This window comes from Euprymna scolopes, chromosome 32 (assembly GCF_053919585.1).
Source record: "Euprymna scolopes isolate OS-2025 chromosome 32, ASM5391958v1, whole genome shotgun sequence".
NCBI classification, from domain to species: domain Eukaryota; kingdom Metazoa; phylum Mollusca; class Cephalopoda; order Sepiida; family Sepiolidae; genus Euprymna; species Euprymna scolopes.
The window spans coordinates 5,516,673-5,660,851 of record NC_136513.1 but is presented as its reverse complement, the minus strand read 5'-3'; the positions used below and the strand labels follow the sequence as shown (position 1 = coordinate 5,660,851).

The following is a 144,179-nucleotide window of genomic DNA, read 5'->3' as shown; positions in this document are numbered from 1 at the left end:
TCGCGCAAAGGCAGCATGTGTACCGCAGATTTAACAGACATAAATCCATTTCAAACAGACAGAAGTATATAGAAGCCAGAACTGTAAGAAAGAAATAGCGACAGCTAAGAGAGAATTTACTGAAACCACCAAAAAAACGCATCGAAGCACAGAAATTAGGAACCAGTGACTTCTGGATAATCTACAACAGTGTAGTAAATAATGGGTAATCAAAAATACTCCCACTATCCAACAATCATGAGGTTCTTTGCTCAGCAACCAAGAAGGCTAACATGCTTGCCAGTTGGTTTGCCTCCAACTCCACACTGGACCCTGCTAACCACCCTTTCCCGGACTTTCCTTTGCAGACAGATGCAACACTAGGTGTTCTCAGGTGCATGCTATCATAAAAAATCTTGACACTTCAAAAGCATGTGGACCTGATCTCATCCCGGCTGTGCTATTAAAACAGTGCTCCGCCGAAGTAGCTCCAGTTCTCTCCAAACTTTACAACAAATGCCTTAATGAATCTTGTTTCCTGCCTACTGGAAAACTGCTTCTGTGGTACCCGTTTTCAAGAATTCTGACGAAAGAACTGACCCGGTAAATTACCGTCCCATTAGCCTCCTCCCATTTTTTACCAAAATATTTGAGTCCATAATTAACCAAACTCTAGTCCATCACCTTACAGATGCTAAACTTCTAACTGACCAACAATATGGATTTAGGCAAGCCCATTCCACAGCAGACATCCTAACTAATCTCCAAGCATATATACCATTCACTTGACAAAACAAGGGAGGGTAGAGCGGTAGCTCTAGATATATTTAAGGCTTTTGACAGGGTATGGCATGAAGGTCTTCTCAGGAAAATCAGATCATACGGTATCACTGAAAAAATACTTAACATAATTAAATCCTTCTTAGATAAGAAAAAAATCCAGGTTGTCATCGATGGTCGTACATCTAAACAATATGATATAAATGTAGGATTGCCTCAGGGGTCTATCCTTGGACTTCTATTATTCCTAATATTCATAAATGACCTCCCTGACAAAATTGTCTGTGAGATGGGTATATATGCTGATGACACCACGCTCTATAACAGACACGACAGGAAAACAAATGAACACATATCTAAAGAAATAGCAGAAACACTAGAGGATGACCTCCAATCTGTAGTGGAATAGAGACATAAATTGATGGTCAAATTCAATGCTGCCAAGACTAAACTCGTTTCCTTCAATAATTACAAGAAACCTTCTCTACCACCAATAGCAATGGCCAATGACTTATCTGAAAGCATATCTTGTAAACTCCTCGGCCTAATGTTCACAGGAAACATGAGAGCATTGCCAGGACCGCTGCGAAAAAGGTAGGTTCTCCCTACCGTGCTAGAAAACTACTAACGTCCGAAAGTATCCTGCACCTCTATAAGGCCACCATTCGCCCATGTATGGAGTATTGTCATATTTGGGCCGGTGCATCTGCTACTAGTCTCACTCTAGACAAGGTTCAAAAGAGAGTCGCTAGGTCCTGAACTGTCATCCAAGCTTCAGCCTCTATCCCATTGACGAAATGTAGCATCCCTCTGCCTGTTCTACAAGTACTTTAACAGTGAATGTTCCGACAAACTGCAAGCACTTGTACCCCTTCAATGTAAATATCCCCAACAAACCCGACAAGCAGCTAAATCCCACCCCTTCACAGTAGAGATCCCTAGATGTAAGAGAGCCTTCTACTCCAGTAGTTTCTTCCCCAGAACTGCTAGACTTTGGAATTCCCTTCCAGGTTCCTGCTTCCCCAACAGTACTGACATGCAGAAGTTCAAGTGTAACGTGAACCGACGTTTTGCTGCCCAACTCCCCACATAGTACCCCTTGTAACTTGTGTCCCTAATAGTAGCCCTCTACATCAAAGTGGCAATGTGCCTTGTTTGGGGTGAAAATGTAATTAAAAAAAATTTTTTAAAAGTAGTTTGGTGTAAGAATGATACTTTTCTTAAAAAAAAAAAAAAAAAAAAAAAAAAAAAATTTATTTACTTTTAAGAACGTTTCACATAAAGTTAACAGCTACAAGAAATAAATATTACACATTTTATAAATAAAAGTAAGAACTGTTCACATTATGTTAATAAATGATAAAAAATAATATATCACATATTATATAATACATAATATCTGTTGGAAGATGTTTCGCCGGGCATGCCGAATCGTCTATCACCGTCCAGAAAACAGGGAAGATAATCCAACAATGAAATGTCGGAGGAAATCTGTCGGAATGCCGAAATCTTCATGTATTTTGTCACTTGCTTACATCCAGTCATTTTATAGATAGAACATTTACACCTTAACAATTACTTAGTTTTATAACAATTTGGTTCAGTGTTTATGAATAAATGATGCCCTAATTAAATCATTTGAATCTCAAAATCCTATTGAATAAAAAATAGGACGACTTCTGGGCAACGCCGGGTATTAATTTCTTTTATACAATGTCTGAGGAAAGAAAAGAGAAAGTTTCATGTCGTTTTATTCTTTTGAAGAAAACAAATGAGAAATACTATTGTTTGTTATCAGGAAGAATGACGCATGGCATGATATTCTAAAGGCCTTTCATTTTTACCTTTGATTAAATAGAAATTGCAGGTAAGTTTTTTTATCTACTTTCTTTATCTTTTTTGTTCTATCTCACTCTTCTTTTATAAATTGTTCACAGAAATAAAAAACAGGGGGAGGAGCTCATGTCAAACAAAAAAAATGGTAATTTATCAGCAAGGTAAATTTCAAAAACTAAATTTACCACAAAATTAGAGATTTTTTTTTTACTTATGCGGAATACAGACTGCTATATTTTAGATAGGATTTTCAAGTTAAATCCAATTTTTACAGTATCTTATTTATAAATAAAAATGCTTCCCTCCCTATGTTAAGAATGTGTTTTTAAATAACATTGTAAATTTTTTACTTGGTTTCCACCTTAACATCTTCCTTTAAAATATGGTGACTTCCCAGTGATGTAGCTTGAAACAGGGAGGAAGTTGCAACAGGTTGCACTGTTGCAACCTCCAAGGTTTGGAAGCACTAATGTGTGTCCAACCATTTCAACTGCCTGAATGCCAATACCGAAAAATACGACCTCCATGGTGTATTCAGCCGCTTTAAATAGGAAGCGCAGGGGGGGGGGAGTCATAACGCAAAATCACGTTCACACGTGAATCACGCATGCCCAAGAATCAATAGATAGCATCTCAAAGAAGATCATCGTTTAAGATTATAACTCAGACACCAAGAGAGGCTGACGCACAAAATTATTTCTTACATATTCCCGTTTCAAGACGCAAAAAAGAAAAAGAAATCGTAGAATATATTTCCTTTTCCTTTGTTCGATTTCAGCACTGCAGAACATAAGCTCTCAGAAAAAAAATGCCTTCATGTACAGCAGGTACTTAACATAAATGGCCCCCAGGAAACTGGCAATTACAAGAGTTTGTGAAGTTCTTAATTGAAGGGAAATTCATTGATAAAGATTTTCACTGCAACCCTGGCAGGGGACAAACAGCTACTAGGCCTTTATCATGTCCCACCAGAAAGCAATAGTGGTTCGGGGTATCATTCTGTCCCCTAGATAAACTCCATTGTCAAATGTAGTTTGAGGTCTTACCCAGGACCCATAAATTTATGCGGGAAGTAAACTGGAAAGGTTAATGCAGTTTCAAAATGACCAAAAAATATGTTGAAGTTGCACTAAAGCAGATAATAGATATCTCATATTTTTTTCTGTAATTTCTGTCCTTTAGTTTAGTTGAAATGTGTACTTCAAATAGATATCTCATATTTTTTTCTGTGATTTCTGTCCTTTAGTTTAGTTGAAATGTGTAGTTCATTTGTAGAAATAAGAAAACAAAAACCAACAATTTAAATGAAGGTTTTATTTCGAGAGTAATAGAGTAAATAATGGAGCTGATAAATAGCTTTCCACCTAACAAATGTTTTATATGAAGAAAAAGTTTTAACAATTAACAAAGTGGGCAGTATAATATATGGGCAGTGATATATATATATATATATATATATATATATATATATATATATATATATATAGTGGTATCAAAGTTCAATGATCACTTCAAAGACGACACAAATACAATTTATGAACGGGCCAGATTCAATCAAAGATGTCAAGAACTAGGCGAGTCCATTGATTCTTTCATCACACTGGCTAAAAATTGCAGTTTTCAAGACCTGCATGAGGAATTAATTCGTGAAAGAATTTTAATTGGGTGCATGGATCCTAAGTTATCACTAAATCTGCAAATGATTCCAGACCTCACCTTCGACGTGCATGGCAGAGTGAGACTATAAAGTCACATCTCCTGCAATCTCCAGAACACATTGATGATGAAGAACCAGATGATGGTAATATTGCATTCCGTTAGTGACAACAGAATTCGCAGACAAGGTCAAGGTAAACACATGACAAGATCCTGACAAGAATTGCGCTATGAAAATCAACAAAAAAAACAAAAAAAAAAAAAACCCCGAACATACCCAGTAGCATAGACCGGAAGCCGAGTGCCACCATTGCAATAACAAATCCACTATCAGAGACGTGCGTGCCCTGCCATTTCAGTCACCTGCCACAATTGTGGTAGGATTGGCCACTATGCCTAGTGCTGTTACCCGAGAAGGCTGCATAAAATTAAACATTAACTGTGAAAGCGACCAGAGTGCGTACCTTGGTGTCTTAATGATATCAGAGATCAGCACGAGTAAACCTTAGCAAACAGATATCGCCATCAATGGAGTACCACTGAAATTCAATCTAGACTCTGGGGCAGATATGACGATTCCAGAGCACATCTGCAAATTAAGGAGGGACCTACCAGACTTCTTGAATACCCACAAAACCCTTCATGGTCCGAGATGTATTCCACTCAAACTGTCTTGCATAAAGAACTTACAACAGAACAGCAGATATTTATTATTCTCAATCTTGAGGAGCCGCTGTTAGGTAGGCCAGCCATTGAGGCACTTAAGCTTGTAACTGTCCATCCAAACTTACTATCAGGAGCCAAAAACAACTATTTCATAAAAAAAGGGAAATGCCAGACCTATTCACATTTGGGGAGGAATATAACATACTGTTACACCCAGATGCGAGTTCATTCTCAGTACCCACACCACGACACGTACCACTACCCTTGATGAAGAAAACACTGGCAAAACTCCAGAGAATGGAAAAGCTGAGGGTCATAAGCAACATTGACAAACCCATGAAATGGTGTTCTCCCATGGTGGTAGTACCAACAGCAAACAGGAAGATTAAGATATGTGTAGATCTCACAAAGCTCAATAAGTGCATAAAACGTGAACTCAACATGCTCCCCACGGTTGACCACCTTTTGGCCCAGTTAGAGGAAGTGAAAATCATGAGCAAATTGAACACCAACAGTGAATATTGGCAGATTCTACTCTCATCAGAATCCCGTGCGCTGACGACATAATCCCATTCAGATGGTACCAATTCAACCACTTCCCATTTGGTATTTCATCAGCCAGTTAGATCTACCAGAGGTACATGTTACAAGTACTAGAGAATGAAATCGGAACAATATGCATGCAAGATGACGTATTAGTATATGGCAAAAATCAACAAGAACATGATGACTGACTAAAAAAAATTCAGGCTGCTGGCATTACACTAAACTCAGAAAAATGCAAAATATCTAAATCAGTGAAATTTCTTGGATATATACTTAGTGCTGACGGTCTGCAACCAGATCCAGAAAGGCTCACTGGTGTTTTCAAATTCCTAATGGACATGAGAGAAACCCGCTGGTTCCTAGGGATGGTGAATCAATTGAGAAAATTCATCCTAAACCTGGCCAACATGACTAAACCATTAAGTAACTTAAGTCAGAAATACACGTTCGTTTGGGGCAATACACAACAGGATGCATTCATCTCCATCAAAAAAGTATTGTGTTCTGCACCTGTGCTATGCCTGTACAACCCATCAAATGAGACTGGTTTCCAGCGATGCTTCATCTAATGGGTTGGGAGCAGTATTATTACAATGACAGGATGACACAAAATTATATTGAAGAGGAGCCCCCCCCCTCCATGTAAACAGAAGTTTTGTGAAATGTTAAACAGTATCCTACTCGGTAAATGTCGGCGTGTTACTTAGGGAAAAACGGTTAATCAAACTGCAGAAGCACTTGTTAAACGACATAAGTTCTATAACTGAATATCATCCCCAAAAAAAGAACGAAAAACATCACCTGTTAAATTACACAAGTTCTATAAAAACGGAAAACATGTTTTTGTAAACTCGTGAAAACTTTTAGATCAATTAAAAAGCATTAAAAACTATGTAACACACAAAAAAAAATGAACCACATTTTTTTTTTTTTTTTTAAACTTATTTTTGATGTGCGCTTAAAGATTCCTCCGCAATGTTATAAGTCACATCACTACCCGCATGTGAACGCATCATGTAAGAAAACACTACTGAAGGTGGTGAAATGGCGTAATATAGTCCCAGGGTCCAGGGGTTTATACCATGCAAATGGTAAATTTACAACAGGCTTATCAAATTCATTGTCAGTGACCTCAAATACCCTTAAAAAACAAATTAGAGTGGTCAGTGTTCTGCTGTAGCATAAGGTAACACTTACCCAAAATTTATACGTTACACAATAAACGTAATATGGTTTTGTGCAGAAATTTATAAATAAAATTTATAATAAAAAAAAAAATGGATAAAAAAAATAGATTTTTTAAACGAACTACACAGATGAGAGTTAAAATAAAAGGTGCTAATGCAGAGAGTGATCCGCACTATTTTTAAATCGTATTTCCAAGTTTAATTAAAGTTTTTTTTTTTATTATTCAATTGTAAGGTTAAAGTACAGAATAGGTACAAAACACCCTCCCCATGTTAAGAATGGCTTTTTAAATAACATTATTTTCAGCACGAATCACTCTCTGCATGAGTACCAAATAAAATTAATTTCAACGTCTTCTGTTGAAACTTATGTATATAAAGATAATGTAACTGAGAGGCAAGGCATCCATACCTTTTCTTGAAAAGGCTAAAAAAATAAATTTGACACTATATTAATTCAAATGATCAAATCAAAACGAATATTTTTAGGTCGATGTTTAATTTCCGATTTTAATATTACCAAGAGTCATTTATTCTATTATATGAATATAATTTTTATAATATTCGAAACCTGTTAAAGAAAAAACAAAAAAAAAAAAAACGGGTTTGTATTACTGTACACATAGATTCGAAAAAGTTGTCAAGCCGTGAACACAACACTCTTAAAAATCTAGCAAAAATCAAATAGTCAGATTTTCCTGAAATTTTCGATATTCATTTATTTTTGCATAATTTAAGCCCATAAAAATGTCAACATTTTAAGCTGAAACAATCAAATAATTTAAAAAAATAGTTATATATAAACCCGTTATTTATTTCACTTACCTTAAAGTTGTAAATAAAATCAATATTATGTTAAAAATAAACGCCTTTTCTCGATAAATTTGTTTCTTCTCTAATTATTTGAATCACAATAAAACAATCTTTAAAATAATTATTTTTAACAAGCTTTAAATGATATTAAATTACAATATTTCGCAATATAAAGTTTAAACAAAGGTTGTTTTTTTGGGTTTGTATTACTGTACACAGATTCGAAAAAGTTGTCAAAAAACAAATATATAACAAATAAATGTTATCAAAGGCAAGATAAGTTACTTTTCTACCAAACTGGATATATTTTTCGTGTTTTTATTCAATGTAACATATTTATTCAGCTCGAAAAACATACAGTGTTCACCGATGTATTGGAACATTCAAGATGGCGTCTTATTCTCTCTTTAACACGGTAAGTGTGGGAAAAGATGTTATAAATAAAAAACTGGATAAAATACTGCTAAAAACTCGATCAATATATGTTACCGTGACATAGGTTGACATATATTCGGCGGGTTTTTAATAGTATTTTGTATAGTTTTTTATTTATAACACCTTTTTCCATACTTACGGTATTAAAGAGGGTGTGAGACGCCATCTTGAATTTTCGAATACATCGGTAAACACTGTATGTTTTTCGAGCTGAATAAATATGTTACATTGAATAAAAACACAAAAAATATATCCAGTTTGGCAGAAAAGTAACTTATCTTGCCTTTGATAACATTTATTTGTTATATATTTGTTTTTTGACAACTTTTTCGAATCTATGTGTACAGTAATACAAACCCAAAACGTCTATAATGTAAACATGATTTTAGTCTCGCGTTTTCATTATTTTTGTATGCTGAAAAATTAAAAAAAAAATTAGTTTATTTGAAGCTTCTTTTAAATGGTAAAACGTTAGGATGATAATATTAAATTACAGGTACATATGGGGGGGGGTAAATCTGTGGCGCGTGTTGGAGGTACCTACTGTATAAGCGCTGTTTTATTTTTTATTTTCATATATTCATCGCAATATAAAAACGTTTTGAAACATTAAAATTTACGTTAAACATACAATATTTGTAAAGAACGTACATCGAAGAATTCAACAAAGATCCCAGAGTTTTGACGATTTCTGGATTTGGCTGAGATGTAGAAATGATGAATTGGAACATCAACCAATTTCTATTTCAGCATCATCCCTTCCTTTGGCTTTTTAATATTTCGTAAATATGTCCGATTTACAATTTATCAGCTTCCCTACGCAATTTCTCGTTTTCATTCCTCGCAAACGCACACAAAAAAAATAATAATAAAAACAAAGCAAAGGAATTATAACTCTAAGTCCAAGTGACAACAGACCCCCCCAAAAAAAGGGAGTAAAAAAGTGGTGCTTATGCACTTATGTTACCGTGCTATTTTTTTTATATAATATTTTCAAGTTTAATTCAAGTTCTACGATATTTTTTTTATTAAATTGTTAGGTGAAAGTACAGAATAATTACAATGTTAAGAATGGCTTTCTAAATAATAATATTATTTCAGCCCGGTAACATAAGTGCATATGTACCAAAAAAAGTTTCTGTTCGCCGAGCGCTCAATTAAGGCTCGGGCAATCTCTGTAAGTAAATGACATTCTTTGGGTGTTTACTCTACATTCGCAATAAAAATAGCTCTGGTTGCCATCAATTTAAGAATAAATGGCTGAAATCAAGAATGATAGTAAACAACAATTTACGGGCACATTGTTTGGGTTTATTGGATTAAATATTGACGTTGATGACAATTTGAACCGATTCTGAGATTTTTATTTCACAGGTTATAAGATAAGTAATACAATGCCTAAATAAATGGCATTTAAAAAAATAAAATCATTTTAAAAAGAAATTTCCTAATCATTTTAAGAAATGTCAGAGATGCCCAAAAAAGACAATATAAAAAGATACATGAGAAGAAAAAAAAAACACTTATTTTTATGGTGGAATTAATTCGTAAATAAAATACATCAATTGTGTGACAATTTGTGTTTTTATCGCCTCTAAGTGCCTTACATATTTCAGTTATTTATTTAAACGAATATATACATTTATTTTTTTTAATGCAATTGTGTAAATTAAACAATGTTTTAACCCCATTTTTTTAAATTAGGAAATTAAATCAACCAGAATACATTTCGTTTTCTTCGTGTCTATATGTGCGTTTTCCGTCTCTACGTGAATTAGACATTATTGTATTTGTTTTCGTTTGAATAGTTTTGTTATTATCAATCAAAACATATCGAAAAGGGCAATATAAATACAAAAATAACCTCTTTTTTTTCTTCTTCTTAGACAGAAAAATAACTCTGGGGGTAGATTATTTCTCTATTTTTGTAAACATGGGCGGTCGAGAGAAGAATGCAGTGGAAAAAAAAAGGCTATTATATAGCAGCCTCTACTTACTCCATGGAAAGATGTCCGATCCCGTTTGGATGAGTCGTTTATCAAATGTGGGGTTATCTCAGTAATCCAACGAGGGTCACGATACGGGGGGCCACGAAGCCTTAAAAGAGGCCGTCATCATGGAATAGATATAAAATAAATCGCTTCGCCATTAGGGACGACCTTAAAAATACGCCGCCAGTGCTTGCAACACTGCGCATGCGTGGCTACTCATATTAAAATCTACTCTTCCTCCTCCTCTATCATTTCCACTTCCTCTTTCTTTTACCCCCGCCGTCTCCTGACGTCACTATCTAATGACGTCATCGCTCCTCGCTAAGAATCGGAATTTTTGGGATAAGTTTGGAGGAATGGAAAGTCGACGTTATTTTTTCTCATTTAACCGTCAAATGAGTTGAAACTCTGGTGAAATTCATAAAAGAATCTTAGGCGGATTTTGTGGATTTACTTTTTTGTTATTTTGTTGTTTTGAAGAATCTCTTATTTTAAGCGATAATTCATTTTAACATTTAAGTTTAAAAAAATGGATGCATATATATATATATATATATATATATATATATATATATATATATATATATATATATATATATATATACCAGACGTACCCGTGATCCGTTGGGTCACAATCACTACCACAATTTATTCTACATTGATTTCATTCGAAGTGTCATTAATTGTTATATCTTTTAAGACATCTTTCTTGCATAACTAAAATTACAAAGTGTCTTCTCCTTTATATTATTATTATCATTATTATTATTATTATTATTATTATTATTATTATTATTATTATTATTATTATTATTATTAAAATTTTCTGTTTCAGTTTTCTTACTCCCTTGTGGTTTTGTTCTTTTTGTTGTTTTTTGTTCTATTTCTATTGCAACTTTCATGTTAGTGTTTGCAGTGTATGTGGGTTGACTTATTATTATTATTATTATTATTATTATTATTATTATTATTATTATTATTATAATATAGCAGTAAAGAGATCTATTATTTTAATATCTAATTCATAGAAGTGTTTTTTTGTACTAACCAGTGACTATCATTTACCAAAGTTTAAAGTCATTCAAGGATAAGGATTAATGAAATTGTCAGTTAGATTGTGAACAATACCGTGGAACGATTGGAAATGATTAGTGAGATGAGCAGAGTTTTATTAGTTAAGAGAATGGTTTGGCAAGCAGTCTCATTGTAAGGTAATGTTATCCAAGGATGGAAAGTTCTTGGAAAAACTGTGTTCAAAGAAGTTCAGCCTAGTTTTAGGTATGCAAATGAAGGAAAGAAAAGTTCAGTTTGATTTTAAGTACACAAAAAAAGAAAGGAAACTTCAGTTTGGTTTTAAGTACACAGAAGAGGGAAGAAAAGTTTGGTTTAGTTTTAGGTATACATAAGAAGGAAAGTAAGTTTGGTTTGATTTGGTTTTAGGTACACAGAAGAAGGAAGGAAAGTTTGGTTTGGTTTGCAGTACGCAGAAGAAATAAGGAAAGTTCGGTTTGGTTTTGAGTATCCAGAAGAAGGAAGGAAAGTTTGATTTGGTCTTAAGTTTACAAAAAAAGAAGGAAAGTTTAGTTTGATTTTAGGTACACAGAAGAAGGAAAGATAGTTCATTTTGAGTTGCAGTACACAGAAGAAATTGCAGTTTGGTTTTAAGTATCCAAAAGAAGGAAAGAAAGCTTGGTTTGATTATAATCAAACCAGGCTTTCTTTCCTTGATGAAGTAAGGAAAGTTCGGTTTGGTTTTAGGTACACGAGAAAATTCTTTGCAATGGTACTAACAAGGGGAGTTTTGCCTGGGAATATTTACAGGGGGAAAAAGTAGCTGAGATTAGAGCTCTGTTGAGCAACTCTCATAAAGTAAAGTGTAAAGACAGACTAGCAAACTTTTCTGTAAGTGGCTGTGAGGAAGCAATGGGACCATGTCTCACTAGATTGCAAAGTCGATTTTGTATTCTGTTATGGCAAGACAGGGTGTTCTGGGTGGCACCTTCTCACATACAGTATCAATAATCTGTTTGATGATATATCTGATAGGCGATTGCATCAGAGATCAGGTACTTTTTGGAGCAGTAGAATGATCCAAACATTTTTACAGCAACTTTTTTATCAGCTTTATTTTTTCTTTCTTAATGGGAGTAATTAAAAAAAATATATAAAAACCATGCCATTATTTACTTCTGGAGTTTAGCTTGTTTCAGCAATTTACAAAAATGTACATAAGGATGAAATGAAATTTCCTGATGCATTCTGTAAAAGTGGTAAAAACTAAAGATAAACATATTGTTTAGATTATTCCGACTACTGTTCTCATCTTGACTGTTATTTTTATAACATTTCAGTTCATGTGATCCCTGAGCTTCTTCAGATGTATCCTATTAAACTCAAGAAACTTGGGAATCTACATGTATCTGTGGCATAACGGATGAAATACTTGGTTGTCAGTTGTAAGTGACTCTCTTGTGGTTGCTGAAGGGTTAATCCTCTGTGCGAGTGGTACTCAGAATTCAATTGCAAATTACTTAGAACTTCTACCTAGTCATGGATGATAGACCAAGAGCATGCTAACCTTTAAAAATAAATAAAGAATTCCATTTAAAGTTCCGTGCAGATGCCCAAGTTCAACAGAAAAATTCTATTAACAAGATTCACCGGAAGAAGGTCGAAAGTTGCATCGTCGAAACGTGAAAAGAACTCAAGATGTGAACGGTAGTCCAAATAATCCCAATAATACAAATTATAAATCTTTATCTAAAAAATTCAGAAACATAATCTCAAAAAAAGCATCTGGTCATTTCTATTTCATACATCCAAAAAGACAGAATCAATCTTGCTACTCTATGATGTACTTTCTCATCATATCATGCAACAAACTCATAACTCTAGCAAATTAACTTTTAATAGAACTTTAGTCCAATAACTAGCGGAATTTTTTCATTACTTTAACTTTATGCTTACTCTAGCCCTATGTGGAAAACTACCACTTTTAATATTATTCTTACACACACTATCTTATTGTGCTATAATACAACACCTCTTTGGACCTCAGAAGATTTACGTTCTTTGTAAGTTTTGTACACCTAATTATCTAAACTGCCTTTTTTGACATCTATCTCTTTTTGTATTCTTCTTTTTGGGGATCTAGTGGAACACTATGAGATCTTTTATATGTGCTACAAACTTATTCTCAGATTTAATGTTTAGTATCAAATTTTAACTAATTTAATTAAAACTAGCGGGACCTGTGGAAATTCCACAGCAAACTCATTCACTTGTAATATATTGATGTTGGCATTCTGTGGGTGTTTAGCATAAATGAAGACGCCCTGATATTATTGTAGCTCTTTTGTTAAAACTACAAAAGTATATATCTAAGCTAGCAGGGACGCCTGGTATAACCCTGTTGTAAAATATGCTTAAATATGATATTTTAATTTATGCAGATTTCGTATATATTATTATAAGAGTCAATTTTATCGATTCTTATAGTTGTGATTTCAAAAGTAAAAAATATATCAGTATGACTTGATGCATCAGCTTGAATTGAAACTGAAACCAAAACTTATGAAGAAAAAAAAAAAAAAAATATATATATATATATATATATATATATATATATATATATATATATATATATATATATATATAACTTGACTTCCTTCAGCTAAAATCGAAACTGAAACGAAAACGTATGAAGAATTTTTGGTAAAATTATTTATAAAAAAATGAATAACTTGAGTGCTATCAGCTATAATCAAAACTGAAACCAAAACTTATGAAGAATTCTTAGTAAAATTATTTATTACGAGAAATGGAAGGTCATAATAATTAAACAACAGTCACTCATAAGAAAAAAGATGTGAACATCACACAAAATAACACACATACTATCGTATTAATACATAGATTAGTTGTGATTTCAAAAGTAAAAAATATATCTGTATGACTTGATGCATCAGCTTGAATCAAAACTGAAACCAAAACTTATGAAGAAAAAAATATATGTACATATATATATATATATATATATATATATATATATATATATATATATATATATATATATATAACTTGACTTCCTTCAGCTAAAATCGAAACTGAAACAAAAACGTATGAAGAATTTTTGGTAAAATTATTTATAAAAAAATGAATGACTTGAAAGCTATCAGCTATAATCAAAACTGAAACCAAAACTTATGAAGAATTCTTAGTAAAATTATTTATTACGAGAAATGGAAGGCCATAATAATTAAACAACAGTCACTTATAAGAAAATATATTAACAGAAAGAGGTTTTGTAAAATGTGTGGATCAGTAGGATAACCAATTTATAATCAGGATCAATTTTTAGGACCGAGGTTGCGTGTGTCGCAGTTTTATTGGAGTTGAGAGTAGGAGTATATCTGCGGGACCATTAAAAGTAAATTTAGCAGGATCGCCGATTAATAGAAAGGTTTCACCAATCCACATCCTTACATAAAGAAATAAAAATGAAATCCGGAAAATAACGACACTCGATAAAAAACACGAAAACACGGTATTAACATGACATAAACAACATTTATTTACGTGTTAGGAATATTACTTTAAGTTGTTCCAATGTACGTATTTTTTTGTGTGGAATGTTCATAATGAAGGATTAATGAAGGGAGGATTTTGTGAGAATAGCACAAGGCTTGAAATTATTGAATTTTGTATGATGAGGGTGGCTATTTTTGAGAAGAACAGTCCATAGATCATATAAGTGATATAATGTGTGTGCGTGTGCGTTCATATCATAAGAACAGTAATTCAAAATAAAATTGTTTAAAAGAAAATTTAAGTCCTCCCTCAATGTAGTCAGTTTTCAGGAGGGTATTAAAATTCATGTTTGTCGTATGGAACATTATGACAGGGGTTTTAAGTTTCCTGCAGACAGAGCTTACTCGATACGTGTTGAACTGAAGTTGAAATTGAAGACAAAACTGATTTGTTTTTTGGCGAACAAATCTTTATATACAGGTCTTCTTGAACCTTTCAGCCTGTTTACTCGAGGGAGCATAACATAGTTCTTTTAGTTTTATGTATGCGGTGGTCGCATCATGACGTCATTCCTATGCATTCTTCATACGCGTAGGTGTATCAAAGGGGTGATCGCTGTGAAATGTTGCTACAGGGTCAACAATCTTTTAAGATAGGTGGCATGAAAATAGTATTAGTTTTATCATTTGAAACTGACGAATTTTTAGAAGAAAATTTTGTTAGAAAACTGTAAAAGGTCATATTTCAGCTACAGTTATAAAATTCTGGATAATTTATCAAAACAATAATTTTAGAAAAGTCATTTTCATTTATGATTTCAAAGGTTATAACAAATCGTGTGGCAAGATTATTTTCAAAACAATTAATTTGAATTGATGATTAAAAGCAGATTTATAAATGAAAAGATCACTTTTCATTTGAAATTATTAAAAAAAAAAAATGTCTTTTTAACTTTAATTTAACTTACGAATTTGCCAGATGGCTGATGAAACGTTTTGATTGAGTCATTAAGGGTACTGACCCAGTTTAGATAGTCAGGCCATCTGTCGAAATTAAAAATGTACTAGCATCTATATTGTTAATTGAAATAAATGCTCTCTCCACATGTGTGGAACAAAGGTTTTGATTGACTAACTGTTATATTCCTAAATACTTAGGAAATAAAGACAAACGTGAGTTACACCGAGTGGTATGTGTAATGGGGTTTATTTATAATACAGAAACGTAAGGCTGCTCGCCTAAGGTAAATAGAAGTACATAGTAACAAGTATGGGGAAGAAAGTCTGATAATCAACACGTAAGACTATCCGTCTTACTGCGACTGCTTGTCTGCCGCTGTCTGCCGCTGTCTGCCAAACAGTCCAATATATATATACAGTTTGTAACCGGTGTATAGCCAGTTATGTTCCTTCACAACACCTCCCCCTGAAGCTGAAATCTTCCTGATTTTAGCTTAAATACCTCTTCCTTTTAGGGTCAGGGCTTAATCTCCTGGTAACTTTTCTCTTTCTTGCGCTTTTCCTTCTGGTCAGCGTTACCCGGGGTAAAGGTTTCTGTCCAGCCCGTATGGTCGGTTCAGGCAAAATATTCATTGTTTGCGGTACATACGCTGGTTTTGGTATATCAAAAATATCGCACAATGTTTCCATTGGTGTCTCTTCCACATTTGGAGACAGTCTGGGACGTATTTGATTTCTGTGTCTTTTGCAGACAAAACTTAATCCTTGGATGGTATAGACCATGCTCCCAATCCTTTTTTTGATAATACCTTCAACCCACTGATTTCGTCCATTTTGAAAATTTTTGAAATATACATTTTCACCTGGGGAGAAGCACTTGGTATTAAGGTTTTCTTTTTTGAAAACTTTCTTTTTCTCTGGTAGCAGCCTATCGAAGACAGATCTTATCTTTCTTGCAAACATTAGCTCAGCCGGGGAAGAATTGACATTATTATTAGGATTTGGTGTCACCCTGTAAATTGCTAAAAATGTTTGAATACATTGTTCGTCTGTGTCCGTAGTAAGATTTTTCTTAAGTGCCCTTTTAAACGTATCTACAAATTTTTCGGCCAACCCATTCGATCGTGGATGGTACACAGGTGTTGTCATATGTAGAATATTTAGTGAGTCACAGAATTCTTTGAATTCATGAGCAGTAAATGCTGTTCCATTATCGCTCACTAAGGTTTTTGGCACTCCAAAACGGCTAAAAATTTCATTAAGCGCACTCACAGTGTTTTTTGCTGTTGGATGTCTAAACTTAAATATTTCTGGCCATTTTGAAAAAGAATCTACAATAATCAAGTAAAAATAACCATTTATAGGTCCCGCATAATCAATATGCAGACGTGACCAGGGTAGGTCCGTCTTTGGCCATGGCGTCGTTTTTACTGGAGGATCTCGAGCTGCTAATTGACATCCTCTGCATGTCTTGACACATTTTTCAACTTCCTTGTCCATACCAGGCCAGTACACATATCCTCTAATAAGGGATTTCATTCTCGAAATGCCCGGATGACCTGTATGAAATTCCTTCAGAATTTTCCTCTGTAACGTTAGTGGAATTACGATCCTCTCACCATACATGAGCACATCTTCACAGATGGAAAAAGGCGTTGTTTGATCTACCTTTTTATTTTTTTTTATCCATCCCAATTGATTTTTCATTTTCTTAATGAAAATGTCATTTACTGCCTCTTTTTTTATTTTTTCGAAAGTTACCGGAAGTTCACGTATCATATTACACATTGAACTTGTACATTCACTTTCGTCTTTAAGCGCAGCAATTACCGTTTCTTCGAAACTTTCGCTTCTTTTAGGGATCAACCGTGATAATGCATCTGCGTGTCCTAACTTTTTTGAGGATACATGTTCCATCTTAAACTGATAGTTTAAGAGGGTTACAGCCCATCGCTGTAATCGATTCGCAGTATGTGTGGGAATGCCTTTCTTTGATCCAAATATGGTAAGTAGGGGTTTATGGTCGGTTTGCAAAATAAAAGATCGTCCATGGAGAAATCGATTGTACTTTGTAATTCCAAATATTATCGACAGCGCCTCTTTTTCAATTTGGCTGTAATTTTTCTCCGCTGCAACCAACGTTCTTGAAGCATGGGCGATAGCTTTTGTCCTACCATCCTCATACTTGTGAAGTAATACAGCGCCAACACCGTAATCACTGGCGTCCGTTGCTAGTATTAGTTCCTTTTCTGGATTGAAATGTGCCAATGCTAAGTCTGACAGTAGACATCTTTTGATATTTTGGAAAGCAGATTCACATTCCTTATTCCAGTTCCATTTAACACCCTTTTTCAGTAACTCGTTAAGAGGAGCTCTTAAATTATGTATGTTAGGGATGTAAATTGCATAGTATTGAACTAATCCCAAAAACGATTTTAATTTTGTCACTGAATCTGGAGCAGGCATCTTTTCAATTGCTTCAGTCCTTTGTGGATCCGGTTTTCGACCCTCTTTGTCGATTATTTGACCTAGATATTTAATTTTTTTCATAAAAAAATCGCATTTTTCTGGGCTCAATTTAAAACCAAATTCCTGTATTCTTTTGAATACCTCTTTTACATGCTTCTTATGATCTTGCAAATTTTCACTTTTAATTAGGATATCGTCAAGGTAGGCCATTGAAAATTCCAACCCTGCCAGCATCGTGTCCATAATTTGCTGGAAAATAGCAGGAGCAACCTTTAATCCAAAAGGAAGCCTCTTTAGCTTAAAAATGCCCTTATGAGTATTTATGCCTAAGTATTTGGAGCATTCATCACTGATCTTAATTTGCAAGTAAGCATCTGAGAGGTCTATCTTAGAAAAAATTTTTCCTCCGTTAAGCTTAGAGAACAGATCTTCTGCGGACGGAAGGGGATAATTATGGTCCAATAGACAGTCATTTAAACCCGTTGAAAAATCTCCACAGACCCTTATTCTGTTATTTTTTTTCTTTACATACACGGTTGGACTTGCCCAATCTGTGTGGTTAACTTTTTCAATGACTTCCAGTTGTTGAAGTCTATCCAACTCTTTTTCGATTGCGTCCATCGCTGAAAAAGGCACATTCCTTTTAGGTTTGAATACTGGAGTGGCATTTTTCTTTAATTCAAATTTTGCCTCTGTCTTAATACAGAGTCCTAGTCCTTCGGCAAAAACATTGGGAAATTCAGTTTTCAAATCCTTCAGGAAGTCTTCCCTTTGGTTTGCTTTTTCTGCAGTTAAAACGTTACAAAACGAATTTATGGGTTTCTCCCATAAATTAAACAGGACAATCCAATCTACCCCAAACAGGCATGTATTCTTTCCTGGTACGACGTACACTTTGGATTTATGAGTCTGGTTAGCGAATGTCACTTTGCATTTTAATTCTCCCTTGAACTCTAATCTTTTGCCGCACACACTTCTCGCCGTCTTTCTGGTTTTCGTTAATTCAGGTCGACCTATCCTTTTCCATATATCTTCATTTATAATACTAATATCTGCACCGCTATCCAGAAGCAATGTAACCAGATGTCCATTTATCCGAACATCAACATATTTCCGTCTTTCGCAGCTTTTTTCTTTATTCATGCGAAGCGTATTTACATTATCGGTCCCTTGTCTTTTCTTCTGGGCACAGTATGTTCCCTTGTGACCTCTGAGACCACATTCATAACATATTTTGTTCCTAAACCAGCAGGTCTTATTGCTGTGTCTTAAACTACCACAACATTTACACTTTAGCTTTGGGTCTTTGTATCCTTTAAGGATCCTGTGTTCTTGGAACCTGGACTTTCTTGTGGTCCCTTGCCTTTTTACTTGCTGCACCTTAAAAATATTTTTCTCTTCAATGCGAGTGTTGTCTTTCTTTATGTTAATCAGACGTTGACACTCTTCAGTGACTTTTTGCAATGTTATGTTAGGATCCGCCTCCATAATTGTTAGGATCCGTGAACGTATATCTTTGTCCCTTGGTGCTGTGAGACCTTGTACAAAGATTAAACATTTAAATTGGTCTGCGGAAATTTCATTCAATTTAAATGATTCGCATAAACAGTTCACAGTGCAAGCATATTCTAGATAGTCTTCAGCTTCTGCCTTCTGAATGTTCAAACATTTGTATCTAGAGTGAAATAGGCTATCCCTTTTATCAAATATTTTCGACAAGGTACTAATTGTTTCCTCGAACGAAACCTCCTCCGGTTTTTTTGGTAGAATTAGATTTGCATACTTGGTGTTTTCATCAGTACCCAGTTTTTGTAGTAGCAGGGTAACTTTTTCCTCATCGGTCCAGTCTAAACATCTTTTCGTAAAAATTGTTTCGTATCTTCTGTAGTATGCAGGGAAAGTAACACCAGTATCCGGGGAGTAACGAAATTCCGTTAGTGAATTCGAAATACCCTCGGCAGAAAAATTAGTCTTCTTCCCGGTCGACGTTAGAATTAGCTTTTCTAAATTCTTTTGCTGTGTCGACATTTGTCGTTGTAGTATGTCTGTTTGTTCTTGTTGTGCCTCTAAAGTTTTTTGTGTTCTTTCTTGTTGTTGTTGCAGCTGTTGCTGTAGCTGTTGTTGTTGAATTTGTTGTTGTTGTTGTTGTTGCGCTAAAAATTGTTGAGTCATTTTTGTCTGTTCCTGGATGCTAAGGGCTAGAGCCTTAGTTAACTCTGCTAATTGTTCCATGTTAGCTTCTAGTACAAAAATGTCTTTTCGAATTCTACACAATAATTCCAAAGAAAAATCGTAAATTTACGTATATCGTAAATTAGTAGCAATATGCAGACACAACACGTTTCAACAAAGTTCATCCATAGTAATTCAACAGGCTTTGTAAAATAATTCTTTTTTTTTCAACAACGTAAGTTCATACACAAAATATTTCTTACTTCCCACGACAAATAGTTCCAATTATTTATATAAAGGCAATAACAAACAATTAATTTTCCAAAAAAAAAAAAAATATATGGCTGCCGTTCCCACGTGGCATAAAATGGTACAATAGTCGTTGTATTTATATTTTTTCTTTCGAAACTCGTAATCCTTTAGTGTAGTTTCGAATTCAACTTGCGACCATTTTTTTTTTTTTTTTTTTTACTTGTCAAAATAAATATAAATTCCACTTTACCTTGAACATGTTTCTATAATTTCTTGTGAGTTCTTTACGAAGAAAAATCCGTACTTTTCGCTACTTTAGGTAGGAAAAATTTTTAAATTCATTGACGCACGTGGTCAAAAATCCTTGTGTAGTTTGTTTTTTTCGTAAAACAAAAAATCCTTGCATTGTACACAGTCCTTGGTACGGTAATTTATCTCTGTTAAGAGAAAGAACATCCTTTCGTCGCCATTGTTATATTCCTAAATACTTAGGAAATAAAGACAAACGTGAGTTACACCGAGTGGTATGTGTAATGGGGTTTATTTATAATACAGAAACGTAAGGCTGCTCGCCTAAGGTAAATAGAAGTACATAGTAACAAGTATGGAGAAGAAAGTCTGATAATCAACACGTAAGACTATCCGTCTTACTGCGACTGCTTGTCTGCCGCTGTCTGCCGCTGTCTGCCAAACAGTCCAATATATATATACAGTTTGTAACCGGTGTATAGCCAGTTATGTTCCTTCACAACACTAACCGATTTGATTGGTTAACAAATCAGAAGTCATTACCTTCAGTGAAAATTCTCTATGAAATCTAACTTTTGAAAAATTCAAAACGAGAGAAATGTTTTTTATTAATGAGTCATCATTTATCATGTGTAATTATTGATAAAACTATTTCTTGTTGGCTTTGTATTTCGCTACTACTATTATATAGCTTGAGTCTTGCTCCAGTTACTAATAGAGTGTCATCTCTATATAAGCCTCCTTGTAAATCGCTGTTTTTTAATCTATATTTAAGTTCATTTAATAAGAATAGTCCAACCAAATCAGTTACCTAGGCAGAGTCTGATTACCCCTCACTATATCATAGTAATCCGGGGTGTCTTTTCTTGTCCAGAGTTTGTTATCGAATTGTATTAGGATTTTTCTGGCTAGTAATATTAGTCAAATTTCTAATTCGGAGAGGTCTGAACTGTTTTTTTGCGAGAATGAGTGCCTTGTTTAATAGGATGGGGGAGATAAATTAGTAATAGTTCGGGTAATAGTTTTTGTCTGTATAAAACTATTTTGCCATTTAGTTTTCGTTTTCAGCATCCTCGAAAACCTATAATAGTGGTAATTTTAAAATAATTTTTTGTGGGTGGAAAGATACTGCACCTTTACCAATATTTCAATCATAGTCATTTGTTTTCCTAGTTTTGCATATGAATTACAAAATATATGATATTTCCCCAAAACCTCTGGCCTTGATGGACGGGAGACTAAAACTTGCTTCTATGGTTTCAAATGATCTGAAATAAAAGCAAGGGAGACTTGATTTCAAATATTTCTCATATGTTATATCTCCCCTCTTTAGTTTTCATACATAAAGTAAATTTCACAGTGTATAAGAATTATTTGATGCTGGAGATATTCATAATCGTACCCTATCTCTAAAAGGGGGGAGATATAAGATATGAGAAATATTTGGAATCAAGTCTCCCCTTGCTGTTACTTCAGATCATTTGAAACCATAGCAGCAAGTTTTAGTCCTCCCTCCATCAAGGCCAGAGGTTTTAGAGAAATATCAGATATATATATACCACCTCTTTTAGCAATTTTATAAGTTCCAAATCTCAGCGACTATTGGTCAGAATTTAACAAATGAGGGCTTGTTGAAAAAGTAATAACCTAAATTGTGTAATGGGGTATGTGACATTTACCCTTAAGGTCGCACATTAAGGGAATCATCCATAATTCAAAGCCTATTTTTGGCACTTTTGTTAACCTTTTAGAAATAAGCAACCAATCATTAGATTTTTACAAACTAAGGTTTTTTTTGAACAGCCTTTAGCTTAATTTATCTAATAGTAAGTGTAAACGTTGCCCTCTATATCACATATTAAGGGGTACATTCATTTTTTTCCCCTAATTGTTTGTCAATTTTTGTAAAATTTATATACTCTATTTCACAGTCATAAAATGTTTCAATTATAGTCATTTGTTTTCCTAGTTTTGCATATGAATTACAAAAAATCTGATATTTTTCACTAAACTTCTGACCTTGAAGGGGGGGGGGAGAACTAAAATTTGCTAATATGATTTCAAATGATCTGAAATAACAGCAAAAGGAGACTTGATTTCAAACTTCCATTATATTATTTTTAATTTCTTTATATTATTCTTTTTTTTTTTTAATTTTTAATTTATATCAGATACATATCAATGATAAACATTTCTTATATGTTATAGCCGCTTTTGAAAATAGTGTACGATTATGAATATCTCAAGTATCAAATAATCCTTACACACTATGAAATTTACTTTATGTATGAATACCAAAGAGATCTCTTTGGAAATAGGGTACGATTATCCATATCTCCAGTAACACTGCCGGAAAAAGTTCAATCTATTGTTAATTATCTTACTCCAATTTCCCGTTTATAAACTATGGGAATTTATCAGTTTAATTAATTTTTATAGACGATTCTTACCTAGCTGCGCCAAATTAGCACTACCCTTAATTGATTTTCTTTGGAATAAAAAAAAAAAGAATGAAGTGATTACATTAAGCAAACATGAATTGCAGTCTTTCTCAGTTTTAAAAGACCTTAGTTAATGCGAAATTGTGGGTTTTTTCTCAAGACAGATGCACCACTTGCATTATTCGTAGATGCTTCCAATGCGGGCATCAGAGTAGTGTTACAAGAATCCACTGATGGTTTATGGCAACCATTATGGCAAAGAAGTTTTCTAGAGGACTTCAAAATGCTGAAAGAAAATACAGTACTTTCGGTAGGAAATCGCTCGCTGCTTATTCTGCGGTAAAGCATTTTCAATTTATGTTGGAAGGCTCAAATTTCACTATCTTTACCGATCATAAACAACTTTCACATGCCTTTTTCACTAAGTCCAGCAAACATTTGCCCAAGGAAGCTCGTCACTTGAATTACATTTCAAAATTTATTTTGGACATTAAATATATCAAAAGCACCAAAAAACATGGCCGCTGACACACTATCAAGCATGCACATCAGTGCCATATAATCTGTTCATGATATGGATCTTCATCAGATTGCTAGAGACCAGGAGAGCAATGAAGAACTTACAACAGTCTTCCAATTTAAAGTTCCAACAAGTTCCCTTACCTTTCTCGAACGATTTCATTTGGTGCGACACTTTGAATGTCTATACATACCTCTCCAATACAGACGAGCAATTTTTTCCAAATTACACAATTTATCACACCCAGGCGTCCGAGCAATACAGAAATTGGTAATGTTACATTTCATATGGCCCGCTATAAACAAGGATGTACGCGATTGGTCATGGAGTTGTATCCCTTGCCAGAAATTCAAAGTCACTCAATATATTAAGAGCTCCCTAGCAAAGTTCTCCATCCCTGAGGCTTAGTTTAAACATGTCCACATCGGCATAGTAGGTCTATTACCACCTTCGAAGAACTTTACATATCTGCTCACTTACGTTGACAGATTCTCTAGATGGCCTGGAACCTTACCCATCACTGACATCTCTGCCGAAACGCTCGTTTCACAGTGGATATCAAGATTTGGTGTGCTGGAAATTATTACCACTGAAAGAGGTAAACAGTTTGACTCCTATCTTTTCACTAAACTTTCATGTCTACTTGAATGCAAGCATATACGGACCACGTCTTATCATCCGTCCTCAAATGGCTTGATCGAGCGCTTCCATTGCCAACTGAAGGCTTCTTTAAAAGCACATTCAGATCCCAACAATTGGGTGGAATTCCTCCCTATGGTACTCCTCAATCCAAGATCGTGTACGAAACACCACTGATCTTACCAGGACAAATGATTGCACTGGCAGTCATTAGAAGCATACTAGATCTGACTTGCTATACGTCTCACTTGAAGAAGTACATGTCGAGACTCTTGTATGTCGAACCAAGTGCTTAAAAGACAACAATTCACCTTCCTCAGGGTATAAACACCTGGACACATGTTTTCGTAAGGAATGATGGAGTATCCAGGCGCCTGCAGTCACCCTCCTCTGGTCCTTACAAGGTGCTTAAAAGGTATTCTAAACATTTCATGATAGATAAGAATGGCAGACATGACTCAATCAGTCTTGATCGACTGAAGAAAGCATTTTTCGACAATAAAGTAGTACCACAATGATACAGACTCAAATTTTGGAAGATTCTTTAACTATTGCAATGCCTAACACATACTGTGCTACTTAATGCTACAACTTCCACCAAATTTGGCAAACATATAAGCGTCCACTCCAATTTGCTCCTTATACTCAGTGAGTTGTCATTTTTTTTTTCTTTCTCCTTGGATTGATTTCTTGTTTAGGAAAGAGTGTTGTAGCAACCTGCTACATCTGGCCGGAATAAATGATAGGCAGGAACATTTCCACAGTGATCACTGCTTTGAAACACCTACGCATTATTAATAACACGTAGGAACATGACATTGTGATGCGACTACCCGCATACATAAAAGTAAATGAACTATGTTTACGCTCCCTCACATTTGAATACAGTGATCAGTCCCGAAGCAGTGGGCAGGCACTATATATACCTGCCAAAAATCAAAGCAGTTTTCTCTCCAAATTCTCAAGTGCAGTACATGTTTGAGGAAGTCTTACGCGAGCTGCAGGTGACCTACAATACCCATTGTGGAAATTTACCACATTCAGCGAGAATTCAAACCTCCTTTTAAACATACGTATCCCAAACAATTGTCCTTACAATATGAACACACACACGCATTCACTTCTATGGATTACGGACTATTTCCAACAGGAAATAGCCATACTGACTCCAACTCCTCCTGCGACACACCTATCATAAAAATCAGTACTTTCAGGCCTTGTACCATACACACAAAATCCGCACACCAATAATCATTCATTTAAAACGTTCAAACACAAGAAAACAGGATGGAGTACTGTTGCCACATCTAGGCAGGAGCTGCTAGAAACTTGTCCTGCCTTGATAGAGTTCAAAATAGACTTCGTAGCCTCGTAGGAGATGTCCTTTTCTCTTCCCTGCAACCTCTATCTCACAGAAGAGTTGTTGCAAGTTTGTCTCTACTTTATCGTTATTTTCATAGCAAATGGTCTTCCCTCACCAAACTTTCACAAGAAACAGTCGTCTATCTGAAAACACTATCAATAATTCCCCCCCATTCTTTATCTGTGCCTAAACCTTCATGTAGATTCCATGAACAAAGCTTCTTTCTAAGAAGTGCACGCCTGTGGAACTGCCTTCTGTTTTCCTGCTTTCCAGCTGACTACAATCTGATTGTCTTCAAATCCATCATAAACAAGTTCTTGATTAGCCGTTCCAATTAAGTTAACAAATTTACCAATTTCCATTACTAACGATTACTATATTGTCCAATTGACTACTGCACACTCTTAACCCTTATCTGGGCCTTGATAAATGGGGATTCCTATTTAAAAAAAAAAAAAAAAAAAAACTATTATGCCATTATTGTGTAGAATACTTTCAGGCGTAAGTTGCTTTCTAACACAAGAGAGAGAGAGAGAGCCCACTTTCTTTGCAGCGGCCTTGGCAATGCTTTCAATGTATCTGTTCTAACTCATGTTTCCTGTTGTCATGTTAAACGTTAGGCTAAGGAATTAAAAAGAAGTACTTTCAGGTTATGTTTTTTAAATAATCCTTATTCACTTGATAATGTAATAAATGTATAATTTTACGCTTTATTTTCTTAACTTATTCTCTTTCTCTCTTTCTCTCTTTCTCTCTCTCTAATATATATATGTGGCGGACGAATGTTTGTTTAAAATAGACATTTGTTGAGGTTATTTGTGAGCAGTGCTCGCATGGGTCGATGGCTAGAACTGCCGACTGTCAACACAATGGTTCTAGGTTCAATCTTCAGCTTCGGAGAAGGGCTAGTCTAGCGGCACTGATGAGTTGTGATACAACAAAACAGTACTGTATGTGGATGACTACAAACATATTTTAAGCCCCCCCTCTTTGGGTAGAGCACTGTTGTAAATAATCTCACCCGCTACTTAATTGGCTGAAAAATGCGAGGCTCATTGTTTGTTTGTAAAGAAGCGGTTTGAGCAGTTTACAAGTGATGGACGAATATTTGTTTAAAATAGACATTTGTCGAGTTTATTTGCGAGCACTACTCCCGTGGGTCGATGGGTAGAACTGCCGACTGTCAACACATGGTTCTAGGTTCAATCCTAGGCTTAGGAGAAGTGCTAGTCTTGCGGCACTGATGAGTTGTAATACAACAAAACAGTACTGTATGTCGATGACTACATATATATATATATATATATATATATATATATATATATATATATATATATGCGTGTGTGTGTGTGTGTGTGTGTGTGTGTGCGTAAAAATGTCTGTCTGTGTGTGTACATTGCCCTATCAAATAACTCTGTCAATTTTCAGTCTACATACTCGAGATTTGACATAAGGGGCATTGAGATTGGTAAAATCTTTTTAATCGGTTTTCGGCCAAAAATTTGGCTGTCAAGGGGTTAAAGTTCAACGATTTGACCATTGAAAACTCTACCAAACCCCTCCGCCAAGTTTGGGTCTAAACACTTGAAATTTTAAATGTAGATTACTTGGACATAGATCAAACTTTTAAATTTGATTTAAGCCCAAAACAATAAATGTTAAGGGGTCAAAATTGGGGTCAAACTTTTTTAAAATTTGACCTTTGCGGTCTCTACCAAATTACTCAGCCAATTTCTGGTCTAAACATTTGAAATTTTACATAAAGGGTATTCATATATAGGGAAAGCTTTTTAATCGGTTTGGGTCGAAAATTTGAGCTGCCAACGGGTCAGAGTTCAAAAGATTTTACCTTTGCGGTGTTTAGCAAACTGCTCAGCCAATTTTGGATCTAAACATTGGAAATTTATACATAACGGGCATTCAAACATGCGGCGAGCATTTTAATCAGGTTTTGGGGAAAATTTGGCTGACAAAAGGTAAAAGTTGAAAGAATTGACCTTTGCAAATTCTACCAAATTTCTTCCCAAATTTTGGGTCTAAAGACTTGATATTTTAGATGTAGATAACTTGTACATGGGTAAAACTTTGTATTTTGATTTGAGACCAAAATAATAAATGTTAAGGGGTCAAAATTGGGATCAAATTTTAAAAAATTGACCGCTGCGGTCTCTACAAAATTACTCAGACAATTTTTGGTCTAAACATTTGAAATCTTACATAAAATGTATTCACCTATAGGGAAATTATGAACAGTACATAGAGCCCGAGCAAAGCCAAGCTGAACTGCTAGTATATATATATATATATATATATATATATATATATATATATATATATATATATATATTCTACATGATCGAAAATGGCACATACCTACACATGCATGTGTGTCAATAAGGAATCTATAAAGTTAAGCTTTTTTTTTCTCACCCTGACAATGATAGTCAAAGCCTATTTTTTTCTATTTAAAAATTATTAAAAAAAACTTCTTCAGTCATAGATATGCGAGCGATTCATGGAGATTAACTAATTTGCATATTCTTTTGAAAAGCAAGCATTCATTAATTATTCATTTTTTATAGTTTCTAATTAGATGATTGGGTTAATTCCACTATAATGCCATAATTACGTACAATTTAGGATTAATACATTCTAGCACAAGGACATGTTTATATATATATATATATATATATATATATATATATATATATATACACATACACACACACACACACACACACACACACATATATATATATATATATATATATATATATATATATATATATATATATATATAATCTTGTCTGTATGCTTGCAATACATCTCTACTAAACTGCTTTTTGAATATTTGGTCTACAGACTTGAAACGATATATAAGGTATTCAAGCCTTGCCAACACTTTCGATTTGGTAAAAGTTTTTAAGCTTTGTAAGCTTGTAAAAATAGCTGCTAAGGGTTCAAAATTTAAAAAAAAAACAGTTGACCTTGGCAAAAGTAAATCAACTAATTTCTGAGTATACATACATGGACATTTTTAGCTTTAAGTCACTCAATTTTTATCCTTGTTTATCCATCTAGCATTAACTCAGACAGTAACGTTAGTAACACTAAGTAACAACTAAAGTTGGAGCGCTGAATGTTTTGGTTTCGATTCCAGCTGATGACACTAAAGTTATTTATTTTTTAACTTTTGAAATCATCATTATATATATTGGATACAATATAATAATCAAAATAAAATTTGCTCTATAATAATCTACACAAACTCTGTATGAATTTAAATACCATATTATATCATATCAAACCTGATGGAATGGTTAATTGTTGGTATAGAGGGCTTTATACCCTCAAAAAAATTCCAGCAAAATCCTAACAGCTAGCCATGGTTCTCTCTAGAATATGCTGTTGCCATTGCACATAGAAATCACTTTTTCCATTGCTTTCAATGAAATAGATGTACTGAGACTAAAGCCGGCTTCAGGACTACCAGCAACCACTGTAAAAGAGTAATAAAAATGTGAGAGAGTTGTCAGTCAGTAAGTTCAAAGTAGCTGAACAGTGGCTTGGTTGCCACCAGTTTTGGCAAAAAATAAACAGGGTCCCGAACAGAAACGTGTGCTCTACCCCAACCATCATGAATGGACCTGAGGTAATCTCATCAGTATCAAAGTCAAACTCTACATTAATTAACTTTGCAGCTAATTCTACTCTATGCGATCAGGGCTGCTAACACCTTGTATTTTTTCCTGTGTTTAAAACACGCTATGCAAATATGCAAATATTTGTACGTGATGCAACATACAATTGCAAATCTGCAAATACTTGTGCATGATGTTGCCAAGCTAATCCAAAACCTTGATTCCAGTAAAGCAACTGGCCCTGACGTCATTCCAATTATAATGCTGAAAAAGCTTCAGCCAGAACTAGCTTCCATACTTACAAAGCTGTTTAAGCATTGTCCTAAGGAGAAATGCTTCCCAAAACCCTGGAAAACCTCATTAGTGTGCCCCATATTTAAAAATTCAAGTGATCGGTCATCTCCCTCTCGACTGATCAGTTTCCTGTGCATCATGAGTAACTTGTTGGAATCTGTGTTAAATAGAGAAGTAATCAACCACCTCAGCAAAAATTATCTTCTCAGTGACATGCAATATAGTTTCCATTCTGTTAGATCTATTGCAGATGTGCTAACAATATTTTTTAGGATTAGCGAATCTCTCAATGGAGGCTTCCTTTCTAGGGCAATTGCATAAAGGTCTACTCTACAACATCTCCATCTATGGTATAGCTGGAAATGCCTTTTCAATTATTAAATCATTTCTCTCTGATAGGTTCATAAGAGTAGTGGTTAATGGGCAGAAATCAGAAGCTCACAGAATTAATGTTGAAGTCCCTCAGGTGTCCATCCTGGGTCCAACTCTCTTCGGCCCTGTCGGTGGGGCATTAGAATATGCCGACTGCAGAGGGTAAAAGTTCCTCAATGGGGGTCCTGGATATGACCTTAAACTATATTTAGCGGTGAGGCCCCAGCTTGTGGGCTTTGAGGAGTGTGGAGCCACCCTTTAATTACCATTGCTCCCAGGTCCACTCTGACCCGGAGTGGTAGTACCTGTTAGGGTCCCAACTATGGGTTAAATAGAAACTGACGTGAAAACAATAAATATATTCTATTAAAAAAATTTTTTCTTCAAAATCTTTTGATTCGGCATTAAATAACCCGAAAAGGGTTGATATACCGTAAAACAAAAACAACCAACTCTCTTCCTGATCTACATCAATGATCTCTCAGATCACATTCTAAGATCATTCATAGTTATTTATGCTGACAACACAACCATCTATGGCAACACATCAAAGGCCATAAATGACCAAGTTCTCTCAGATTCTCTGATTTTGACCACATAGTACAATGGACAAAGAGGTACCTGGTCAATTTTAATGCATCTATAACCAAACTTCTATCATTCAATCATCAACGCTCTGATCTCCATCTGGTATCAATTGAAATGAATGGCTTTCGTCTTATGGAGGCGCTATGAATTGACAAACTTCTAGGTCTGATCTTTACTCTTGATCTAAAATAAAACATCATCAATATCAAATTCGTTGCCAAGGTCACTGGAAAAATGATGAGATCATTCTACAGCTTCAGTAGAAATCTCACTTCTGATGCAATTCTCAAACAATATAAAAGCCAAATACATCCTAAGATGGAGTACTGTTGCCACATCTGGGCAGGTACTGCTAGAAGCAACTTATCTTGCTTGAAAGAGTTCAAAATAGACTTTGTAGCCTAGTAACAGATACTTGTTCCTCTTCTCTGCAACCTCTTTCCACAGAAGAGACGTTGCGAGCTTGTCTCTGCTTTATTTTCATCACGTGCTTATCTGAGCTTCAATCTATGGTCCACTCCTTGCCAAACTTTCACGAAAAATACTCGTCCATCTGAAACCACCATCAATACTTTCCTCTATTCTTTATCTGTGCCTAAACCTAAATGTAGATTCCATGAACAAAGCTTCTTTCCTAAAACTGCACGCATGTGAAACTATATTCGGTTTGCCTACTTTCCAGCTGACCACAATATGGTCGTCTTCAAGTCCAACGTGGAGAAACAAATAAATGAAACAGCGGAAAGCTTGACTGGCTTGTTTAACAAGTTCGTGATGAGCCTTAGTAATCAAATTTACGATTGCTACACTGTTTTCCCATTGACTACCATACACTTATTAAGCTTTATCCTCGAGTGGCTTCCAGGCCTTAATAAGTGACGCCATCTTTGTAAAAAAAAAAAAAAAAAAAAAAAAAAGAAAATTTAAGTGTGTTTCACGACCGGGCAAACGCCGTGCAGTCTGCCAGTAAAAAAATATTTATAACATCAAACTGATTATTCATAACCTATTTTCCCCTAACAACTTAGTATGTGTACCCGTATACTTACATATGTGCATTGTATATGCCCGAGTGTATGTGTGTGCATCGTCGCTCACGTTTAGGAGGATGTGTCGACACCTGTCTGTGTGGGTGTGGGTTGGCGTTGACGAAGTGGATGCAGGCACGGAGGACTGATGATGACTCGATGCCGCTTGTCTCATTCAAAACAACATTTACACTCGGGGATGTTGACAACCTTCGCCTGGTCCCTCTTGATTATATACGGGTGGGGTGAGGTGGTGGGGTGTTGAAACAAATGCCAAGAAGAAAAATCGGTAAATCCCTAATACCGTTACGTGTTGATTCACATGGATTCCGTTGCGTGTAGGTGAGTGTATGGGGGTGAAGGCAATTAAATTTCTACGCACTTAAGTCTGCAACAATATAAATGCCGATGCATTTACATCCCCCTATCTCTTTCTCTCTCTTTCCCCTTCTCTCTCTCTTTCTCTCTCTCTCTCTCTCTCTCTCTCTCTCGATATATATATATATATTTATATATATATATATATATATTTATATATATATATATATATATATATATATATATATATATATATATATATATATATAATTATTGTTATTATTCCAAGTATTCACATAAAATTTTATAAGGAGATATATGCTATATATCGATTTTCAGTATTTACTTCAACAGTGCTTAATATGTGAGTAGAACTAGTTATGAAAATAATTATAAGCTTTTTTCACGTTTCAGCCTTGCAAAAGTCTGTGTAGCTTAATTGCCATCTATATTTTCATAACTTACTATATATATATATATATATATATATATATATATATATATATATATATGTATGAATAAAAATCAATACGAAAAATATGTAAATGTTTCTATCTTTTCTGTACTTATTTTTTATTTGTTGACGTGTAGGAATACAAATATATATATATATATATATATATATATATATATATATATATATATATATATATATATATATATATATGCGTTTTATTTTTTATTACCGTATCTTTCTGTTAAGTTACATTATTGTTTCGGCTACACGGCCGTTTTTTTTTTTGCCCGTCTGTAGCGTCCTCAGACTTTTACAGAAATGTTCGCTATTTTGGGATGAAAGAGTGGAAGAGTGAATGAGGTCAGGGAGAGTTTGCGAGGAGGGCGGAAGAGGAAGAGAGGAAGTGAACAAGGAGCGAAGGTGGGGGCGTTTGGTATGTCGATAATATTTTAGTTTTGGGGTTTAAGGAACTTGTGGGGGAGGGTCTGGGAAGTTCATTTCTGGTGTGGCTGAGGGCATAGGGATACATGACGGGAAGGGGAATATGTGGGGGTGAGAGGAGGGGGGAGTTACTTTAAAATTCGAGCCTTAGTGTTAAAGTTTTTAGCGTCTCGTTGGTGAGGTGATTTCTTGGTAAGTATGTCTTGAGCTGTTGGGTGTTCGCTTATGTTTGGAGGCGGGGGGGGCTATGATTTGGTTTATTTATTTTTAGTTTTTATTTTGTTGTTAATTGTTTGGAGAGGGTCAGCTAGCAGTCGCAGCCACGGGTACACACATGCGCACGTACACATATATATACTTAAAAGAAACGGTCACGGGTACACATACATGCCCGCCCTGGCGTGCAAATATATGTGCATATGTGCGCCTGCATGCATAGACACCTGCGTTGTTCTCGCTTGCGTCAAATTTTCTTTAAGGTGCTAAAATTGGGTGCGCGTGCGTAGGCATGGATGCGCGCATACACAGATACATACGTACATCGACGCCCCTTCCCCCAAGAGGGCGATTGTATGGGCTCATATGCGCATATTGATTCAGGCATATTAGCACCCCACGCATATGTTCAAACGCGTGCGCGGCCAAAAAAACGGCCATGTAGCTGAAACAATAATGTAACTTAACAGAAAGATACGGTAATAAAAAATAAAACGCATATTCTATTTTTTGTGCTAATGAGGAGATGAATATTCGAATACAATTATTCCCAATGATTATTGTCAATTGTAAAATAAAATGAATATCGTTTCCGAAAGAATCGTACACTCAAGTTGATTTTGCTTGTTTTTCCTGTTGAAACTGATTCATAATTTATAATTATTAATCTTTATAATCAATATATATATATATATATATATATATATATATATATATATATATATATATATATATATAAGCAGGGTGAACCGACGTTTCCCGGGGTTGAATGATGATCGGTTATTGCGTCACACTCCCATATTTTTATTGTCATCAAAATCGCTCTAATTGGGGACCCATCGCAATGCACTTGGAGGATGCTTCATACGCCTCTCGCAGTAACTAAGTTCACAATACATTGTAGTCTATATTGCACTGTAGAGAACGCATTGTTGATTTTATAAAATTATTTTTATATATAACTAGACTACCCGTGACCCGTTAGGTCAGTATGTTATATTAGCTATGGAATTCATGTATCAGCATGACACTTGTGACGTAAAGAAAATAGTTTTTTTTTTTACATAACAGAAACATTTCTATGAAAGTATATTAAAATGAAAAAAGAATATAGATAGATTTCTATGAATCGTTCTGTTTATTATAATTGATTATTTTTGAAAGAAAAAATTTACAGTTACTGAATTATAAGTGGTTGGCCATACTTATAGGTAAATGTGCACTGAACAGATACCATAATACTTATTATAGTTAAATTCAAATTTTGATATATCTGCTTTTTTTTTTACATCGTTCATTTCTGTAATACGTTTAAGTTATTTTAAACCCCACTATTCCCATCTTAAATAATAATTTCGAAATAATAACGTTAATATTTCAGCGTCCCAATTCTTCTTTTGTTTATTTTAAACCCCACTCTTCCTATATTAAATAATAATTTCGAAATAATAACGTTAATATTTCAGCGTCTCAATTGTTCTCTTGGTTTTTTTTTTGCGTTTAAATTATCCAAATAAACAATTGTTAATACTGTCTGCTATTTTTTTTTTACATCGTTCATTTCTGTATTACGTTTAAGTTATTTTAAACCCCACTGTTCCCATGTTAAATAATAATTTCAAAATAATAACGTTAATATTTCAGTGTGCGCGTCATGCGCGCATGCACAACCGGATGTCATAAACTGGAAAGTGGGTTACATACATCGTTACAAGATCATTTGAGTTTTATAATTATATAGATAGCTTGCATTAAAGTTAAAATGCAAAAGTCAAGTATCATGCTTCAATATTATGCTTTAAACAGAGATATTCATTTCAAACGTGCCCTTGTCATATCAAAGAACCTACTGTTGATCTTATATGCTTGGCCTTACTGGTTGTGCAGTGATAATGGTTTCAATTTAAGTTTAAAATAAAAAAAAATCAAGTATAATTATGTAATTGTGCTTTAAGCAGAAACATTCATTTTGAACGCGACTCTGTTATATCAAATAACCTACTGCTGATTTTATATATTGGGCCTTTTGGCTTGTATAGTAATAAAACTTTTTAAATATACTTGTGATGTTAGGCTGTGTAAGATGTTAACTTTAGTCAAAATCGTCTGTTTCTTCTTTCAGCGGATTATTTCGATTATCGATACTTATCAATGACATACCAACATAAAACCTATATAAGAACACTGCCAGGTACATAAAGTACTTTTGTGTGAAATTTCATAAGAATTGACCCAGCCATTTTCCAGTACACAGACACACAAATACACAGACAAAGTTCCTTTTATATATATATATATATATATATATATATATATATATATATATATATATATATATATATATATATACTAGCACGCTGCCAGGCGTTGCCCGGTCTTAAATATGCATAAATATTATATTTTAATTTTTGCAGATTTCTTATTATAGAGTCAATTCTTTATTGATCTAATATAGAGTAATGATTTCAAGTTATAAAAAATGTGACTTGGGTACCATCTAATAGAATCAAAACCAGAACGTTAGTGCTTCAACCTTAGTTATTATTTTATCTCTCCAGTGTTATTTCTGTCTGAGCTACAGACAGTTTGATACAAAATGTTAAAAATTAAGCAACTTTGAATGTTTAATTTTAAGCATTCGCAAAAGAAACAGCAGATATGATGTTTTATTTGATTAACCTGCCAATGTCAACCGATTTGTTTTTAATTTTGACCTCCTTTAGCAGCAATTTTTGGTGGCTAATAACCAAATTAAAAGTTGCTACAGGTTCAAATTCAAATTAGTAGACCAAATATTCAGAGAAAAGTGGTAGAGACTTTCTCACATTCACACACACACATACCGTCAAGGCTACTTTCTCCCCCTCTCTCTCTCTCTCTCTCTCTCTCTCTCTCTCTCTCTCTCTCTCTCTCTCTCTCTATACATATATATATATATATGTTGCGAGGCCAAATGTCGGTGGTGATCGACCCTACAACTAAAAAATGACACAGGCAAGAAAAAGACGAAAAAACAATGATAGCAAAGAAGAGATGACAAACACATTAGGTACCGTCGTAACGAATATAAATCCGTTCAGATTTATTTTCCAAAAAACTTCCAAGAAACTGAATGGTGGCAGGAGGTGTTAGACTGAGGGTTAAAGTCCAGCTAGTGTTTGAACTGGTACAGCTACAAGGTCGTCATCAATGGTTACAGGAAATATGTGCTGACTTGAGATGCTGGTTTATTGAGATTGTTGGACTGACTTCCTCATCTTGGTTGTTATAGTCACAACGTTTCGTTTCGGCCATTTTGCCTCCAGCCTTCATCAGGTGTTTTGTATCGAACTGGGGAACCGTTTGTTAGGAGTCTCGAACCCAACCCTTTATTATTATTATGGGGGTACCGTGTTCAGACTCCAGCTAGACTCTGGGACATAGTTGCTGATTCTCTGTTTTGAATGTTACTTTGAGTAACTTTAAACTTTGATACAACGTCTAGGACCACTCGGCCATACGTCACCAGGACAATTCTTAGTTGGTTTTTGTTAATGTTAAACCTATGTTGTTATTCAAGGTTTTCTCTCTCTATTAGAGGTGTCCACATTGCATTCAGCTCTATGCTTGGTTTGCTCAGTAGGTTGTTATGTCTGAGCATGTGAGCTGTTTCTTATACCCCCGTAATAATAATAAAGGGTTGGGCTCGAGACTCCTAACAAACGGTTCCCCAGTTTGATACAAAACACCTGCAAAAACGGCCGAAACGAAACGTTGTGACTATAACAACCAAGATGAGGAAGTCAGTCCGACAATCTCAATAAATGAAAACATCTCATCTCAAAAATACAGACAATTGAGATGCTGGGTTGCTGGAAATCGAGGGCGTCGACGGCGAATGGTTGCTGCTGTTGCTACTGGTTTTGGCTGCATTGGGGGAGGTAGTTTAACTCGTTCTGTGTGGGCATGACTGCTGCTGCTGTTGCTGCTGCATGAGTGGGCATGAATGCTGCTGCATTGGGTTAGGCTGCTGATGGGCCCAACCTCACCATTAGGCAATCTAGCTGCGATTGACTGCTTGTTGAAAAAAACATATTTTTACTTATCTGGTGGACGTAGTTGTAGACAAAGCGGCTATCAGTGCTGATCAGCATTTTCGTTTTTGATTTGTGTTTGTTTTTTGTGTTTTAATGTACTGTAGGGAGTCATCTGTTTGAGGGTTAGTTTCATGTGTCATATCAAATTGAAGCTGAGAAAGTTGTGAATACTATTCTAGTGAGAATTGTACAATTACAGTGCTCCACAGGATAATTATTCATGTCGATGTACTTGTCAAAGGGTCGTCAGCTGTGATGTTTATATTTTTGAATTCGATTCTTCTTTTGATGTGGGGTTTCTTTTGGTTGGAACCACAGCATATATATATTTCCGTGCGCTAGAACGGTTTTATCTTAAATTCTATGCAATTATGCAGAATGCAGAAAATATGCATAAATAGAATTCAGCCTAATGATTTAATTAAACCAATCATCTTATAAGAAACCATAAAAAATGAATAAGTAATTAGTTAAGGTTCGTTTTTCAAAGGAATTTGCAAATTAGTTAACCTTCATGTTGCTCGCATGAATTGTCACCCCATATACTGATAATTGCAGAAACATGAAACACTAGTGTCTATAGGTATAAAGAATAATTATTGTTTATATATATATATAGTTGTAGTCAGGTCATGTCATATGCTACTGGTACCATGTAAGCCAGTACTACCTGCCTCATGGTCGGGTCACCTGCGACTAAACTGGTTCCCCCACCAGACTTGTTTGGTGAGGAGAGTGGCTAGTCTCTCTGAAGGATTAAAAACAAGACCTTCCAAAGGGCGAATGAACCCTTTTTGGGGGTCAACGGCCAACTAGCACCATGTGTGTTTGTGTGCATGTGTGTGTGTGTGTTGGGGTGGAGAGGGCTCCCATAAGCCGTGGTGAAGGCAACCTTTCTAGGAGAAGCAAATCTCTGATTTAAAAAACCATAAAGCAGGAGACCAGTACTCACATTAAGCTGGTCTGCAGTTTAACTTGTTGCCGGCTATCTTGCTCTTGCTTGTTGCTGGATCTCAACATTTTGAAATGAGAAAGAGACTTAGCTGTCATACAAAGCTAAGACTCTGCAATATCATCTGTGTATAGATATTCCCTCAGGCATTTGTCTATAAAAATGGTCCTGTGGCGATGGAAGTCATTTTTGGGCTCATGGACTTGAAGTGTCTGAGGGAGTGGCACTCGTCTGACAAGACGTTGCAATCATCATATATATATATATATATATATATACGGGGTGATAATTCTTGCTGGTCATGAGATTCAAACCCAGCCATGAAACCACTTGTTGCTCTAATTACTAAGCCTTTACTTCAGGGCCACAAAACAATTGCTATGAAAATGAATGGAATTAAGAACTATTCAACGCCAAATTCGAGCAAATACATTAGACAATCTAGAGTGTTCAAACGAGCGGAAGTCGTGAACATTGCATAAATATTAATTGACTGTTTTTTAGTTATTATTCTGCAGACAGTTCCCATCCTTAAGTATTCTTAAAGTTGCTTGAGGAACATAATTAAATAATAATTATTCTTTAGACCTACAAACAGTAGCGTTTCATACTTACACAATCATTTATATATATATATATATATATATATATATATATATATATATATATATATATGGTCATCCACATACAGTACTCTTTTGCTGTATCACAGCTCATCAATGCGGATAGACTATAGACTAGCAACTACCTCAAGCCAAGTTTGAAACTTGACTGCCCAACTTACGCTATTTAGCTGCTGCTAAGATGAGTATGTGAATTAACAATGTTGAAACATTGTCCAAACGCCTAAGCTCTATTTGTTTACATAAAGAGCATCGTTTTATACCCTAGTGGCAGTTTGTTTATCACATCCCAATATGCTTAACCCACAACAGAGATCATTTATAGCCATCCACATATATCTATATATCTATAAAAGTAAACGTTTCTGTGTTCTGTCTGTCTGTGTGCCTGTCTGTGTACATTTTCCTATGCAATAAGTATTTTTAGTCTACAGACTTTGAAATTTGATATACAGCGTACTGAGATTTGGGAAAATCTATGTGATTGGGTTTCGGCCAGAAATTTGGCTGTTAAGGGGTCAAAGTTCAACGATTTGACCTTTGAGAACTCTACCAAACTCCTCCGACAATTTGGGGTCTAAACACTTGAAATTTTAGATATAGGTTTCTTGGACATGAATCTAACTTAATAACTTGATTTGAGCCCAAAACAATGAATTTTAAGGGGTCATAATAGGGGTCAAAGTTAAAAAAATCACCCCCCTTTTTTTTTTTTTTTTTTTTGCTCAACATACATCTCCAAACACCCGGGCAACGCCGGGCTGAAATGCTAGCATATATATATATATATATATATATATATATATATATATATATATATATATATATATATTATTTCATGTATATATATTATTTCATAAACTGATATAAGGAAATATAATATTTTATGCACCAATTTTTAGTGCGACAACTATCTGAGATGAAACACTGAAAATAATGTTTTTCTTTACAAAGATGTCATCATTTATCCAGGTCTGGAGGCCGCTAGAGGATAAGAGTTAATGAGTGTACAGCAGTTAATGGGAAAATGTCGTAGTAATCGTTAATAGTGGAAATTTGGTAAATTGGATTACTTAAGGAGACAACTCATCAAGAACTTGTTTACGTTGAACTTGAAGACAACCATATTGCAGTCAGCTGGAAAGCAGGAAATAGGTGAGAGTTCCACAGGCGTGGAAGCTTTGTTCATGGAATCTACGTTTAGGTATAGGCACAGATAAAGATTGGGGGGAATTATTGATAGTGTTTTCAGCTAGACGAGTGTTTTTTGTGAAAGTTTGGAGAGGGGAGACTATAGATTAGAGCTCAGATGAGCACTTGCCATAAAAATGATAAAGCAGATACAGGCTTGCAATGTCTCTCCTGTGGAAAAGAGGTTGCAGAGAAGAGAAAAGGGCATCCGCTACTAGGTTACAAAGTCTATTTCGAACTCTGTCAAGGCAGAATAAGCAGCTCCTATCCAGATGTGGCAACAGTACCTGGCTCTTATGCAGGTAGAGAATTGCATCAGCAGTGAGATATCTACTGGAGCTGTAGAACGATCCCACCATTTTTCCAGTAACCATAGCAACGGATTTGATGTGATTGTTTTATTTCAGATCAGGAGTAAAGGTCAGACCCAGAAGATTGTCAAAACATGTAGCTTCCCCAAGATGAGAGTCATTCATTTAAATTGATACCAGACGGGCATGAAAGCGTTGATAATAAAACGACAGGTTATAGATGCATCAAAATTAACCAGGTACCTCTTTATCCATTATACCATGTGATCAAGATCAGAAGAGAGAGAATCAAAGAGAACTTGACCATTTACGGCCTTTGAAGTGTTGCCATAGATGGTAGTGTTGTCAGCATAAATATCTACAAATGATCTTAGAATGTGATTTGGGAGATCATTGATGTAGAACAGGGAGAGAATTGGGCCCAGGATGGATGCCTGTGGGACACCAGCATTAATACTGTGAGCTTTATTTTCATAACATATATATATAGATGACTATATATAGATGACTATATATATATATATATATATATATATATATATATATATATATATATATATGTGTATATAGTCATCCACAAACAGTAATTTTGCTTTTTTTTTGTTATATCACAACTCATCAGTAGAGTAGCACCTTTCCCCAGCCGGGGTTTGAACCTAAACCATCGCATTGATTGCCGGCAGTTCTAACCACTTGCCTATTGAATCAGTGTTCACAAATGACCTCTTCATATGTCCATTAAATAAACATTTGACCACCACTTTTACAGTGCTTATTTGCAAACAAACAGTGGGCTTTGCTTTATAGCCAATTAAGTAGCGGGCGAGATACGTTTGTGACAGTGCTGTAGCCAAAGATGGGGGCTTAAAATATAAAGTCATCCACATACATTACTGTTTCTTTGTGTTATGATGTTATGATTTAGATCTCGTTTTGACTTGGGGACGCCGTCATACTGTCTGCCACGTGTCACCGTGACGACCACCACTCAAGTTTCATGATTCCTGACCGCTTTGGGGAGAAACTGACTACGTAGGGATTCACGCTACGATCGCTACCATGGCACCAAAGTCGAGGCACATGATCATGGTTACCTCCATAAAATTACGGGCAAAACGCTTAGATGCCTTACACACCGTAGCGAAAACAACAACCCAAAAGAAACAGTTTTCTCGACATGGAGGCAATTTCTTCATCACTAACCGTTTGTCTACAACTACGTCCGCGTGCTTGCTATATTTAGCGAAGCCAAGGAAAAGACAGCAGAAGGACCACCAGCCTCGCCATCACCACAACGCTACGGCTGTCGCGACCAATGCTACTACTACTACAACGAAGGCTTCGGCGAGCCTTCTAACAACAACAACTATCGCTATTGACACACGATTATAACCAGCACTACCATTACCAACGAAGGCTTCGTCGCGCCTTCTAACAACAACAACTATCGCTATTGACACACGATTATAACCAGCACTGCTGCTACTACCATTACCAACGAAGGCTTCGTCGTCCCTTCTATCAACAACAACTATCGCTATTGACACACGATTATAACCAGCACTGCTGCTACTACCATTACCAACGAAGGCTACGTCGCGCCTTCTAACAACAACAACTATCGCTATTGACACACGATTATAACCAGACCAGCACTGCTGCTACTACCATTACCAACGAAGGCTTCGTCGCGCCTTCTAACAACAACAACTATCGCTATTGACACACGATTATAACCAGACCAGCACTGCTGCTACTACTATTACAAACGAAGGTTTCGTCGTGCCTTATAACCACAATAACAACAACTAACAACAATCTGCCATCTTCACCCCAAGGACAGCTCGTTATTATTCTGTGTTATTTATTAGAAAATAAATTGTTGAGTTCGTTCAAATCTTAATCCTGTGTTGTCTATTCTTTTTGCTTGTCACCATACGCTTCATAACATAACAACTGGTGTCAGAAGCGTGCGACAGGTAGAATGGACTACTCAGGGTGCACCCGTAACGAACTTCTCAGTTTTATCAGAGACCAGAAATCGGCACTCCTCCAGCTAAAATCGAGTACATCACGACCAGACGAGGCCCTTATCCTCGAAATAAAAGCGGACCTAGAGATTATGCTCTCCACCCTCAAATCGACCACCTTAAACGACACGCCCAAAGCCGATAATAACGACTACAATTTGATGATCAGATTACAGGCCATACACGATTCGGTAAAGGACATAAAAAAGTTCAACCCCGGGAACGATGTTAACCGCTTCATCACGGATGTAAACAAAACATACATGATACATGTCAAGCCGGAAATCAGTACACACCCTAGTATCGAAAAAGAGTTTGTCAGAATCTGCAAACAGCTTCTGAACGAAGGGATATTCCAGCAAATGACGGACTCCCAACACGACACATCTACCTTCGAGCAACTCAAAGCATACCTCATAACGACCCACGGCAGCCAAATGACAAACTTCCAGCACCTCAGCCGGGCTTGGGATTTGCAGCGTCGAGATGGGGAGAGATTGACAGATTTCGCTGGCCGACTGGAAAACACGATTAGAGAGGCTGCAGTACACATAAAGGCAAAATTTAAGTCGGACCACTCACGGGAAATACCTGCAGATACTGTCTTCTCTCTCATGGGTGCAATGCTAATGAGTGAGAAGGTGAAAGCCTGGACACCGAGCTTATACCCACACATCGTCAAAACAATGGATAAGCATTATACGGCGGGTGGGATAGCTAGTGATGTACAGCGGTACATCGACTGTGGTGTCAAAACGGACGATGAAATCAATGATAGTCCCATCGCGTACTACGCAAACAGGCCACAACGATCTGATCAAAGGACCAGGCGAACTGAACACAATGTGAACAGGCAAACTCTCCGCCCACAGGCAAGGAAAGATACCACAACACTGCGCAACACCAAACCCACTGGCACTCGCGGCCATTTTCAGATGCGCAGGGATGATGAACACAATCGGGATGCTGAGATCTGCCAAAACTACATGAAAGGCTATGCATGCTTCCATGGACGCAACTGTCGGTACCGGCACCCACCTCGTGCCCAGGCATATATCGCAACAGACGACAAGGATATGCCACCGGAAGATACTCTCCCCACTACCATGGCCGAGGATTTTCAATACGGACCAGGCGAGATGTGATGGCTCACCCCGTGGTCCAACAGACTCACCATCACATATTTAACTTTCATCAACACTCGGCGCAGAAGTCACCTTTCGTCAACACACATTTCATGATCGAGGGAGCTACGTTCTCGGACATATCTATGTTGGACTCAGGCTGCTCCACTTGCATTATGCCAGTGTCTCGAATACCTGAAGAGGTCAGACGTCGAATAACGCCATCCAACGTGCATGTGAGAGGCATAAACGGCAGCATCCATATCCTTGGCGAACTTAATTGTGGCATCGCCATCGGCAACCACGATTCACCCAGGTTCGACGGGATCAACATGCTGATAACATCCGCTATATCTCCAATCCTGATCGGCCAAAGCATCCTTGGTCACAGCACACTAGACTCCTACACAATCGACCACCAAAAATCAACGATCGAATTCAGACGCACGCTCGCGTCCACTCCGATAACTCACACGGCAGCAATACTACCAGCTCTTACACAGAAGATACCAGCTGATGATACCACATTTGGAGCCCACACCATCGATCATTCCACTAGACTCACACAGCCCAGCCCCAAGACACTAAATGAAAAACTACACTGGCTACAGAGTAATGTGGGTGTGGCATTGCCCAACCATCCAAACCGCGACGAACTGGAGGCCACAGCAGACTTAATCATCCGCTTCGCCGACATCATGGGTACCGAAAAGGGAGAAAAGGGTACCTTCATCAGACCAGTTCGAATACCAACCAATGGCCAATCCCGCTGTCAGAAGCAACACCCAATCGCCCAGGCTCTCGAGGCTGACGTCGATGCTGAAATCATGCACATGGCCGCCAGAGAGATCATCGAACCTTGCAAGGACCCCAAGGGTTTTAATAGCCCTGTATTTGCCGTTCGCAAGAAGAACGGGGCAATCCGGGTAGTTGCCAACTTCAAAGCAACACTCAACAAGGTCCTAGTCGATCTCGACCCCTACCCCATACCTACGATTGACCACCTGTTCCACAGAATCGGCGAAGGAAATAAATATTTTGCATCCCTTGATCTTCGCAGTGGCTATTGGCAGATCGCTATCGACGAGCGTGATCGACACAAAACTGCATTCACATGGAAGGGCAAATGCTACCAATACACACGACTCGCCTTTGGTCTCACATCTGCCGGACAAATCTTCTCCCGCTGCATAGCTGAAGCCTTGGCCACTGTTACATCTCGCACCAACATATCCTCGTACATTGACGACAACCTAGTCCACGCCAAAACATTTGAAGGATACATACTGGCACTGGAGCAACTATTCACCGCCCTACGTAAATTTGGACTAAAATTGAATCCGGATAAATGTACCTTCCTCGCGAACGAAGCAAAATTCCTCGGTCGCATCGTAAATAGCAAGGGTTTCAAGGCCGACCCCGAATACGTCCGCGCCATCATGGAAATGAAGCCTCCAACAACAAAAAAGGAACTGCAAGGCCTCATAGGTCGTTTAGTGTGGATACGGCAATTCCTGGAGACACGGGTACAGGAACAAATCAGGTCGGACACATTTTCCAGCATCATGACCCCCATCCATGAACTGAATAGGGCTGGCAAACCATTTGCATGGACTGAGCAGGCGGACAAGGCCTTTAATAAGATAAAGAAACGACTGTCCTCGCCTCCTGTCATTTCATTCCCTGATTTTGATCAACTCTTCACGCTCACCACTGATGCGAGTGACACCGCATGTGGGGCCATCCTAATGCAAGAAGATGACAGGGGAAAGAAGAAGATCATAGCAGTCGCTTCACACATATTTAACACCACGGAACAAAACTGGTCCACAACTGAACGCGAGGCATACGCAATAAAGTGGGCCATAGCAAAATTCGACTACTTCCTACACAGCCGCCCCTTCGTCATCTTCACCGACCACAGATCACTAACCTATCTGGATCAGCGGGTATTCAACAATGCCAAAATCCGCAGATGGCAGGAAGAGATCGCATGCTATAAATTCGTCCTGGAATTTGTGGAGGGCGAATCCAATGTCTGGGCCGACATGCTCAGCAGAAGTCATGGCCAAAGAAAAAATAACACACCAGCTGACGCCAACCCTGCAGGCAAAACATTCCGAATCCAGGGTTCGGACCTACGTATTTACATCCCATCCTGGTGTATGGACGAAATTGATGGATCAATGCTCATCCCCGAAGCACACACACCTCAGAACACCCGCCACCACAAGAATATTGTGGATGCGTTCTTTGCCTATCACTCTTCATCGACCATCCCCACAAAATACAATTGTGACCATATCAATATCGCTGCTGAGCAATGCACAGACAACACACTGTCGAGAATCATCAAAACCCTCCAGACGAATAACTCCAGCAAAAACTGTAACATCGACCCCGATGACCATCGGGCCCCCATACTCAACAAATACATCCACCAGTTCTACCTGGAGCCCGGCACATCTGTCTTGATGATTAGGGACAACAATCATTCCCCAAAACTGGTCGTACCATACAAACTCCGTCCCAAGTACCTGCATCAGGCCCATGACTGCATCAATCATTCAGGTATCGCCCGCATGCGCGAACATCTATCCGGCTACTGGTGGGAATGCAAGGACCATGACATCAGGACGTATGTCAACTCCTGCGAAACATGTGCCAAGTGGAAGGGTAACTATGGCAAACGTAAGGTCTGGCCCACCGGGCACTGCAAACGTGGAGAAAGACCGTTCGAAATCATCTACATTGATTTCGTCACGATGCCAATTTCAAAGGGGAAACGCTACATCCTAACCATGCTGGACAGTTTCAGTAGACACCTTACGGCTGTGCCGTGTTCCAGAGATCGTGCGATCGATGCTGCCCGTGGAATTTACAGTTTCTTCCTTCGACACCGGGAAATACCACGCATTGTTTCATCCGATCGCGGAACCCACTTCACGGGGGAGGTATACAGGATCTTTTGCCAACTCACATCAATCACGCAGGAATTACATTGTGCCTGGCGACCACAAAGCTCAGGTAACATTGAACGACAGCATCGCACGATGAAAAACGCCATATACATGCTGTGCGAAGATAGAGACTGTGAGTGGACCGACGTCCTCGAATCCGTCATCTCATCAATGAATGCTACCATCAACAGTGCCACTGGAGCGTCACCACACTATATAATCACTGGTCGGCAGCCCAACATTGGTTTGCCAAGATTACCCGACAACAGTATCACAAACCCCAGCCCCACGGCTTACGGCATGCAGGTCAATGCCCTGTTAAGACAAGTTCATCGACACGTCGCGCTGGCCAACAATGAAGCTGACCACGCCCAAGACCCAAATTTAGACAAGGACATGAATAAGGAACCAATACAAGTCGGTGACAAGGTACTAATCCACCGGCCTCAATCAGCTATTGCTCACGCATCTCACCTACCCTGGATCGGTACCTTCGAAGTGGCCAAGACCAACAGCATGGTGATCCAGATAAAAAATGATGATGGCCAGAGTGAATGGGTTCACCGGGCACATGTCCGCCGATTAATACCACGTCCAAAACATTTGTCCCCCAATCTACCTCCTCTACCCTACCCAACTCGTCAATCTACCGAAGAGACAACGCTTCCACCCAAGGCAGGGGCACACAGAGCGTTGCAGGACCCCATATACGTAGAAACCCCTCGACTACCGTCCGGATACAGATCGGACCTGATTCGGAATCGGTCAACACGAGGCCAGCTTCCTAAACGGTTTAAGGATTTCATCATGGGTTGATTCCATTCACACATGCAACTATGACCGCACTGGACAATTCAAGCCAAAATGAGATCTGGGGGAGCTGTTATGATGTTATGATTTAGATCTCGTTTTGACTTGGGGACGCCGTCATACTGTCTGCCACGTGTCACCGTGACGACAACCACTCAAGTTTCATGATTCCTGACCCCTTTGGGGAGAAACTGACTACGTAGGGATTCACGCTACGATCGCTACCATGGCACCAAAGTCGAGGCACATGATCATGGTTACCTCCACAAAATTACGGGCAAAACGCTTAGATGCCTTACACACCGTAGCGAAAACAACAACCCAAAAGAAACACAGTTTTCTCGACATGGAGGCAATTTCTTCATCACTAACCGTTTGTCTACAACTACGTCCGCGTGCTTGCTATATTTAGCGAAGCCAAGGAAAAGACAGCAGAAGGACCACCAGCCTCGCCATCACCACAACGCTACGGCTGTCGCGACCAATGCTACTACTACTACAACGAAGGTTTCGGCGCGCCTTCTAACAACAACAACTATCGCTATTGACACACGATTATAACCAGCACTGCTGCTACTACCATTACCAACGAAGGCTTCGTCGCGCCTTCTAACAACAACAACTATCGCTATTGACACACGATTATAACCAGCACTGCTGCTACTACCATTACCAACGAAGGCTTCGTCGCGCCTTCTAACAACAACAACTATCGCTATTGACACACGATTATAACCAGCACTGCTGCTACTACCATTACCAACGAAGGCTACGCCGCGCCTTCTATCAACAACAACTATCGCTATTGACACACGATTATAACCAGCACTGCTGCTACTACCATTACCAACGAAGGCTTCGTCGCGCCTTCTAACAACAACAACTATCGCTATTGACACACGATTATAACCAGACCAGCACTGCTGCTACTACTATTACAAACGAAGGTTTCGTCGTGCCTTATAACCACAATAACAACAACTAACAACAATCTGCCATCTTCACCCCAAGGACAGCTCGTTATTATTCTGTGTTATTTATTAGAAAATAAATTGTTGAGTTCGTTCAAATCTTAATCCTGTGTTGTCTATTCTTTTTGCTTGTCACCATACGCTTCATAACATAACATTTGTAATATATATATATATATATATATATATATCTATATATATATATATATAAGCAAGATATAAATGATGCTTTAGACGTTATGTGAATAAAAAGGAAAAACCTAAAAGAGTAAAAACAAAAATAAAATCAACGTTTCGTCCCCATTTCAAAGAGGAGAAGTTTAGTTCTCTTTCTGTTCTGTCCAGATTCAGCCACTCTGATGAGTCGTGGACGACGAAACACGTGTCAGTGGATAATTATATTTTGAAAATAATATATATGTCACTCCCCATTAAAAGGGGGTACCAGATTGGTCAATGGGAAAATTATTCCCAACAAGCATTTAGGTAAAAATGCACTTTCATATAAATACTTGAATTTATTGAAGAAAGTATCGCTAACAAAAACAAATAAAAACATCTACATAAAAGTGATACATTTAGTAGTCTGGCGAGGTTAGCAGCATGGTAGAGGTTTAGGCTTCTTATCACGAGGTGCCGATTTCGAATCTCGCAAGATTCAGCCACTCTGATGAGTCGTGGACGAAGAAACACGTGTCAGTGGATAATTATGTTTTAAAATATATATATATATATATATATATATATATATATATATATAGTAATAGGAGCAAAATTCGCAAGTAAAGAATGATTAATAAAAACTTTTCAAATTAGAACATGTAGAAATAGAACAACGACCTTATCCAGATTTAAAAGGCTCAATATCAGTGATAGAGCCTAATATAAGTAGTATAATAAAATATCTTGAATTAAATTCAAATTGTACTTTCAATTCTACAATATTTTGACCTTTTCTATTTATATATATACAGGGTGAGGCATAAGTCCTGTTACAAAATTTCAGAACTATTTTTTATGATAATATTAAAATAAATTTACTATTTTATTGTCATTATATGATAATGTAATATATGATTTCTTATTTTTTTCAGGAACAAAAGATAATAATTTTTAACAATGTTGAATTGGAGAGAAAATTCATTATAGAGCAACATGAGAGCAACGTTAGCCATAAATATATAAGTTAGGGGAAAAAAAGGAATGATTGATCATTACCTGGAAACTTTGTTGATCAGAGATAGACAACGATCAGGATGTCCCCCACCTTAAGAACACTTAAATTCATCAAAAAATCAAGCGAAATCCAAAAAGATCCATGAGACAAAGAGCAAACAAAGCACAAACATCACGAAGCACGAACATCACGAAGCACGAACATCACAGAACACGAACATCACCAAGCACAAACATCACCAAGCACGAACATCACCAAGCATGAACATCACCAAGCACGAAGTGCGAAGGATATGTCAAAGTTACTTACAGATATCACTTTATAAGCTTCAAAAGCTTCTCTCTGCACCCACAATTGCAAAGAGACTCATCAGAAGTCAACTCTTCTTAAACCGTATCAGAGAAGGCACACTCAATAACATCATCTTCACAGGTAAAATTTATTCTTACTGCAACTGTTCCACAAAATTATAGAGTCCTTGTGAGAAGTTGTGAGGAAATACCTGATAATGCAGGAAAAAAAAAATTTCTTTGTTTCTTTTTCTCTCGTAGTTTCCCTATCGTCTATCCTGCTCTAAGCAATTCTGTCGACCTACTCCACAAATCCCAAAACTCCATCATGACAAGTTTCAAGAAAAAATACACGCTTAAACCCGGATCTCCAACTTCCAACATAGACTCCCACTATCATGTCTCCTTCTCCAACATCAAGGGTCTACATTCTAACCTTCCAGAGGTTAAAACTCAATTACAGGAGACTAAACCAGACCTATTATTTCTAAGCAAAACTAGCATTGGGCAGACTATTTCCCTAAATGAGTTCGTAATTAAAGGATACTCTAACTTAACTTCCAAATCTGACACCCAAGATCGCCATGGGCATGAAATATGTGCCCATATTAAAGATGGATTTCCATGTAGTAGGGACATCTCCAGAGAAGATCCTAACTTACCCTATATACTTTCTATTGCCCCACAACAGCAAAGTTACTCTCTTTAAAAGCATATCTGAGAAAATTGACCACATCCTATCTGCTTATCCTTCAGCTAACATTCACGTATGTGGAGACTTCAATGTTCACAATGTGAAATGGTTAACCCACTCAAACAAACCGATGATGAGGGGAGGTTCTGTCATGATTTCTCCATTGTTTATGACCTCACTCAGAATCCATCAGTGTGGCTAGACAGGCAACTGCCTCAAGCTAGGATCGAAACCTGACTGCTCAAATGACAGTGAAGGCTTCTTACCATTACGCTATACGGCTGCTGCTGCTGCTGCTGCTGTGTGTGTGTGTGTGTGTGTGTGTGTGTGTGTGTGTGTGTGTGTGTGTGTGTGTGTGTGTGTGTGTATGTGTGTGTGTCCACACCCATATACCTTATTTTGTGAGTGGGTGGGCTCGTTTCTCTCATTTCTCCTTTGCTTGTGTGTGTGTACACATATCTAAACCAGTGAGAATAGATTTGCTCTCCTCTTTTCTCTCTCCCTTTCTTTTACTCATACACACACCTACATCTGCGTGTTTGATAACACAAAACAAAATATTTGTAAAACTACAAGTTTATTGTTGTTTTTTTATCATTATTCTCTTTTGTTGTTCTTTTATCATTGCAGTTGTGTGTGTTTTTGTTTTTTCTTTGTTTCCTAACAATGTTTTATGTTCGCATTTAACTGTCTATTCAACATATTCTTCTGCAAGAAATTTCCCACAAGTTTATTCATGTAAAAACATTTTGCCATTATTTAATGTAATCTAAACATGTTGAACTTGTAAACATTTATGTAAAAAATAAATTCCTTATCTCACTCATGGTGTGTTATCAACAATATATATAGGTTTATATGTATGTGTATACTTATACTAGCTGAGATTATAATATAGTATAACAACTGACAAACATGTGAGTCCTTCAACTGCAAATCTTCTATAATATACACATATAATATTTCAATAATATTTAAATTGATGTGAACACTAGAATATTTCAATTAAAAGTCAAATATATCCTTGAATCATCAACGCTCTGATCCCCATCTGGCATCAATTGTGATGGATGGCTCTCGTCTGGGTGAGGCCCCTTGTTTTGACAAGCTTCTGGGTTTGACCTTTACTCCTGATCTGAAAGTCTGCTGCCAAAGTCGCTGGAAAGATGGTGGGATCCTTCTACCGCTCCAGAAGATATCTCACTACTTATGCAATTCTCTATCTATATAAAAGCCAAGTACGTCCAAGGATGGAGTACTGCTGCCACATCTGGGTAGGAGCTGCTAAAAACAGCCTATCCTGCCTTGACAGAGTACAAAATAGACTTTGTGGCTTAGTGGGGGATGCCCTTTTCTCTACCCCGCAACCTCTCTCCCACAGAAGAGACGTTGCGAGCCTATCCTTGTTTTATCGTTATTTCCATGGCAGGTGCTCGTCTGAACTCCAATCTCTGGTCCCCCCTCACCAATCTTTCACGAAAAACATCCGACTAGCTGAATCCACTGTGAAAAATTTCCCCCACTCTATATCTGTGCCTAAATCAAAACACGGATTCCATGAACAAAGCTTCTTTCTTAGAACTGCACGCCTGTGGAACTCTGTTCCGTCTGCCTGCTTCCCACCGGACTACAACTTGGATGTCTTCAAGTCCAACGTTAACAAATTCCTAATGAACCGTCCCCTTAAGTAAACACTTCATCAAATCTCCACACTAACGTAATGTACTTGCAATAACCCTTATCCCTGAGTGGCTTCCGGGCCTTGATAAGTGGTGATCACTGTGTAAAAAAAAAAAAGGTAAAATTATAGAGGAGTAAAAGGCGAATCAAATGAGGTATAGGTTGTTTAAACAGTTGCATTAAATTTAGCTTAAATTTGCAGTTTTTGAAAAATATTACCAGTGCGGACTTTCTTTTTGCTGGCACTGATAATCTCAATCTTTGGTTTGTGCGTATGTATGTGTGTATGTTTGTATATCTGCCAAAAACTTTCAACAGACACGTCGGATCCTGACAAGATTGGTATCATTTTGAAGCCTGATTTCTTGGACGACAAATATCGAAAAAATTAGCCAAAAACAATAATTCCTTCACCCTCAACTGGGCAGTTGTCTACAAGGAGGGGGTCGGTTTTTGTGTCACCATTTTCGCAAGTCATCGTATCGGTTGGATTGACTATGCTTAATTTCAATGTTCCGAATTTCCGGTCCATAGATATTGGTTAAGATGTCACGTTTTTTAACCTTTTTTTCTCCCTTGTGTTTTGGGCTCGAGCCTACCTATCTATTACCACATTTTTTTTAACATCTCTGCCTACTGTTGCTTTGATTCCCCTTCCTCCCGCTACTACCACTTTTTTACCCCATCCCCGGGATTCCTTACTACATCACCTACATACACCCAGGCAACGTCAGGCACCCCCACTAGTTATATATAAATGTAAATTTTTTGTGCAAGGACCAATGCCATAGTGGATAAAATACTTAGTAAAATTCAGTTTTAATCAAGCTAATCAAAAATCTTGATTCCAGTAAAGCAACAGTCCAATTATAGTACTCAAAAAAACTTCAACCAGAACTAGCGCCCATACTTACAAAACTGTTTAAACGTTGTCTTAAGGAGAATAGCTTCCCATCACCCTGGAAAATCTCATCAGTATGCCCTGTATTTAAGAATTCAGGTGATCGCTCATTCCCCTCTCAGTACAGGCCAATAAGTCTCCTGTGCGTCACGAGTAAGTTGCTGGAATCTATGTTAAATACAGAGGTAATAAACCATCTAAACAAAAATAACCTTTTTAGTGACACTCAATATGGTTTCCGTTCTGTTAGATCTACAGCAGATGTGCTTACAGTTATATCTCATAGGATTAGCAAATCTCTCGACAGAGGCAACCTTTCTAGGGCAGAAAAAATGGTGGGATCTTTCTATCGATTCAGTAGATATCTCACTGCTGATGCAATTCTCTATCTATATAAGAACCAGGTAGGTCCAAGGATGGAATACTGTTGCCACATCTGGGCAGGAGCTGCTAGAAAGGATTTGTCCTGCCTTGATAGAGTTCAAAATATACTTCCTAGCCTCATAGGAGATGTCCTTTTCTCTTCCCTGCAACCTCTATCTCACAGAAGAGATGTTGCGAGTTTGCCTCTGATGTATCATTATTTTCATGGAAAGTGTTCGACTGAGCTTCAGTCTATGGTCTCCCCTCGCCAAACTTTCACAAGAAACACTTGTCTAGCTAAAAACACTATCAATAATCACCCCCACTCTTTATCTGTGCCTAAACCTAAACGTAGATTCTATGAACAAAGCTTCTTTCTTAGAACTGCACGCCTGTGAAATCGTCTTCTGTTTTCCTGCTTTCTGGCTGACTGCAATATAGTTGTCTTCAAGTCTAACGTAAACAAGTTCTTGATGAACCGTTCCATATAAGTGAACAAATTTACCGAATTGATTACTATATTGTCCAATTGTCTACTGTACACTCTTTAACCCTTATCCTCGAGTGTAAAAAAAAAAAGAAAAGAAGGTATTTGTGTTAAACATTCTATATAGAAAATTGTATTAAAACCTATATAGTTGCCTGTTTCCCACCTGACTTCAACTTGGATGTCTTTAAATCCAACATAAATAAATTCCTGATAAACCGCCCCCTTAAGTAAGACACGTTATCAAATCTCCAATACTAACGATTACTACGATGCCATCCCATTGATTACTGTACACGTGATAACCCTTATCCCCGAGTGGCATCCGGGCCTTGATAAGTGGTGACCTTCATTTAAAAAAAAAATGTAACTCTTTTGAAGGTTAAAGGTTCAATCTTCATTGCGGGTACCACTCAAAATATAATTGCGAATTACTTAGAATTTCTAAGTACAAGAGCATGGTACTGTAAATAAAAGGTTCTGTTCGAAATTCCGTGCAGATTACTGAGTTTGACAACGAGATTCCCAATCTGATGGAAAGATTTTTGAGCTCAACAAATTGCAGTGAATGCGGTCGGGAGATTCAGAGTTCCTATCCCGCCACGGTTACCACCTGATGAAGGCCAGAGGAATAGTTGGCCGAAACGTCGTGAAACAACTAAGAAAAAGATGAGGATAATAGTCGGCAATAAATAAAATTAATATTTTAAAGTATTTTCAAATATTTTCAAATATTTAAAAGTATTTTTAAATATTTTAAAGTATTTTCAAATATTTTAAAATATTTAAAAGTATTTTTAAATATTTTAAAGTATTTTTAAATATTTTCAAATATTTTAAAGTATTTTTTAAATATTTTCAAATATTTTAAAGTATTTTTAAATATTTTCAAATATTTAAAAGTACTTTTAACTATTTTAAAGTATTTTTAAATATTTTCAAATATTTTAAAGTATTTTTAAATATTTTCAAATATTTAAAAGTACTTTTAACTATTTTAAAGTATTTTTAAATATTTTTAAATATTTTAAAGTATTTTTAAATATTTTTAAATATTTTAAAGTATTTTTAAATATTTTCAAATATTTTAAAGTATTTTTAAATATTTTCAAATATTTTAAAGTTATTTTATAATATTTTTAAATATTTTAAAGTATTTTTTAAATATTTTTAAATATTTTAAAGTATTTTTAAATATTTTCAAATATTTTAAAGTATTTTTAAATATTTTCAAATATTTTAAAGTATTTTTAAATATTTTTAAATATTTTAAAGTATTTTTTAAATATTTTTAAATATTTTAAAGTATTTTTAAATATTTTCAAATATTTTAAAGTATTTTTAAATATTTTCAAATATTTTAAAGGTGTTTGAAAATGAAAGTATATCAGATTTACATTGAATTTTGTCCATAGCTTGGTTTGGCAGCAAATCAATTACTTTTGGACTTAAGCATGGTTCTGTTTAGTTCTAGACGGCTCAATATCCCATACTTTTCCTTGTTTCTGAGAAGTTAGTTTATTATTAATCACTTGAGGTGCACTTACCAGGAAATATTGAAGAGTCTGCTCTGGCCAGAATATGCTTATCTTAGTACACTGGCTTCTCAAAAACATACTTGATCTTGTTCTAATCTCCTAGTAAGGAGGTAAATAATATAAACATCAATTAATTAAGATTCCTTGGATTTCAATTTTTTTCTTAAAATCACTTAGACATGTATTCTTCTAATTCAGTAGTTCCTAACCATTTTTATTCTGCATCCCTCAAGAAATTTCTCTCAAACCTCACGTCCTATAAAATTCATATTGTGACATTCTGAACATGGTTAAATTACATCTATTCATATTGTGACATTCTGAACATGGTTAAATTACATCTATTCAGCCATGTCTTTAATGCAACTTAATGATAATATTTACCCTAAAACGAAAACAAGAAATTAGTATGTGAAAAAAAAAAGCAAAAAAAACAAAAAACACAAAAGAGTAACATATACCCAATAACTATTTTTTATCTAAACACCTAGAATATCATCTCACATGCACAGATTGGGAATCCCTGTTCTAACTTATAATAAACAGTTCATCGATTGCCTCGGAAAACATTTTTGTATTAATTAATGACAAGGACTTGTCCTGCTTTGATAGAGTTCAAAATAGACTTTGTAGCTTCGTAGGAGATGTCTTTTTCTCTTCGCTGCAACCTCTATCTCACAGAAGAGATGTTGCGAGTTAGTTTCTGCTTTATCGTTATTTTTATGGCAAGTGCTCAACTGAGCTTCAATCTATGGCTCCCTCCCCTCGCCAAACTTTCACAAGAAACACTTGTCTAGCTGAAAATACTATCAATAATTCCCCCTACTCTTTATCTGTGCCTAAACCTAAATGTAGATTCCATGAACAAAGCTTCTTTCTTAGAAGTGCACGCCTGTAGAACTGTCTTCCATTTTCCTGCTTTCCAGCTGACTACAAACTGATTGTCTTCAAGTCCGACGTAAACAAGTTCCTGATGAGCCATCCCCCGTAAGTTAACAAATTTACCGAATTTCTATTACTAACGATCACTATATTGCCCAATTGACTGCTGTACACTCTTAACCCTTATCCTCGAGTGGTCTCTGGGCCTTGATAAGTGGTGATGCTTATATAAAAAAAAACAAAAAAACAAAATAGAATGCCTGTTACAAATGATTCATCATCATTATATCCTCATCTTTCCCCACTCCTCTTTTACCAACTTTTCCTCACATCTTTTTGACGAAATGGGCATCAAATCCCTGCAGGATAGCAGATGAAAGAAAATTGAAAAAAAAAATTTAATGAGTTATTTTCCTTGCTACAGAGAAATGGTTGGTAATGAAGTTTCATAAACTCTATAGACCGAGATCAAAGTGTAGTATTATGGAATCTTTGTATATAAATATATTTATTAAAAAAATAATATTTCCAATCAATTTGGGGTTATTTAAAGTAAAATGGGCCCTTAGTGTAAATTCTGGTGACTGACATGATTCTAGTTAAGAGTAGGATAAGCATTTTTATCAATTTTGACTGTTAGATTATTAAACTTGACATAGTGATATGAGCCAACAATGTAAAAGAAGCAACATTAGTAGAATCAAGTGTTCCCAATGGTGCTGGGTTAAACAGGGATTGGAGGGAAAAGTTAACGAAATGCAAAGGTTTTATGTATAATATAAAAAGAAACTGTAATCGTGGGAAAATTTCCATCATTCCAGTAATTATAGGTGCAACCGGAATCATGAAAAAGAATTTTAAAAACTACCTGGCAAATATTCAAACAACTGCACTTAAAGGGACAGTGAAAATCTTGGAAAAATCTCTCAGTTGTAATGTATAAGATAGCAGGTTAATGTCTGGCATCTGATAAGATATCCCATCTTTAGCTTGGATTGGACAAAATGATAAAAATATATATATACGAGTCCATTGATTCAAGGGTGTGATTCCGTGAGGGATTCAGATCTGGATGTGGCTCTAGTGTACTCATTATGGTGTGAAATCGGCCGTAAGAGGTCCATAAGATTTAGAAAAAAAAACCCATGAAAAATGCATTTGCACCTATGTGCAAGTACATAATAATCCCTGTCTATTTATCAGCATCTCTTGAAGGAACACTTGGCAAGCTCTTAAAAAGTTCCAGGATTCCATGGAATCATAGTTAAGAAACTTTGCTGCAGACCAAATCATGATAAACAATAACCATTTTCCTTGCAGTTTTGACTCTCATGCATCTATTTTGTTCAAAATTGAAATTGTAATTTTATTTGTTTTTTTTTCAAATAAATGATTCAAAGTGGCCAAATCGGAAGATTACTCAACTTAAAGTCAGCAGCAAATGGTGTTTGGTCAGATTAAGTTCCTGATATTAAAAACTTCCTGTTTTGGTTTGCTTACTGTTCTAGTTTGCCAAGTGTTGTACTAATTTTTTTATTAATTAATTTATTGATTGTTAGGTGAAATACAAAATAGTCAATAAATCTAACCCCTCCCCATATTAAGAATGGCTTTCTAAATAATCTTCTATGGTTAACGGATCATGCTGAAATAATAATGGTTTTATTTAAAAAGCATTCTTCACATGGGAAGAGGGTTTTGTTAACTATTCTGTACTTTCACCTAACAATTTAAAAAATAAATTAATAAGTTTGAGAAACTGAAACTAGCTTAGAAGTTATACCACAGCTGAAGCTTAATATCAGGAACTAGATTTGATTGAGCACCATTTGCTGCTGACTTTGAGTTGCATACTCTTCTGGTTTGTGTGTTACTATATATTAAGTAGTTATGATATTTTAAGTTGAACAGACCTCAGAATAAATGTGGCATTTGTAAAGGACTAGAGTATATAAATCCTAATCCTGTTACAAAAGAAAAATAATGAAACGAATGGAAAGAAGGAAACAAAAACTCAATTGATGGATAAGATAAACGTTGTTTATTTACTGTTGAAAGAATGAATGTTGTAGATATAACACGTGTTCATGTCCGCGCGGGTGTAACCATCGTTTGTTGCAGGATTGGTAGTATAGAAGGAAAAAGGAAATGTGTATTCATCTCACGTTCGGGTCACTATCGTTTGTTCATGCGTGGGAAAAGAAGTGAGTAATGTAGTGGAGATGAGAATGATAGTCCAGAGTGTAGACAAAGACAAAGATAGTGGGTTAAGCTGTACGCCATGTTAGCAGTCAGCTATGCGAAGGTATTCTCAGGGACAAGTTGTATATATAGAGAGAGAAAGAGTAAGAATGTCAATCCAGTTCATGGAGAGAGAAAGCGTATAAAGTGTACGCACGGTCTGTTAGCTTTTTGTCCCACATAGTAGCAAGTGGCATGAGGCACGCTGTCGGTCCGTAGACCGCCCAGCTAGGAAGCTGGTCTGAAAAAGGACTGGAAACAGCTTGTCTCTTGCTTTTATAATTGTTTCCGGTGGTCTTTTGTGCATGTGTGGATTTCCGTTGAAAGGGGAAGTGACGTCGTCCATCTGTGCGTACATGTGTGCGTTAGCGTGTGTGTGTGTATACACGTGAATGTGAGTGTATGTACGCGAACGAGGATATATGTGCGTGTGTGGATGTGGGCGCATATGTTTGTGTGCGCGTATGTATATGACAAGTAATATAGCTTGAAATGTGAACGTGTGTTTTTGTGTGAGACTAGAAAAGGCTCGCGCACATTATAGTGACTGCTAATGAATCTAATTATAGACAGAGGATAACTAACGACTCCTCTCAACCTCACACTTTTAATAACCTTGTGTCTCATTTGTTCAAATGTATTTTATATTTTTTGCAAATAAATAATTCAATGTGTAGTATCAGTTCTGTCCTCAGTCAGTGAAGAAGAAATTCTTCTAGACTGAGGCAAATTTTCATTTTTGTTCATTACCCAGAGTACCGCCATTTGTGTGTGTGTGGGGGGGGGCAGCTGAATAATAAGGAAAACTCCTATAATATTTTTTTTTTAACAACGCAAATGTCAAACGAAGAGAAAACAAAACCTTTTTGTTAACAATGAGGAGTATTTAGTTCAGTTACCTACATCATTGGGTATAAGGTGACAAAAGTCGAAACAATGTCAAAGTAAAGAAAGGAATTAAGTAAGAAAGTGTGTCGGCTGGCAAAAGTCTACAAGCAATTTATCTTTAAACGACAATAGATGATCCTCAGGTGTTCAGTGAACAAAGGCAGGAAAGAGGCAAGAGAGATCCTTTTTCGTTACTTCCAGGAAACTCTCTGGGATTTCTGTCACACTCTCTAAGAACTAAAGTAGTTGAAATTAATGTGCTCTGGAAGCTGATTGGTCCTCATATGACCAAATCACCTTACAGGAGCTGCTCCTCATAAGGGAAAATAAATGCAAGCATTTATAACTGCTACATCCAAACTTCCACGAAAATACTCGTCTAGCCAAAACCACTATCAATAATTTCCCCCACTCTTTATCTGTGCCTAAACCTAAACATAGATTCCATGAACAAAGCTTCTTTGTTAGAAGTGCACACCTGTGGAACTCTCTTCCATTTATTTGCCTGCTTTCCAGCTGACTACAATCCGATTGTCTTCAAGTCCAATGTAAACAAGTTCTTGATGAACCGTCCCCCTAAGTAATCCAATTCATAAAATTTCCACTACTTATGATTACTATGCTATAATCCTATTAACTAATGTACACCTATTAACTCTTATCCTCGAGTGACTCCCAAGCCTTGATAAGTGGTGACTACTTCGTAAAAAAACAAAAAACAAAACAAAACAAAACATCCTCACATTTAACACCTACCTTTGTCTTAATTTGTCCTCGTGGGGAGGTAAATAAATAGAAACTCTGTAGATCAGGCTGGAGTTAACAATTTTCAACACCATCTTCACCTCTAACTGGAGTATGCCTAATTTATTGTGGCGGGTGGAAATGGTTTCTACACCACTACAGTGAATTCCTTAGCTTAATTTTAAGCTGTTTACTTAAAATGTGATTGAAAAAATCTTATTCTGTTTTTTTTTCTTAATACTTTCTTTGAAATTGAAGGTTGTGGGAGCCTTTTCTTTTACTTGTTTCTTCACAAAATAAATTCCTAGTTCATTTAATTCAAGTAAACGCGTTGTTCGTTCCTTCCTGAAAGCAATTAATTTTTCCTTTCCCAATTCAAATCATTTTTCCCATTTCTCCTATTTTGTACGACTGGGGGATATGTATAATATATCCACCAGTCGACTACAAGGTTGGTAATCATGCTTTTCTGAGAAAATCTGTCCTCAGATATTTATAATTTTCATGACATACTTTTTCAAGATGGCTAATAAAAGTGATAGGCTTCTAACACTGCCACAACTGATTTTATTTTAGAGTTTTTATTCTTCTATCATTCTGACCCACTTGGCATAATGGTAAGAGTGTTCGCTAATGAGCCGAGAGACCAGGGTTCAATCTTTAAGTGAGTTATAGACTCAAAAAAATATTATTTGACGCCTCCTTACTAAATACTCAGCATTGTAAGGGGAGGATCAAGAGCAAGTAGAGTAATCCTGGGGATGGACTATCGCTCTCCCCTACATCTTGGTGAAGCAGCTAATAAGAAGGAGGCTTTCGGTTGCTCACAACTATAGTTGGCCACTTAATTTTATTTATCATTTATTCTTTATTGTTCTCATTGCTTCTTTCATTTCTTTCTCCTCTTTTCATTCATCCTCCTCTTTTTTCTTTTCTCGTTCCTATTCCTGTGTAATCCTATTCCCCTGTGTTATCTCCTCGACTTCAGTCAAAGTAGTAATGCTGAGGAATTTTTACCTAATGTATTTCATTTTGTAATTAATTTTTTAAAGTTTGTTTTGTTTTTATGGAAATTGCTCCAGACAATGTGTGAGACCATTTTATATAAGGAGCTAACAAGTAACAAGATGATTACTGAAAAAATGTCTATTGACTGTACTCTTTAAAAGACTAAGGTTATAGGTAGGAGGAAAACAGTCAGCAGAAAGAGAAAGAAGCTACTGGAATGGGAAGCTGTATTACAATGAAATATCAAAGCAGTGAATTGATGGAGACTACTAGACCAACGAGTTAAACGAGCTGAAACAAAAGAAGCAGATAATATATCAGACAGTTCTGAAGAATATATGCGATAAAAATATTTATAGAAAAGACCAAGACTAGCAACATCACATTTGTGAGAGAGAGGATGTAGAAAAGAAAGAGTATCAGTCAATCAAATTACAGATACGTTTCTGCTCCTTATCAAGAACCTTCAAATGAGATAGAGATTCAGCAACTCAAATATGCAACAATTTTCCATACATGATCTGAGAGTAGATATTTAGAGATAAAAATTAGCCTCAGGCGTGTGAAAATGTTTAAGGTGATAGAGAGAACGGACTTTATGAATTTTTGATTTAAATAAATATTTTAATGGTAAATAAGAAATAATAAGTATATGTCCTACACGTGCAACCACACACACACACACACACACACACACACACACACCAGAAGTGGTCACAGATGTTATTTGTTAAATGACCTTTTAATCAGAAACATAGTGTAATATCTTTTCTGATACTAAACATCATCTCCTTGCACTCGATTAATGAAAGGAAAATCCCTGTAGACTGAGGCAACTGAAATTTAAATTCAGTGTGTCAGAGTGCCTCTTATGGAGAGCTGTAATTACCGTTTATCAAAGAATACAAATTCTTCTTCTTTCATACTGCTTCATTCGACCCTTTTTCCTCTACCCATTCATTCTCTTTTTTTCTCACTCCTATTTGTTTTTCTATTCATTCATTCATTTTGCACGTACCTAGTACATAAGTATTTTAACCTAAGCAGTGCGCAGTGTGGGTCAGAGGTGTGGGTAGATGTCTCGCTTAATATACAACTGCGACTAATTTGATAATGCCAAGGTTAAGGCGAACATTCACAGTATAAATATTTTGTTTTTATTTCGAGCTATGCCGATTTGAAAAATATAAAATAAAATTTGGTACTTGTACAGTTTAGTCAAGACATTAAAAAATGAAAATATCGAAAAAAGTTTAAATTGTATGTATCCGTTATAGAACGAAGTTCTCCGAAAAAAAAATTTCACTTAATATTTCATCAAGTAGTTTTTTTTTTTTTTTTTTTTTTTACAGCGGAAAAACACGTTTTTATGAGAGCGCGTTGAAGGCGGCCATCTTGGATTTAAAAAAATTTTGTTTGAATTTTAGAAATGACAAAGGGAGATAACTCCAGTTAAAGCGCTGACACCCCTCCTCATCTCTAATACTAGTTTTTCTTCCTAAAAATCGAACATTTTGCTCGGTATCATAACAAATTGTTTTTTCGCTGTAAAAAAAAAAAAACAAAAAAAAAACTACGTGATAAAATTAAGTGATTTTTTTTTTCAGAGAACTTCGTCCCATAACGGATACATACAATTAAAACTTTTTTCGATATTTTCATTTTTTTAATGTCTTGACTAAACTGTACAAGTACCTAAAATTTATTTACCAAAAAATAGCAAAAGTTTGTATCACAAATTACCAAAATGTTAATGCTTTTCTATTATATGTATAAATAAAAAAGATTTTCTTTCGGATATACAAGAAAATTAGGGATTAAATTATTATAATTTTAAATCAATGCTTAAAATATTTCAATTAGCGAAGTTAGCGGAAAGATAACGATTCAAGAAAACTAAGATAAAAAGTGAGTTTTAATGATTTTTTAAGGCAACTAGAGTTACGTCCCTTTTGTAAGCCTCTTGAAAATGGAGTTTTTTTTTTGCTTTTTTTCATTGCACAACCAAACTTTTCATTCAGTAAAGTAGTCAAGTTAGCGACCAAAAGAAAGAATGGCCAGTGAAAATGCCGAAGAAGATGATTATATGTCTGATAAATTCTTGGAAACCTGGTTCGTATGATTAAATTCAAAATTTACACAAAGAAAAACTGTTTATTTACTACGACGCAGTAAACAAAAAAATACTTTATTAAAAAAAACAAAAACAACAACGATACAGTGCAATAGTGCATTATTCTTTTTAAGCTGTATTTAACATAAAAATGTATACGTTTACAAGATATTTAAAAAAATTATCAATCTAATAACAAAAATTGGTCTTTGTTTTATTTTGATGCAAGTATGTAGTAAAAATAAACAAGGGAGATAATCCCAAGTGTTATTTAAATTGTTATTTTATAATGATGGCGTTTTTCAATCGTGGCGCGGTTAACACGTTACAATAACATGTAGGTAATCATGGGTTTTATTTATATCCTCATCAGGAAGTATGACATGAGGTCAGGTTAGGGTTTAAAAAGCCACCGCACTACAAGTGCAGTTTGGCTTGCATAAATGTCTGAGCAGCCCTGTGGGTATTCCTTGGTAGGAGCGTTTCACGTATTCAATACGCTAACTCCTTAAATAAAGAAGGGTACTAGTGCAGTTGCACTTATTGATCCGTGTTGAAATAATAACGTTATTATTTAAAAAGCCATTCTTAACATGGGGAGGGGGAGAGTGTTTTGTACCTACTCTGTACTTTAACCTTACAATTGAATAAAAAAACAAAACTTTAATTAAAATTGGAAATACGATTAAAAAAATAGCGCGGATCAGTAAGTGCATTAGCACCAAAATTTCATAAAGTAGTTTTTGTTTTATAGCGAAAAAACAATTTGTTATGATACCAAGCAAAAGGTTCGATTTTTAGGAAGAAAAAGCTATTATTAAAGATGGGGAGTGCCGGCGCTTTAACTGGAGTTATCTCCCCGTGGCGCTTCTAAACTCCAAACAAAAATTAAGAAAAAATCCAAGATGTCTGCCTTCAACGTGCTGTCATAAAAACGTGTTTTTCCGCTGTAAAAAAAAACAAAACAAAAAACTACTCGATCAAATTAAGTGAAATTTTTTTTGGAGATTTTTAGTTCAAAACGGATACGTACAATATAACCTTTTTTTTTTTTTTTTTCCTCGATATTTTCATTTTTTAATGTCTTGATTTAACTGTACAAGTACTGTTACATGATAAGAGCTGTCCCCTTTTCATGTAAGTAAAAAAATAGGGAATTAGTTAAATGTAAATATGAAATAGGATAGTCAAAGATTCGAACTTGCGAAGCTAGACTTGGAATTGAGAATTCCAATCATAAGTTAAAATAAACACGGAATGTTATTATAAATGGAATGTCCAGTAAATTGTTGATTCTGTTAAAATATTTAATAAATACAAATTTGGCTGGAAACTATTCAGATTCTTAGAAAGAATGCATAATAAAATATGGGTTACAGAATTAGACAAGCAGATTAAATTCCTTTGTAAAACAACAAAGAGAATGGGAAATTTCCTGGTCGTCAGAAATGGTTTCAAAAACGTGCAAATTGCGCATGTTGGAAACACGTGAGTTATAGTCACGTTTACCAGACATACATGTGATTTCTCAATATAGGAAAGAGTTCGGAGTTAGAGGGGGAATCAGATCAGTCAGACCAGAGAAGCAGAGAGGTTCAGACCGATTCTCGGTTAGAGTCAAGGCTCCCTCTGGAAGCGAGAGGGTTTAGAAATAATCATGTAACAACTTTGAATCCCTGAAATACAAAATCATGTCCGACCGGTCGAAGAAGAAATAAATGTATTATCATGTGGTTTTTGTATCTGCGTTGTCTGTGTTTATCATTACAACGAGAAAGGGGACGTGTTTATATTATATATACAACTGTCAAACGTAAATGTCAAACGCACTCTTGGTGTATCTATCAAGATATTCAAAAAAATTCTTCTAGTTGAATTACAGGCTAGACTCTCTTGTAGTAACATGTACACTGTCTATTATATATATACAGAACTGTCTCTCTCTTTATATGTACCTGTTTATGTCTCCAATATGCTATCTCCACAAACATGAACATCTTAAGACATATGAACACTCACAATGAATATATAATATCTAACATCCAACAACATGATCACACACGAACCTCTAAGACACTACTAAGACGAACATAACAACAAATATAATAGATAAGTCGTCATCTAAATAAGAACAACGAAACATACTCTCATATTTGGTACATCAAAAATAACAGCAGTATGCAACAGTACTATCTACGTTTCTTTCATAAAATGTATAAAATAAAAAATCCCGTGCCATCTTAATTTTATTTTTTTTTTTTAAATTGCATATACAATGCAGTTTCAGTAAAATATATGAGGGAAATATTTTTTTTTAGTGCATGCCCCCCCCACTTTATGTTTTCAAAATTTGAACAAAATATATTTAAATTGTTCGAAATTTCTATTTATTATGAAACATAAGAGTTTAAATAAGTAAAAAATATTTATTTTTTAAAAGTTTAAATACACGTATGGAACAAAAACTTACCTTGAAGTTGCAATTAAAGTATGATATAAATTTATTGTGTGTTTTTTAAATAGCGTTTTTTTCCAATCAATATATACTATTATCAATTGAATTACTAAGAAAAAGAAACTTCCTAAAAATTAATTAATTTTAAAAAGATTAAAATTATTAAAATTCCAGGTGCTAATGCACTTACTGATCCGCACTATTTTTTAAATCGTATTTCCAAGTTTAATTAAAGTTTTATGATATGTTTTTTTATTCAATTGTAAGGTTAAAGTACAGAATATGTACAAAACACCCTCCCCTCCCCATGTTAAGAATGGCTTTTGAAATAATAACATTATTTCAGCATGGATTAATAAATGCATGAGTATCAAATTCCATTATTTAAAAATGTTCCGTTGCAACATAGATTTTTAATTAATTGTGTTTAGATTTTTTTTTAAATATTAAGTTATAATATAAACATAACTTTTGCCAAATTAGAAAATATTATTGCACAAATAATAAACATTTTGTAGACCACTACCATATCTAGTTTGTATCTTTTTACTAAATAAAAGTATGGAAACCTGTAATTAACCAAATGAACAGTTTAGTAAAACCGTATTTCATATTTAATATACAAGTGTTTATAATCTTGTTAATTGTTAAACTGTGTAAATCTTAAAACCTAATAAAATTCTAACAAAGATTAATTATTAATTGCAGTTTTAAGAATATAAACAAAGGTTATAAATAATCATTAAGTCGCTTCTGCTTTTCCATATTCCATATAGTTAACACAAGTCTTACGTCACAGGATCACGTGCTCCATTCTTTACAATCGATTGGCAGACCCTATTTTTCAATATCAATTTTTCCTATTTCCTTACTTGCTCTATCTAGTATATTGAGATTTCAGTTCTTCGTTACTGTAGTGAGATTTGAAATTGAAATATTGAATTTCAAGTGAGACCAATAGTTGTACTGAATTGTCATGTCACAGTAATGAATATATCCAAAAATTATGAAAAACGATAAGATAGAAAATTAATTATTAATGAAAATAGTTTTTGAAGACAATTAATGAAATTTAAGTTTTGAAAAAAATAAGTAAAGAAATAATATGCTCTAATTGTAACAAAATGAAGGTAAATATTTTCTGAAAACTGAAAAATTTTCACCAATTTAGCAAAATTTAATTTTTGCTAATTGTCTTCAAAAATTGCTTTCATTAATAATTAATTTTCTACCTTATCGTTTTTCGTAATTTTCGGATATTTTTGTAACTGCGACATGACAATTCAGTATATATCATTGCTTTCACTTAAAATTCAATATTTCCATTTTTTGATTTCGCTGTAATAATGAAGAAGATCAAGCTTTTTATCATTTTAATAAGTTTTAATTTTAAGATAATATTTATATTCATCTCTGTAATTCTCTGTCTGTCTGTCTGTCTGTCTGTCTTTCTCTCTCTCTCTATATATCTATATATCTATATATCTGTATATATCTATATATATCTATATATATATATATATATATATATATATATATATATATATTAGTTTGTTTATTATATAAACATTATTAGTTATATATACATATGTGCATACATATTTTAGTGGAATCCCAATTCAAGGATAACCCTTCATCAGACCAAAAAAGAATCGATATTGAAAAAAAGCACTCTTTGATAATCATGAGAGTTTCATTGGATTTAGATCTTCGAAACCAATCGATACAACCATTAATGACAACACTTTCTTTCTCTTTATCATTGCAACAAATGTTTCATAAGAACGATTTCGATTTCGACTGTTGATCATTTTTCATCTGTTTTTTTTGGGGGGGGGGGGGAGATGAAGAACTTTTACCAGTTTTTGCACACATGGAACATTTATTTTTCTAAGCAATTTCTACTCTTAGGAGATGTTCTTGAGGAATGATTAATTAAAAAGTACTGTCCCATATGGAAGAGATGGGTGGAGGGGATGTTGTTTCAGATGTTGCCCCTCTCCTTTTCCACCAGATTTATTATCCAGAGACTTTTCTCTCTTCCCCTCCTTCTCCTCCCATTTTATTTTTAGTTAGCTCCCACAAAATTTCAGGCCCTCTCCTCCACCATCCAATCTATAGGTTAAACTTATTTCCTAATTGCCATTAAAATGACCTTTAACCCCAATTCATGCAATAGTGTACCCCTTGGAGCAGAGGAGAGAAGGGAAGAAAAACTAAAAACAGATGAAGTAAATTAAAATAAAAAAAGGATAAAACATAAGCAGAATTATATTTCAGAATTTTTGAGATGAGGATTGATATTATTTCAATGATTCATACTACTGTTCTCACCTGGGATGTTATTCTCACAATGTTTTGCCAGTGTAAGTTCTGACCTTCTCCAGGTCTTGTTGAACTTGAAAATCTGTACAGCATTTTGAACTTGAACCCTTTATTAAATCCACTGGAGTAGATTGTTCTCGTCCCAGCAGCCACGAATGAGTAAAACTCTTTAAGTAATTTTTAATCATATCTCTATATAAATAAAATGAACTCATTTTTTCCCCGTCTGATTTTGACCTTAATAGGATTAAAAATCAAGATATTTCATGCAAATATAATATGCACAAACGGCAGAACAATATCTGAGGTGTGTTATAGGCTTATTATTTCTCAAATTCCTCGATAATCTTAGATTTCTATACTTTTTCTGCTGAGAAGTCACGGCCAAAATCGGTTAAGATCAATGGAAGTGGTAAAATATTTTCTCTCTAATAAATTCCTCCTCCCCCTGCCACCACTTAACACCGTTTGGGGATCGTTCACAAGGAACAGTTGAGAAAAGAACACCGGTTTGGCTTCGTAGTTCTTTCATGTGAAGTTATTTAAAATCACTAACCTAAGCTGCAGTGCTCTGTGGCGTAGTGGTTAGCGTGCTGGACAAGTCACATTATATTTTCACGTTCGCGCCGACCTACCGTAGTCGTTTTTTTTTTTTTTTTTTTTTTTTTTCCTAAACAACTGGAATGGACTTTTCTTGGTGGCCGAACTGTTAACGTTGCAGATGTTTTTTTTTTTGTTTTTTTTTCACACTTTATTTTCCTACTTTTACTCATGACTCCGGGTTTGATCCTTCCTACTTACCTACCATAACATTTTTTAAAACTCCCCCCCCCCGTCCCGGAAACAAACACTCGGGCAACGCCGGGTACCCCCGCTAGTTCTTAATATTGCTTTATTAAGAATTGAATATTCCAACTTCCAGAAAACTGTCACCCAAAACTAATTATAACCTATCACTTTATCCGTTGCGACGTAGGTTAACATGGCAATACTAAGAATATAATTAAAACTTAAGACTTATACCTAATCACGGTTAAAGGAACAACAAGAACAAACTACCCCCTTAATTTAAATAAAGGGTCAGTTCAAAAGTATGTACAGATTTCCAAATTCAACAAGATGCACCTGGAGCAGGTCGGAGGTTACATCAGTCAAACTATTGAGAGAATAACATCTAACACTAGTCCGAAAAATCCAAATAAGACATTAAAAATCTTTTCATACATTTAAATTTTGGACAGGAAAAAAAAAAGAAAACAGTGTCATACTTTCAACCTCTTTTTTTCTTTTCATGATTCACAGCATATAAAGGCTAAAAGCCACTCAAGGATAAGAGTTAGTGAGATGGATAGATTGTCAATTGAATGATGAAGAATATTATGAAAAGATTGAAAATTACTTATGGAGCGGTTCATGACAAGTATTTGTGGATATTGGATTTGAAGACTGCAATGTTGTAGCCCGCAGAAAGCATTCTTGTGGTATTGTGTTCCACAGATAAGAACTACTGTTTCATATTGAGCACACATTGCTTTCATTAATAATTAATAGTTTGTTGCTAGTCTCTCTGCTCTATCGTCATTTTCAGGGAACGCACTTGACTGAGCTCCAATCTCTGGTTCCTCTTTGTAAGACATTAAGAGGTGCCTTAAATAAGTTTCCAGACTGATTGTTTCAATAGTTTTTTGCCGGAGTGCAAAACAGGAGAGTAGTTTCGATGCGTTTGCATGGTTCCAGGTTCAAGGAAGAAAGAGAAAGAGGAATACATAAGTGAGATGTATTGCCCCCTTGTGGTAAATAATGGCATTGCCAGAATTAAAGGGCAATAATTATGATTACCTTAAAGTCACTAGTTTGTGTCTGTGTTGTTTGCTTGCGTGTGGAACTCGGTTCCCATAAATATATTTTATTTTGCATTATTTTTTCTTCTTTTGAAAATAATTGTTTCAACTAAAATAACTTTTAGAGTGAATACATTTTTTGTTACTCACCAGATATTCTTGAACATTAAAGAGAAGTAATCATGTATAAGTTATTTCCCTTGATTACTGCTAAAAAAGAATTCCTGTTTCACAAAATAATTTGATTACAAAATTAAAGTCATCAAAATTATTTCCTGTTTCTTCATAAACAAGTCAGTCAACTCTTTTTTTTTCTACCTAAGCGATTCTGGGTAGATACAACTAGTTTAAGTATTTATTTTCAATAAAAAATACAAATTTTATTGAAAAATTTGGCGCAAGGTTGAGAAAAGGTAGAGAAAGGCCTGTCATGACAAACTAATGTTAATTATGCTAACCTAGCTAGTTCCTACATTTACTCTTCTCTCACCAAAATACCACATTTATACTATACATCCTTCTTTGATCACCATAAGAAATTGTATGATGGCTAACCTATTTAAAACTCATATTTTTGGTAATATGTAATATGTGCTAGGTAATTAAAAATTTTATATACAAGATAAACATAAATATACAAAGTACAGCTATTTTTATATGGTCTTGTAATATTGTCTTCTGCATATTTAAGAATATTGCTATTGTCGTTTATTGAATTTTTTAAAAAATTATGTCAACATCTTTTTTCCTAATCTTCTTCTTGCTTGGTGATATTGTCTTTTGAATGCTTCATAATATTGCAATTGTCACTCACTGAATGTTGCATAATCATTTATATTGTTTTCTGAATATTTAATAATATTGTTGTCTTTTATTGAAATCTTTTTTAGTTATATTAATATATTTTGTCTAGTTTTTCCTTCCCTTGTTCGTACTTGGTGATCGTCTTTTGAATGTTTCATAATATTGCCATTATCACTCGCCGAATGTTGTATTGTTTGGATTATTCAGGCTACTGTTCTCATTTTGGATCTTATTCTCACAACGTTTCAACCGATGTAGTCTTCGATCTTCTTCAATTCCGTCTGGAATCTTCAAACACTGGAATCTATATTGCAAGAGCCCAAATACTAAGTAAACCATCCATCCAGCACGGCCGCAACCAAGATTGAACTCACTGAGTTTGTAGTATAATTCAAATCTTGTCAGTAGCTGAATAGTTGATGCTTTGCCAGGGCTATCAAGAGTATTTTTTATTGCGACGCCATCACTAGATGTGGTATCTACCACGGCTTAAGAGAGTCCCATCTATCCTTGAGAGAAGAATAAGTCCTGCAAGTTTCTCAACTTGGTATTTTACCTCGCGGTAAAGTAATAATCAGTAGTAAGTGACAGTCTTCTGGAGGTTGAAGGTTCAATCCTCAGTACGATTGATACTAAGAATATAATCACAAATTACTTAAAACTTCTACTTGTCCATAACTTAAAGGGTTCCATTCAAAATTCCGTACAGATTCCCGAGTTTGACATAAAGTTTTTTAGATTTAAAAAGACGTGTTTTAAGAAGATCAGAGATTACATCAATCAAAATATTGCGAGAATAATATCCAAGATGAGACCAGTAGTCCAAATAATCCAAATTTTCAATCGTCATCTCCAAAATTATGCAATACGAAGCATCACTAAATTTTGTATAATCTTTGACAGTTGAATGTTATCAATTGTAGTGTGAACGTGAGACCAGGTCTGGTGTCGAAAGCAACCAGTCGTCAATATCAGTTGGAGAAAAATGCACAAATTGCAAACAAACAGAATAAGTTGAAACTCAAAAAACAGAGTGAAAAGGTGGTACGTGAGGACGGCTTGAACGTGAAGATTGGACAAGATAATAAAGGATTTGCACTTCTGGCGAAAATGGGTTACAAACCAGGAATGACCTTGGGCAAGGAAGGTAACTCTTGCTTAACTGTTCTATCAATTAAAAATAAAAGATCTTTAACAATAATGTTGTCACTATATATGTGTGCATGTAATTCGCTTAATGGATATCGTAGCGACCTATAGAATCGAATATCCAAAATTTAAATCCTCTTATGGTCAACGTGATATCTTATTTATTTATTTTATTTTTATTCACCCCAAATCAGGCATATTGACACAGAGATGTAAGATATTACTGTGAATTATGGGCTAGGTTTATAGGGGGGGGGGCATCTTAAGTAGAGAGTTGTGCAACAAGATATTTGTTCACATTATATTTAAATTTCTTCATGTTGGTACAGTCATGATAACAGGTAGCAGAGAGGGGATTTCAAAAGTAAGTAGCTTGAGGGAAGAAAGCTTTCTAGCATCTTGGGGTGTCTATAGTGAAGGGATGGGATTTTGCTGCTAGTCCTATTGATCAAGAGTTTTTACTTTGAGGAGGTACAAGTGCAATAAGAGTACATTTCATTGAAGAATTTGTAAAACAATCATGAGGATACAAGATTATGGTGATGGGACAGGGGTTGGTGCTTAGTTGATAATATGTGACCTATTAGATTAGATACTCTTATTTGCATACTGAGCAAGAGAGAGGCTAGTGGTTGATGCACCAGTCTAAATTTGGCAACAATACTCCATGCATGGACAAATGGTGACTTTATAAGGATACAGGATACTGACAGATGTGAGAAGTTTTCTAGCACATTAGAGAGAGCCCACTTTCTTTGCATTTATTCTATGTCTTTATTTCAATTCATGTTACCTGAGAATTTTAGACTGGGTAGTTTGAATGTTGAAAACCAGAAATTGTTGGTTGGAAAGTTTTCGTATAACAAGTCTATGGCAGCCTTGACTAAAATATGAATTATTATATAATTTATTTGATACACTGATTCTCACCAGATCACTGAAGTTAAGCAACGATGAGCCTGGCCAGTACCAGATGGGTGACCATTTGGGAAGGCTAGGCGCTATATGTATCGTGCCAAATCATAGAAATTTCCAGGTTAATGTCTGGGGGCACGTTTAACTCACTGAAGGAGATGCAACCCCAGAATCAAGAGAGAAAGCAACGAGAAACTACCATCTTTACTTTTCTTCCCAAGATTACCATGACTCTACAATTTGGAGAGCCGTGGTTGCCGACACTGTTAAAACAGCAAGGTCACTGATGATGATAGGAAATAAGTATTTTTTTTAATTATCTGTAAAACACTTAAAAGTAAAAGAATTATTATCTGTAAAACACTTAAAGTAAAAGAATTATTGTCAAAAATGTGAAAAGATTTTAAAAAACAACTATTTTTCTGAGATTGTTTCGCTTGATTTTCAGGTTAAAAAAGCATAAACGATTTTATTCAATGTTAAATTTGTTTTTTGATTCTCTTTCTTATTTTGATCTTGTTATCTCGTTCAGCAACCAGATACTATTGTATTCACACTTGGATACTTTTCTGTTATTCCAGGCATGTACTTCAATATTTGTTAATGTGACGTCTCCATACATTTTGTTGGCTGTTAGTGGGTATGCCAAATTGATGTGATCCACCCTTTTGGAAAAAAAACTTTACAATATAAAACAAAATGCCTTCTTCAGTTGGACAAAATCTCCGTTCATGTTTTTCTTTTTTTAATTATTTTTTATTCATTTCTACACGTTGCCACTTGGATCTAAAGTGCTAATATTTGAGGCCATGTCTACAAGGGCACATCTGCATGTTAGTACACTTAGAGAAGCAGGAGACTGGGAGTGAATTTCAAAGTTTAGCAGTTCAAGGGAAGAAACTATTAGTAGAAATCTCTACAGTGAAGGGGTGGGATTTTGCTGGTTGTCGGGTTAGTCGAGGCTATTTGCATCAAGGGGGCACTAGTACCATGAGTTTGTCAGAGCACATTCCATTAAAATACTTGTAAAACAGGCACAGGGATGCAACATTGTGTTGATTGGACAAAGGTTGGAGCTTGGTTGATAGTGTGGATCATATTAGACTGGAGACTCTGCTTTTGAACCTTGTCTAAGAGGTAGAGACTAGTGATAGATACATCAGTTCAGGTGTGGCAACAATACTCCATGCTGGATACTGTCAGATATGAATAGTTTTCTAGCATGGTAGAGAGAAACCGCCTTCTTTGCAGCAGGCTTAGCAATGTCTTTGTTCCAATTCATGTTGCCTGTGAATATTAAGCTGAGGAGTTTGATGAATTCTCAGGTAGAGTGTTATTAATTGGTGGTTGGAAAGGTTTTGTGTAATTGTTAAAGGAAAGAAGCTTAGTTTTAGTGTGAGACTATGCGTCTCCCGCTTGACAACTCACTGACCCAACATTGTGTGTTGTGGATTTCTCCTTTCATTTCTCATTCTAGTTCTGGCCGTATCATCATTTTCTATGCAGTGGTGATTACTGAGAGGGTATGCACGGGTACACAAGAATAAAAAAATAAAACAAAGTTCAAAAGGAAAACAGACTCCAATGCTTTCTATACATATTCATTGTGAACACACATGTTGCTGCCCAATTCCTCATCCAGGTTGCCCTTATAAACTTAGTTTTTATCATAGTAGCCCCTTATACTTCAATGGCAGTATGCCATGTTAGTGGTGTACAAGAAAAAAAAAGCAGCTATTAAAAAAAATAAAAACAAAAAAGTTGATATGTTTCTTCTACAGAAATGAAGATATCCAAAAATGTTATAACGATATAAAGATATCCAAAAATGTTATGACTTATAAAAATTTCAATTTTTATTTTATTTCTGCAGGTCAAGGTCGTGCGGAACCCATTAGTATTAGTGTGAAAAACAACCGCGAAGGTCTCGGGATGGATAGCGAACGAAAATTAAAACAGGAAGAAATGAGTCAAATGAGAGCAGAGATGAGACACAAACGGCAAAAAGTTTACCATCAGGAGCAGAGCGGCTTCACAAAACGAATGAGTGAAAAATTTAACCAACGTGAAGTTGAGAAGGATTTGGATGATAGTCAGAAAGTCTGTGAGGAACTGGATGCTAAAGCAGTAAGAATTTTGTTGTTATGCTGTTGCATTTTTTATTTCAATATCATCAGCTCACGGATCAAAAAAAATTTCTTTCTTCATCATCACGTCTTGCTTCTCATCTGTGACGCTATATCCTGACACTTAGTCTGAACTTCTAATGGAATTTTTCACTCTGTTTAATTCTAACTTTGTGAAAAATCCCGTTTTTAACATCATTTTTACCTATTACATATAACTTTTCTGATTTTACCTATTACATATAACTTTTCTGATTTTACCTATTACATATAACTTTTCTGATTTTACCTATTGCATATAACTTTTCTGATTTTACCTATTGCATATAACTTTTCTGATTTTACCTATTGCATATAACTTTTCTGATTTTACCTATTACGTATAACTTTTCTGATTTTACCTATTACATATAACTTTTCTGATTTTACCTATTGCATATAACTTTTCTGATTTTACCTATTGCATATAACTTTTCTGATTTTACCTATTACATATAACTTTTCTGATTTTACCTATTACATATAACTTTTCTGATTTTACCTATTACATATAACTTTTCTGATTTTACCTATTGCATATAACTTTTCTGATTTTACCTATTACATATAACTTTTCTGATTTTACCTATTACATATAACTTTTCTGATTTTACCTATTGCATATAACTTTTCTGATTTTACCTATTACATAACTTTTCTGATTTTACCTATTGCATATAACTTTTCTGATTTTACCTATTACATATAACTTTTCTGATTTTACCTATTACATATAACTTTTCTGATTTTACCTATTACATATAACTTTTCTGATTTTACCTATTACATATAACTTTTCTGATTTTACCTATTACATATAACTTTTCTGATTTTACCTATTACATATAACTTTTCTGAGGTTGATTTTCTCCTCATTATGCGCCTCCCAATCACTTATCCAGTAGATTTATTATAACGTACCAGCATGAAGGTTAATTTGAAATTAATAGAAAACCGTCCATTTTTTTCTGTTGTCGATCAGTGAAGGAGAAATTCTTTTAGACATAAAAATAACATAAAGTAACTTTTCTTGCATGGACAGTACTCCAGGCTAGATTGACTTGTTTTTTTATTTGTAAATAACTACTTGCTAGTGACAATTTTAAATATGATATTCGTTCAAAACAGACCTGAATACCCCTAAAAATCAACTTTTTAATTGTAAGTCTTCATTTGTTAAAAATATAAATCCAAATTTTGGTTTAAATAGTTTTATTTAAAAAATTTGTAAATAAACACACTCTCCATAAAAAAATCAATTTTGGTCGTGAATAAATAATATTAAAATACTTGTAAATACTTACGATTATTATTATGATTATTATTATGATAATACTTACGATTATTATTATGATTATTATTATGATTTATTTTTATTTTATTATTTTTTTTAATAAAAGTATCAATCCAAATATTTTTTAAAGTTGTGTAAATATATAACAAATGCACTCTTGGTAGCGAAAATCCACACAAACGCACCAACGTGAAGGTTAAACTGGTGTCACCTGAAAGTGAAGCCAGCCTTATTTCCTACTTGGTCCCATTTCTCCCTATACATGCCCTCAACGTTCACTGGCTAGGTTTCACTTCTAGGCATCTCTACATTGCCTTGCTTTCCATTTGTTGACAGTGAATTTGAAATGAATAGAATCAGCTGTAAAATTGTTTATGACTGCACACTTTGGTTATTCATTTTTATGTTTTTATACTAATGAGTCATCATTCACAGAGGCTAAAAGCCACTCGAGGATAAAGTGTTATTGTCAGTTAGATGATGGACAATACTATAAGAGGATTGGAAACGATGGATGAAAAAATCAGAATTTGATTACTTATGAGGAAAATTGATACTTGATAAATATCTGCTGATGCTGGATTTGATGAGACCAGGTTGTAGTAGCAGGAATGTAATCCCTTGGTATTGTGTTCCAGGCAGCTCTCTTCCTTCAGAATGTCCTTCAACGATTCTTCACTGAAAATAACCAACATTCAATGCACAACATGTTGTCAGCAAAAGTTATTGTGATTATGAAAATGTTCTGTTGTTTAATTGGATCATCCAGTTTTCCTTTTTTCTTTTGTAGAATATAGAAGAACCAGAGGAATGGTTTTTCTGGCCGCTGCACTGGTTAGAAAAAAAATACGCCAAAGATGAAGATGAAGAAAGCAAAGAACCACCAGAGCCTGTCATGGATATTTATACAGTGAGTGCAAAAATAGTTATATCCTAGAATTGTGGGTGTATAAGTTTATCTTCTACTTCTTTCTAGCTATATCCCGCTTCATATCGCAAAGTCTGTGCATTTTTTCAGTTATGTGCTTGATCAGAATGCACACTAGCAAGTTTCATGTCCTGGTGAAGTGTGTTGACTCAACGTTGTTTCAACTGGGTGCTCTTAACTATCAGTTTGTAAGTCTGTCATTTACTCCCAGAACATAACAGTACGATGTAGTTGAGATTCACAGAGCTTGTCAGAAATTGGTGCTACTTTATATTGCTAATGAATGCTATCATTGATGATGTGGTCGAGTAGGGTAATGCTTGATATCCAACGCACATCTTCATCTCTATGATGCCGAGGCAGTTAAGTTTTATATACTGTATTTTGGGGTAATTGCACCAAATCCAGGGTAATTGCGTCAACTAGCTACAAGTGCTCTTTTGATAACCACGCATATAAAGAGCGCTTTTTTTTTGATAACCACGCATATAAAGAGCACTTTTTTTAGTTGGCACAATTACCACTGGATTTGGTGCAATTATCCCAAAGTACGGGATATTTTTTTTTATTATTAAACATTTTTTCCCTTAGAATATGCACTGACATGACTAACTGCCATTCAAACCTTATGATTTTTAAAATTATCAACAACCTTAAAAGATGTTGATTATTACATTATTAGCTGAAGTAGAATAAAAAACGGAATGAAATTAAAGGGAGGTAAACAAAAACGAACAAATGCTCAGCTTTTAGTCTTCCTGTGGCAGAGATGCTAGGAACAAATAAATATGGTAGAAAGCATTTATGCTCTATACCATTTACCATTTCTATTTACAAATAGAAATGGTATAGCGCCTCAAAACCAGTTCTCTTAGGATTGGTAATCTGCCTCAGAGAGCACTATCTCTTATTTTCAAAATGTCAAAGTCATGGGACTGCAGCATGGTAGAGGAAGGCAGATGAATCATCAAAAATTAAAGATTTGCTATACCCAATGCTAGGTGGAGTAACTTTCTTAAGTAAACAGCCAGGATCAACAGTTCAACAAAAAGCTGCATCTTGTTGGTAGGAGTTGCGACCACTGGCATGTATTTACTTTCTGCAACAACAGCAAAAATACTTCAAGGATAAGCAGGGCTCTATAGTTGTTTAGCAACCTTCTTTGCCTATAGATGTCTAGACAAAATCACCTTCTTCCACTTTGTCCTAAGTCAGCAGGGAAGACTAGATGGTGCTTATTCAGATTGGCACTTATAGCAGCAATTAAAAGTAAAAACAATACAGAAAAGTTTGGAACGAAGAGGAAATATTCCAAAAATTACGTAATTTGATCAATTAGTTTGTTTTTTATTCAAGAAAATCAAATTTTACTTTGTGTTGATGTGAGGGAAAAAGCAGCAGTAGACAATCGATTTTCATTTCATTTATTTATTTTTTTTGATAATGTCAGAAATACAAATAAAACCTAAGAATTAAAATTAAACAATAATTTATTAACATTATGTGTATTTTTTTTTTTAAATAAAATTTTAAAATTATGAAAACATTTTTTTTTTAGAAAGGTCATTTTGTAAAATTTTTTTTTTAAATAAAATTTTCAAATTATGAAAACATTTTTTTTTTTTTAGAAAGGTCATTTTATAAAATTTTCAAATTATGAAAACATTTTTTTTTTTTTAGAAAGGTCATTTTATAAAATTTTCACATTATGAAAACATTTTTTTTTTTTTTTAGAAAGGTCATTTTGTAAAAATTAAAAGCAAAAATTGAAGAATGTTCAAATGGCTTCAGCCTTCACATATCAGTAAAAAACAGAAAATTTGTTTTTTTGAAAATGCTTGATAGATTTTTGTGATTTTTGCAATATACCTCATTCATTCCCTGACAGTTTTTCTTCATTTTTGTTTATCGCCATAAGTGCCAATCTAAATAAGAATCGACTAGACTGTTAAAACTAACATGAAAGATGTCAAATATTTATTGGTGATATGGTCGAGTAGGGTGATGCCAGATATGCAATGCAGTGTCTTCTATCTCTACGATGGTTATATATTTCTATTATTATACTCAATTTTAGTTGATCAATGTTTGTTTCTCTAAAGCTTTTAAAACAAAGTATAATGTTATTATTCATAATATGTTTTTTCTTCTTTGGTTCAATGTTGTGTATATGAGATGGCCATGACCAGTTTCTAGGATTGAAATACTGGAGACACAAATGGCTGGTTTAGAGGTCAGATATACAAGAAATTATAATTCAGAGACAATAATGTTAATAAAGAAGAAAAGAAAAAGAGTAAAGCAGTAAAAAAGTCTGCATTTTCATTGATCTCTGAACTGTGTTAAATATTTCTAAAATTTCAATGCTTTCAAACAGTGGAAATACTTCTGCATACCTAGTGACAAATAAACTTGGATGTATAAAAAAAAATTTGATCTTCAATAAAAACAGAAAGCTACATTATTAAACAACATACCACATATATAAAAAAGATATTATCTGTATTTCTTGTATTTTTCCTTATACGGGTTGAAAATTAGAATCTGTTTTTTTTTTCTTTATCTGTGTAACTAAACAAAGAAAAAAACGGAGCTAGAAAAAGATATCTCCAGAGGATTGGCCACCCAAATTTCTAACAGTAATGGCTGATGGTTGGAACTTAATGTTACAACTGGACACTTCTATTACAATTATAAATAAAAATGAAGGTTACATGCAAGTGAGTGAAGATCACTAGAACACAATGAGCAAGAGATGGAAAGAATGATAATATGGTGACAATTCGGAGAGAGCTCTGAAAAGTAACACCTTTTTGCAACTTTTTTCTTTTTCTCTCTTTTTCCCTTTTCCTCTTCTTTCTTTATCCCCCTCCTCATATACCCCTTTCCTCCTCCTTTTAGTCAACTTGGATTCCTTGTCACTTCCCCCTCCTTAACTTTATTTTGATACTTAAGTTCATTTCCTAATGACATTATCCTCTCCTTTCTCTTCCCAGATTTTTTTTATTTATAGTTATGTCTCGAAGTAGAGTGAAAAGCACATCTTATTTTTCTTTTATTAATATTATTTTTTCCTTGTACACATTTTTGTGAATTATTCCATGGATTTCTGCCTTTGGATTATTATGGACCATCTTCTTCCAATTACGGTATTTCTTTGGATTTTACTTGTACAAATGGAAATTCTTTTAACTTTCTTGAAGTTTTACATTTGGATTTTACCGTCACTGGATTTTTTATCTTCCACCAGACTATCCAATCATGTGTAATCACCTTTTTCTTTACCATATTCCCTCTGCTTAACTTATTTTGTTTTCAAGTAAGATCTTTGACTTATTTGTTGTTTCATCAAATACTTCTGCATGCAAAATCCGATCCCGCATTTTGCTAATTCCTATCCTCTGATGAGAAGGAGAGTATTTCTTTGAAACTCCGCTGATTAAGGACTATCCATTTATCTAGTGTTTCCTTTTCAGATTAAATATGTTTTTAACTCATTTCAAAGTGGTTTTAACATATTTCATTAACTGTTTGCTCATATATATATATATATATATATATATATATATATATATATATATATATATATATATATATATATGTATTAGTGTTGTGCCGATGAATCGGAATCGGAATCGGGAATCGGTTAAATCGGTAATTTGCGGGGAATCGGAATCGGCATCGGAATCGGAAAAATTTGTGTATAATTTCCGATTCCAAAATCGATTCTTTGAATATTTTTCAAAAGTTAATTTTCAATTGCTTGTACCGATTATAAATATTTATTTCTTTTAAACTATTAGTAAAACTAAACTCTATAGATCTACGTACTCGTTATAGAATGAAGTTCTCATAACAAAATCACGTAATTTCATTAAATAGTTTTTGTTTTACGCTCCCTTGACTAATTATCGCAGTTTTTTTAGGAAGATTCCGAATTTCCCAAATCGTTTTTACGGCATAAAATAAAAACTATTTGATGAAATTACGTGATTTTTTTATGAGAACTTCATTCCATAACGAGTACGTAGAATATATATTTTTTTTTATTTTTCGTTTTTTTAACATAGTGTAAACTGCACAAGCACCCTTTTTTAATACGTGAAGACAGTTTAGAGCTTCATCCTAGATCTAAAAATAATTTGGTTTTTAGTGGGTTTACAAATATCGTCCAAAAGTAGAATTTCAATGAGGGGGGACTTTTAAATGTAAATATAATTTCTTTTTCAATCTGAAAAATTTCTAAATGTTTTCTCTTTATCTATTTTATCCAGACTTTGATAAATTCATTGTGAGATATTCATGTATATTTTTAACTTTTCCGAAACCCGAGAAAAATGCGACGGTGTCAGACAATGTGGCTCCAGGAAAATAAAATAAAACTCTATTCGTTTGAAATCTTTTCATATTAAACTCCTTGAGAAATTTGGCAAGTGGGTGTGAAAAAGTATTGTTGTCGAAACCAACGGCATCGAAGGTGTTAATTACACCATAATACTTTCAACTCAACTTTTGAGTGAGATTGGCGGGCTTCAGCGAGGCCTCCTTGATATATATATATATATATATATATATATATATATATATATATATATATATATATATATCACGGAGGCCTCGGCTTCAGACGGCATTGGCGCCGTCGTAGCAATCCTTAAGTATAAACATAAACAATACCGGCAGAATCCAAGAAAATCACACTGGAAGCATATTTCAAATTAAATCAAAGGCCAAGCCTTTTCACAATTTTGCCCATTCCTTGTTGGTCCCTCCCGATTTATCGGAGAGGGACTATAGTTTTCAGTGGCGTTCGTCCGTTCGTTCGTCCGTTCGTCCGGATGATTCCCGGATAACCGTCCATTACTTTTTTCTGAAATTTTGCCACAAGTTGTACTCCAATACGTAGATGTGCACAACATCGAGTTTTTTTTTTAAGAAAACTCTCGTTGCTCCCCCAGGGGCTGAAAAGGGGTCAAAAATGCCCAAAATGGCAAAAATGACACTTTTGGCCCCATAACTTTTTTCCCGTCCATTAGATTTTACTGAAACTTGTCCAAAATGTGAAGTCAATTGTTGCAAATGTAAATTCAGTATCGCTGACCCTGGCAAAACTCTGGTTTGCGCCCTCCCGGGAACTTTTAGGGCTAAAAACCACCCCTTTTTTAGGCTCTTTTTTTCATATTTGTCTAAAATGTGATTATGTATCTCTATTTAGTGTTTTTTTTATGGTGCTGAACTCAAATTTACATGTCTTAAGGCCTGAAACATAGCCGTTTGTCCATTTTTACAAGTAATCAGCTCCCCCATGGGGGCAAAAGAGGTAAAAAAAATACCTCAAAATGACTCTAAATAGACAAAATTGACATATTTTTCAGAATAACTTTTCATCCATTCATTAGATTTTTCTGAAACTTGGCAAAACCATGGGCATACCTGATATACACCTGATGGAAGTATCACTGACCCTGGGAAAAATCAGAGTCACAAGCCCTGGAGGTTTTAGGGCTAATATTGGGTGTGGAGCAAAAGTTGAACTTAGTCATTTTTCTGAAAACTTTTGAAAATTTTTTTTTCACTCAAAATTGTTTTTTTATCAGTTATGTATCACTTTTTTATCTCTTTATTCGATCCCCCCTCCTCACATAGAGGGGGACCATGCATGCACGGCTTGTTATATTTGTCAATACCGATTGCCGAGTGAGGGAGCAGCAAACATACCGACAAAACCCAACACTTTTATATTCTACTTTTCATTTAATTAGCAATAATGTTTGATATTATTTTTCTGGGCAAAATATTTCTTTAATTTTAGACAATTCTTTCGCTACTTTGAAAATAAACTGCATTCTTCTAAAGGTTACCTAGCGAATTTTCGCAAAGTTTCAATTTTTGTTTTGTTTATTTTACGCATATAAAATAAGTTTAGATCTTCTTTAGTTTTACTAATAGTTTAAAAGAAAGAAATATTTATAATCGGTACAAACAATTTAAAATGAACTTTTTAAAAATATTAAAAGAATCGATTTGGGAATCGGAAATTAGGCACAAATTTTTCCGATTCCAATACCGATTCCGATACCCCCAAAATTACCGATTTATCCGATTCCCGATTCCGATTAATCGACACAACACTAATATAAAACGATTAGGAATTTAAAATTGACGGTCAGTTTCACAAATAAATATAACGTAACATGAGCTGTAGTGTGTTACCAATTTTAAATTATGTGCGCTTATTGGGGATAGGGTGTCTACTTTTTAAGCGATTACACATGGTTTTACAACGTTGCAAACCAAACTTAATTTAGTGGGAAACACTTTAGTTAATATCCATAAAGAATTAGGATGGCCAGAAATGATGATCATTTTACGTTAAATTTATATTCGAAACAGATCTTACACTCTAAATTCTAAATGATCGCTTTTCTTTCCGCCAATTAAAAAAATGTTCTAACACGTAATCTATAAAAGTAATATTTCATTTTGGAATAGGGATTTAGCTGCGAGAGAAAGCACAGAAAGCTCACGCAATCTCACGTTAAAAATGGTTTTCATAATAGTATTATTATTATTTAGAAATTCGTTCGTAACAATGAGATGTGGCTTTGCTAAGTGGCGTTGTTAAATATATTGTTCTTACATCGTTTTCTTATTTTGCCTACCAATCTTCGAATATTTTCCACTATTCATGTAAGTAGCATGTTATACAGTAAATACGAACTGGTACAATATAGCTTTGTTTTAAAATCAAAATAAATGTTTTGTTGTGTTACAATTTTTAATCAATTACAAGGCAAACATTTGAGATAAAATATACGCGGACATTAACCAGGGGTTTATGTAATAATTTGAAAATTTACGAAAAAACAAAAAAAAAAAACCTCTAATTAAATATGTATAAATTTTACAAGAATCGGAATCGGAATCGGGAATCGGATCGGAATCGGAAATTTTGATCGGAATCGGAATCGGGAAAAATTTTGGCATCGTCCCATCACTAATATGTATATTGTTCGAATAACTGAAACACCTTCATTCATTTAGATATAAGGCAGAAAGGATACATAAAAATATTTTTCAATACATTATATATATCAAAATATGCAAAGGAAGGATAATTTTGACTGTTTTATAATTTTCTGTTGATATATATATAATGTATTTAAAATAGTTTTATGTATCCTTTCTGCCTTATATCTAAATGAATGTAGTTTTGCAGACATTGTTTAAAAAATTCTGTACAATTCATTTAAAATCTGATTCTTTCATTTCATTATATATATATATATATATATATATATATAGTAATTTATAAAATATATATGGCGATTAAGCTACACTGAATATTCAGCGTTTCATCCACTCTAGGATTCGTCAGGCTTATGCACGAATTTTGTGGTTGTTTATTGTTTTTATATGGTCCTCTTCTGTTGAGGGTTTTAGTTAGCCAATCAGCTTTCTAGTATCCACCGCACCCCTTTCTATCAGCCAATGAACATGCATTTTATCGAACAAAGGATCTGATAGGAAGGGGCGCGGTGGATACTAGAAAGCTGATTGGCTAACTAAAACCCTCAACAAAAGAGGACCATATAAAAACGATAAACAACCACAGAATTCGCGCATAAGCCTGACGAATCCCAGAGTGGATGAAACGCCGATTATTCAGTGTAGCTTAGTTGCCATATATATTTTATAAATTACTAACTAGCTCTACCTATGTATTGAGCACTTTTGAAGTAAATACTTAAAGTTTATGAATAAATCTATACTTTCGTATATTAATTTTATGTGAGTAAATGAAGTAGTTATATATATATATATATATATATATATATATATATATATATATATATATATACATACACACAACAGTTTTCTTGATATTGTTATTATTATTAGTAGTAGTATTAATCAAAGTGCTTTAATGAAAAAGTTGAAAATTCAAAATCATAACTTTTAATAGAATATTTTCATTTACATCTACACACGTGTACGATTACACATAGCAAAAATGTACATTACTTTGAAATAATTTCTTTAACAGAATAAACTCTGCATAAAATGCACTAACTAATGAAAGTTTTCTGTTAATGATTAAATACATGTTTATTATTTTTAAAACAAAATTTATTGTTAGTAACAATTATTTCATTTTCCATGAAAAAGAAAAAATTAGTGTACACACACACACATATATATATATGTGTATAATAATTACACATGTGTGTAATTATTTTGTATAAATAAATATTTATTATCCAATGACATAAATGTATGTTTCATGTTCACTAATACTCATCAGTGTGGTGTATATAACTCTACCACTGGTTGAACAGTTTGGACTCTGGATACAGGTAACTCCAATGTAGCATTCTTAACGACTCTGCTACTATGTGAGTCATATTTGAATACACCCTACAGTTTATTTAACAATATAGTAACTCCCAGAAAATGTTCAACCTGGCAAGTGAGGAAGCTTGCAATATTGCTTGATTAGAAACTTTCATATTTCTCTCAAAGTGTCCAATTTGATGATCATTTTCTTCCCTTTTTTTTTTTAGCCGCCAGAAAAACTGGAATTGCTGACTGATTATCTACGAAACAATTATTCTTATTGTATATGGTGCGGAATCAAATTCAAAGGTAAGCAAAATATTAATTATGCAACTCGGAAAACTATTTAACATTCTAAATAAAGTAAAGTTAGTCTTATTAGAGCTCTCTTATGGGTTGCAAAGAAAAACAGAAATAAAGTAACAGCATGTATTGCAAAGCATAGAAGAGATTCATTCATTCATTGCAGCCGATGAACGACCTAGATATCAACTGACACCTTGCAGCTTCTGATATTTATTGAGATTGGAATAGTCTGTTAGTAGGTAACATAGATTAGTCCCCCCCCTCCCACACCTCCCAAACTGATAACTCCGGACGGTATATCAGTATTTTTTCTTCTTTGAGTGGACCATGACGAGCTCGGTGATTTTCCTTTTTCTGCCTCAACGTCATGGTTCTGATGTGATTTGGGGAGGCTCAATATCAAACGTGTCATAGACGGTTTCAATAGGCTCTATTTCTTTCTGAGGTAACTCTTTTTGATCCTCAGTCATACGTTTGAAGACGGGGCTTATGAACTGTTTGCAGTGTAAAATGCTTAATATGCAGGTAACAATGAAATTTTGAGACTGCATAAATAATGCCAAAACCCGCTTTCTTCTACCTGTGAGTACTGTTTTTTGGTCGGGAGCAGTGTTCTGGATGCATAGGCAGTCAGTTTTTTTTTACCCATCTGGCATCTTATGTAGCAGACATGCATCTATGCGTATTGACTAGCATCACTAGCCACTGTGATATCTAATTTTGGGTTAAAAAGTGTGAAGAAAAAGGTCTGATGGTAACACCTTTTTAATTTCCTCAAACGCTGACTGACACTCGGCAGTCCATTCCCAATGTTTATCCTTTTCAAAATCTTGTTCAAAGGTGCCTGCAGTTCATGCATTTTTGGAATGAAGCACTGGTAATAGTTAGCGAACCCTAGGAAACTTTGCAGTTGGCTAGTAATTTCCGGTGTCATCATGTTTTTTATGGCAGCGTCTCTCTCTGGGTCTGGATGTCTGCCATTCTTGTCAATTATGTGCTCCAAATATTTTATTTTCTGCAGGAAGAATTCACATTTGTTTTCTTGATTTTAAATCCAAAATCCTGTATTCATCTGAATATTTCATATTATGGTCTTTGTGCTGTTCCTTGTTACTGCTGATTACAATAATATCATCCAGATATGCAATGGCAAAGTCAAGGCCATCTAGCATCATGTTCATAACCTGTTAAAAAAATGGCAGGCGTGACTTTAACGGCAAACACTAATCTTTCGTATCTGTAAAGACCTCGATGGGTATTTATGCAGAGTAATTTAGCACTCTCATTTTTAACTGGAATCTGTAAATATGCATTGCTTAGGTCGATTTTCAAGAAAATCTGACCACCATTTAGTCTTGTAAAAACTTCCTCCGGACTTGGCAGGGGATAATGGAAGTCCTCCAAAGATGCATTTAACCCCGTCAACAAATCTGTCATAACACAGATTTTCCCTGATTTTTTTTTCACATAGACCACGAGGGCAGCCCATTGACTGTATTCTATTTTTGATAGAATGCCCACATTTTCTAATCTGTGGAGCACCTGGTCGATTTTTTTCCAGCGATGCAAATAGCGTGCTGTGTTTTCTTTTGAAAATTGGTTGTACATTCCACTTTAATCTTAATTCCGTGGCCATTTGTCTACATTTTTCCCAGGTTCGGTGCGAATACTTCCATAAATTCATTTTTTAAATTCGCAATTAATGTCATTATTTTGGTACTTATCCAGTTGACGATCCAGTCTCCAGCAACTTGTGTTGCTAAAATGACTGCAGATATTCCCCTCTGGACCAAAGTAGCATAGATTTGCCACAACAGATGCTGCATACAAATTCAATACATCTAGGCTAATAACGACTATCTTATGTAGCTTTTGAACACCATTTTAGACACATTTAGTCGTGATATTAAAATACTACATTTCATCCTATGAGCAACACAATCACAATTGCAACATCTATAGAGGAAGGAGTACCGATTTTTCTCTCTAAATAATTAGTCCTACTACTGCTACCAGTTGTCACTGGAACAGATTCTGTAATTACATCTCATCTGGCTCAAGAAAGCATAGACCTAACAAAATCTTTTCAATTTCCTATTGATAAATAATAAAGGCTCTCTTGCCAAAGTCCATCCACTCTGATTAGCTGAGCTCTGAAAATTCTCATATTCTGGAATGCAGTTCTTCCCTTTATAAATGAATGGTTACTAAAATTAAAATATGGCGTCAATAACAGACATATTATTTTACTCGCCGTCAAGTTCATTTAATGCTTAGGTCATTACAGTCGTGTGTGTGTGTGTGTGTGTGTTCATATGATACATTAGTTGATTTTCATCTTTCAGACTGCCGTTTGCTATTGTTCTATGGAATCAACACTCTGTAAATAGATTATCCCCCTCCCCCTCTCTATCTCTCACTAGGCATATTTCCCTTGCGTATGTTTATGTGTTTGGTTGAACATGCATCTCAAATAAAAACAAAAACTCCTTTTGTCAATAAAAAAAATGTACCAAAATGCTATCCACCTAATTGTCATTTCGCATTAAGTTACGTCTTCAAAGATTAAAAAAAAAAAACAAATTTCGACTATGTTTGTTTTGGTCATGTGACATGTGCTGTAAATAAAAAGAACATTTCTAATTTCTTCAACAACTATTTTCTTTATTAATCAATTTATACTTTATCGTTTTTTCATGAGTTTTATGCTATTTACATGGCAATTCATTAGATACTATTGATTACACTTGAACATCATTATTTTGCTTTCTGAATTTTGCTACATTAATGAAAAGGAAACAAAATGCTTACGTACATTTTTATTAAATATATTTAAATGCAATATTTTCTCTCAAAAATGCGAAAATAAGGATATTTAAAAAAAAAACAGTTTGCCAAACTAATTCCTTTTTTCAAAACTTACAATATTTTTATATTCTTTTCTCATTTGTTTATTTCCGTCTGAATTATCATAAGCCTCCCACTTTGTTGGTTTAATCTCTGAACAGTTTTCTTTTCCATTTTTCCATCGATTTATTTATGATAAAATATTATACTTTCATGCAAAAAGAAAATCGGCTAAATTTTTGAATGTACAAGATTCCCCAGTGCGTGCTCACATACATTTCTATAGTAAAATTAAACCCTTATGTTTTCCCCTCTGTCAGCCTACAGGATGCACCATTTTTTTATTTAAGGTATTGCACTTCACAATTTGTTGGCGTTTGATTTAACAAGTCTCAAAATATTGTGTATCCACAAGTATTGAGAACATAAACATAATAAACATATATTTTGTCTTTTTTGCTTGCTTTTCGTTTAAACGTGTGGCCAAGTACAGCTAGAACATACATATATATATATATATGTATATATATATATATATATATATATATATATATATATATATGTATATATATATATATGTTCACTGCCAATGAGAAGATTGTCAGATGATTAATCCAAAATACGGCATTCCCTCCCTTCCTCATTTAAGAATGGCTTTCTAAATAGAAAACCATTACATGAGTAAAGTTGGGGGGGGGTCACATAGACAAAATATGTTGAATTCATTTTTTGTTTAAAAAGTTTTTATTTCATTTAATGAATTTCATGCTTTTATTTATACTTGTTTTCTTCTGCCTGCTAATTGGATAATTGCTTCAGCAACTTTCAGCTGCTTATGTAACTTGCCACAAAATGGCGCATGCAAATCTATCAGAGATTGGGTTGTAAATTGAATAAGTAACATTATTTCAATATTGATTTAATAAGAATTTTTTGTTCAAATAAAATTATCAATCGAATCAATAGAATTTAGATCTGAATTGTTATTATCACAATTTATAAATTTTGTTTTTGTTTTTTTCAGGTGTAAAAGACTTATGGAACAATTGCCCAGGAAGTTCTCGGTCGGATCACGACTAAGCATGGATCTTTTACTCCACACGCTATAAAATTGCAGGAAATAAATGAAAAAAAAAAAAGAATTCTTTGAAGAAATTATGATTCTAGATATCTGTCCAGCAAGCATTTTATTTCATGAAAATCAGATTTAAAAAATTATGGATGGTCCAAATAACCAATAATTGTTCTCCATCTCTCCTGAACAGTAATCCAGTCTAATAATACTGTTTTAGCTGTGATAATATGGGTCTAGATTTTGAATATGAAAATGGAATATTGAAGTAAGTGACAATAAGGTAGACATCTGACTTCTCGGGCTTCGAGCTGGGATCACTGTTATTTAGAAAAAGTTGTGAGAGTCTTACTAACCAATATTGTTTTGTTATTCTTTTCTCACTCCTTCTTTCATGCCGATAAAATCCTTGTATTTCTATATTTATGAACAAAAACATTTAAAATTAATTTAAGTCCTTAGTGTAAGTGTGGTATTTTGGTGAGAGGATTCTAGTTAAGAGTAGAATAAACATTTTCTATTATTTTTAAACAAGGATGACCAACGCTTTTAATGGCCTTATGTCTAATTTGTTGTAAATGTAATTTTCAAAAATATTTTCTGCAAAGTAATAATTCAAAGTGTAGTATCTGCCCTGTACTCGGTTGGTGAAAGCTCAGTCCTTCTAGACTGAGACAATTTTATTTTTCGCCCAATTCCAAAAGTCCCTTTTTTTAGGAGCTGGATTTCCCATACATTAAAAACTAATTTTGTATCTAACTTTGTCCTTGCGGAAAAGCAAATAAATAGGCATTAAGACATTTGTCCATAAATGCGTTTGATAAAAACTAAACAAAAATCTGGTTTCAAAAGGAACCAACAGCCGCAGAAGAAACAACAAATATTGAGAGTATATATGTATATTCCATTATCATTTTTGGGTTTGGAGTTATTAGACTGGGACTGTATTCAGGAGAGCTGGAGAAACATAAAAATTTAAAAATCCAACTAGAGGAGGAATGAATAGAAAAATAGAAAAGAAACGAATCACTTTTGGTTGAGCATTATTAGATTGGGATAATGTTTAGGAGAGCTGGAGAAATGTACAAGAGAATAAGTTATTAATACCTTTCTATAAATAAACAAAAAACTAACTTTTTTTTTATAAATAAATGCTTGTTACTTTCATGGGGATGAGTTGGCATTTTTCCCAGTGTAATAATTGTGAAAAAAGAATGAGGTTGTAGAAGGAATTCAATTGTGATATTCAACATTTTTTTTACCATTTTTTTATCCAATATTTTACAGCATTACTGGGAATGTTTTTGCTAAAAGATTTAAAAATAAAACCCTAAATCCATCAAGTTGATGTATTTTTTATCAGCACAATGTTTTACATTCATCAAAATGGTCTTGTGTATGAACATTACAAACACATGTTATCACCTTTCACCCACATAAAAGAAATGACATCATTCGATCCACAAAATTGGGATTGGTAATTTGATATCAATATGTAAAAATTTTTGACTTTTCATTTTAAAATGAATTGGGTATAGAATTTGTCCTATATAAAAAAAAACAAAGAAAAATTTGTATAGTGTATGTATCTCTAATGAAATAAAAATATCATATTCCAAAAATCACATAAAATGCTCAATTAGTTTTATTTTTATAAAGAAAATGACTTAAGCAATTAACTCCCATTAATCACTTAAAAATGATTTTCTTTGTAAACAATTTTGAATTAATTCATGGCATACAACATAAATCTAGTAAGTATGAATTGTTGTTGAGTATTTTAAGATCTTTTTCAAAATGTCAGCGCGACAGTAACTTGTTGGATCTTCATTAAATTTTATTTCCTGTTTTAAAAATAAAACTACTTGATCAATTTATGTGACTTTTGGAATATGATATTTTTATTTATTCGTGAGTGCATACATTATGCAGATTTTTCTTTATTTTCATATATTAATGGGGGAATTCTGGACAAGAACCATGAATTGTTTAAAAATCTAATTATCATCATGTCGACTAAAACAGTACAATTCTGAATAAATGTATTTCAAAAACTGGCATTTGTTTTATTCATTTAAAGAATATTCAACTGAAAATTCTTTTCACAGTAAAAAAGCAGAAAATATTTATCGTTCTAAGAATTCAATTCTAGAATTTCAAATAAATAAAATACGGACAAACATTTTTGTTTCATTCAAAGCCTATTTAGTCGACAATGACAATTAGTTTTTATGGAAGAATAAAAAAAAGCAATTTTTTGTTTTCAGTACAAGTCCACGATTCAACCTAAATAAGAAAAACAAAAATATAGAAAAATTTTATGATGTACAGACCCGATACAGAACAGATTCCAAAAATTCCGTAAGTTAATTAAGTATTTTTTTTTTTTTTTTGTTATACAAAAAATTTACTTTATAAGAAAATCATTTTTAAGCAGTGAAATCGTTAGCATTACAAGGCTGATCTTGCAAGTTTTAATTATTGTGGAGTTATTTGCCCTTGTCTTTTCAAGATGGCAACACAAGGCAGTCCCTTTTTGCTTACTCATATTATTTGATTTTCTTAATCATAAAAAAAGTACTTGATCAATTTGCATGATTTTTGAAATACGCCATCTGCATTCCATGTCGGGTATGTATATATATATACACAACCCAAAGAACGCCGCAGCCTTTATTATATATATATATATATATATATATATATATATATATAATAATGATTTTTTTTGTATTTTTGTTTTTTAATTAGGTTGAATTCTGGACAAGAACCTTTTTTTCCTTAATAGTATTAACTCTGGAAAACATTTCTTATTTCAAAAGGAATCTTATTAATAGTAAATTATCAAGATTAATGTAGGAAACATTGTGGAATTTCTGCTGAGTCTCGCTAGTAATAAATGATGTAAGAGAAATTTGAAGCGTTAAAGTTTATATGATTTGAGTGTTGATACATGAATGCATGCACATATGTAAGCGTGGTTCATTTAGATGTTAATGTTCATAAGCTTTGTAATAATTCCTTTTTGTGGTTAAAGGAGATGTAGTTGAAGATGAAATTGGTGATAGACTGAAGTGAAAATATGCAATCCTCCCCAATGCCTCCGTTCAGTCTCGAAAGACAAAGGATACCCCCTGTAGAGGCAGCTGCGCATGCAATTATGTGGCAAGAGTTGCGCAATCTGCAACCACACCTCTTCTGAATCGGCACTGCTTGAGTCCAGTGGCGAAGAAAAGTCCAGGATGACTGGAAACAATGCCGAAAAAGCATATACAGCACCTAGAAGTCCCAAATGGTCACCCATCTAGTACTGGCCAGGCTCATCGCTGCTTAACTTCGGTGATCTGACGGTAACTCATGTGTTAAACATGATTATGCCGTATATTCTCCTCCATCTATATAAGAAAGAGATTTCCTTATGATACTACGTCTGGAGAGGGGCTACTCTCAGCATTCTTTTTTGCTTTGGCAGAGTATAAATATTGATTTTGCAATCTAGTGGGGAAGATCTTGCAAGTTTTAACTATTGTAGAGTTATCTGCTCTTGTTTTTTTTTTTTTTTTTTTTCAAGATGGCAACACAAGACTTTTTACTTACTCATAAAATTTGATTTTGTTAAAACAAAAGTACTTGACCAACTGATGTGATTTTTTAAATATGACGTCTACATTCTGTGTCGGGTATATACATTTTTCTGTATTTTGTTTTTTAATTAAGTTGAATTACTGAACAGCCCATTTCACGTAGAAAAGACGTTGCTAATCTTTCACTATTCAATTGTTATTTCCATGATAGGTGCTCGACTGGTTTTCAATCTTTGGTTCTTCATATTTATCACATTTCAACTGTCTGGCTGGCACCTTTTGGTAAAATCTGGGTGTTTTTTCAAGTTTAGTCATCAACCCTAACTCCTTCTCCATCTACTTTCTATCCTCCCTTGCTACCATGGCAGAGACAAAATCACAATTCTTCTTTTATATTATCAGTTCCAACCACACAAAGATTTTATTAGCAGGTATTTTAATCAAAAATCACCATAATGGATGTGTATGGCCTTTTCAGTTTTTGATAATGCATGACATGCTTAAAAATTTGATTACCGGTGCCGATCGGTCTGCCCAATATCTTGTTCTGTTGATAATTGGTTTCAATAGTGGTCAAGGGACTCATGCTTTTGTCTGGACACGCTCTGTGACATGACCACCTTTGAGAAGGATACTTCAACGGTTGAATAAAGGACCAATTTTATTGGCCAATTTTTTATTTCACAAATCTTTGGAAAGTGAATTTATTATCAAGTTCCATTTGATTGTTTTATTGCCAAGAAAATAACTTACAGGCTTTCTTTGAGAAAATTCAGAATATTTCTTATCAATCGCCTTTCTTTTATGACTTCTACAAGCAATTAACACAGTTTGAACGCTATTCTCTTCCCATTTTCCTCCCTAACCTTTTCTTTTTTTTTTTTTCTCTGTCTTTTCTTTCCCCTCTTTTCCACCGTCTAAATTTTGACATTTATTCCTGTAGTACATTAACCCTTTTTAATATTGTCGCTTTCCAATATTTTTCTCGTTTTCAATACAATTACAGATTCTGTTCTAAGTTCCTGATTTCAATACAATTACTGATTCCGATTTTAAAGTTACCTCATGAATTCTACCTTTAAAAGTTAGAATTCATGAGGCGACTTTAGATCAGGAGTGAAGGTCAGACTCAGAAGCTTTTCGAAACCTGGAGCTTCTCTAAGATGAGAGCCATTCATTTCAATTGGAGCCAGATGGTTAAAGTGTTGATGATGGAAAGAGAGAAGCTTGGTTTTAGATGCATCAAAATTAACCAGCCACCCTTTTCCCCATCACACCATGTGTTCCAGATCAGAAGAGAGAATCAGAGAAATCTTAGTCATTTCCAGCCTTTGAAGTGTTGTCTGCATAATTGTCTATGAACGATCTAAGAATATGATATTGGAGATTATTGATGAATGGAACCCTGCGGGATGCCAGTTTTAATACTGTGAGCTTCTGATTTCTGCCCATCAACCAATGTTATAAACCTACCAAACAAAAATGATTTAATGATTGAGAAGACATTTCCAGCTGGAGATTTTGTGAAGTAGACCTTTATGCCATACCCTATCAAAAACCTTTGATATGTCAAGAGCAATATCAACCATCTGTGAGTTATTTAATATTGAATAAATGTATTGAATATAATTATCTAGGAGCATTCACCTGGTAAGCTAACCAGGTTATAAAGACTAAGAGAACATCGATAAAGGGAAGCAAACTTGTGCAACATGATGACCAAAGTTTCTCAGATCACTGAGCTACAAAATCCACTCAAGCGTCCAAATCATAGCCAAAACAATTAGATCACACAGATCTTGATTAAAGAAATATAGTGTCCTGAGAGATGCATTACTGTAGGAAAATATTACTCTTAGAAGCAAATTTCACAAAGTGCCATCATTATTGAAGAGGGGGGGGGAATAAAGCATCTCATGGATGCACTCTACCAGTGACACTACTCCCAGAATATATTGTCCAGTTATTAATTGCTGAGATACCGCATCTTTTAAAACCCAATTGCTGCCTAAAATTCACTTGTAAAACAACACCTGGTGTCCCTGCTCCCATCCATGCACGCATGAATATCATGACTACTTATACCATTGTAACCTGATGTGCCCCACTTGGGGAGGCAAGCTGGTATATGAGTTTGTGTAAGGCCTTTCCGATCACAGAACGGCCAAAAAAGTTCAACAGGTATTCTGGTCACGTAAAACAACTCTCACAGCATGATAGTTTGGCCTGATTGTCTACACAGAGACAGTTTGATGAGAGTTTCTGGTTTCTTTCTTTCAATAAGAAAAATCTGTTAATTAAGGGAGACTATGCCACGTTGTGTTTGTTGTTGTGGATTTGCAGGCCACAGCCCTCTCTTAGGCGTCTCCTGATAGATAGTTAATAAAAAAATAACTCCAGTTGATCGTCCGGTCTGGTCGCAATGCAAACTCCTTTGTAGAAGCAATAAGTAAAAACTCCAGTTGTTGGTTTTCTTTTTTATAAAAATATATTAACAGAAACTATATAACTACAAAGTTCTAATAAAATACCACTGTACAAAGATAAAGGTATATGTAGTTGAAATTAAATCACTTCATCATCCACAGTCAACACGTCACATCATCTGTGACCGATGGAACTAATAAAATACCACTGTACAAGATAATTGTATAGACAGTTGAAATGAAATCACTACAGAATCCACAGTTCAACAGGTGTCATATCATCTGCTTCCGAGATCGCTTCCACTTCAAGAATGGTCATCCATAATTCCAGATTCAATTTTCGTATATCATAAACATCGACACAATTATGTGAATTTGACTTTTCTTTTCCTTCTATGTTATCACAAACAGTCAGCAGAGGTGGATGTAGGGGGTGGGGGAAGCCTTTGTTGCAGTAAGTCAGGATTTTTTTTCGCCGCACAGAAAACTATTTTGTTTTGTTTATACAAATTATGCTATGTGACGAAAATGTTATTCAGCTTGCAAGAACAGCAGAACCTCAAAGTCAGCGTAATTTAGATGCAGTCAGGGGCTTTTTGGGAACTGCACTCAACTAATAAAAAACGCTCTTACATAAGTTTATATAATCAGGTGGATGGGTAGAAAGTGAAGTTTCCCCGGTCCCAGCCGGCCAATCAGGAGTTGCTATGACACATTCCCCCTTTCTTCTGATTGACTCCATGCATAATCATGTACGAAGTAAATTTCCACCAAATTTGTTTCCAGGCCGAGCGTCCTTGAGGTCAGATACTGCTCCTGATTTTAGTCAAAACACTTTACATACTATTCTTCCTAAATCAATTGTTTCTTTCGAAAAACAATATTATTATTAATATTATTATCAATCCCAAACCCGCTAACTGAAGCTACTTTTTCTTCAGTTGAAATGCATTATCGACCAAATAAATCGCGTCAGCAAGGCAACCGACTATTGCCCAAGACTTTTTCACATAATAAAATTTAAATCTGTTATAACCTTTTATTCATATAAAATTCTACCACCACGCGGTTGGGCCACACCATGTTAATTTCCTTGACAATTCTACATTATCCTGTGTACTATACATGCACTTTTAATGAAATGCACTTCTACAACATTGCATACAATTATTATTAATAACAGGACCAGTGTCCTGGCATTGCCCCACTGGAATATAAAGGAATGATTCAACTATAAAAGAATATCTGAAAAAAAAAAAAAGAATTTCCTAAAAGAAATAATTTTTTTCTATAATAAAATGAAGAAAATATATTTAATGTTTGAAGATACATTTTTTTCTTTTTGGCTATCAGGTTAGAAATCTCATCTGTCTGTTTAAATGTATGTATGTCTACCTAAAACTTTTGACAGAGGTAACTGATTCTCACGAGATCGGTATCGTTTTGAAACTTGACCCTTCAGATAACAAATATCGAAAAATTGGCTAAAAACATTAATTCCTTCACCCACAACTGGGCACTTTTCTACAGGGAGAAGTTGCTTTTTTTGCCAATATGTTCATCCCCTATTTTTGATCGACTAACCTTAATTTGAACCTTCGCCACTTCCAGTTTGGCAATGGACACAACGGCAAAGACGTCATGTTTTTTTTTCACATTCTTTTCCTCCTTCACGGTACGGGTTCAAGCCTGCCTGTCTATAGTACCATTATTTTTTTTCTTCTTAACACATACCTCCAAACACCCGGGCACCCAGGCTAGTATTATATAAATAGTAGGAGGTTACAAAGTCCTACTTGCTAATAATCTAATATGGTGATGTGAGTTAAGTGAGAGGCCTTTATGGACAGAGAGTTAAACTGTTTGTTAGTTTCTGTATGGGAATATACATTCGAGGGAAGCATTTTGTACAGAAATAATGTAATTTTTAAATGTGGATAAAATGTGTGTATAGTTTTGCACAATGTTTTAGGAAATGCTGAATGTGAAAAATTTTTGAAGGAAGTGTTTAATTATTTTCCTATTGAAATTGTAGAGAGAGGGAAAAAATCAACTTTACTATATTATATATAGTAGAATAGGAGACTAGCAAAAACATGTTTCCTGTGGTCACATATTTTTGTATATATAATGTAAGTGTTGAGTTTGTTAATAAACATCTGATTGTGAAAATTTCTTGTTGACTTATGCTACCCTCTCTCAAAGGAGGAGGTAATGCCTTAGGAGATAATCTAAAACAGATACTACACTCACTACCCCATCCCTCCCCCAAAATTGAGTAATAAAGATAGTACAATTAATAGAAACAAAGCTGTGAAACCTTATGCAGTAATATGGGACAACAAGGAAAAAGTAGCAAACCAAGTTGAAGTCAGTGTCCTTAAAGAGCTGAGAGGGAGAAAAATTACTAAATACAAAGGTCTTATCTGTGATGCTAAAAAAAACAAAAAAAAGAAAAACAAAAACTAAAATCTTTAAAAGATTTTTATCATTCAAAGGAGCAATCAAGCTAATCAAAAGTTATTTAAAATCTACCGGATGAATATACTGAGTGAACCAAGTGCAAGAGAAATCAAAGCAATTTATATATCTATAAAAATGAAATTGTCTGTGTGTACATTTCTCTACTAAACGACTCTGTCAATTTTCAGTCTATAGACTTGAGATTTGACATAAGGGATATTGAGATTTGGGAAAATCTTTAATCAGTTTTCAGCCAGAAATTTGGCTGTCTACCAAACTCCTCCGCCAATTTAAATTTTAGATGTAGGTTACTTTTTAATTTGATTTGAGCAAAAAACAATAAATGTTAAGGGGTCAAAATGAAAAAAATTTGACCTCTCAATCAATTTTTGGTCAAAACATTTGAAATTTTACATAAAGGGTATTCAGACATTATGGCAAGCCTTTTAATTGGTTTTTGACCAAAAATTTGGCTGCCAAGAGGTCAAAGTTGAAAGAATTGACCTTTGCAAAGTCTACCAAACTCCTCCGCCAATTTTGGGTCCAAGCACTTGAAATTTTAGATGTAGGTTACCTGAACAGGAGTCAAACTTTCTAATACCTATATATATAAAAATGTAATTCTTGGTTCGTTCAAAGTCAATAGAACCATATTTCTACATTACCAATTTAATTGAAATTTTCAGAAAATTTATCTGTAAAGTCAAGCAATGTTTGCATGTTATTAAAATAAATTAAGATCGTTAAGATCGCAAATTATAAAAATATATTAAATAAAAATATTTTTCGTAACTGCAAGACTGTCTGCCAATTCATTTCCGGTAGAAATTAGCCTTTCACGTGCATCACACGTTGACGACTTTCGAATTACAACATTTAATAGATGGGTAAAAAAAAAAAATATCCCTATTTTTTAAATTATATATATATAATTTTTTGTACTTTAACCTTACAATTGAATAAAAAAAACATATCATAAAACTTTGATTAAACTTGGAGATACGATTTAAAAAATAGCGCGGATCGGTAAGTGCACAAGCACCATTTGTTTATCTTAATTTTTTATTTTTAAAAGCTTTCCGGGCGAAGCCTACCTAAAATAAATTTGTCTAATTCTTAATTTCTTATGTTATTTGAAAAAAAAAAGAAAGAAAAAAAAAGATAAATATGGAAAATTACTCCACCCTCGAAAATTCCTTTAAAATTACCACTCTTATAGGTTTTTGGGGTCGCTGAAAATGAAAATAACATTTATAATTAAGGCAAACTAGTAGTTTCCAAGATATGAAGAAATGTTAGTTTAAAAAAGTGGAGGATCGCTTTTCCATAATAATTTAACGTAAAATGTTCACCCACTTTGTGACTACAATTTTTTTGGGAGGGGGTGGGGACTTTCTTCCTACCCTTGGAAAATCCTTTAAAATTACCTGTTTAAATTGCAAAATGCAAAAGAAATCAAGCAAAAAATTTTTAGCCAAGAAACACACAGAAAAATTTATAAAAATAGCATCCATTTTTTTCTATCGAATTCATTTGCTGTTTTTATTGAAAACTATTTTCTCTCGTATTTTTGATAAAATTTTCCATTTAAGGGCTGTGCGTCTCACGTTTGTATATAACAAAAATTTTTTTTGTAGATTTCGGTGTGCTAAAAACGAATCTGCAAACATCGCAGAAAAATAGTTTTTATGATATGAAGAAATTACTTTTTCGAAAAGTAGGCAATCACTTTTCCATGCAAATTTAACTTAAAATAAGCACTCACTTTCTAGCCACCTGAGAGAGGGGGGGATTTTTTCCCATGTTTATTGGCTAAACAGCTTTCGTTTATGCTCGCGCGTAGTATAACCGAAGGCTACAGCTGTGAAATGGAAAATAGTCCCAGAGTTCAGGGGTTATTACCATGCAAAAGAAATCAAACAAAAAAACGTTTTAGCCAAGAAACACACAGAAAAATGCCCCTCTCTCAGGTGGTCAGAAAGTGGGTGCTCATTCTAAGTTAAATTTACATTGAAAAGTGATCACCCACTTTTCGAAAAAGTAATTTATTCATATCATGAAAACTTTCTTTTTGCGATGGAAACGGTTTGCAGATTCGTTTTTAGTACGCCGAAATCTACAATAAAATATTTTGTTATATACGAACATGAGACGTAAAATAATACCGGATTTTTGGGGCAGATTTGCCGTTTAGTTGTACAAATATCCTCAAACCAGGTAATCACTAAAAGGGACTCTTAAAAGTCGTCACCTGTATCAAGCAAAAGTTTAAAACCACTGATTATATGTCAGCCTACGTCACAGTAACATATATTGAGTGAGTTCCTAACAGTATTTTGTATATTTTTTTTAGTTTAAACTCATTTTCCCAAAATTTCCCCAAACGTAACGTGTTCGATACAGTCTGCCGCCATTTGTATTTTTCAAATATACCGATAAACACTGCATGTTTTTGAACCGATTAAACATTATACATTACATAAAAACACTACAATCTTATCCAGTTAGGTAGAACATTTACTTTTCTTGCCTTTAATAACATTTATTTGTTATATATTTATTTTTTGACAACTTCTTTGTATCTGTGTTTAGTAATACAAACCCTTTTCATTTAATGTAACGTTTAGTCGGCTTGAAAAACAGTGTTTATCGGTGTATTTGAAAGATACAAATGGTGGCGAACACTGTTGATTACGTTAAGTTTGAGAAAGTGAGTTAAAACTAAAAAACTATACAAAATACTGCCACAAACTGACCGATTATGTCAGCCTATGTCATGGTAACATATATTCGGTGGGTTTTTGACACTGTATTGTATAGTTTTTAGTTTTCAACTAACTTTCTCAAACTTAACGTATTCAACAGAGTCTGCAACCATTTATATTTTTCGAGCTGATTAACATTTTACATTACATAAAAACACTAAACAATTATTCAGTTAGGTAGAAACGTAACTTACCTTACCTTTGCTTTCATTTATTTGTTTTTGGACAACTTTTTCGAATCTGTGTATAGTATAGTATATCACTTAAATATTAATTACTAACTCACATTTTTGTATACAGAAAACAAAACAAAACAAAAAAATTTAGCGTTTCATCATTTTTGCTACGTTCAGCTTTATCCACTGATTGTTGGTTGAGCCCAAGCCATGATTGATGGTAACCCCGAGGATCAGGATCCAATTCTGCAAGAGTACCATTTTTTTTCATTTTTCGCCTTTTTTTAAAAACTTTTTGGAGTGGATTGCTGTACTAAGAATATAAGAAACATGCATTTTCTCTTTTTATTAGAATTTTCCATTACACCAAATTGAGCCACAGCAACGCATGACAGGGTACAGCTAGTGTATATATATATATATATATATACACACGAAGGGCGCGCAATAAGTAATGCCCCTGACCCACTTCCAGTTGTCTGATCTAACTGAAATTTTGCATGTGCAATGATTTATATCTCTACGGGTTATGTAGCAAATTACAGCTCTGAACTAATTATGGTTTCTGTTTTACAGGTGTTTGAACTGAGTCAGGTGTGAAATGGAGCCTGTTGAATGTTGAGCAGTGATCCGGTTTTTGTATTTGAAAGGACGCACACCACAGGAGACTTTTGATGAAATAAAAGAAACTTATGGTGATAATGCTCCATCATATGACCTTGTAAAACGCTGGCATCATGAATTCAAACATGGCCGGAAGTCTGTGGAAACAGCTCCCAGACCTGGTCGTCCCCCTTCTGCCATTGATGTGGCATCTGCCCGTCAAGTTGAGGTTGCCATTTTGGAAGATCAGCGCATTACTATTCGCCAAATAGCCCAAGATGTCAAGATTAGTACAGGGTCTGTGGAAACTATCATTCATGGCCATTTGCATATGCATAAGGTGTCTGCTAGATGGCTCCCAGGTTGCTCACACCATTCCAGAAGTGAGAACGCGTCAAGTGCTCGAGGATGAATTTGGAGATGTGCCAAGAAGATGAGTCAAAGTTTTTCAAAAGACTGATTACACAGGATGAAACCTGGGTGCAAGGTCATGCTCACAGTATTCTGGGACCAGGACGGAGTAGTGATGACAGATTTCCTGGGAAAGGATACCACAATTACAGGAGCCTATTATGCTTCACTTTTGAGGAAATTAAGGGAAGCTATCAAAATCAAGAGGTGGGGCAAGATCAGCAAAGGTATCCTCCTCCTGCAGGACAACGCTCTGGTCCACAACTCGCATGTCGCTAGATCAGAAGCACGGGCATGTGGTTATGAAATCCTCCCTGCTCTTCTGACCTTGCACCCTCTGATTTTCACCTCTTCCTAACCATGAAGTTGTTTTTGAAAGGAAAGCGTTTCGTTTCCCAGATGATGCAGCCTTGATTTCTGAAGTCATGTCGTGGTTGGAGGACCAACCTGGGGTGTTCTACAAAAACGGTCTCCAGAGCTGCATCAAACGATGGGAGAAATGCATAACTCTGGGTGGTTCCTATGTAGAGAAAGACTAATAACTGTGCCAAGTTTCGTTGCTCTACTGCTATTGGAAGTGGGTCAGAGGCATTACTTATTGCATGCCCCTCATATATATATATATATATATACATATGCACATAAAGTTATGAACAGCACATAGAGCCCGAGACAAAGCTGGGCTAAACTGCTAGTTATGCTTAAAAGAATCCTAAAAAGATGTCTTGGTTGGAATCTCTGAAATAGTTGGTGAATGTCTGTCATCTGGTTGAATGTTCCATTTCCAGCCAAAAAAAAAAAAAGGTAAACAATATTGTTTTAGCTTTAGACACCAAATCTACATAACATTTTAAAATTATGCTTTATTTAAGTTTCAGGTGAAGTGTAAAGTTCCGTTGTGAAAATATTCCGGTTTCATCTGAGATAAATAATAATAAAAACAAAATCTATAAAAACAAAAATAAATAATAAAAGTTAGTAATTCTCCTGAAGAGAGCTGAGTATAGTCAAGATTGTCTGCTCCATTTGACCGGTCAAATTAATTAGGCATGGTCCATCAGACAAGAAACTCATTCTTAACATTAGGAAAGGGAGACATAATCATTATTCAGAAGGGATCATATCTTGCTCGTCACTGTCATTCCATCTGTGGAGAAGAAACTGGAGGTCAAAAAGAGAAGACAATCTTGACCATAACTGATCTTCTTCAGAACTGGTCACTTATTAGTAAAATAAAAAAGAATTTGTAAATGTTTTAGTACTTGTGCAGAATTTGAACCAGATGTAACTAACTGGCCGCTTGACTTTGCTCGGAACACTGCTTTTGCTGATTATCAAAGTGTAACAATGCTACTCAAGGAAAATACTGAATAAACATTTAAATATAATAAAAATCATCAGGAAAAATATATAACAAAAATAAAAAAGAAAGCACCATAACAATTTGTTTTATTCTCATAACAAATTTTTTAAGAGAAAAAATAAACAAGTATATTTTCTTTATTTTTGTAACTAATGTAAACTTTTTCAATCACTTTTGTCAAGCAAAACTGAACAAAATTAATAAGATAACCAATTTTTTGTGTTTTTCATATTTTTTTTTAAAGAAAGTGTTGTTTTATTTAAACTTTTGTTCAAAAGTAAAAAAAAAAAAAAAAGAAAAAGCACCTTCTTTAATGTTTTTTATGTATTATAATTTTGCACTTTTTTTCTTAGTTTTTTTTTTAACTAATGTAAAGTAAACGTTTTTTGTTACTTTTTTTCTTTTCATGAACATTTTTTTTTCTGTAGGGTGGGGCTGGACAACCGTTTTTTTATTTTTATTTTTTTTATTAAATTAAATTATGACAGCCGGGATATTCCCTTAGGATTTTGTCCTGATACACCACTTAATTTATTGATTTTTTTTTTTTTACAATATTTTCCCCGAAAGATTGTCTGCTCCTTTGGCTGATCAGCATCTTATGGTCAAACCCGAGTGTATGACATCATGTTCTGAGCAGAAGCGAGCGAATGGTTAAATACGTCTGGTTCAAATTCTGCACAAGTACCAATGTTTCAAAATTATGTTTTATTTGCTTTCCATTTTGAAGGTGGAGTGTAAAGTCTGTATGAAAACATTCTTGTTTCAAATTAACATCTGAGGTAAATCAAGAATCTCATGACAACAGTACAAATACTACACTACCCTCCCTGAATTGAGCATTGATAGTTATGACACGTATCCAGTTTACAGCCCAATTTCTGGCAACTTTGTTGTTAGCATCTTTTGGCAAATTATGTAAGCAGCCAGAAGATGCTGAAGCAAAGACTGCCAGATGTTTAATTCAAAACATGGCGCCTCCCTCTTCTTCATGTTAAGACTGATTTTTTAAATAGAAAGCCATTCTTAACATAGGGAAGGGCAGGATTTTATATTGACAAGACGTGTTGAAAGTCATTCCCGGTTTAAAAATTTTTTCTTGATTTAATGAAATTTGCATTGAAACTTGTTGTCTGCTGACAGCTGATTGGATAATTGCTTCAGCATTTTCCAGTTGCTGACATAACCTGCTGAAAGATGTTGACATGGAGTTGATGGAGTTTGGGTGCTAAACTAATAGAAGTAGTAGTAGAGTTTTGGCTTCACACAGAACCAAATCTACATTACATTTCAATTTAAAAAATAAATTTTTAAAGGTGGAGCATTATGAAAACAGTTGGCGCTTATTCAGATTGGCACTTATCATGTATGTACTAGTCACGGGGCGAAGATGAAAAATTCAAAAAATCACATAATTTGATCAAGTAGGCTTTTTTTTTTATTCAAGAAAATCAATTTTTACTGCTTCAATGAAGATAAAAAAAATGAAATCAACAAATTGGTTGATAAGGGCAGACAACTCTAATGCACATGTGAACTGTCAAAATAATCACTGATTACTTCCCCTTATTATGTCCTCCAAAGAAATCTGGCCTCGTCTGTCACTTATCGGTAAAAAACGGCAAATTTGGTTTTTGTAAATAAAACGAATAAACTACTTGATCAATTTTTGTGATTTTTGAAATATGAAATATTCATTCTGTGACAAGTAGATACGATATAAAAGTTTTTCTTAATTTTTGTTTTTTGCAATAAGTGCTAATCTGAACAAGCACCGAACATCGAAATATTAAATTTCAATCAAAATCAATGGTATTTACTTAATTTTCATGTCGAAATTAGTAAAATTTCCAAAAATTATGAAAAATGATAAAGTATAAAATTAATTAACGAAAATAGTTTTCAAATAAATTGTAAGTTATACGAAAATGATAAGCAGATTCCAAACTATGAGTTACTTCCCTTGTTTAAGTTACATTTCAAAAATAATAATGGTGGATTGCTGGATTGTGAAAATAAATTTTTCATGCACTAATGTGGTAATATGTTACTAATTCTGACATGACAAATAAATAACATTGATTTTATTTGAAATTCAATTTTTCGATTTTTGTTATTATTTTGAACCAGCATTAAACATTCTTTGTTTTAAATTGATTTCTGAGGTAAATCAAGAAACCATACAAAAAAAAAAGAAAAAAAAAGTTCAATAGTATAAAAACAAACTGATTTTAATGAATCTCCTAGGGAGATTTTTCAACTAGCATTCATCTGAAAAATAATGTTAGAATTTACATAAAAATGACGAATGATGAGGTCAATAAAATCCTTACATTGATCGTGAAAGATTAAAAAACAAAAACATTTCTTCCATTAACACAACAAAGAAATATAAATCACCTCCAAAACTTTTGAATAGAAAAGATGATTTTTTCTATATACCCCCCCCCCTACACACACTTTTCTTGAGTTAGTTATTTAAAAACAAAAAAAAGGTCAGTCCGTTTTTTCATCGACTTCAATTTTTTGAAAAACTGCTGATTTTAATGCCTCCTTCATCAACCGTCGTTGGAATCGTTCCTGTGTGAATTGGTAACGGCACATTGACCTGCAAAAACAAAAAAAAAAATATTTGCCTTGAAATTAAAAAAGATGGATGGCAATATGAATTTACAAAATTATCTGAAAGTCAACACAGATTGATGAAAATATAATTTCATGTAAACAACAAGAATTACATTATTTTGTGAATAAAAGAATACCCGTCCCAGGATGGGTAAAATTAATTCCCTAAACAATTTTGCACCACTTTTATGTCCCTTTATGAAGATTAAAATCATATTTTGCTAGACTTTATGTCTGGAATCCTTATTCAATTTTTAATAAAATTTATTACATGATTTTGATTTCAGAAAATGTCTAAAATTTAAGAAAATCTTAAGAAGAAATTAGAATTCAGAAATTTTACTTAATTGGTGTCTAATGACTATGGATAAAATTTAATGCAAATCTGAAATATTTGAATTTTATTTAAAAACTATTTAAAATTCTCCAAAGAAACTGAAATTTAGAGAATATTTAATCAATTGACGTCTAATATCCCTTGTTAAAATTTAAAATAAAATTGGACTTAACTGAATTATTATGAATCTCTTTGCATGAAACTAAACATAACTCACTTTATAACCCTTATGTCTAAAAGCTATATTCCAAAATTTATAATCTTTAATTCTGGTATTTAAGATGCTGCAAATGTACCAGACTCCATGGTGAATAACACCAGACAATCTGAAAACTGACAAATACTAGAAAAATACAAGGAAGTACTGAGAAGTATAGTGAATCCTGGATGACGACAAGATCTTAATCTTAATTATTTCAAGAGCATAACACCATATAATTTATATTCTCAAAATTTTAATTATTTTAACCCTCCATCCTTGCATTCTATGTAATTTTTTTTCATGGAAATAGTTTTAAACAAAGCATGAAGCCACTTGACATAAGGAGCTAAAAAAAAATATGAAAAATAAAATAAAACAATAAAAAACACTTGAAGGTGAAAACTAGTCAACGATAAGTGTTAGATGGATAGATTCCAACTCAGAAGACACTAATTCTTCCCCCTTTGTCTGAAACATTGCTAATGGAATGCGAGGACTAAAGGACAATGCTCTGACGAACTACAAGCCCTCATACCCCCTCAACGTAATTTCCCCCCAACAAACCTGACAAGCAGCAAAGTCCCACCCCTACACAGCAGAGATTCCTAGATGTAAGAAAGCCTTCTATTCTAACAGTTTCTTTCCCAGAACTGCTAGACTTTGGAATTCCCTTCCAGGTTCTTGCTTCCCCAACAGTACTGACATGCAGAAGTTCAAGTGTAATGTGGACAGACATCTTGCTGCTCAACACCCTACATAGTACCCTGCAACTTATGTCCCTGATAGTAGCCCCCCTACATCAAAGTGGCATTGTGCCTTGTGTGGGGTGAACATGTTATACCCCTGCCCTCTCCAAAAAAAAACAAACTATATTTATAATTGACATCTTGTATTTGTTTTATAAGTTTTTGTAAAAAAAAAAAAAGTGCGTACCATGTAAGTGTAGCAATGATGGCATAGGAACCGACGGCAAAATTGGTGGCTTTTCTCACATTACCTGAAATAACAAAAAAATGCGACTTCAGTGGTTGTATGGTGCGAGACAAGATAATGTCGAAATAAAAAATGAAAATGATTCTTAGGAAATAATTTTAAACAATTTATTTCAAACAATGGATTATAATAGATTTATAACAGTTATGGCACAGTAAAAAACAAAGACTTATTTTCACATATGGAGAAATGTCCCTGCTAGGTGATTTGGTTACAAACTGACCAATGAGCTTGTAGGGCATATCAATTTTATCTGTCTTCTAAAGAACTACTTCAGCCCCTTTGGAAATCATAGTCAATCAGCAAGAAGAACCCAGTAAGCAATGAGGAAAGACGTCCCTTCTCTCTCCTGTTCCTGTTCACTGGACACTCGGGCATCAACCATCTTCACCTGATTATAATTGCTGGCAGACTTTCTGAGGCCCAAAGAACATTTTATCTTTCTTTTCTTCACTCAGACGCTGTCCAATTTTTTTTCTACTTAAACCAAACGGTATAGGTAATTAAATAAATCCTTTCATTGTTGTTATAAAAGAGATCTTGTTTTTTTTATTTCAAGCAATGGTTTTTGTTACATAGAACTAATATATAGAAGTGTATTTATATAGTTACACAAAGGATCTATTTTGTTTATATGTACATATAATAACTTGTGTTATGTGGGGTTGTAGTTTGCTTAGCGTATTGATACACGGGCAATTAGCACAACACTGTATGCACTACTAAGTTCCACCGGTCTATTTTCCTTGAGCAAATACAAAGCAATTTGAGTCCAGATTTTAATGTAGACAAACTGGCATTCTCTCCCCTCATCATCATCATGATGATGAGAGATGGAAAAAAACTAAAGACCACTTGGAATTACATCACCTTTATGTCTGTCGACCAAATCATTCAACTCATATGTCTACATATTATTTGGATTGTTGAGACTATTGTTTTCATCTTAATTGTTATTCTCACAACTTTTTGCCGATTTAAACTCCAACCTTCTTCAGGTGTATCTTGACAATGACTTATTGATGAATGGTCAAAATAAGAGCCATTGTCAAGATACATCTTAAAAAGGACAGCGGTTATATTCTCAGAAGTGTTGTGACAATAAGATGAGAACAGTAGTCTGAACAATCCATATTAATACATATAAATCTTCATCTCAAAAATTCAGAAAGATCACACGTCTATGTTACTGTACTCGTATTCCAGGTATATTAGTATAGAGAAAACGTTGGTGTTTTCCTTTGAATTCTGCTAACTCTTTTCTTATTCAAACCAGATATGTACGGAGATGGGTGAGTCTCAATAGAATGTTCTCGGGTGTAATAATTACTGAATTCTTGATGCATACAAGTCTATCCAACAGTGTTTTTAACATGATGCTGCAGTGTTGTTATTGCTTTCAAATATTTTCTTACACACTATCCACAATGCTTCACACATGAAAAAATTGAAATAGCTTGAAATATTTCAATATTGGTATGCATAGAAAGAGCTTGATGAGCTAAGAAAGAATCTTTTTAAATTTTTAAAATCTGATTAAAATTAAGGAAGTTATGGCTATTTTTGTGCCTCACACGTTTGGATATTTTTCCCTCTTTAAGACCATATGCATTTCGTCACATTTTTTACACTACTTTTTCAGTAAAAATGTCATATCTTTGTTAAAACACAAGACTAAGAAATGAAATTTACCATATAAGTGTATTTTTGTACAAGGAATTAGAATATTCAACTGAAAATCTCCCAAAGTTTATGGTTTCCAAATAATCTGCAGTAAATGTGCATAAATATGCAGCAATTCCTTAAAAATGCCATGTATCCATAAACAGAAAAGAAGTTGGAGAACTCAAAGTTGAATTGTAATGTGCTTTATGTACAAAAAACTTAAATCCAAACATAAGACCATTTAAAAATGAATATATTGCAATATTTCTTTGGTATTATTGTAGATTAACACCTTTTGTTTAACCCCACTCAACTCCTGACCACCCCTCCAAAATGTGATTCTACCTTTTTAGGAAATTATGTATAAAATGCCATGAAAAACTTTAATGAAAGATAAACAAATTATTTTAGAATTGAATGTAAAATAATTTCCTAATATAGGTCATTCTAGCATTTTAGGGCAGTTAACTGTTTTTTTTCTATGGGAAAATATGCATGCTTTTTTTTTTTTTTTTTTTTTTAAGATGATTATGTGTAGTTTTAAGAGGGTTTCTATGCAATGAGAATATGGGGAGGGTTGCCATTCGGACTTTGAATTAATTGTAGGGGCTAAGGAAAATTATGTGTGAACATACTGAAAACTTGACAAAGACAAAGCTAACAAAAACAATATTAGAGGGGGGAGCGGTTAGTTTCAAAAATTTAATGTAAAATAATTCACCATTTCCTGGCCATTCTAGCATTTTAGGTCAGTTAACCAATTTATTTTTATGTGTATTTTTCTTTAAGGAAGGATCTATTTTTTGTTTGTTTGTTTTAGATGCTTGTATGTGGCTTACAGAGGTATTTTGTTGGGGGGGGGCTTGCCACTCGAACTTAGTGTTATTGTTAGGGTTAAAGAGTATTTTAGGAATATGAACCGTTACTTCATTTTTGTTTTGTTGTCCTAACTGCAAAATGCCGTTTCCATTTCAAATAAATATTTTACAGAAAGTTCTTATATATATATATATATATATATATATATATATGTGTGTGTGTGTGTATTCGACAGGTAAATAAGTCAGCAAATGTTATATTTAGTTTTAATTTAATAAGAAACTGCGTTGCGAAATTTCAAAGAAAATTCCATAAATTTGTTGATTTCTATTTTCGAGGTTGAAGGTGTTAATTCCATAGGCCGTTTATACTACGCTGGAGCAGGTTGTAAAAATATCTTTCGCTTAATAAGTAGAAAAAAAAAATAACAAAATAAAAAGCTTCCTAATTCTTTTAAAATTTCAAGAATATTGATATAGATTTTGAGGGTTTGTATTACTATACACATAGATTCGAAAAAGTTGTCAAAAAAACAAATATATAACAAATAAATGTTATCAAAAGCAAGTTACTTTTCTACCTAACTGGATAATTTTTTAGTGTTTTTATTTAATGTAACATGTTTATTCAGCTTGAAAACAGTGTTTACCGATGTTTTGGAAAATTTAAAATGGCGCCCGACTCTTGAAACGGTAAGTTTGGGGAAAAGAGTTCAAAATAAAAAAGTAGACAAAATACTGCTAGAAACTCGCTCAATATATGTTACCGTGACATAGGCTGACATATATTCGGTGTGTTTTTAACAGTATTTTGTATAGTTTTTTTTATTTTTAACTCCTTTTCTCAAACTTACCATGTCAAAGAGAGTCGGGCCGGGCGCCATTTTTAATTTTCCAATACATCGGTAAACACTGTACGTTTTTAGAGCTGAATGAATAAACATGTTACATTAAATAAAAACACTAGAAAATTATCCAGTGAGGTAGAAACGTAACTTATCTTGCCTTTGATAACATGTATTTGTTATATATTTCTTTTTTGTCAACTTTTTCGAATCTATGTATAAACGAGATTTTGATACTTATTTTGATTTTGAAAAAAAAAAACATTTGTGGCTGTTCGCAGTAAAACATTGTTTTAATTCGCTGTTCAAAACTAATTTAAAGAATAAAAGTGCATGCAAGCTATATATCTACAAAAGTTTATTTTGTTTTTTTAACCATGTTTTTAAATTTGACGAGAAATGTGAGAAATTGCAACAGATTCATAATGCCGAATTGGTTGGGATTGTTGTTATTATACATTCTGAAAACCGAATAGTTCTAAACTAATGTTATTCTGATAACAAAATAGCTCTAATTAAACATATGAACATTTATATTCATATTTTCATGTTTTTCTTAATTCGTTCTGGAATAAAAATTAATGAACGCATGTTTACACTGTGCTATCGCTGATTCTACAGGCTGGAGCTGCTGCTGCTGCTTCTAGTAATACTAACTTCATTTGACCAAATTCGAGAAATAGAAACAATTTTTTTTTCGGGTAGGTCCTTTTAAATTATCAATTACCACGGTCCTACTCAACATAAAATAATACTTTTAATTGATAAAGATAGTAAAAAGATTGATTTACTTACTACTGGGTGTCCGAAGAATTTTTTTTTCAAAATGTTCGATACTCGTCATATTAAAGTCTTATTTTTAACACAACAAAAAAAGAAATGGTCAAAAATATTTCGGACACTTGACAGTATTAAGATTAACACCTCTACTGATTGGTTCCCAAATTTCATGAAGAAATTCTTCATACAATCACGGTACGGACCTTTAGAAAACAGGGGGGGTCATTACAAAACCTTACCGAAAACGCCATTTTATGACGTTCACATTTTTATCACTTTATTTGCTTAAAACTCTTAAAATATATAATGTACATTCATATTTATTAATTCATTTGAAAGTATATTCATTTCCAAACAAAACAGTAGTAATTTGAAGACTTGAAGTGCTTTGGTTTAAAAAATATGGCTATTTTAGTAGAATTACCTTGAAATCTGTGATTATCCAAAGCGTTTTTTCGTCCGTGTGTATTACTACAAGCAAACTACAACATTCATTTCAACAAGCAGTAGGGTGATAGTAAGAATAAAAAAAACGAACTTACTAGTGAAAAGGAAAACTCCGAGTCCAGTTACAATTCCTCCTCCAATACCATTTAATAGAGATTGTCGCATACAAGGTATACTTAAAATACCCTGAAGGAAAGAGAAAACAAAATCAAATTATAATGATTGTATTATTGTTGTTTCCTCGATATAAATCCATGGAAACTCTGGTGTTTATCAAAAAGTGCTTGATGACAAACAGACCGTAATTATAGTGTATCTATTTATACAAACATTATTATATAACATTATATTGGCTACATATGTGCATACACGTTTCTGCTGTAACTCTTTTAGAGAAAATTGGTCCTGAAGACACTGTTTCTCTAAAGGAATTGCAGGAAAAACATGTATGCACTTATGTAGCCAATAATGTTTGTATAGATATTCTACAAAATACTAATTACATAGTTGAAAGTGACAAATTTATAAAATCCCTGAAAATATTTTGTTAGTGATGAATTTGTGATTACGTGAATTTTTACACATGGAAAAAATTGATATAAAATAGAAGGTTGTGTTGGGTTCGGTGATATCGGAGATTCAAATTTGATATCAATTTCACTTGAAAAACAAATCTTTTTTATAACAAAACTCTATTTTGGGGAAATCAGTACATACATATGAAAAAAAAATATGCTTATTCAATTATATTTCACCCTTTATTCATACTAATCCTTTAATTTATGAAGTTTGATGTAACTACAGAACATATACAAATAAAGGACAAAAAAAGTCTATATTCCAAATTCCAAGATGTTGTTAATCTTACCATTTATTTCTTTCAGCATGTTAAAATGTTCAATTCTTGACAGCACCTGTGTCGTACTGCAGAACCATTCATATAATTATTGTAAATTTTTTAATCTTTTCCACCCTTACTAAGAATAAAAACTCATTAACTTTAAAAGAAAATAAAAAGAATATTGGGCATATATATTAGTAGCCTAGCAAGGCCACAGGGGAGACAACTAAGCAAATTCTGAAGCAAAACTCATCCCAAAGTAGAAAAACTGAAGCTGGCTTGTTAGGACATATATATATATATATATATATATATATATATATATATATATATATACACACACATACACACAGTGTGACCCCCCCCCTCCAAAACGGGCCCCAACTCTAATTAGGCCCCATTTCTTAGTGTTTTGTCCGAATGAAATGAAATTTTGGTCATAACTAGCTTATCATATTCAAAACATCACATCAAAACACTAGGGTCTTTGGCCTTTTTTTCTCTGTTGACTGTAAAATGCTCAGAAAAACAATTGAATGTCCTGTTTTTTTATATATATAAATGTATGCTAATTTGAGCATATTTTATTGGTTTGAAAATATAGGTTCTTTGTAACCAATTGTCATAACATTTTAACCATAGAATAGTATCATAATCTTCTAAAAGCCTGCAAATTTTTGTGTAATTTCGGCCCATAGAACCAAAGATATGAGCATTTCAATATTCAATTTGGCGACGAGTATAGATATATCTATATATATAGATATACCACTTCTTTGGGCAATTTTATAAGTTCAAAATCTAAACAACTACTGATCAAAATTTAAATGAACGCTCATTGGAAAGACAATCACCTGTATTGTATAGTGAGCTATGTGACATTTGCCCTTGAGGTTGCACATTACTTTCAAGAAGTGGGGATCACTTTTCTATATTAATTTAACATAAAATGAACATCCACTTTATGGCCATCCTGGCTATAAAGTGGATGTTCATTTTACATTAATTTAATATAGAAAAGTGATCTCTCACTTTATAAAACTATAATTTCTTCATATCTCGTTTCCTGAGATTTTAACTGTTATTTTTCGTTTTCAGAACCCCAAAAACCTATAATAGTGGTAATTTTAAAGGATTTTTTGTGGGTGAAAAGATACTGCACCTTTACCAATACTTCAATCATAGTCATTTGTTTTCCAAGTTTTGCATGTGAATTACAAAATATCTGGTATTTCCCTCAAACCTCTATTGATGGAGGAAGACAAAAACTTGCTGCTATGGTTTCAAATGATCTGAAAACAGCAAGAGGAGACTTGATTCCAAATATTTCTCATATGTTATATCTCCCCTCATAAAGTAAATTTCACAGGATTATTTGATACTGGAGATATTCATTATCGTACCCTATTTCCAAAAGAGGGGAAATATAAGATATGAAAAATATTTGGAATCAAGTCTCCGCTTGCCGTTATTTTAGATCATTTGAAACCATAGCAGCAAGTTTTTGTCTCCCCTCCATCAAGACCAGAGGATTTGGGTGTATATATATATATATATATATATATATATATATATATATATATATACACACACGTGTGTGTGTATGAGTATATGTGTGTGCGTGAAGGCAACTCTCAACCTACAGTGGCACCAAAAAACAAAAATTCCGCACTTGTCATTTTTTCAAAAACTGCAAATTTAAGCTAAACTGAATGTAACTGTTTAAACAACCTATACCTCATTTTACCTGTTCATTTAAAAATTTTTTTTTACAAAGGTGTCACCACTTATCAAGGCCCAGAGGCCACTCGAGGATAAGGGTTAATAAGTGTACAGTGGTCAATGGGACAATGTCGTGGTAATTGTTAGTAATGGAAATTCAGTAAATTGGATTACTCAAGAGGAACAGCTCATCAAGAACTTGTTCAAGTTAGACTTGAAGAAGATCTGAAATCTGAACGGAATTTTGTATGGAACCTTTTATTTAATCCATCAGCCATGATCGGGTAGAAATCTTAAGCAATTTGCAATTGTATTCATAGTATCACCTGCAATGAGGATTGAACCTTCAACCTCCAGAAGAGTATCACTGGAACTAGATTTTTTTACTGAGTGCTTTATCCATTTCGCCATGGGCCCTTGTATTAAAAATTCTGTGGAGATTCCAGAGTGCAACAAGATACACCTGAAGAAGATCAGAATTACACTGGCTGAAATTTTATGAGAATAACACTGAAAATGAGAAAAGTAGTTTGAATAATCAAAATAAATATTCTGAAGTGTTGAAAATTTTCAATTTTATTCTTCATAAATAAATATTCGTACAAATTCATTGGGAGTGGGACAAAAAAAAAAAAACTGGTTACTAAAATCCTTCCAACCCTTTCCAAAGAATACACTCAAATTTATTCCAATTTGTTCAGAACCAAAAGCAAGCAGGTCAATCTCTAAATGGCAGTGGTATCTAAATGAGAAGGAGAAAGAAATGATGTAGTTTGGGAGTGGATGGTATCCTTCACTGAGGAATTAAAAAAAAAAGACAAGAACAAAAAATATGTATGGAGAATGAGCATATTGAAGGAGCTCTATTACCAAAAGGTAAACACAGGGATGGGGCTCATTCATTCAACCAGTTAAAAGGATAAATTACCCGAATGGCTGGACTGATTGAATCAGGAACCACAAGTGCCATGCTCAGGCAGGGAACACATACTCATAGTTGATTCATTTTCATACACACAATCTTGCAACTTGTATCCACCTTTTGTCAATCACATCTGATTTTGACCTTAAGCTGGTACTGAAAGAAAACAATTATATCCTGATCAGAGAAAGATTCAACCCTTCAAAATGTCCTCACATGCAATGTCCTCACCACCAGTTGCTCTAAAGCCAAGATTACAAAAAACACCATTTGTTTCTCCCTGTCTCCTGGTGGTTAAATGTTGTCAATTACAAAGGTCGTGGTTAACAACAAAGGATGCTTGGAATCAATACGAATCATTACCTTGTTGACTTTCAATGCTGCTTGAATTTGCAACATTTAAAGAAAGCTTGATCAGGCATTTCTTGTGCCTTTATTTTGCAGCCAGAATAGTCAGATTACTACTCTATTCCTGCACTGCTTAAGGGCTAACACATTCTGTGCTAATTGATATTTCAGAATAAACCCTGAGTTGTTGATATATCTAGCACCTAGCACTCAATTCCATTTGGTTCTGATCTCCAATGCCTCAAGCCACTTGATGAGCAGACCCAAAGCTGCACTCTGCGTTTTTGTAAAATAAAATAAAAATAATAAAATATTTAAAACACTAAGTTATAGTAATCTCATTAAGTTCTTCAGCATTTATGAACCTGCAATTTCCGCCAAGTTACTCGGGTGTGCCCAGCAGATGATGGGAAGAACCAGAAATGATTGACAGTTTTCTGGATATTAAGACATTTTTTTTCCAATATATTATTTTATGAATTTATCTGGTCGTTGCCGTTGTTAACATGAGGAGGGAGGAGGCTGTAACAATTTGTGTTTTTTCTTTTTTAATAAGGCTCGCCCGACCATTTCCGGTTATCTGCCTGGCACACCCAAGTAACTTCATGGAAATTGTGGGATGATAAATGCAGAAGCACCAAGATTGATTACCGAGCAGCATTTGCAAATTGCATGCGATATCTGAACTTCAATCTAAGCCCCCCACTCACCAAACTTTAATGAAAAACACTTGTCTAGCCAAAACCACTATCAATAATTTCCCAGACTCTTTATCTGTGCCTAAACTTAAATGTAGATTCCATGAACAAAGCTTCTTTCTTAGAACTGCATGCCTGTGGAACTCTCTTCCAATTGCCTGCTTTCCATCTGACTACAATCTGATTGTCTTCAAGTCCAACGTAAACAAGTTCTTGATGAACCGTCCCCCTAAGTAATCCAATTTACAAAATTTCCACTACTTATGTTTACTATGCTATAATAACATAGACTAATGTATACCCAGTAATCCTTATCCTTGAGTGGCCTCCGGGCCTTGATCAGTGTAAAAAAAAAAAAAAAAAAGATACGATCAATTTACTGAGAAAAACATTTGATGAACTAATAATTTCAGGGTTATGAATTTGAGTTATGGTTCCTTCTTAAATAGCCTCTCAGTTTATTCATAAAGATTGCGACTATATTTTCCTGATCGACTTTTCATTTTGATGTTTCACATGAAACTTGTTAGAAGTGTTTTCAATGTTATTTATTAACAAATTCATTACCATTAAATTACAAATTTACCAGAATAATACATATTTTTTTAGGTACAGGTAATAATGGCAGAAAAAAAGATAGGGGGACATAGTTTTAAAAGCTGATTTATCATAATGTTTTGTAGGTTTCTGACTACTTCTTGATTGTATTTGAAAGATTAAAGACTAAAGTTAATTTTCAAAAGAAAAAATATTTATATACACATGAAAAAAAGTTATAATGAAAAATGTTTTCACGGCGACATTCAGAAACTGACAAATTTAGCTAAATTTTTAAGTTAAATAAATTCATTGTAAAAATCCCTTGAAAGATAAATATTAGTTTTCTGTGTCTATTTTAATAATGATTAGTAAAGTCCTAAGTTATTGAATTAAATTAAAAAAAACAACATCTTGTTTGTATAAAAAAGTAAAGTGAGAGATTCCAGCTTTGCACAAACAAAAATGAACGAAGTCATGTAAGAATGGATTTTATGGAAAGTCAAAATGTCAGAAAGTCAAATGGTTATCTGAAAATGACGTCAGGTAGTTGGGAGAAGGTCCAGGAGTGCTGTTTTTTTTGTTTTTTTTCTCCAGCCGTGGATCCGCACATTCTTTTCGTGAACGGTTGTATAATTTGTACCATTTTTTAATTTATTATTCTGTGTTCTCGCTTTTAAATTTAAATTAAAAAAAATTTTTCTTTAAATTTTTCAAGATTATATAAAAATGATCTTACGCTGAAAGTTACACGTATATTCAAGCAAGTAAAATATTAGAATCTTGCATCTAAAAATTACGCAAAACATCTATAAAAAAAAAAAAAAAAAGACAATTTTTTTTGCAATTATAATTATTTTGTGTGAAAATATTAAACAATGCTTGATTCAATGATAATATCGGTAGTTTGAGAAATTAATTTTTCTTTGAACGGACTTGGAATCGATACGAATCATTACCTTGTTGACTTGTATACCCAATTGTAATGTTCCTGAAAAAAATTAATCTTTCTTTTTGTTTCATTGTTACAATTTACGATGCTTTATTTTCATAAAAAATGCAAAAATAAATTCATTCATTTTTTAACTATTGAAAACCATAACTTTAGTAAAAGTGTTTTTTTGTTAAAATCAAATAATACATTTCCACTAATAATTAAGCAAAATAATGTATTTATTATATTCCGTGATCATTATTTGATAAATACTGAAAATTTCATAAAAATTGGTTAATTTCCTGAATTTTGGTGAATTTTTAAGTAAAGGAAGGGCCTCAAAATGTTTATACATTTTGAGCATCGGCATTCATTTTGCACGTACATAGTATCTTTAGAATCACTCCCGGATTAATGAAGGGCGTGGTTTTATACGTCCACAAAATTTGAACCCAACTGCTTTATTTATTTATATTTAAAAATAGTTTTTAACAATAAACTAACTCTAGTTTAGGTTCGGCAAAAATCGACTGGTTTGGTTCAAGTTCTGTAGAAGCATACTTTTTTTTTTCGTCGCAGAGTGGGCCATGTTTATATATATTTTTTGTCAATGTGCACTTGCACTGGGTGTCCAACCCGCAAAGGGTGTTTATTTCGAAAGCTGTTCTTAATACGGAGAGGTTGGGAGTGTTTATTCCGAAAAGCATTTTCTTATTTTCAACCTCCCCATGTTAAGAACGGCTTTCGGAATAAACACCCTTTGCAGTGCGCATTGATCTTTTGGGTTTGTATTATTGTACACAGATTCGAAAAAGTTGTCAAAAAACAAATATATAACAAATAAATGCTATCAAAGGCAAGATAAGTTACTTTTCTACGCAACTGGATATATTTTTCGTGTTTTTATTCAATGTAACATGTTTATTCAGCTCGAAAAACATACAGTGTTTACCGATGTATTGGAAAATTCAAGATGGCGCCTCACTCCCTCTTTAACACGGTAAGTTTGGGAAAAGGTGTTATAAATAAAAACTAGAAAAATACTATTAAAAACCCGCCGAATATATGTCAATCTATGTCACGGTAACATGTATTGAGCGAGTTTTTAACATTATTTTATCCAGTTTTTTACTTATAACACCTTTTCCCAAACTTACCGTGTTAAAGAGGGAGTCAGACGCCATTTTCAATTTTCCAATACATCGGTAAACACTGGTTTTCGAGCTGAATAAACATGTTACATTGAATAAAAACACGAAAAATATATCCAGTTTGGTAGAAAAGTAACTTATCTTGCCTTTGATAACATTTATTTGTTATATATTTGTTTTTTGACAACTTTTTCGAATCTATGTGTACAGTAATACAAACCAGATCTTTCTTTTTTTTAAACTTAAATATGCTGTTTTGGAGGTATTCCACAAACGCCCCCCCCCCCAAAAAAAAAAACACTCGCTTGGAGACGGGAGTGATTATATAAAAGAGTGTTTGCTCTTTACGACTTCCGGTTTCTGCTCCACAGACAGAATGACGGTGACAAGTCAGATATATTCCCTTATGAATAATGATTATCTTCCTCTCAGATAACATAAAAGCCCTCTCCTCTTTCCTCGTGTTAAAAGAAAGGCGCTTTTATGTTATCTGAGACTTGTCCACGACAAATGAACAACAGTAACCAAAAATCAAAAAGGACATACAATTTTGATTATATAATGCTATAAAATTATCAAAAATATTTCTATGATGATTGTTTTAAGTGCAGATTTTAAAAAGATATATTACAGAGATTAATAGAGTCCACGAACTTTCGAATGAAATTAAAGTAAAATAAATAGTAATAGCTATTATGACCCAGCGGATCACGGGTACGTCTAATTTTATTTATTTACTTTTTTTTCATGTAACTTGACTGATGAAGAAACTGAAAGGCACAGAAACGTTGTAATAGCAGGTTACAATAAATAATACAACTTACCTTCGGCGAACTTTCATCACTTTGTTCGTCAGCCATTTTTTATTGTCCAATGTTGTTCAAGAAATTCCTTATTAAGTACGAAATATTTGATGTCTCTGCCCGGAATTATTGATCTCTTTGCTTAAATGTGAGGTTTTCTTTCAACCGGTGACATTGGTAAATAATCACAAAGTCAAATCAACAAAGATGGCCGCATCCATGCCGGCATAGTGAGATACAAATGGCAAGGGAAGATAACTCTAAAGTTCGTCTATCGGCATTATCTCCTCTTGTTTTTTATCAAAGGGAGGCAATAACTAAATTAAAAAGAAAAATCCGTTTCTTTTTAATTTTTTTTTTTTAACAGGAATATCAATTTATTTTTTTTATTAATATATATGTATTTTTAAAAATAAATCCCAGAAAGTACATATACCCAAATTTATGTTCCGAAATTAATTATCATATTCGCAATATTTCAGCCAATGTAATCTATCTATTTTATTCTCTGGCCCATGGGGTGAGATCAATGTGTAGCAGCATCTGTTCTGCTGTCGGTCAAAAAAGGAGAAATTTTTCTTGAGTATTTATTTTTGTCACATCCAGAATGCCTCTTTTGGGAGAGCTGGTTATCCTCCACATTGAAAAGCAAACAAAAAAATAGAAAAATAAAAAAATAAAATAAATAAATAAATAAAAAATAAAATAAGAAAAAAAGTGGCATGTGTATCTTGGCCGTCGTGAGGAGGAAAGTGAATATGGCTATAGCTCCCACCTCATTAACCTGCCTTTAAAAATTTAATGGTTACTAAAAATTTATTATAAAGTTAACCTTCCTGATCCAAATTTACGATAAAAAAAATCAATGTGAGACAATGCAGAAATGTGCAGCAATATTGACTCAAAATGCGTTTGTAGGATTCACAAAGTTTAATTGGCAACCTGGACTTAGGGTTAGTGTTGGGTTAATAAAGGGCATTTTTTTTGGGGGGGGGGAGGGAAGAATATTATTAATCCTAACCACTAACTCTATGTTCTGGTTGGCAATGAAGTCTGAGATGATAATTCTAAAATTTTTTAAATAGGACCGTTAAAAGTTAAGATTATGAGGTCAGAAGTTTGAGAAAGAGTCAGAGCTAAAGTCATACTTATGAAAAGATTATGAGTTGGAGTCATATTCTTAATATCTGAAGAATCAAAAGACAGAATATGAGAAAACCATAAAAAATGACCAGAATCAGAGTCAGATATTTTTGAATTTGATGAATTCTAGGTTGGAGTAGGACCTTATACCTGCTGACTCTGTAACTCTTGTTAAAAGTCAATTTATAGTCTAAGGGACTGTTAAAATTCAATTGAATTTAATCAAAATTCAAAGTTGAAAAAAATATCAAAATTATCTATTATCGAATAAAAGTTATTATAAAAAAAGCATACTACTACTACTACTACTACTACTACTACAACAACAACAACAATAACAACAACAACAATAATAATAATAATAATAATAATAATAATAATAATAGGTGGGTCAAGGAGGATGGAAAGACTGAGAAGAGAAAGCACTAGCCAAACCTCTGACTCTGGATGATTGCAAAAAAACTGGAATCTTGGGGAGGTTTATTGCCACTCAAATTCCACTGAAGACCAATAGTCGCTGCCAATGAGAAATCGATGGCAAGCGACTGCTGCAATAATGCAAATTCTTTTGCAACGATTATAAAAACGGTGGAGAGTACTGGAAATCTGGGGAGATTTGTTGTCACTCAGACTCCAGGGAACACCATAAATTGTTCTCAAAGAGAAATCTTTGATGATAGCCTGTGTGACTACTCCTATTGAGTAAATAATAATAATAATAATAATAATAATAATAATAATAATAATAATAATAATAATAATAATTATTCTTGTTATTTTATTTAAAGTTATTTCTAGTTGGTTCTTTAATATATATTGCGAAGCCATCCATTTTATCTCGCATAACGAGTAGAAATCATAAAAAAAAAAAAATCATTGCACATTTCCTCATTCCCCACCACTTTGTCTCATCAAACGTAACACTGCATTGGCATATCAAGAGGTTAATACTCACTAGAAAAAGTCGAATTATCTGATTGCTCTACAGAGAACTGCATGAAAGTAAATAGGCCTTAACTTTTTCTCTAATTGACTTAAAATAAACAAAGGTTTGAGAAAAATAAAGGTGGGAAGTCTTTTCATGAAAAATTATTAATTTTATTTGGAGGGAGAGATATCTTCCAACATCCCTAAAAAAGAGTTCATGAGAACTTATACCAAGTACAATACTTAGCTTGTTATGTATCTGTTAATGTCTTATGTTTTATGTACATGTGATAGGGCACCTTACCTTTCATCTAGATGACAGTTAAACACTATCCCTGTGACAGAAGCACAGGTAAAACAATTCTGGCCTTGGTGTTGTCACAAACACCACTCTATGAAAACATTTTTCTAATAAATAAAACACGTGAGATCTAGAAGAAAGATCTGGGTATCATGACAGCAGGGGGGAACCGGTTGTCATCCTGTGAATATTGGCTGTTTTAATTTCAGAAACAAGAATATCACAGACGCCAAACAGGTAAGTGCCGTTTAGTTAAAAATGAAGACAATGAAAAGAAGTTTCATTTTAACAACTTTATTTGTTATCCTCGTTAGTAGCGTTAGTAGATGCGTACAAGAGAGAAACGGATTAGTAGGTTGAAGTGTTCTTGTGTATAGATAGAATTAATATCATGCCGGCTGGTTGAAGCAGAGAACAGTTCAGTTTTGTTTACACATGTTTATACGTAGCAGTTGCCGGGATGAAGGAAGCTGGTTAAAAGGAGAAAGAAAGGGCAAAGACTTCAGTGTGTTTACATGTTGTTGAGAGTGAGTGTGAGTTGTATCGACGAGAGTAGTCCTGTAGAATGGTAAATAAAGTCCGTATGAGTACAGCACGTGGAAGTAATGGGAGTTTGAGATGAGCCTCAGCTAGCTTGTAGAACTCATGTTCGGCTGGGGGGGGGGAGCCAAAGCCCCCTGGCGATGTGTGCTTTGGGCAGAGCAACGAGAAAGAGGATTAATGGTTTCAGATTTCGCCTTTTATATACTCTGTCACGTGATAGAGAGCTGGCTTGTGATTGGACAAGCCAGGGAGAAAATGGATTTCAAATCTCATTGAGAGAAGTAGCTCCTGCCCGTGATGTAGCGGGTGTCGGCTGCTACAGATACCTCCTTGTTGGATTCATTTTCAGAAGAAAACAAAAAAATGTTTATCGAAATAAAAGAAAAGTTCTTTTATGTGTGTCAGTTGTAATTTAGAAAATTCGAAGTAGTGAAGATTTTGTAACATGTCCGTCTGTGACAGTTGCTTGTAAAATCCATTCTTTTTCGTGTCAACATGAGGCTTGTTACTTGTGACTGCGTCCAAATTTGTTTCATAGAATTGAATATAATTTCTTTAAATTTGAACGATTCCAGTGGAATTGAAAGTCGTTAAGTTGCTTGTTGCTAAACGTTTGTGACAAATTAATTTGTTGACGAGTTTACTTCGGTAGAAGTTGGGAATGAATAAATGCGTCGCGTGTGTTCTTCTGTGAAAAATGTTTTGTATGGTTAGTCGCCAGTAATGCGTTTTTGTTGGACTCGACTGTTGAGTAAACAGTTATTTATTTTTTCTGTGAAAATAAATTGTTGCTTTTCTGCGAAAAGAATTTATTTTGTAAGATAATTTTGAGAGGAGAATGTTTTTTGTAGCAGAAAATATTTGCACCAAGTGTGTAAATGGAGTCGAATTGACCCATGTTGTTGTTGTTGTTGTAATATGTGAAGTGCGTGTATAAGGAAGGGAGTTAGTAATAGAAAAAGGTAGCATGCAAAACAGCGAAAGTCCAGGCCATATATTACAATTTTTCGCACACTAAGAAAGTGTTAACTCTTTTTGTAGGCTGATGATTTTTTATATGTAGCCATTGTGAAAGAAAAGATGTTTTTTCTTTGTTTTGTTTTGTTTCGCGGAAACGTATTTGGTTGAAACGTTTTATTATTTTCCGTGAAAATGTGGGATGTATTTCTTATGAAATGCGTTTCCGCTAAAATGTTTTTAGCTTTGTTTATGTGACACGTGTCTTTGAAAATGTTTCAGCTTTTTTTGTTTATCGTGTTTGATGAGAATGTTTTGTCTTTCTTTTCGGCGAAAACAATGTCTGGTGTTAGAACAGTGTTCTAGAGAATTCTCAAGTGATAAGTAAACAACATTTGAAGATCGTTTTCGCTCGCCAGTGTAAAATGGCTGTTTTTTTTTTTATTATGCTCCCTTGTTTTGTTTGTGACGAGTATGTGGTCACAATGAGTTTTTGACAGGAAAGAATTCTGTAGCAAAGAGGAGTGTAGCGATACTGAAAGTTTTTTGTTTTAAAGCATAACGAAAATAATAAATAATATAGAGATGAAAAACAATGAAATGGGGTTGCGTGTTCATATCACATCGGGTTCACCAAAATATAGAAATGAGAGAACGCAATGGAAGTTTCATTCTATATTAATAAACAACTTTATTTGTTATCCTCGTTAGTAGAGTGTACCAGAGAGAGAGAGACAGAAACGGATAGTAAGTTGAAATGTTCTTGTGTATAGATTTAATATCATGCCAGCAAGTTCAAGCAGAGAACAGTTTAGTTCCGTTTACACGTGTTTATATGTAGTGGTCACTGGGATGAAGGAAGCTGGTTAAAAGGAGAAAGAAAGGGAAAAAACTTGAGTGTGTTTACGTATTATCATGGGTGAGTGTGAGTTGTATCGACGAGAGTAGTCCCGTAGAATGATAAATAAAGTCTGTATGAGTACAGCACGTGGAAGTAATGGGAGTTTGAGATGAGTCACAGCTAGCTTGTAGAACTCACGTTTGGCCGGGGGCCAAAGCCTCCTGGTGATGTAAGCTCCTGTCTGTGATGTAGCGGGTGTCGGCTGCTACATCCCCCTCTAATTTCAGGTGCCAAAATAATACAGATCATACAGAGGGCAGCAAAAATAACCATAAACGAAAAACTCTGAGGAGGAAATGGAAAGCAAAAGAGAATAGACTGATAATAGAATGATATTCCAAAAAACGAGGCGATTGGAAACAGATGAAAGAGTTATTGTGTACACCTACTGACTATTTTGCAGTGGAAAACCAAGCAAAACTTATTCTCAAGAAAGGTTGGCTTTCAAATTTAGAACTAATGTAAATATAACGAAAGATAAATAATGGAACCTTATGTATAGAAACTGCACATATAAAAGTTAAATGATGCAAACGTGGAGCCCGAACCCAATGAAACAAGAGAATTAACTGAGAATAAAACAGTTGAAGTAGAAAACATTATACAACTTGTCACAGGTAAGGGTTCATTTTAATGGCTGGTGTCACCAATGTTATAATATGTATGTGTGATAACAAGGAATGGCTGATGTCCATCCATGCCAGCATCGTATCAGCGACATGAACACGGATCAAGATCGCTCACACCTCACCGTAAACAAAGATATTAAGGGTGTCAGAATCAGCATAATGGCGAAAACGAATTTTTACATTTATAATGAAATTTTATTCAACAAATCATTTTGTTTTATTGTTGTTGTATTTTCATATGCGTGTGTCGATTCAACGTCCATTGTTTAGCAACACGTGGAAATGTTCTTGTAAAGAGTGTCCTGGAAATAAATGTTAGGATTTTAGAACTATGTAGAGTCGCGAGGACTTTATATATTTTTTCTCTTAGAGTCTGATACAACTGGAGTGAAAGAAGTGTAACAAAAAAGGAGAAAAGAGAAATCCTTCTCCGACTGAGGCAATCTTTAGATATAAAATATTTCTCTTTTGTCTTTACAAAAGGAATTAAAATCCGTTATATTAGTTAGTTCTATAAATTTAATAATTTTACTCCAGACATGTCTGATGTGACGTAAGGTCATTTTTTGTGGGGAATTAATCCAGTGAGATTCGAACGTTAATATGAGAGACAAAAAGAAACAAAGAAGGAAAATATTAATTCTCGTTGATATGGTACTTCCATGTTGAGAATTTAGATGTATGATGTGCGTGAAGTTATGTTAGTGGTTTTACGTCGAACCTTGACGGAGTCAGCCGGCGAGTTGCTTATGGCATCCTGAACTAAACTGATTTGGGTTTGGCGGGCAGTGTCTTTATTTAGGTTTGTGACCAGCTCCAATGAAGGCTGCCAGAAAAAGATTTTATAAAAGTGGTTTTCTTGGAGCACTAACTGGACAAAAAGTGGACACCCTATCACATGGTATAGCCTTGAACTACGTCCATACTTTTTACTTCGACAGCATTTGCATGGGTGGATAAGACAAATGTATACGTAACTGGAATTATCTTTATTCATCCATTTTAATGTCTCTGTAGTGTCGCTACAAACTTATAGATGAAGAAAAAACAAAACTCTCATTTCAAAGGAACCAAGAGTGGAAAAAAATTAAAAGCAGAAACAGAAAAAGTGAACAAACTCCTCTCATACATCCCAACAGATATTAATACAGACTTAAATAATTTATACAGGTGGCACAACGGTAAATATGAGATTTAAAGTGGAAAAAAGCCCAGGAAAGAAAATAGACTGACTTACCTAGATGGGAATTCAGATTAGAAACCAAGATCAACAAACTTAAAAAAGAAGCTAAAGCAATGAACACGGAAAAATGAACAGAAAAGGACGGGAAAGTGCAAATGTGACTTGCAGAGAAAAGCTAAACAAGAAATGTTATATACTGGGTGGTATTTTAAAGAGGTACCAAATATGTGCGTATGTTACGTGAGTTCTTATTTAGTGTTCTTGTTTGTAAGAGTCTTAGTAAGAGAGAGACACTGAAGAGATATAGAGACAGTCATATATATAACGATAGGATACATATACTACAAGAGAGCCGACAGCTTGTAATACACATTGAGAAGAGATTTGATGTATAGATAGATAGACCGAGTGTTTGACATTTATACTTTTGACAGTTCTGTGAACGGGAGTGTTTCTATAACATTTATACTTTGACACATATAATTTCTAAACCATATTTTTTAGATGATGATTTTATCAAGGTTCTTATATCATAAATGGACAATACCTTTTCTGTTGAATAACAACATGGAGACGCAGATACAAAAACACATGTTGACATCCTTTATTTCATGACCGGTCCTGATTTCGCTCGAGGATTTCAAAGTTTCTTTACATGGCTTTTCTCTCTAACCTTCGCTTCCAAGGTTTGGTGTCAGCAGCTGTTTCTGACCTCTCTCTCGGCTCTCTCTCCCCTCTTTCTTCCTTCTTCCCAGACTGCATCTAAAACTCTACCTATATTGAGAACTCGTCACGTCATCGGATGATTAAACATGTGCTCATCGAGCACGTTGCCTTGACATGCGCCACATTGCAAAACTTGACATGACTCCGAGTTCAGGTACCTATTTTTTGAATAACCTCTTTACAAAATATGTTTACAATTTCAATTGACGATTAAATTCCTTATTTTAATTTTCGTTTTTATAACAGAAACAAATTTCATTATTACATTCCTTTTCCAATAAACAGGTATCTAACTATTTTGTGTGAGCTAAACAATTGCGATTCCACATTCTTTATTTTCAATAACATTCTGTATTTATTTTAACTTATGATTGGAATTTTCAATTCCAAATCTAGCTTCGCAAGTTCGAATCCTTGACTATCCTATTTCATATTTATTCACTTACAAGAACAGACCTCTGTTATTGTAACAGAAACATGAAATACTAAAGCAGAAAATAGTAGCAAAAGAAGATAAAGTTACAAATCAGAACAATGCAAGCAAATTAGAATCTTTGAAAAACAATGAAAGCAAATTCTATTAAAATGTAAACAGTGGGAAAACAAAACAGAAACCAAACTATATTGGAGCAAGATATGAGAAGAATGACAAGATTACAATAGAAATGCTGAATGGAATAAATGAATAATGGAAACTGCTGAAATATTAAAGAAAACCTTTGAATGCAAAGACTAATACACGTGAGCTACAAACGCTAACCGAACATATAGAAACTACAACAGAAGTAAAACAAGAAGATAGAGGAACATCACATGGAATCAAGAAACCTGAAACAATATAATTTTAAGTCATATCCACTAAAAAAAAACAATGGTAGTGTCGGTGTACACCACACCAGATAGTCATGAAGAGTGAAGGAGAATGGAAAGACTGAGGAGAGAAAGCACTAATCAGACTTCCACTGGATGAGTGTGAAGAGGACTGTGGCTTTAGGGAGGCTTATTGCCACCCGAATTCCAATGAATTTATTGCTTGTGAGAAATCAATGGTAAATGGCTGTTGTGATTATACAAATTCATTTTCAAATGCTATGAGAGGTGGAGAGAATGGCAAATCTGAGGAGACTTGTTGTCACCTAGACTCAATGAAACATCTCAGGTTGTTGCCAGAGAGAATGATGGCCTGTGTGAGTACAAATCCTCCTCCTCCTCCTCCTCCTCCTCCTCCTCCTCCTACTACTACTACTACTACTACTACTACTACTACTACTACTAATACTAATACTAATACTAATAATAATAATAATAAAATATCAATAATAACAAAAGATAAATAAATAAAATAAAAATTCATGAAATAAAGTAAAAATATCTTATCGGATATCTTAGCGCGAAGTGAAACTAACCTACACTCCTCTATCCCCTCTAACCACTTTAACATGCCTAATTATCTCCCACTTTGCCATAAGGACTCAGACAGACATATGCATAGACTTGGAGTCTATATTTGAAACACTCTCCCCTTGACTAGAGAAACAAAACTAGAATCAGACGACCAGGCCTTTATGTGCTTTAGACTTAACATGCAACACAACATTAACTACTTTTATTTTCTCTACGACTCTCCCTCGACCCAGGACTGCACCATAATAAACAAAGTCTCTGACAGCATAGACACAGCACTCTCCCTCGACACTAGCGCACAAGTACATGTATTTGGTGACTTTAATGTCCACCACAGTAATTGGCTTGAGTTCTCTACTTACACAGACGCAGCTGGTAGCTTTTCTATATCTCATCCTCTATCACAGACGGTTACGTTTCTGACACGTTTCACAGATGAGCAAGACGAACATGCCTCACTTATAGATCTATTTCTGACCACAGTTCCTGATGATTGGGTAACAAATACCCATATCTCACTCGGTAATGCTGATCATGCTGTGATAATGGTAGAAATCGCCCTAAATTCTTGACCCAAAACTGAAGAGCCATTGCTCAAACGACAAGAAGATGCCCCATGGGGAAGTATCCTTTATCTTCTCACTGAACAGTGCACAAATGAGACCACTGAATGGTTCAAAACGGCAATGGAAGCACATGTTCCTACACAGAAATTCTAACTATGTGAAAAGGAACGAAAGGGGAAGAGTACTCATAAATATGGAGGCATGTGTAGAAGACGTCCAAAAAGATTTGCAAAAATACATAAGTCAGAACATAGAAAGATTGATCAGCACAGCGAAAGATGCCATCAAGAAAAATAAGGAAACAATGAAATCAAAACAAAAAGACAATAAAAGAAAAGCGGTAAGAGAAAACGCTACATGGACGAGTCATTATGAAAACGCAGAGACATGGTTAAGAAAAGGACATATAAACAGAGAAATAGAATTTCTACTGACAGTTGCACAGAACAGCACAATTAGAATTAACAATATTAAAGTTCAAAGAGATGAAATACAGGAAAACTGTAAATGTAGCCTCTGTGAACAAAGGGACGAAATGATAAACCACATAATAAAGTGAATGCAGCAAACTAGCCCCTAAAAATATAAGATTGTATGGCGAAGGCAGTGCACTGAGAGTTCTGCAAACGACTGCACCTCGAACATGTGAACAAATGGTACAAACACGAACTGGAGACAATACTGAAAAATGAAAACCACAAAATTCTTTGGGACAGGCAGGTATAAACAGATAAATTTCATAGAAGCAAGAAAACTGGACATCATAATCTATAATATAAATCTCACCTATCTGTTTAAATGTATGTATGCATGTATGTATGTTTGTCTGCCTAAAACTTTTGACAGAGGCAACGGATTCTCACGAGATCGGTAACGTTTTGAAGCTCGACCCTTCGAATGACGAAAATCGAAAAGTTGGTTAAATACATTAATTCCTTTACCCTCAACTGGGCATATTCTACAGGGAGGGGTCGCTTTTTTCGCCAATATTTTCGAAAGTCATCCCCTCTTTTCGATTGACTAGTGTTAATTTAAACCTATGTCAGTTCCGGTTTGGCAATGGGCGCAACAGCAAAGACGTCACGTTTTTTTTGTTCTTTTCCTCCTTTGCAGTACAGTTCAAGCCTGCCTGTCTACTACCACTTATTTTTTTTTTTTTGCTCAACACACACCGCCAAACACCCGGGCAACGCCGGGTACCCGGGCTAGTACTCAATAAGAAGGAAAGAAGCTGCCAAATTGTAGATTTTGTTTTCCCAGCAGACCACAGAGTGAAGATCAAAGAGATAGAAAAACAAAACAAATACGCTTAACTTGCCAGAGAACTGAAAAGAATATGGAACATGAAGAAAGGCAATATAATACCAATAATTTTAGGAGCACTAGGAATATTACTAGAGCATTTTGCTAGAAGACATTCTCTTCTGTCAGAGCATAGTTTGGCAATTTCAGTTTTGACGTTCATACAATTTATGCAAGGATTATTGTAGAATCCCAAGTTTTCTGGCAGTGGGGTTTTTGTTTCTTGATGTGTTACCATTTAATTTTGTGAGGTTGCTTGAGAGGAGATACCATCGTTATTCTCATGGCAAGTGCTCGTCTAAGCTCCGATCTATGGTCCCCCCTCGCCAAACATTCACAAGAAACACTCGTTTGGCTGAAAACACTATCAATAATTTCCCCCACTCTTTATCTGTACCTAAACCTAAGCGTAGATTCCATGGACAAAGCTTCTTTCTTAGAACTGCACACCAATGGAACTCTCTTTCATTTATCTGCTTTCCAGCTGACTACAATATGACCGTCTTCAAGTTCAATGTAAACAAGTTCTTGAAGAGCCGTTGACCTTATGTAATTCAATTTTACCAAATTTACACTTCTAACGGTTACTATGATATTGCTCTTTTGACCACTGTACACTCTTTAATCATTATCCTCGAGTGGCTTCTGGGCCTTAATAAGTGGTGATTCCTTTGTAAAAAAAAAATAAAAACCTGAAGATATAAATTTCCGTTTGAAAGTCCCCTGTGTTATTTCCAATGTATATCTGTTCCTACTTAGGATTTACACCTGAGAGTTTAAGCTGAGAGTTTTGAGGCTAATAGGAACTTGTTAAGTTTGCAGGTTGAAACAAGTAACGTAGAAAGCAATACAAATGACGACTCAACAAACAAAGGTAGATCAAATAAGAAGTGTATTAGGAAAAGGTATATTTACAGGATATTTACATAATGGTGTCAAATAAGAGAGTCTTTGCTGTAGAAACATATCTGCTCTCGGCGGCCTTCGGTTACTTCTGGTGAAAATTCCCTCAGACTAACCGAGTCTTCCTATTTATGTGTAATTACTATCCACATATGCAAATGAATGTGTGCCACCACAACAGAACTCTACAGCATGATTTTTTTATGGCAAATCTACTTGCTGTAATTACTTAATAGCTATCATATTATCTCTTTCTCTTGTAGACATATTGACTCCAGCGAAAAAGGGCAAATAGCACACAAACTAATAAATAAAATATTAGTGTGTTCTGGTGAGCGATATGAATCGAAAAGCATTTAATTTGGCAACCTTTTTTTTTTCTATCTTAATTTTCGCCTTTTTGTTTTACTCCTATTCATGCAAAACATGACATATTGCCACTGATATGTGAGAGACTACTATGATCTAAGTTACGGTAGCCTCTTACATATCTAGGAATATAGGAAGCATCATAAATAGGGAGTTGTAAAGCAAGATGTTTGTTCACATTACATACATTACATTTAAATTTCTACATTTTGGTATTGTCGAAAAAAAAAAAACAGGAAGCAGGGAGGAAATTCCAAAGGAAATGGTCCGAGGAAAGCAGCTATTAGGGTATAATGTTTTTAGGCATTTGGGTACTGCTACAGTGAAGAAGAGGTAGGATTTTGTTGCTTATGTGGGAAAAGGGTTCAAGGAAAGAATAGAAAATCTAGAGACCTTTACAATGAAGGAGTGGGAGTTTGTTGTAGTTGGATGGGTCAGAGGTATATGGGGTACAAGTGCAGTAATTTCATCAGAAAACATTTCGTGGAAGTACTTGTAAACCGTGCATAAGGATGCTACACTGCAACGATATGGCAGAGGTTAGAGCTTGGAATATAGTACGGGGTCGGGTTAGGGTTAGATACTTTTTTACACTCTGTTCAAGAGAGATAAATACATATCTATATATCTATAAAAGTGAGAATATGTGTGTGCATGAGGACATTTCTCAACCTATATACTCAACGAATTTTTGATCTACAGGCTTCAAATTTAGTATATACTGTATTCAAACATGTAGTAAACTTTTTAATGGGCTTTCATGTGGCAAAGGAGCTAAGGGATGACAATTAAAAAATTGGTACTTTTGAGTAATCGAATTTTTATCTGTTTATCAACTGTTTCACAAGGTTTGAAAACATGTTTTAAATCGTTGCAAGCTGGTCTAATGGTTATCGTACTTTACTTACTGTCAGTTTCGTTTTGGTTTCGATCTCAGCTCGAGTATTTTTTTTTACTTACAAAAAGAAAACTGTTTAGAAAAAAACATAATACTCGCAGGCACATGTCTCAGTTTCTTTACTGTTTTTACTTTGCTTTTTTAAAGGATTTTATATATCTGGCAGCGGCAGATACATCTTCTAAAGAGAGAGAGAGAGAGAGAGAGAGAGAGAGAGAGAGAGAGAGAGAGAGAGAGAGAGACTAGTGGTTAGTACATCAGTCCGTATGTGGTAACAATACTGCATGCATGAGCAAATGGTGACTTTATAGATAAGGAATTTTACGTTATATTTAGTATCGGGTAGCACCAGGTATATATACAGAGAGAGAGAGAGAGAGAGAGAGAGAGAGAGAGAGAGAGAGAGAGAGAGAGAGAGAGACCAGTGATTAGTACACCAGTCCAGATGTGGTAACAATATTCCATGCATGACTTTATAAATATACTAGCATGGGTGCCCGGCGTTGCCCGGGTGTTTGGAGGTATATGTTGAGCAAAAAAACAAAACAAAAAAAAAACGGTCATTTTTTAAACTTTGACCCCTATTATGACCCCTTAAAATTTATTGTTTTGGGCTCAAATCAAGTTATTAACAACATCTAAAATTTCAATTGTTTATACCCAAAATTGGCGGAGGAGTTTGGTAGAGTTCTTAACGGTCAAATCGTTGAACTTTAACCCCTTAACAACCAAATTTCTGCCCAAAAACGAATTACAAAGATTTTCCCAAATCTCAGTACCCTGTATATCAAATTCCGACTTTGTAGACTGAAAATTGAGTTATTGCGTAGGGAAATGTACACACACACACACACACACACACACACACACACACACACACACACACACACACACACACACACACACACACACACACACACGTTCACTTATATATATATAAGAATTTATTTATGGTGTAGTTGAGGATGCGTTTATGGTATAGCTAAGAATCTATTCATGGTATATCTAATGATACACACGGGTCGTTCCAAAAGTAATGTCTCCTATTTTTTTTATTCAGATTTCCCATAAAAGGTAGAGAAACGGGAAACATTCCGTTTGCAATACGACAATGTCAGGCCACACACGTTTGAAGAACATGGAATGTGTGATAAAGTTTAGCGAGACGGTGGCGTCTCACCCATCATATAATCCCGACCTGGCAGTGTCAGACATCCACTTGTTCAGACCTCTGAAAGATGCATTATGTGGGCAGTATTTTTCCAACAGCAATGCTGTAATTGCAGTCTTGAAAAAATGGATCACCTCAGCAGGTGCTGACCTTTATGGTCGAGGCATAAAGGCTCTTGTTCATCGCTGGCAAAAGTGCATTGAGAATGGTAGTGACTATGTAAAAAAAATATATTCTGGAGTGCAAAAGATCGCTCGTTTTAATAGTATAACTTCCGTTTTTGTAACTCTTCAACTATGTGAATTATAAAATTGAAGGCATTACTTTTAGAACCATCTTATATATATATATATATATATATATATATATATATATATATATATATATATATATATATATATATATATATACAGGGGACCCCAAAAAACAAAACACATAGAAAGTATATCTAGAACATATGCTGTAGAACGGAGAGAAAAAGGCCAAAGACCCTAGTGTTTTGATGTGATGTTTTGAATATAATAAACTAGTTATGACCAAAGTTTCATTTCATTCAAACAAAACACTAAGAAACGAGGCCTAATTAGAGTTGGGACCCGTTTTTTTAGTGTATGTATATATATATATATATATATATATATATATATATATATATATATATATATATATATAAAAGTCACTTTGTGTGTGTGTGTATGTGTGTTACCCGATCGTAAAACATGCGTAAATATTATATTTTAATTAATGCACAAGTCTTACTTATAAACAGAAATACCCGTAGGTATAAAACGTAACGTTAATTCCTTTAAAAAGAAAAAAAAAACAAAAAAAACAAAAAACAAAGTAAAAAAAAAAAACGAAAAGAATCTGAGACATTTGCACGTATTATGATTTTTCTTAACAGTTCACTTCTTGTATGTAAAAAATACCTGAGTTGAGATCCAAACCAAAACGTAAAGCCAATAAGTCAAGCATGATAACCATTAGACCAGCTTTAAAAAGTGTTTTCAAACCAACTTATACTTAATATAAGGAAGCTGTCATGTTTCACGACCGTGCATACGCAGTCGTGAAAGAGTTGAAAACATAAAAATCCGACCCCCCCCCACATACTAATTTTTCAATTTTGACCTCTTAGCACCCCCGTTTTCCAGATGAAAACAGTTGGTTGGCTGGTTGTTTTGTTTTACGGCATATCAACCCTTTTCAGGTTATTTAATGCCGAATCTGGTGATTTTGAAAAACGATTTTTTAATATAGTATATTTGTTTTTTTAAGTCGTATTCTATTTAACCCATAGTTGGGACCCTAACAGGTGCTCCCACTCCGGGTCAGAGTGGACTTGGGAGCAATGGCAATTAAAGGGTGGCTCCACACTCCCTAAGGCCTGCAAGCTGGGGCCCTCACCATCGGATATAGTTTAAGGTCATATCCAGGACCCACGTTGAAAACAGATTAAAAAGTTTCCCACATGTCTGAATACTCTACATACCATATCGCAAGTCTGTAGATCAAAAATTCGTTGAGTATATAAGTTGAGAAGTGTCCTCACACACACATTCTCACTCATATATATCATTCAAACACTATCGTGTTTGAATGATATGATTAAGTGGAAGTTTTAGTCATTTAGAACTGCTTTAAAGCTTCACCGCTCACTCAGCTTTCGACCAAATTTTAAACAATTATTACAGTTTATAGATCACTTTCTCAGCTATATTGTGAACATTTCTTTTCAATTTTCGTTCAGTAAACCAAGTTATCATGAATTTACTAGCGTTCCAAAACATAAAAAAACGTAAGGAGGTGAGCAACGTTTTTTATGAGTAGTTTCCATAGCAACCATGTCACTGCAGCGACTACAGTTGCTGCAAATTCACCACTCTCGCGAAAAGAGAAGTAACAAGTTAAACAGAGTGAGAATGAAAGAATGAAAGGGAGATAATTGGAGGGATTTTATTGGAAGCAGACGAGTGCTGTATATTGTTATTACATATGTGTATGTTATGTTCATGGAGACAAAAAAAATAAGACTGAAATTAAATGAAAAACAAGTGAATTTACTGGAAACCTGGAAAAATCATGGATTACAATAGAAAAATGCGAGCATGAAAAGTAATATGGTTAAGCTTAAACATGGAAAAGTAAAGGACTAGTTGTTAAAACTGCAAAAGAAAAGGACAAGATATTCTAGTAAAAAATATAATAAATTTGTAACTTAAAATATTGCAGCATTAAAAATTAAAAAAAAATTCAATTTATAACATTATATAATCAATTCTTAATGCTGCAATATTTTAAGTTATAAATATATTATATTTTTTTGCTAGAATAGCTTGTCCTTTTCTTTTGCAGTTTTAACAACTAGTCCTTTACTTTTCCATGTTTAAGCTTAACCATATTACCTTTCATGCTCTCATTTTTTTTATTGTAATATATATATATATATATATATATATATATATATATATATATATATATATATATATATATATATATATATATATATATATATATATGGGGCTAAGGATGTATTTATGGTATGGCCAAGGATGTAATCATTCCAAAAGAAAAGGTCGTGTTGGTCCCGATCCAATCCTGAAGTGCTAAGTCAGAAAAAGATTTTTTTCTCTAAATCAATACGGTTTTGTCCACGCTTGGAAGTTAATCTGAAAAGCTGCTTATTTAACCTTCGTTATAGCACAACAGCGTCACTTGAATGAGTTAAAAATGGAAATGGACGAAAGGCAGAGAAAAAGCGAGAATGAAAAACAAAAAAAAAAAAAAAATTAGCAATTACGCAGTGTTTTTGTTTCACATTGTAGTCAAATCGGACATCAAAACAGAAAGGGCATACTACTACTACTACTACTACTACTACTACTACTACTACTAATAATAATAATAATAATAAGAAGAAGAAGAAGAAGAAGAAGAAGAAGAAGAAGAAAAAAGGGAAATAAGAAGGAATGGAAGAAGGAAAAATTGAAGAAAAAGGGGAAGAAAGAGGAGAAAATAATAATAATAATAATAATAATAATAATAATAATAATAATAATAATAATAATAATAATAATAATAATTCAGTGTCACTATTAAAATATTCCAGACCGTTTATAGGTTGGACCAAAGAAGAACTGAGGCATCTCAAATGGAAGACCAGGGAACTTATCACCAATGCACTATATCAAAAGGATGTTTCTGACCGACTCAACATGAAAAGGGAAGACAGAGGAAGAGGAATGGTTTCTATAGAAGACAGTGTGAATGACACAAAAATGAATTAGAAAAATACATAATGCAGAACACAGAAAGGATGATTACCACAGTAAGAGTCACTAAAAAATGAACAGGACAGAGAACAAAGAGGCAATGGACAAGGCAAGAAAAAAATGGGAAATGAAACAGCTACATGGACGATTTATAAGGATGACGAAATATTGATTTAATAGGTAGATGAAATTTGAAGGTTGTAGAAAATAATGAGAAAAGAATGCATGGGAAAAAAGAACTCGTATGACAGAAAATAATAAAAAAGAACAAATGAATCCGGGTATACAATGAACAATGGAAACTGTAAGCAATAAACTGACTTTATTGCTAAAATAAAATATCTCGTTTTAATTTGATGGATTTAAAGATGCAATACCAGTAAGCATTAAAAATATCCAATGGCACGTGGATTTAGTCCTGCCTCGATTTGCCTGGCTATATTAAAATTTAAAATTTAATTTGGGACAAAAATGCTGAAATATTTCGGTAATGATTCAGGCAATTAAAACAAACAAAGAAACAAAAAAACAAAGAAACAAAAAAACAAACAAACAAACAAAAAAACAAAGAAACAAAAAAAAAACAAAACAAATAAACTACATTCTCATTATTGAAAAAGTAAACTGCGTTTTTTTCCCCTTTAAAACGTTGTCTTTAAACATTTAAAGTCATACATTGGAATTCCCTTATTTTTTACAAAGGAAAAAAAAAAGAAAAGAAATAAAGATAGGAATTTATAACGGGTAAAAGGAAAAAATGGTCAAGTGAAAGGGTTAAACGGACTATGCACTGGGACATTTTATATGCATTCATGTGTTTGCGTGGACTTTTGAGTGTTTTTTTTTTACTTGTTTATATTCATCTCGGGGCAGGTCATAACATTTTTGTAAATAATTTTTTCAGCGTATGAAGGCATGTAACAGAGCGCGGACGTGCGTATACAAATTCCAAGTCGTGTACAAAATGACATCATGGTAAGGAAAGGGAAAGACTATAAAAGGAGAAAGAGCACATTAGAGAAGGTGATCACGTTAGAGATGTGAGTAACGTCACAGCCGTCACAAAAAGTCACGCGTGGCGGAAGAATGAGGAAATAAGTGTCATTGTTATAAAAAAAAAGGAGTCGAGTTATTTCTTATTCGTTGTTTTTTTTTTGCAACTGAAATTCCAACGTGTTGAGTGTACGTGTGTGAAACATAAAGACATAAATGAATCTTAATTCTCCCCCTTCAAACGTGGGTGTTAAATTGGTCGTATGATATTAAGAGTCAAGACTGAAGTTAAAAAATGTTAAGAGAATCGAATGGTTTGACCGGCAGAATAATCACTCCCCATATTGATTGTCCCTGTTAAAGAATGAAACACATGTGTATGTAGATAAGAATTTAATAAATATTTATCATAAACAACGCTTCTATCACAGGGGAAAAACCTTCATAAATTCATTTTACATGCTCCCACGCATTCCTCCTGCTGTGGGCTTTTAAAAACATCAATGTTGAATAAAAGTACAGGGGTTATTTTAGTGCCACCATACTGCAAACAAATAAACAAACAAACAAACAAAAGAAAGAAAAAGCGCAAACTGACCATAACCCTGAAGAAAACGCTATAATCGTCGAAAAGTTTGATTTTAAGCAAGTAAATATTTGTTTATTTTATAACAAAAATGCGTTATATTGGTTTTCTAAACGTAAACTTACGTATTTCAATTTCAATTTAAACAATGCTCCTATCACGGGAAATTCTTCGTAAATTCATTTTACGCATGCCTACTCGTTCCTCCTGCTGTAGACATTTAAAAGCATCACCGTTTTACAATATGAAGAAAGATAGCTGCCGGAACAAACACACGACGTTGGGTCTTCTATGAACTTTTTTCTTCTTGTAGCAGTATATTGTCCTGCATTTTTTCCATCTTAAGTAAAGAATTTCTAATTTTTCTCAAGAATATATGCACGAAAAAGAGACGGTATTGACATAATAATAATAATAATAATAATAATAATAATAATAATAATAATAACCGTTTGTTTCTGCATAACGAAACGGATCTGTAAAATAATGCACCGAAATTGTTATATACTGAAGGAGCTGTTTTGCATGAAATATATATATATATATATATATATATATATATATATATATATATATATATATATATATGGACACGTGTTTCGCTATATCCCTAAGTCATCAGCTTGGTTTACTATATCCACACACACACGTACACACACACACGTACACACACATACACACACACACCCACGCATATATATGAGAGAGAGAGAGAGAGAGAAAGAAAGGGAGAGACAGAGGAAGAGAAAGAGAGAGAGAGTGAGAGAGAGAGAGATTGGGTTACTAGGAGAAGGTATAATAAGCAGTAAAATTAGACGAACACTGTATCACTAGGCTTATTGTGTATGCCGTGCTGATTCTAAATTATATAGAGTTTAAACTCTCTTCTTTCCTATGTTAATTGATGTTGGCCTAAGAGTTGAGTATAAGACTGCAGGTTAATTTGTAACTGGGTTTTTACGGACATGCATGTTTCGAGGTACTACCTCTCTACGCTGTAGCTTGACTGTGTCTCTCTAGGAATCGAACCCCTGGTCATATGTATTACAGTCCGGACATCAATAAATTAAGATAATAATCAAGCCAACCAATAAACCAAGCATTTATTTAACAGCATAGAACAGACGTAGATCTGACTGGAAAAGAGAAAGGCGCAGAGAGACTGTTCAAATGTTAATTGTCTCTGACCAAAAACGAACTGCACACGCCTTAATTCATAGTAGAAGAGAAACTTTAAAAAATGTTTCTTTTGGCTTTGCCCCCATCGTATCGGCATTCTGGGACTTCTTCCTGTCCCTCGACCTCGCCTTTGAGACCCTGTACTTTTTTTGCTGCTTCTTCATTTTCATCTTTTGGAAATTGCCACAGACATTCAGCTGAAGGCTCTCTCGATACTGCCTTTGATGACTTTTTGTCTGTTGGTATCATTTTTTTTTTCAGGCCTAGCCAGCATAGGTGTTAACTTTCAAATGAAGAAATCCTTTATAATCTTCTTCATTGGACTTGCAGCCATTGTAGACGTTTGAAGAAGCGATGGTGGGTCGTCTGTTGATGTGGAAGACACAGGTTCTGATAAGGAAGTCAGATCTGCACTTGATGTTGAAGGCACAGACAGCGCATCTGCGCTTGATATCTGGCTTAATGTGGGAACTAGTTAATCTGATCTTAGTGGGAGTGCAGGTCGATTAAACAGTTCTGCAGAGTTATACACAGAGGATGCACTTCTTGTGTTAGCCATTATTAAATACTATTCTGTGAATTATTAAAATTGCTTTCTGGGATACTGAAAATGTTTACTTTGGTTCAATTAATATTAAATCAGTTTCATTTTTATATAATACTATACTTCCGGTCCTTAGAAGCTATTTTGTAAAAATGGTGTAAAAATATCTATTATTCTAGGGAACTCTTTCTCTCTCTCTCTATTTGTCTTTCACACACACACACACACACACACACACACACACACACACACACACACACACACACACACATACACACACACACACACACACACACACACAAAAGTTTATTTATATAATAGTTGAGATACACAATTTTTATCACATTCTTTTTAGACATACAATCTCATTGTTTACCGTATATAAATAAAAAAGGGTTGATATGCTATAAAATAGATAAACAAAACCAAACCCTACTTATCATAATTATTCTCCTCGTTGTCATAACTTCCATTTTTTTGTTAATCTTTTTTGATATCATTTCGTCTCATATTTCCAATTTCGTTTTTTCATATTATTGCTTCTCGTTTTATTAATCCTCCTCAAGCGCCACCATTTTCGACTATTTTTTGTCCTGTCCACTTCTCTGTTGAATTCTGATTCCTGGTTTCTGACATGTTTTTTCTTTTTTTGCTTCCAACGAAATTGTTACCTTCTCTGCCCGCGTGTTTATTGACCGCTGATCAAGTTCGATATTATTAAAAACGAACGGAAGCAGAATAGGGAGTAAGAGAGATGAGCTGAAATTTACCAGCTTGCTAGGATCGCATGGTCAGCGTCTTTTCATTTGAACCGTGTATGGCCGCCATTTTTAAATAAGATCATAACTTTTATGTTTCCCCAAAGGAAGAACAAAAAAATATGCAGAAATAATATCATAAAAAAAACAAAAAACAAACAAACATGGAGAAAAATGAGAAAGAAGTAGAAATAGGAAAATAAGAAATAAATAGTAAAAAAAGAAAGAAGAAAACATGAATGAAAGAATTGAATAAAACTATAAGAATACATAGCTAACTAAAAGGGTATATAAGTGTATAGATAGATGATGTACGGTCTTTTCATCACACCACATTTCATCACACGACTATTAATCACGGACTATTAATCATTAGACATTTAATCACATGTTTTTTCATCACGTGGACACTTAATCCACATCGAGACATTAATCACGTGGGGATTTCCGAAAGCGTTTGAAGGGTATTATTTTTTCACCACATTATATTTGTCTATTTTTTGCAATCCTTTATATCCATTTTTGGGAACTATTGTTCTTATCTTCATAATTGTTGTTTACATTTTATATTTAAATAATGTTATGTTTATTGTTTCTGTGTTAAAAAGTTTTTAAAAAAGTGGCTGATATTTACTTTAAACAAATAGATAACGTCTCCTCTACCCTTGCATGATTGGTGAGGTGAGGACAGTTTTAGCCTATATATATTAATCTCTAGTAAAAATAACGCCAAAATTGTCAAAGGGGCTAAACATTTAACGTAATAAAAACATAATCGCATAAATAACATTATTACATAAATATTTTTTTTTCCTTAGCAGGTGATTAATTGTCTTGGTGTCGAGTGATTAAGTATCCTCGTGATAAACTGTAATTAAATATCTAGTGATTATATGTCCGTAATTTAGTCGGGTGATTAAATGTCAAGTGATGAAATGTCGGTAAACCAGATAGATAAAATAAGTATTGAAGAAGAATGAGACTAAAAAGGAAACATTAATATAAAAGAAAAATTTCAAAGAAGAAATAGAAAAAGAAAAATGCGAGGAAAAAAAGGAAATTAGAAAAGCAAAAATAAGAAAAATTAAAAGCAGAAAAATGATAGGAAATCTATATTATATTTCTTTAAGTGTTTCTGTCTGTCTATCCGTTCCACTTTTCCTCGGAAACTACTGTGCCGATCTAGCTGAACTTTTGTTATGATAAGGTGCAGCGAAATATACATTGGATGCAAAGTTAGAAATTAAGAGAGATTAGTATTTAATGCAGAAATGAGGACAAATTGATACAAATTCAACCGTAAAACACTCGTTCTAAGTTAACGGTCTATAACTTTTGGTCATTTTTAACGAGGTAAAATGTTTAGTCGATATTATATTTTTTGGGAGGTCTTTCTGTCCGTTTATCTGCCTGTCCATTCAATTTTTTATTGGCCGATCTGGCTGAAATTTTGTATGAGTCCATTTTTTTTTACATGGAAGTCACCACTTATCAAGACCCAGAAGCCACTCAAGGATAAGGGTTATTGTGTGTACAGTAATCAATGGGATAGTGTTGTAGTATTCGTTAGTATTGGAGATTTGATAAAGCGTCATTACTTAAGGGGGCGGTTCATCAGGAATTTGTTTATGTTGGACTTGAAGACATCCAAGTTGAAGTCAGGAGGGAAACAGGCAAGCGGAAGAGATTTCCACAGGCGTGCACTTCTAAGAAGGAAGCTTTGTTCATGGAATCTACGTTTTGATTTAGGCACAGATAAAGAGTGGGGAAAATTATTGACAGTAGTTTTAGCTAGACGGGTGTTTATCGTGAAAGATTGGCGAGTTGGGACTGGAGATTGGAGCTCAGACGAGCATTTTCCATGGAAATAACGATGAAACAAAGATAGGCTCGCAACGTCTCTTCTGTGGGAGAGAGGTTGCGAGGAAGAGAAAAGGGCATCCTCCCCCCACTAAGCCACAAAGTCTATTTCGTACTATGTCAAGGCAGGATAGGCTGTTTTTAGCAGCTCCTGCCCAGATGTGGCAGCAGTATTCCATCCTTGGACGTACTTGGCTTTTAGATAGATAGAGAATTGCATTAATAGTGAGATATCTTCTGGAGCGGTAGAAGGATCCCACCATTTTCCCAGCGACCTTGGCAACAGACTTGATGTACGTATTCCATTTCAGATCAGGAGTAAAGGTCAAACCCAGAAGCTTATCAAAACATGGCGCTTCCCCTAGACGAGAGCCATCCATTTTAATTGATATTTTGGTATCCATTCGATGCACAGTAAGAGATTAATAGGGATTAATAAAGATTCATATTTAAGTTCCACTTTTTTTTTTCAGAAACTAATCGGTCGACTAAAATTTGTATGGACTTTTGTTACTTTGTCTTGGAATAATTTCAAAGAAGAAATAGAAACAAAAATGCAAAGAAGAATAAAAAATAGAAAAACAAGAATAAGACCAAATTCTTTGGAATGGAAAAAGATTTGTTGGTTTATAGTGCGACGAACCACACACACACACACACACACACACACACACACACACACACACACACACACACACATCGTTAGTCAATATTCCACAACCAGAATATTTTATTCATATTTTTTATGAAGCACGTCTTACAATTTACACGTGTTTCGTTGAATAGTGGAAACCCACCAAATAACTCATCAGAGACAAAAATGTATTCCTCAGAAAACAGTTGCAAAACTATTTTTTCTTGGAATGGAAAAATATTTAAAGTTTGCAGAAACATAAGAACAAAAACACTAATCCATTGCAGTGTTTATAGGCATCCACCCTAAATGATAGCCATAAAATTAACCCACATGTGAGGAATTCTTCTTATACTGCCAGGTGTCTGTGTGTGTATATCTACAGTCATCCACAGACGGACTGTTTCGCAGTATCACAGCTCTTCAGTGCGGCTATACTAGCAACTACCTCAAGCCAGGATTGAAACTCGACTGTCTAGACGACAGTTGGTACTTCTAATCGTTATGCAATTTAGCTGCTAAGCGACTTTGTCTCTCTGTGTGTGTGCAACGGTCTCTACCAAACTACTTTGTCAATTTTTGGTCTATAGACTTGGAACTTGATACAAAGAGGATTCAAACTTGTGGTGCATATTCTATTC

The 144,179-nt window shown here is 34.3% G+C and overlaps 3 protein-coding genes across 8 annotated transcripts in view; 1 reads left to right on the top strand and 2 right to left on the bottom strand.

Moving 5' to 3' along the window:
• The window catches only part of LOC145256195 (HEAT repeat-containing protein 5B-like), a 292,341-nt gene extending 282,155 nt beyond the window's left edge, over positions 1 to 10,186 (bottom strand). For all 3 annotated transcript variants that reach the window (XM_080114803.1, XM_080114802.1, XM_080114805.1), the window contains exon 1: positions 9,896 to 10,186. The gene's annotated coding sequence lies outside the window, so the exon portion shown is untranslated. The remainder of the gene's footprint in view (positions 1 to 9,895) is intronic.
• Positions 10,187 to 31,508: 21,322 nt separating this feature from the next.
• Positions 31,509 to 90,673, top strand: LOC145256192 (G patch domain-containing protein 11-like). Of its 4 annotated transcripts, XM_080114798.1 has the most exons (7): positions 31,509 to 31,748; positions 48,981 to 49,495; positions 71,241 to 71,464; positions 74,255 to 74,508; positions 76,631 to 76,750; positions 85,333 to 85,414; positions 89,283 to 89,665. In XM_080114798.1, exons 3-7 carry the CDS (start codon positions 71,428 to 71,430, stop codon positions 89,336 to 89,338), a joined length of 549 nt encoding a protein of 182 aa, XP_079970924.1. In that variant the 5' UTR covers positions 31,509 to 31,748; positions 48,981 to 49,495; positions 71,241 to 71,427; the 3' UTR covers positions 89,339 to 89,665. The 4 variants fall into 4 exon arrangements, with proteins under 4 accessions (XP_079970924.1, XP_079970923.1, XP_079970922.1 ...); XM_080114797.1 differs by lacking the exon at positions 48,981 to 49,495 and having other exon boundaries at positions 31,515 to 31,748; positions 89,283 to 90,673; XM_080114796.1 differs by lacking the exons at positions 31,509 to 31,748; positions 48,981 to 49,495 and adding an exon at positions 62,723 to 62,891 and having other exon boundaries at positions 89,283 to 90,673.
• A 14,661-nt stretch (positions 90,674 to 105,334) lies between these two features.
• Positions 105,335 to 120,028, bottom strand: LOC145256194 (cytochrome c oxidase assembly protein COX20, mitochondrial-like). Its single transcript, XM_080114801.1, has 4 exons — positions 119,811 to 120,028; positions 111,929 to 112,019; positions 107,219 to 107,282; positions 105,335 to 105,729 (listed from the first exon to the last, which is right to left on the bottom strand). Exons 1-4 carry the CDS (start codon positions 119,844 to 119,846, stop codon positions 105,618 to 105,620), a joined length of 303 nt encoding a protein of 100 aa, XP_079970927.1. The 5' UTR covers positions 119,847 to 120,028; the 3' UTR covers positions 105,335 to 105,617.
• Between the last annotated feature and the right edge of the window lie 24,151 nt (positions 120,029 to 144,179).

Bases quoted from the DNA above. Each gene is read 5' to 3' on its own strand.
- LOC145256192 (XM_080114796.1), top strand. From the start codon at position 62,833: ATGGCCAGTGAAAATGCCGAAGAAGATGATTATATGTCTGATAAATTC. The intron at 62,892-71,240 runs GTTCGTATGATT...TATCAATTGTAG, and splicing joins GATAAATTCTTGGAAACCTG to TGTGAACGTGAGACCAGGTC. The intron at 71,465-74,254 runs GTAACTCTTGCT...TTATTTCTGCAG, and splicing joins AATGACCTTGGGCAAGGAAG to GTCAAGGTCGTGCGGAACCC.
- LOC145256194 (XM_080114801.1), bottom strand. From the start codon at position 119,846: ATGGCTGACGAACAAAGTGATGAAAGTTCGCCGAAG. The intron at 112,020-119,810 runs GTAAGTTGTATT...TCTTTCCTTCAG, and splicing joins GTGATGAAAGTTCGCCGAAG to GGTATTTTAAGTATACCTTG. The intron at 107,283-111,928 runs GTAAGTTCGTTT...TTGTTATTTCAG, and splicing joins CGGAGTTTTCCTTTTCACTA to GTAATGTGAGAAAAGCCACC.